Raw genomic sequence first — 139,910 nt, 5'->3', positions numbered from 1 at the left:
TGGATGGTGCTGCCTATTAATGAGGCAACGCACACTTTTATCTAGGACTTGAAAAAAGAATAATCAGACCCCCATCCATTCCCTACCTGAATTCTTCCTCCTCAACATCACCACAGCCACCACAGCTCTAGTGACCACAGCTCCAAGGAGAACTGGGCCAACACTATTCCATGATGGGAATGGTGGGCTGAGGAGGCATCTTTGGGAAAGGAGTTGAGGGTCCCTGTATCCCGGTTCTCAGCACTAACCTTGCTGAGGGTCTCCAGAAAGGCTCCTATTTTCCCTGAAAACAGCCTCTGTGCCCTCATTTCCTCTTTAACCCATCTCAGGTTGTATATGGCACAAGCATCTCTGTTCCTCCCCTTAAGGCACAACTATAGCTGCCCACTTCTAAAAGGTTCCATCCCCTGCAGGTCTGGTCCACATAAGCTCCATGTCCTAGTTGTGGTCCTCCTCTCCTGTTACCAAGTCAGGGTGATCAGTGGTGGGTAAAAACCCAAGGTACATCTCCTTCAGGGTGACATCTCCTTCAAAACTGAGATGATAGATTACATGTGTCTTGGGGTGGGGGTGGGGTCTGCAGGGGAAAATCCAGAAACTAAGACATTTTCATTACCTCCATGGCCACTGAACCAGTGCTTATGTGACCATCCTGAGAATGGAAAAGACAATGGAAATGAGGAGAGAAAGAAAAACCCAGACACCAGACTTCTGGGATAATCTCCTTTTACTTGGAAAGTTCTAGAATCAGATTGACCAGGAAAAGATGCTCCAGGTCTCTGAGAGGGACTTCAGGTTCTGACCTGAGTGGAAGCCCAGGGACTCACAAAAGCTGGCGTCTACCTCAAACAGTTTGGGTGTGGAGCTGAGAACAAGGCCTGAGAGGGAAAATCACCCAGGGGTACCTAAGGCTGCTGTTAGGGTCAAAGCAATTATTTATTTCAGAGATCTTCTTATTTCAGAGATCTTCTTCCTCTCCGTCCCAAGAAAAACTGGATCCCTTAATTGTCCTGAGAAAGATGAACCCTCAGGATCTGAAAACCCTGGAGGACTCCCCTCCCTCAGGACCTAAAGGAGGAGAATGGAGAAGTGAGTATTCTGATGGCAATCTCATTTTCTTCCCCCAAATCTGTCAGGCTCCCCTCATGCCCTGGTACCTGTGTGCAGTATCTTGTCCTTTCCTTTCTCCAGGTATCTGCAGAGTCACTCCAGGCACTCCTCCTGCAGGTAGGGCCTGTAGGGCTCTGCATCCCCCGAAACCTCCTATTGGCAATGGGTGATCTATCCACTGCAGTCCTGGAGTGCAGGTCCTCATTGAGCAAGATGTAATCCACACCATCATAGGTAATCTCTTCATATACTCAAAGGAAGCCTCTCTCTGGCCCAAGGTCACACTGTAAAGTGTGAGAGCCCAGCCTCACCCCGAGATCAGTCACTGAACTTCACCCCCTCCTTACACAGAATCCTTCTCACTCTTGCAACCTCCTTGCTCTGCAAGAACCTAGTCCAGGGCTACTCAAATTAAGGCAGGATCAACCAGGTTATTCCCTCTGTCTTAAATTCAACTGATCTGGACCTTAAGTTCATCTATAAAATCCCTTCTCAGTACCTCCTGGATGCCTGTTTGAATAACTGGGAGATGTTGAATAAGCATGAAAGTGCACATATTTCCCAACCCAATCAAGACTCAATTCTCAGCACATCCTTCTACCTTCCACCATGTGAGAAAAGTGTTCTCCTTCAGAGGAATCAACAAGACCTCGCTCATCTTGGAAGGAGAAAAAAAAGTCTTCATCATGCAATTTAATCTGCTTTTAATCTTGAACTCTTCAGCCTCCAGAATGGGAAGGACATTGACATTCATAGTGTTATAGTTAAAACTTTGTCTCAGGGTTTCATAAACTGACTTCCAGACCACTCACGTATAATTGAATCAAGCCTTTATTGAAGCACACCGGTGGTGGCTGACCAGAACATAAAGCTGTTCCCCTGATCAGCCCCAAACAATTGCAAGGGCACTCCTTATAAGCCTGAAAACTGCAAAAGGGATGTTCAAGGGGGTCTAGCCAATGCAAGCAAGCCAGGTTACAGAAGCGGGACAGTGCAGTCAAGCGGAGGGAAGCCTAACCAATCACAGTTATCCCAGTCACCCCAGTTACAGAAACAGAGCCCCGTTACCCTAGTTACAGAAACAATACCCTATTAGGTAGTTCCGTGTTCTTAAAGGTTTCTATAGTAAAAGGAAAAGAACATCTTGCCCCAGTCATGACTGTTCTACTTGGCATGGTTGTTTTGCAGGATGAAGTCATAAAACAAAATGGAGTCACATTTGCTCCTACTATCAAAATAGGATAAAGACTTGATCAAGAGAGAGAAATGGGGCTGAGAGTGTTAAAACAAAACTCAGACTGAAAGTAGTGGTGTACATGGTGCCTGTGGACAGTGTAGATGTGGTTCTGTCTTGTCTCCCTATGGATGGAACCAGAATTTGCAAAGACTGGTGTTTTTACCCCTTTCTTATGGAATGGCACTCAGAGAAGTTGCGCACTCTCTACATACTGGAATATGACAGTGATCCAAATGAATGAAAAAAAAATCCTTTCTGTATGGAGCTGACATTCTATTGAAGTATCCAGACAATAAACTATAAAACAATACCTACAACATGTAATATTTTATCAAGTGATAAACACTTGAGAGAAACAGAAGAAGGGAGATTGGGAGCTATGAGGAGTAGTTGTACTCATAAGTAAAGTGATCAAGAGGGCTTTTGCACCAGGAGAGGCCTCCCATCCTTCCATGTAAAGTGTAGCCCACTAGGGAAATCTAGCTGAGGATTGTCTTTTTAAGGTCACAAACTAAGAACATTTTCCCCATTTGTAAATGATTTCAAAATAATAAGAAAACTTGGGGGTGGGGTTGGGGAGACTCCATTCTCCCAAGTTTCTCTGTTTCTGCCTGCTGTAGCTTTTAAGGATCACTGTTCACTGAAGCCTATTTTTTATAGAAAAACTACACACTAAAGTTTGCTATGAATACACAAATCTCCCTTACCAAACACTCTGTAGTCCCAAGTTATGGGAGGGAAATATCACACCTGGAGGAGGACTTGCCAGAAACACTGACCATAAAAAAATCAAATACAAATCATTTCAGCTAATGTTTATATCTTCCTTAGATCCACTGGACTGCAACTTACCTGTGAGGAGCCACTCTGAATGATCCACACCTTCCATCCTGAAACAAGAGGCTCTGACCAGTCACTACATTTCGTAGTGACTTGGTATTATCCTGTTTCAGCAAGTTAAGGACATGACTTCATCTGTTCTTCTGCGGTCAGGGAACTGGGCTGGTTTCCATAACTTGGCTGTTATGAATCATGCTGCTATAAACAGTGATGTGCCTATATCACTGGAGTATACTGATTTTAGTTCTTTTGGATAAATACCAAGGAGTGGGATAACTGGGTCCTCTGGTCATATAGTGTATTCATTTCTAGTCTTTTGAAGAAACTCCATACTGCCTTCCAGAGTGGTTGTAGTAATTTGCAGTCCCACCAACAATGTGTTAGTGTACATTTCCCCCCACATACTCAGAATGAAATTGACCGAATTATGCTAGGTACATATGTAAATATGTCATAGTAAATTTCACCATTATGTATATCTATAAAGCATTAATTTTTTTAAAAAAACTATAAATAAATAAATAGATACAAGAAAAACCAGAACAACAGAGGAAAGGGAGTGGGGAGAGACAGGAAGGGAAAGAATGGAGAAGTACCAGGGACTGAAGTGAAGCAAATTATATTTTATGCTTGTATGACTAAGTCAAAATAAACCCCACTGTTATGTATAACTATAATGACTAGTAAAAGTATAAAATAAATAAATAAACTCAACAACAGCAACAAAACAAATAATCCAGTTTTTAAATGGGCAAATGATCCTAATACATATTTCTCAAAATATGAAATAAAAATGATCAGCATTATATGAAAAAATGCCAAACATAACTAGCATCATGGAAATGAAAACCACAATGAGATCTCTTCCTACCCAAGACTGAATTCCTATAAAAAGACCTAAAAGGGGCTGGGGTTGTGGCTCAGTGGTAGAGCGCTTGCCTAGCATGTGTCAGGCACTGGGTTTGATTCTCAGCACCACATATAAATAAATGAATAAAATAAAGGTCCATCAGTATCTTAAAAAATATTTAATTTTTTTAAAAGACAAAAATATATGGAGAGGAGGAAAATGGAGAAAGGGAACTTTCAGATACTGCCAGTTGGAGTGTAAATGAGCTACTATGAAGAACAGCATGGAGTCTTCAAAACAGAGATTTATTATATAATCTATATATGGCACTTTGGAGTATATGTCCAAAGGAAATCAGCATATTAAAGAAATATGCACTCCCATACTGCAGCACGCTTCACAACAGCCAAGATATGGATCAACTGAAGTACCCAGCAAAAGATGAGGAGATAAAGAAAATGCTTATTCTCTTCCACCAGTCAAAGCTAAAACAAAGTTGATCTCCAGTAGAGATCTCTGAGCAGAGTAGAAGAGTGATTTCTATTAGGGGTTGTGGTGTAGAGAAGGTTGACAGGCACCAAAATACAGTGAGACAAGAGGAACAAGTTCTAGCATTCTACAAACAGTAGAGTGACTATAATTTATAATACCTAATATGTATTTTAAGAAGAACTAGGAGAGAGGAGCTCAAATGCTCAAAACAAAGTGTAAGGGGGGTCCAGCGGAACGTCGGAGGGAGAGACCACACAAGAGACTTACTCCATGCAATTGGCAAAAGGGGATTTATTGGGGATCCATTCCAGCGCGCTGGGACTCTGTGCCCACTCAAGAAGGGAGAGCAGCCCAGAGCCCAGAGCAAAGGTCAAGCAGAGCTTAAGTACACTTTTTGGAGAGGGCGGTGGGCTTTGCATACATCAGAACAAATCATCATGAGGCGCAGGAAAATTGAACAACAACTCTGAGACGTGATTGGCAAATTCATTGGCGGGAACAGCACGGGCAGGGGTGATTGGTCATTCCTAAGCGGGGTACACATTCAAACTGATTGGTTCCGGCCCTGTGACAAACTGTACAGGGCCCTAGGCTAAATGGCCAGTAGGGCGTTGTCTTAACTATCTCAGGAATCTGGGTGTAACAGAGGAACTCAATAATACCTAATCTTTTACATTTTAATTCAAGCCTTCCAGCTTAGAAACTTTACCCTTTCATTCCCCACTCCTTTTTCTGACTACTTTTAATCTTAAAAGTAATGAATCATAATTATTGGGGAGTCTCATTTTTCATCTCTGTCAGTGGAGCATATTGCCTTCTGATTACCATGCGTTGTCCTGTGTTTCCTGGAATCATTTTTAGCATGGCCTCCATTTTAGATTTCACTCGGTATTAGACCCCGATTTTACTACACTGACTACCTAGCTTTAAATCTAGCTTCATTCCCCCCTCTAATTTGGGAACTCCTTACTGCTGTGAGGAAGGGGGACGAAGATGATCTCTCTGGCTTCTTCAGGCTGAAAAGGGACGGTGTGGGGCAAGCAGTTTGGAGTCCCCCTTAAAAATATCGGGTCTATCGAGTGGTCCATGCTAAAAGTCCAATTGAGAAGTAATAGGCTGGAGGGCCATTGGAGTGATAGGTGGTCTATAAGAGAAACAATAATTCATTAGTACTGGAACCAGATTGATGCAGTAAGAAATGCCACAGCACAGAAATATGCCAATGAGTATAATGGCCAAGACAAAGATTAACAATGTTTTTCACCAGGAAATACCAAGAACCAGGAGCTAAAATACTGTCTCCATGACAAAGTCGCTGAGGACATGGCTTCTATCTGAGCATGTAAATCTTTAAGGATATTTGTCACATTGTCAGAAATGTCAGGGATGTCAACACAACAACTAACATTTAGGGTCACAGATGTCTTTTCCCTTAAGATATAGTCTAATAATTTAATGCCATCTGATCCTGCAAAATCCTTTTACTGCCCTCTGTGTCTAATAGAGAAATCTTTAATTCTGCTACTCAGGGCTGGATAACCATACTAGCAAACATCAAGCCTACCTGCGTTGGTTAGAAATAAAGGCCTTAGACTAAAACTGCTCTAACAGTCCCTTTGACAGTTATCAGGCACTTCAGTCTAAGAATCTCTTTTGTAGCCTCCAGTCTACTTAATTATGGAAGTTACATTTAACTATTATTATCATTTAAGATGTCCAGGAATAGCTGTGTTTTGGCTCTTTAACTGTCTTTGCTAAGTGTTTAAGATGAAGCAAGTCAAACTGACTTTGTTTCCATCTATTATTAACAGTCAGTTGAATCTCCTGGGAGTCCTCGGGAACTTCACAGCAGCTTCTCAGTTCTGCTAGTGCCATTTGCGCTAGGATGGGTCCAGGCCTTGCTTGACCATGTGGCTTCCCTCGGAAGCATCAGGGATGTCTCCCTCCTCTCATGACCCTCCTCTTCACAGAAAATGCACTGATTGGCTTTCTGTCCTCCACTGGTCTCATTAATCTCCCTGATCAGGAGGTTATGTGGCCTAGAGTTGCAGAGCCCTTTGGAGAAGACCCTATCCCTGATTCAGACTGACTCAGAGGGCAAGAGCCAAATATTGGTTTTCTTGGCCCCTTTATTTTAACTTTAATTTTAAAACTTAATCTTAAACATCCAGCAAATAAACTTCAACAGCCTTATACTAAGTACTGGGCTTTAGTACCTATCCCTCTATTCTGTAGGTGATAACTCCTTATCTTAAGTTAAGCCAGGTTGTGAGTTCTTAAAGCAGTACCTCTTTAAAACATTAACAGGCAATCCTTAGACCATCTAAAAGCAAACTACAAAACAAAACTAACTAGGATAAAAACATATTTAGTTTATGTAATAGCTACCTTGAATTCTGGCAGAGTTATACATTATAATCCCCTGTTTGAGATCCTGGCAATCGTGACAAAAACCAACTTTTGGACACAACCTTAAATGCACTGAAATCTGGCCTACTTCTTTCATAGTCACTTTCACATACAGTGAGATGGGACATAGAGCCTTATCTCAAGGTGGGGCTCTTCATGCAGTCTCTCTTGGCAGATACAGACACACTTGACAGAAACAGTATTAAATACTATAGTTCTGAAGCTGATCTTTGCTTTTTAGACATCATTTTACAAAGCCTACATAAATTGTTGCTCGAGTTCACATGAATATTAGCTAACACAACATAATATTACATCTAAAACGTGAATTAAAGAAAGGCTGAAAGCTTTTAACCTCTTGTAGGAAAGTAGCAAAGTACTTCTGTGTTTTACAATAAAACCTTTACCCAGATTAGGCTCTCATTAACTTAAAAATACATTCAAATTGTGTCTCAGTGTAGAAAGCAACATAGAAGTTTATATATCTTACTGATAACAAGTCCAGTTATAGAACACATGATATAATTGAATCTCCAACATGTTTTTTTTTCTTTGAACCTAAAATTACCATACAACTTTAGAACACCAGTTTGTAAAGCTTCTACCTTACAGACTTGTATACCTGGAAGATATGAACACATTAGTAACATCACAATTGCATTGATGATTTTATGCTAACCAAGTTTGGCTTTTAAAGAAATAACATAGCACAATTCTCTAAAACAACAGCACTTGTTTAATCAGCTGTTTAATTTCTTAAAGATTACCTGTTCTAAAACTTACACTTATAACCAACTTACACAGACTTTCTTTATCACTTACTTAAACCCTCTTATTTACTTAAACTCTTATCCAGAAACACATTTTCCCTCTATTAAATCCATACCTAGAACCTTCTAGTTTCTCTTTTTCATCTGTTAACCTCCTTCTGTTCACATCTTGAAACAATTCTTGTAAACTTTTGAATTTAAGCAGAGTTAACATTTTATTAGGGCCTTTTTGAACACCTAGAGAAACTTATAAGTTTAATTTTAAAGACATCTTTACTTTTATCTGTTTACCCAATCTAAATTGAACCATTTGAATCACGTGAATTAAAGATATTTGGATCCATTTTTAATTTTTCATGAGCGCTCCTCATCTGTCAGTTGTCATATCACTGCAGGACATATGGACATACACACATACAGACATACCGACATACAACACATAACAAGAGTGTGCACACATAACAATAGTGAAGGCCTTGTAGCTTTTCGCAGATGAAATCTCCATTGCAATGTTCCAAAAAACTCTACTGATCAGAAAAACATTAACCTAGGTCTGTAGGATCAGAATCAAGAGCTCAAAAAAAAAAAATACAGAATCTAAGAAAAAGCAAGAGTCCTAAAAAAAAGATGACTGGCCAGTAGTTAGTAAATACCATACAATTTTACTTTTTGGTTTGGTCTAGTTTGAGTTCAGGTAAAAAGACACTTTTACTCTTTTTTTTCCCTTGGGCCTGAGCTCCAAGCTGCTTCTGTTTGCATATCAGCTTAACCCCTGGCTAAGGTCTGGAAGGAGCAGGGAAAAACTGCTATTTTGAGCAGACACTTTAGGCCTAAGGCATTTTAACCTTAAGTTATATTTCCAGGTTTGGATGTTGAAAATTATGATACAAATTTAAGAAGCGATTCCCAAAATTTTATATCTTTTTACACTAGAAAAACTTGCTCACATAAAACTAGAAATAGGATCTCTACCATCAGAAGAAATTTCTTTAGGTCCTCTAAGCCACTTTCCTTGTTCTAAAGTTCATAGAGTAGCATTAAGTTACATTAAATTTGCCTGAAAAATTTAAAAAAGAGAACCACACACTAACATGCATATCTGAAATTAAGCTTTGAAAATTTCCAAGACTGTTATTATTTAATTATCTAATGTCATTTTAATAAGCCAGACCAATGTTGTAATTTAACACTTTTTTCCCTAAATCTTACACACAGAGAAACAGATACCAAATCATAATTTACTATCCTTGCCCAAATCAATGCACTGTATACCTAGTGAAATCTCCTTAGGCTACCCAGTTCAAAAATTGATGAAAAAATAAAACTGAATGATTGGGAGTTACTTGCCAACTTGGAAGTAGAGTTCTTTTAATTTTCTATCCTAAGTATTTAAGTTCTCTGGCATGAATTGTCTGAAACCACAAACTAAACAATTACCTAACCCTAACTTTTAACTGCAAGATTATACAATGTTTCAAACTCATTTAGATACCAGATTTTACAATGAAACATCTTTTAGACACACATTTAGCCTAGATTATCCCAAAGAAACAATCTATAATAACCTTTAAAACAGACCAGACAAGAAAAAACCTCTCCAGGTTTGGAACTTCCATTTAATTATGACTCCTATCAGTGGCACCTTAGATTTCCCATGAGTGGACAAGATGTCCTCACATAGGGGCTGCCAATGTCTCGGCTTGGCACAGAATCACGAGCCACCACACACCTTGTAGATTCAAACAGCAATCCTTTATTCCTGAACTCACACTGGCCTTTACACAAACAGGTTCTGGGGAAATCCAAGTTCTGCCACCAATTCACCTACTCCACGAGGCTTTTTCCCAATCCCATTTTAATCTCACAAGAACTCAACTGGGAACAAGCAGCAGGAGCACACTAATCCCAGCAGCAATAATTTTTAACCTTCAACTTCCCTAAAACCCCTATTGTCTTAAACCGGGAACACCCTAAACCTAAATTATCTGAAACCCGCATACTTCCTAAAACCTGCAGGATACACCCTAATCCTGAATCCACCCTGGTCATTGAGCAGGGTCACCTTTCTCAAACACACATGCAAGGTCAAATTCTCAGTGTGACTGACTTACTGCATTTAGGTGGAGTAGTAATCCTTACAGTGCAGAGAAAAAAATGAGAAAATTTCCCCAAAGTGAAAAAGGCTCTGGCAGCTGCTGGGAATTCCTCAGTTTTCCCTTTCACTTGCAAGACTAGCTCTCCTCCAGTTTGGTTTGACCTTAGGCACTAGGCATATATTTTTTTTTCTAACTTTTTAATAGCCAGCTCCCAAAATGCTCATCCTCTGCTTGCAGTTGTTTTGAGTGCTAGGCTTCCCCAAGAAAGCAAAGTGGGGATTTCTTAAAAGCCCCCTTGGGAGTGTCAAACTTTGACTGAAAATTTGGTTCCCATCCCCCAAAGCCAATTAACACCAATTTAATCAGCAGGCATCTCTATTTTCACTCAAACCGACTAAGGGAGGGAAAGAAAACATTGTTTTCCTAATTTTGTTTAACAAAGGGGAGCAAAGTTTACCACCCGCCTTGGGGCTGTATTCCCAAGCAACGACTCAGACTCTGGGGACCTGGTCCCTTCTGCCTCCACAAGGGAGGGAAAGGGCCAGGTGCCCCTAACCACCCCCCCACCCCCCACCCCCCACACCCCCGCTCGCCAGGTGGTCGGGTGGTCAGAGGGAGGGGGCAGTCCCCTGCGGACTCCATCTCTGACCTGCCCGCCCCACTGTGGTGGAAATGGTCGCTGGCAGAGGAGGGGGAGGGGCAGTCCCCGCCCACCGGAGCACCACCCCCCCCTCCAGGGAGAGGAGATGGTGAAGGGGCGTAATGGCCAAGGGGCCTAAAGGACAGGTGGGTGGAGGGGCCAGGAGGAACAGGGGCAGGACAGATCCACCCTTCAGTCGGGTGGAATCCTCCCAGCAAACTGCTCGGACCCCACCCATGCAGGAAGAGATTTGCAGAGATCCTGAAAGGTTAGAAGCCATGATGTGGATGGCCATGCGGCCCCGGCTGAAAGACAATATCTCTGACTTTGCAGATTAGAGAGAGAGATGGAGGGACTCTCCTGGGGGCCATTCAACTCCGAGGGTGGGCCATTCTGAAAGGCAGAGAGACAATACAAACGTGACACAAACACGGACACACACAATAAACGTTTAACATGAGTTCAGAGTCAAAGATTAAAGACAGACAGTAAACTCAACCCAGACAGTAAACAAAGAGTAGCCGGCATAACCAAACGGGTTGGCAGCACCGACGGGGGACCTTTTCGCCCCCCCCCCCAGATGAGGGCACCTCCGTCCCTCCCCGAGTCCTCCAGGGCATCCCTCTGGAGAACATGGCCTGTGACTCCAATGACACGTCTGTCCACCACAGCCAGCCACAGTCAGGGAAAACTCACGTTTTCCACTGGAAACCACACGCTACCAACCCAAAACCAGAAAGGCTCTGAGACCTCACGGTCTCTGGGGGCTCACGCCTGCCATTGAGCCAGAAACCGAACCCGAATGCTCTCTGGGAGCTCATGCCCGCCATTGAGCCAGAAACTGAACCCGAATGCTCTCTGCGAGCTCACACCCGCCATTGAGCCAGACACCCGAACCCGAGCGATCGCAAAAGACAGACGCTCTCTGGGAGCTTATGCTCTCCACTGAGCCAGAAATCAAACCCGAGCGATCTAGAGAGAAAAACAAGGAGGAGAAAGGGAGAAGGAAGGAAGAAAGGGGGGGGAGGGAGAGAGAGAAAGAGAGAGAGAGAGAGAGAGAGAGAGAAAGGCGCCTTACTTACCCCCTGAAGCAGTCCGTTGTTAGGGTCTCCCTGTCCGGTGATGCGCTGTTCCCGGCCAACGCACCAAATGTAAAGGTCTGGTGAATCATCGGAGGGAGAGACCACACAAGAGACTTACTCCATGCAATTGGCAAAAGGGGATTTATTGGGGATCCATTCCAGCGCGCTGGGACTCTGTGCCCACTCAAGAAGGGAGAGCAGCCCAGAGCCCAGAGCAAAGGTCAAGCAGAGCTTAAGTACACTTTCTGGAGAGGGCGGTGGGCTTTGCATACATCAGAACAAATCATCATGAGGCGCGGGAAAATTGAACAACAACTCTGAGACGTGATTGGCAAATTCATTGGCGGGAACAGCTCGGGCAGGAATGATTGGTCATTCCTAAGCGGGGTACACATTCAAACTGATTGGTTCCGGCCCTGTGACAAACTGTACAGGGCCCTAGGCTAAATGGCTAGTAGGGCGTTGTCTTAACTATCTCAGGAATCTGGGTGTAACAGAGGAACTCAATAATACCTAATCTTTTACATTTTAATTCAAGCCTTCCAGCTTAGAAACTTTACCCTTTCAAAAGAAATGATAGGAAGTGGAAATGCTGATTGCCATGATCTGAACAATACATATTAAATACAAATGTTGAAATATCATTGTGCTTATAAATATGAAAAATTGTTTCCCATTAAAGGAAAAAAGAAAAATAAACAAATTTTTTAAATAACAGGCAAACAATGCTTGAAGAAATCTGAAAGCACGGGATAATGCTATCTCCATTTGGATAAGATGATTATATCCTGAAATTCACAAGAGAAATGTTGGAAGCTACTGTATATAATGTAGCATTTAGCAAATTAATAGGATATAAATTATTCACCAGTAAATGATTACCTTTAATTATATAAACAGTAGCAAGTTAAAGTTTGTATGCATGTGTGTTGGTGGGCAATGCTGGTGATCAAACCAAGTGCCTCAGGCATGCTAGGCCATCACTGTACCACTGAGCCCACAAGTGGAATTTTTTGAAAAGATGATTTCATACACAATAGGAAAAATAAAATATTTTTTAAAGTGAAATACAACTTAATAAGAAGTTTGTAAATCCTATATAAGGAAAGCTTTAAAACACATATTTTACAAATTCCAAATTTACAAAGTTACATCTGAACAAGTGGAGGGGTATTCTTGGATAGGAAGACAATACAAAGCTGTTGGGTAGACTGCATTTATTTATAAATGTAACACACCCTGATAAAATGTCAACATCTCTCAAGCTGGACAACAAATATCTATCTCTCAAGCTGGACTTATTCATTATAAAATTCACATAAGAAAAGAAATGCAGGGGCGATTCAAGATGACAGATTAAAGGAAGGCTGCATTTCCAGTTGCTCTGTGACTTGGGATTCAAGTAGAAGGAAGACATACTGCTTTTCAGCAAAGTGGGCGAAGGAAGAACTTCACTAAAATTCAATACTGGACAGTCATATTATCTTAGCGACTCAAAAATCCAAGTACATTGAACAAAGAACAAGAAAGAGTATGCTGGAACAAGTCCATTGGAGCAGAGGAAGTGGTGCTGGTTCCCCAGGTAGGGGAGGGGTAACAGAGAGAAAAGCACAACAGACAGATTTTGCACAGAAAAGCCTGCATTCAGAAAAGCAGCCTGAACTTAGCTGATCCAGAGGTTGCATGGTGAAGCTGGTGTTTGAAAGCTGCTGCAGGGATCAGAGCAGGCATTGCCTTACTGCCCTGGCAATGCCTAGGTGTGGCTTAGGGTATATCCAGCAGAATGTGAGAGAAATAGGCCAAAAGAAGATTGTACCCAAGTGGAGTCAAGTCAGAAAAATGAAGGGGAATACAACTTGTTTTCCCTTTGAACCTGGTACTTCATGTGACCAGTTGAAGAGGGTAGAGAATCTGAACAGGCAAGTATGAATACATTTAGGGACTAAGTCTGGGAAGGCTGCATTTTGGGGGCTGCAGAGTGTGTGGATAATTGGTGCTCCTGCCCAGCTAGTAGAATTCTTGATAGATTCCTGAGATCTGGATTCCCAGCATAGATTAGCATCTGCCAGCCCCTAGGAGTATACTGATCTAATCTCTCCAGAGCAGATGCCACCCAACAGAAGATCTAAGACCTGACTAGACCCAAGTCACAGCCACTGGAATTCCCCTTGTAGACTTCTGTAGCAGCCCCACCCAAGGAATGCATTGACCTGGTCTGTGCAACAAAACCTCAAACAACAGTACTTCCTGTTTCCTCCTTAAACTGGTGAGAATTTCAACCAGTTTCAACTTTAGGCCAATTCCACTGGCAGCTTTATGAACAAGACAGAAGAGGAAGTGGTTAACAATCTCCAGCCCTTGCTCTTTCTCTCTTCTTTCTCAATAAAAAACAGAAAAGAGAGTTGGGGATAGAAAGTGACCATCCATTCTCGCTGATCATTTTGACCACCTCAGTGGAGGCAATCTTTTTTTAATTTACATATACATATTTGTTGGGTTTTTTTCCCTCATTTTTTAGCATTTTGGGGTGGAAGGGATATAAGGGCTTGAACTTAGGGGAAGTCAACCCCTGAGGCACATTCCCAGCCCTATTTTGTATTTTATTTAGGGGTAGGGTCTCACTGAGTTGCTCAGTGCCTCACTGTTGCTGAGGCTGGCTTTGAACTCATGATCCTCCTGACTTAGACTCCCTAGCCACTGGGATGACAAGCATGCACCACTGTGCCAGACTCATTTTTAGCATTTTTTATAGTTAATTTCTCCTTATCTTATCTTTTGAGAGTTATGGGGTTTGTTTTTTAATTTGGTTTGGTTTGGTTTGGTTTGGTTTTGTGTCGTTTTTGCTTGTTTCTCTCATTTCTTCTAACAGCCAAATTCTCGTGTCTCTCTCTCTCTCTCTCTCTCTCTCTCTCTCTCTCTCTCTCTCTCTCTCTCTCCCTCCCTCCCTCCCTCTCTTTCCCTTTCTCTCTCCGCCCCTTTTGTTTTTTTTTAATTTTCTCTTTTCCTTCATTATAATCATCACTTGCTACATCTTTTCTGCATTCTCTCTGTCCACATTTTCAACATTCTAAAATCTTTTACCTTCCTATCAAATTTCTTTTCTCTTAAGGAATTTTTACTATCTTTTCAAACAATGTGGTATATATACCTCCTGCCTGCACCATTTGTTTTTGCAATTTTTAGTGCTATGGATGATAACTGACACCTGATGTTTAATTTAATGCCAGGTCTACTTCAGTCTACTTCGAAGTTATTTATTGGTTTTGCATTTCACAATTGCTGACCCCACCATTCCTGTTTTGTGGCATTTAGTGTTGTAGATCTCATAGGAGACAACAGGTATTGATTTTAATGCTGTCCATTGTTTCCATTGGTTGATGCCATTGTTTCCCTCCTTTCTGTGAGGTGCTTAGAATCCTCAGAAACACTGTAAATTTGCAAGGTAGAGACTCTGCTGCTGAACTAAATGCAGACAAAAGACAGTGACCCTTGCTCCACACAGATTAACCACACTTCAATTCATCTATACTTTAATTCAAAGAAGAGAAGAGAAAAAGACCTAAACTAACAACCAGACCCCAAGTAGGAACAGCTAGGGGTGGAACCTCAGGTCCCATGAATGGACATTCACTCCTGCAGCAAAACCAGAATTAACAGAAAAGCTGTGGTTATCACACCAACAAGGGGCTCACTTTAGATCACTCTAGGATATTTTGGTAAGAGAACGCTGTGCTCTATAAAGGCACACACATAGAATGAAAAAGAAATCCATCCCAATAGATGTCTAAAACTCAGCAGAGGAATATAAGAAATATGAAAAAAAAGTAAAACAATATCCCCTAAAGTTCATAACTCAGCAGCAACTGACTCCAAAGACATTGAAGTGGATGAAGTATCAGATAAAGGATTCAAAAGAATCATTGTAAAAATGATCCATTAATTACAAGAGAACATATAAAAACAACCAAATGGATTAAGGAAGTCAGTACAGAATATGAAGGAGAATTTCAATAAGGAAATAGAGAGATCAAGAAAAAAAACAGAAGCCTTGGATATAAGAGGCACAATAAATCAAATAAAATGTTCAGTTTAGAGTAGACTATGCTGAAGACAGAATCTCAAAACTGAAATACAAAGTAGCCAGCCTTGAACATTCAGACAAGGTTAAAGAAAAGAAGTAATTATGACCAGAATATGCAAGAACTCTGGTGGCAAATTTAAGAATCATTAGAATTGAAGAAAGTTGTGAGATGCTGGTTAAAGAAATGGATAACCTCTTCAGGGAAATAATAATAGAAAAATTTCCAAGTCTTGAGAATGAGATGGACATCCCAATACAGAAGCATTCAAAACAACAAATAGAGAAGATCAAAAAAAGAATAATGAAATGAAGAGTTTGTTTTTTGAAAATATTCTTTAAATTGATATGCCTTTAGACAAACTAACCAAAAGAAAAAGAGAAAAGATACAAATTTTAAAATTAGAGATGAAAAAGGAGAAATTACCACAGGAACACAGAGCATCATTAGGGACTATTTTTGAAAACTTATACTTCAATAAATTAGAAAACATAGAACACATGTATAGACACATGAAATGTGCTGAAATTGAATCAATAGGATGTAGAAAACCTAAACAGACAAATCACCAGCAATGAGATAGAAACAGTAACAGAAAGCCTTCCAACAAACAAAAGCCAAGGACGAGTTGAATTCCTAGTTGAATTCTAACTCACCAGCAACTGACTCCAAAGACATTGAAGTGGATGAAATATCAGAGAAAGAATTCAAAAGAATCATTGGAAAAATGATCAATGAATACAAAGAGCACACATAAAAACAACCAAATGGATTTAGGAAGTCAGTACAGAATATGAGAATTTCAATAAGGAAATAGAGAAATTAGGAAAAAAAAACAGATGCCTTGGATATAAAAGGCTTTAAATCTTTAAAAAATAACTAATGTCAATGCTCCTAAAATTGTTTCATAACATAGAAAGGGATGAAGCACTTCAAAATTCATTTTCTGAAGCCAGTCTCACTCTGATACCAAAACCAGATATAAACACCTCAAGGAGAGAAAATTACAGACCAATATCCCTGATTAACTCAAATGGAAAAAAAAATTCTTAATAAAGTATAATCAAATTATCTTCAATTAGCATTTTAAGAAGATTGTACATTGACCAAGTTTGTCTTATCCCATGGATGAAAGCATGGTTTAACATATACAAATCAATAGATGTAATTCATCACAAATATGGAATTAAGGACAAAAATTACATACATATTAGATGCAGAGAAAGCTTTTAAGCAGTTCAGCACCCTTTCATGTTAAAAAACACTGAAGAAACTAAGGATAGATGAAACCTACTGAACATCATGATAAAGGCCATATAAGAAAAACATAATGAATGGGGGAAAACCGAAAGCATTTTCTTTAAAATCTGGAACAAAACAAGGATTCCCCTCTCACCACTCCTATTTAACCATAGTACTAGAAATTCTAGGTATAACAATTAGACAAGAAAAGGAAATAACAGAGACAAATGTATGAAAGGAAGAAGTCAAGTTATCACTGTTTGCCCATGATATGATCCTATCTTAAATGATCCAAAGAATTACATCAAAAGACTGCTAGATCTAATAAACAAATTCATCAATGTAGAAGTTAACAAAATCAGCATACAAAAATCAATAGTTTTTATACCAATAATGAAATTACTGAGAAAAAAAGTCAGGAAAGCAATCCCATTCACAATAGCCTCAAAAATAATTTAAGACACCTTGGAGTAAATCTAACCAAAGAGGTGAAGGACCTTCACAATGAATAGAACACTAAATAAATAAACTGAAGAAGGCACAGAAAATGGGAAGATGACCCATGTTCATGGATAGGCAGAATAAATAATGTTTAAATGTCCATACTACCAAAAGAAATCTATAGATTAAATACAATCCCCATCAAAATACCAATGACTTTTTCATCAAACTAGAGAAAACAGTCCTAAAATCCATTTGGAAGACTAAAAGACCCAGAATAGCCAAATCAATTCTAAGCCCCAAAAGCATGCTGAGGCATCACAATACCTAACTTCAAATTATACTACAGAGCTATAGTAACAAAAACTGCATGGTACTTGACATAAAAACAGATGCATAGACCAATGGTGCAGCAGAAGACACACATACAAACCCACCCAGATACAGTCATCTGATCCTTGATAAAGGTGCCAAAAACATGCATTGAAAAAACTACAGTCTTTTAAACAAATGGTTCTGGGAAAACTGGTTATCCATATGTAGAAGAATAAAACTAAACCCTTATCTCTAACCCTGCACAAAAATCAAACCAAATGGATCATAGACCTTGGGAATTAGACTAGAAACTCTGCAACTACTAGAAAAATGTAGGATCAACACTCCAACATATAGGCACAAGAAATAACTTTCTCAATAAGACCACTAAAGCTAGGAAATGATGCCAGGAGTTCAAAAATAGGATGGCATCAAATTAAAAAGTTTCTGCACAGCAAAGGAAACAATAAGAATGTGAAGAAAGAACCTGTGGAATGGGAGAAATCTTTGCTAACTACTCTCTGACAGAGGATTAATAACCATAATATATACAGAACTTAAAAAACTTAACACTAGAAACAAACCCAGTTTATTAACAGGCAAATGAATGAAACAGACACTTCACAAAAGAAGAAATACAAATAAATGTCCAATAAATACATGAAAAAAATTGTTTGACATCATTAGTAATCAGGAAAAGGTAAATCAAAACCACACTGAGATTTCATCTCATTCTAGTCAGAATGGCAGCCATCAAGAAGGTGAACAACAATAAATGCTGGAGAAGAGTGGAGAAAAAGAAACACTCTTACACTGTTGATGGGATTGTAAATTAGTATAACCCACTATGGAAATCAGTAGGAAGGTTGCTCAAAAGTCTAGGAGTGTAACCACTTTATGACCCAACAATACCACTTCTTGGTAATTATACTAAAGAGGTAAAGTTGTCATACTATAACAATTCATGTATACCCAGGTTTATAGCAGCACCATTCACAATAGCCAAACTATGGAACCAGGTTGGGTGTCTATCAATGGATGAATGGATAAAAAAATGTGGTGTATATACACAATGGAGTTTTATTCATCTATAAAGAAAAATTAAATTATGACATTTTCAGGGAAATGAATGGAATTTGAGAAGATTAAATTAAGCAACATAAGCCAAACTAAGAAGGTCAAGAGTCATGTTTTCTCTCATAGGTGGGAGCTAGAAAGGAAAAAGGAAAACAAAAAGGTGTGGGGGAGGGGAGGGAAGGTCTCATGAAAATCCAAGGGAAATCAGTAGATTAAAGAATATTCTGGAAAATGAAGAACAAAGTGAGGAAAGAATATTTAGCCACACTCCGTATTTAACAATTTTACAAATTCAGTGTCATGAGAACAATTTGGCTGTGCATGAACAGACAAACCAATGGAGCATAATAGGAAAACCCCAAAGATATTCAAATGCATAGCAACTTGCTCTTCAATTAGTGACTTTAATTCATTCTTGGACATCCTGACACCAAGTAAAAAAGAGAAAATTAAAATTAAAATCCTAATGGTAAAAATTATATATGGTACAGCCTATACAAATACAAGATCCACTGATAAATTTTATAGATAGAAAGATCTTTTAATCAAGCAATGGAAATATTCTATGTAACTAATGAAGAGAAACTTCAAAGTAATGTGCAATTCTTCCATAAACCAGTGTACTGACTTTGTGTAAAGATTCATAGTAAAAACTGCTTTTAAAACCACATTTCAGGAAGTAAAATTGTTAGAGATGTCGAAGTATAAAAGATGCATGACCCCAAGATGGTTAAGAGATAAGAAGGGGGAGGATTCTAGGCCAGAATGTGCTTGTTTCAAAGACAATTCAAATTCTAGCCTTTAAAACAGGGAGTTTTGTTTCAAGTCTAGCCTTTGTTAAGCGTGTGTGGTTTATTCTGTACTATGGTGGGAAACTTAAGTTCTTGTTGGAAACATATAGTAGTAGATGGCTAAAGTAATGCCTTGTTAAACTTTGATGTCTTGAAGAGTATGTTGAAGGTTCATTGGGTGTGGGGGTGGGGAGGAGAAAGTATGCAGAAAGAAGCATTCTGTGCCCCTTAGATTAGTTCAGACTGTCTAGCCATTATTATTTGTACATTTTAGTTAATATTGCCAGGTATTAAAGGGTAAATCCTAATGCCCCAAGTTTGTTAGAAGTAGCAAAATAATTCCTATATAAACATCATTTTGTTAGTTTTTAGGAAAAACTGTCTTCTGGGAATGACCTTTATTAATCCACCTCTTGGAGCTAGGCATAGTCCTGAACTTAGTCACTGGAATGGTGAAGAGGGAGACAAGGAAGGGTGAGGGGAAGTGCTTTTTTTTTAGTATCCCCATAGCCAGAAGACATTTTTGGATTATAACCATAGATCTATATGTGCATTTTTGGTAAAGTATTCAAGTTCATTGTGCACAAAGTTCATAATTTATTTCCCAACATCTAAGCTTTCTAGATGTCCTGAAGTGACAGTGTATCATAAAAAGTAAAGCTAGTGAATTAGCCAACTTGTAAGAAAAGATGCATCTTGGACATGAATTGTTTTATCTCTGGGCAGTGTGTATTAGGATTTATTCATCAGGCTGGCAGCAGAAGGGCAGACAGAAGCACACATGGAAAGATGGGAGCAAATGCTCAAGGATTTACATTCTGATGTGAGCCACTAGTGTGTGCGCATCTTCTAGCTGTACTATAGGAATCCTTTAATTCACAGGGAACATGCATTCTTGCTAATATTTTAGAAGTAGAAATCTGATAAAGAACACTCTTAAAAATATGCTTGGTATTATTCTGTTGCTTTAGCTAATTTTAAATTGACCATTAAAGAATGCATCATTTTAATTGTAACTCTGCCAATATGTCTATCTAGAGGCCTGTCGCCATTTCTGTCTTCAGTGAAATTTTAGTCCCCAAGAAAGGATTACAATTTTGTTCCAAGAAATTGAGTTTGAGTAGTTGTTTCAGTCAGCTTTTCATTGCTGTGACTAAAGGATCTGACCAGAACAATTGTAGAGGGGGGAAAGTTTATTTAAGAGCTCATAGTCCATGGCAGCCAGCCCAATTCCTCTGGGCTTGAGGTGAAGCAAAACATCTTTGTGGCAAAGTGTGGCAGAGAGAAGCAGCTCACTTGATGATCAGAAAAACACAGAGACTCCACTCACCAGATATAAATATATACCCCAGGGACACACCTCCTTCAGCCACACCCAACTGGCTTTTAATTACCATTTGGTTAATCCCATCAGGAGATTAATTCACTGACTGGGTTAAAGCTCTCACAACTCAATCATTTCTCCTCTAATCCTTCCTGCATTGTTTCACACATGAGCTTTTGGGGGGGACACTTCATATCCCCCCAAAGCTTTTATGTGAGCTTCTACAGACTGTGAGTCCTACAGTCTAACCTTTCTAATGCAGAGTTTTGGGGGGACACTTTACATCCAAACTATAACAGTAGATATTCTTGATTGTCAAAAATACCCATGTAGCTTTGGGATTTTGAGTTGGTGAATACTCATGATGTGTGGAAAAGCCTGATGTGTACAATACCAATTACACAAAATGGGATGTTATATATGTATATGCACAACCTGGAGAGATATATCCAACTAAGCTGATTGTTTCTATATGACTTTGTTTTTGCTTGTGTTTTTCTGTTTCTTATAATGCACATATTAACTTTAAAAAAATAAAAACTATTTTAAAAACCTGGGTCAGGGGGAGCCTCAATGACTTCACACCCCAAGAAGGAGGAGGATTCATGATAGTAGGCAGATGTTGTCAGCAATTAGTGTGAAGGAGTCTTAAATATCTGCTTCTTTTCTGCTCTGTAATAAATAACTTCCTCAGAAATGCAACCAATTCAGGACTTTCATCTTTCATTATTTGTTAGTATCATATAAACAAAATAACTAAGATAGAATGTAGTATTCTTTCTCCTTTTTAATCCCCTTTATCACACACATACAGAGAGAGAGAGAGAGGTGAAGAGGGGGAGAGAGAGAGGAAGGGAAGGGGAGAGGGAGAAATGAGGGAGGAGGGATCTTTTGCTCATTATGAAAGACCCCAGCCCAACAATGTCAGGCCTAGTTGCAAAACCACCGAGGCATGTCACAAACCTATGCAGGCACCAGAGGTGTTTTTCACATAATTAGTTAGGTGTAACCGGTTGGGAAAGGACAAAGGACCAGGTCCCAAGGCATGCCTGAATGAGCAGGGACAGGAAGACCAGAGTGCAAATATGTAGCTTTTATGTGGTTCTTTTTCAGTAACATACAGTGAAAAACAACTTTGCCCTTTAGGTAGCCTATATGCTGGGTTTAAAATTAACCTATTGTTTAAACTGCCCCTTTACCCTATAAAAATCTCTGTATCCCCAAGCCTGGTGTGCCAGCTCACCAAAGCTCCGGCTGAGGTTCTGCTGGGCACCCGCAGGCGCCTGTGTCTCAATAAACCCCTCTTGCTTTTGCAGCCAGTGTTTCGTGTGATTCTCCTTGGACAGGGAAACGGGGGTCTTTCAATTAAATATCGGTCTTTCTTTGCTTTCTCTATCATTTTCTGCACTAATTTTTTAATCTTCCCAGTGCTCATGGTTGCTTTCTTTTAAACTATAGTGAAAAATAACTATGTAGCACAAAGAAAATTTAAGCCAAAAGAAGAGCAAAACTAGAGAGTGTTCCAAAGTACATGGCAATTGTTCTTGTTCACCAGATGGGGTCTAGGGAACACTGAGTCCATCCACACAATAAGACCAGCAGCAATTCACAGGAAATAAAATTTCTCTTTGTAGTGGTATAAAGAGATCTTCAGGATTGAGTATGCTTGTTCTGTGGGATTGTGTGAATGTGCGTGTGTCTGTTTCTGTGTGTATGCAGCTGGTACACTTGACAAATAATCTTTTTATGATTTTTACATCTATGTTAACAAGAAATTTAGCACCTATTTCTTTTCTGGTTGTATCATTTTCTAGTTTTAGAATCAAAACTGTTATTATTTTTGAAAATGAGATGCATAGCTTTCCTTTAGTCTGTTTTTCTTTATTCTATGCATAAAATAGGAATCCCCTGTTTCTTAAATTTCAGGAAGAATGACCCATAAAGCCATCTGGGTCTGGAGACTAACTTTTCTAATGCAGTAGGGAGAATTTTTGAATGCTAGACCAAAGCTTATCTTGAACAATTAGTGCGCACAAAAGTCCACAGGGTGTGGAATCTAAAACATAAAGATCAAGTAGCCTGCCTGAAGTCAACTGGTCAGTGGCAGGGCCAGAGTTCTTAGCCAGGTCAGAGGCCCCCAGAAGTGTTCTAAGTCACCTGCTAGCCAGCTTCACTGTGCCTGTCTGATAATGAAGTAGGACAGAGGAGGCTGGACACTGAGGAATAGCAAGAAGCAGATTTATTGGCTGCAGTCAGGTTCAGAAGGGGGGCTTTTTCCCCTCCAAATCACCTCTCTGAACCTTGAGTTCAGAAAGTCTTAGAACTTTATACCCAGTGTGTAAGGGGAGGGGCTCACAATCTGTAGAAGCTCACATAAAAGCAGCTTTTTCACTGTTCTGGGCACCCAATTCAGGTCAAGGACACTTGGTGAAATCAGTGTCTGGGAAAGGGAGAGTCCCCCTCCCCTTTCTTCTCACCAGCTGGCTCCCCCAGGACCTGACTAAGTCCTTTGAGATGCAAATTCCTCCAGACCAGGTTGGAGGCCTTGAGTCCCTTATCACATTCTGTCTCTGTTGTAGAAATTCTTGCTGATTGATAGTCTAAGAACAATTATACTAAACAGAATTTTTGAGGGTCTCTGGAGAGGCTTAATTATGACAGGGGTTTTCTGGGTGGGGATCTCTGGCCGGCTTCAATAAGGTTTTGCATTTGAAATCAAATCCATTTGGGTAATTTCCATTCACATCTAGAAAAATGTCTAAGGCCTGGCAGGATGGCTCATGCCTATAATCCTAGAAGCTCCAGAGGCTGAGGCAGGAGAATCAGGAGTTCAAAACCAGCCTCAGCAAAAGCAAGGTGCTAAGCAACTCAGTGAGATCCTGTCTCTAAATAAAACACAAAATAGAGCTAGGGATGTGGCTCAGTGGTCAAATGCCTCCAAGTTCAATCCCTGGTACCAAAAAAAAGAAAGAAAAGAAAAAAAGATAGAAAAATGTTTCATCTGGTTTTCTAACTTTTGAGCATGATTTTTTCTATTTTCTTTCCTTTCCCCCCACCCCTGGGGATTGACCCTACAAGTGCTTTACCACTGATCTGCATTGCCAGCCCCCCTTTTTTTAAATTATTTTTATATTTTGAGACAGGATCTCAGGAAGTTGCTAAACTTGGCTGCAAACTTGGGATCCTCCTGCCTCAGCGTCCCTAGTCACTAGGATATAGGTGTGCACCATTGGGTCAGGCTTCATTTTGTTTTCTTTTTCTTCTTTAAATTTTTTATTATTTGTTTATTAATTTATTTATTGAATTTTGGGTTCTCATTTCACAGAAGAAATAAGACATAGTAGAAAACACAGAAGTTTGATCCAATGGGAAGATTATCTGTTGGGCTCTGAACCAGAATAGGGCCGGGCCACCACCCAACAATGGCGACCACCCCTAGGGCTTTAGGCTTTAGGCTTCCCATTCTTCTTCCTGTCTAAGAGAAGGGGCCCAGGACAGAGCCCACCAAAGGGCCATCACCGGCCCAGGAGCCCAATAGAAATCTGACCACAGATATGCCAGTCATAACCACACATTTCCTGTGGGGGATGATTAAAGTCCCTAAAACCACACTGCTGCTGATGCAGATGCTTCCTCCTCTACTGTAGCCTGTGCTGAATAAACTGATCTCTGGAGGACCTAGTGTGCTCCCTCACCGAATAGTTGGGGTCTTCAGAGGTCTTTCAGTATCCAGGATTCACTCCTTCTATCTTTCCTTGAAGATCACTTAGATCCCTCCTCTTCAGATATAGATGCCTCCTACTGTACATTTTACAGTCATCCAAGAGAAAAATATTCAAATTCTATGACCCCATCACATATTGTGTCACATGTTCTGTCACATTGTTTGAAGAAAGAGAGCCAAATGTCTTTTGTTGAGTTGCTGTTCACATAGAACCCTTCTCCACTTCAGCCTTCAAAGTTCTCATTTGAATATTTGCTACCACAACCAAGATCTGCCCTACAGTGTGACTCCACCCTGGCCTGTGTCCTAGGCTTCCAGGCTCACCACAGCAGGACTCCTCTGTTGTTTTCATCATATCATTAACTTTCCCAGTTTCTTTAATTAATTGCTTTAATTTTTAGTTTTGTCTTCATTATATCCTTTCTTCCTTGATATTTTTTATTGTATTGTCTGTGTACTTTAGCACTTAACACTCTTATTTCCATTCTTTATTCTTTCATAATAAATGCTTTTAAGGCCATAAATTTTAATGCCTTTACATTTAAATGCATTCATTATTGAGCCCTTTATAAGTTTTCCATTGGTCTTGTTTTGAATCACAACTTTTTTGAAATTTTTAAAGTTGGCAAGTGAATCACTTCATGAGATCACTGTTATCAGTACCTAATTTTATTACATTGAATTTATGAGAAGGATCTATATGAAATAAAGCCTCGGGAACATTCTTCATTTATGTTCTCATATATTAAAGAATTTTATTAGTTAAGTATTTGTACCTGCTAACAGTATGTGTTCTCCATTTGGTATAGAGCTAGGCAGATAAATATAGATGGATGGTTAGGTCAGATATGATGGTTCTGCTAAATTTCTTCCATTTCTTTAAGGTGCTAGAGCTTGAACCAAGGGCCTCACATATCATACATCACTTTTCCACCGAGCTACACCCCAGCCTCCTTCTACTTCTTACTCAAGAGAGCAATTATGGTAGAGTTCAGGCTGAATGTGTGGACATGGGAAGGTCAATCAAAGATTTTGGACTTTTGGTGAAATCTTGAGCAGCATAGGCTGTTCTACAGTTTGACTGAGTTTTCAATGTGAGTTAGTAGTGGCCTTACTAAGCAGGATTCGAGTCAGAAGGTATTTGGTGTAAGGTATTTGCATTAGCTTTTCTTCATTGTGACCAAATACATGAGAAAATCAATTTGGAAGAGGAAAGATTTATTTTGATCACAGTTTCAGAGGTTTAGGTTGATGCTCATCTGGCTCCATCGCTGCAGACCTGTGGTGAGGCAGAGCATCTTGGCAAAGGGGGCTTGGTGGAGCAGAGGTGATCACCTCCTGGTGGCAGGAAGCAGAGAGAGGAGGAAGGAAGGGGCTGGGGACAAGACATAGCCTTCTAGGGAATGCCCCCAATGACCTATTTCCTCAATAGACTCTATCTCCTCCAGTTTCCACCACTTCTTCACAAAGTCATCAGCTAAGAACTCATTAATGGATATGTTCATTGATGAGGTTAATACCCTCACAATCCAATTACTTCCCCAAAGCCCCACATCTAAACATTGCTACAGTGGGGATAAATCTTTCAACACATGAGTCTGGGGAACGCTTCATATCTAAATACTAACAATATAGGAAGGAATCAAAAATTCATGAAGACAGGAATGTCAGGATAGATGTGCTGTCTTTAAGCAACCAGTTCTTCCTTCCTAACTCTCACTCAAAAAAAAAAAAGAAAAGAAAGAAAGAAAAAGAAAAAGAAAATGCTCTTTTGCTCTTTCCATGGCTTTAAAACAAACTTTAGAGGAAAACACCTGCAACTTTGACAAGTTTTGAGTAGCTGAGTGGTTTGCAGGATATTCTTGATGTTCTGATTATCAGTAGGATCAAAGGAACTCAGAAGGGGAGGAGAAAAGCAGACGGTTACCTCAGTTAGCATATTACATGTTTCTTGTGGGAACAAAAGAAGAATTACAAGAAAAGAAATTACAAGAAAAGAATTCTTCAGAAACTCCTTAACCGGCTGGGTGCAGTGGCACCCACCTGTAATCCCAATAGCTCAGGAGGTTGTGGCAGGAGGGTCATGAGTTCAAAACCAGCCTTCAAAACTTAGCAAGACCCTAAGCCACTTAGCAAGACCCTGTATCTGAATTTAAAATACAAAGGTCTGAGGATGTGGCTCAGTGGTTAATTGAACCCATGGGTTCAATCCCCAGTACAAATAAATAAATAAAAGTGCTCCACCAAAATACAATCTCATTAATTTCTTTATTGTTCTTTTTTATATGTTATTATCCACAGAGACTTTCATTCATTCTATCTTTCCATCATGAATACTCAACAAACATGCATGATTAAACTAAATTTCTGTATTTTGATATAAACAAAATAAATTATACCACTGAGGTAGCCATGGGTTCAATCCCTACCACCCAGATAAAACAAAAAAAAAATGTGAACATTTTTTTAAAAAAACTAAATGATTTTATAAAAAGTAAAGACCAATATGAAAAAAAACTAAAATTACCACAAAAGTTGAGAGAATTGCCTGAAGATATTTGCGTGAGAAAATGTTTCTTAAATGAGACAGAAATAGTTTGAACCATTTCTACAGCAATTTGAAAATGTTTGGACTTAAAAGGAAAAACATGTAACAAAAGTGTATGTCTGTGTGTGTCTCTGTGTGTGTGTGTGTGTGTGTGTTTCTGTGCATAAGTTCATTAGAGATGAAACTGAGATTTCAACCAGGCGGCAAGATATAATAGATATTACTCTTACTATCAAGTGGCAAACCACCATATGCACCAGCACAAATGAAAGTAAAGATAGAGAAATTAGAGTTTTCTGGAAAAAATAGTATGAAATAACTGTATATATATGGGTTTGTCTCTGTGTCTTCTATTCTGTCTATACTGTCAAACAGACGCTGCTTATAAATTCATCCTCACACTGTGAACAGGATTAAAGGGAGACAAAATATATAATGTAGTTGTTGCAGGCATATAGCTGCAGCCAATTCAGGACCATCTTTGAGAAAATGCAAGTACCTGAAGTGAAACACACTCTCATCAATTCTCTTCCTAAAGCATTTTCCAAACTACAATGCAGAGAAATTGAACTCAGGCAAAGAGAAGCAATGTCAGGAGGCAAAGCAAACAGAGCAGAATTCGAGGCTGCCAACGTGCACATATCTGACACATGATAAGTGTCAATTGAATAAATGGTTACTGTAGAGCACCTCCTTCTATCTTTATTGAAGAGTCTCAGTCTCAGACTCCCCATGGCAGCTGCAGCAAAACTGTCCTTACACTGACATTGGGGATGCCTGGGATTTTCTCACAACCTCTGCCCTCCCTCTTACACTCCCTCCCAAAACAGCCCTCCTGCTCCTGCTCTACACAGCGCATGCTCACACTTACACCTTCAGCAAAGAAAAGTCCTCGACATTTGGTCTATTTTCCAAAATGTATATAAATATGAATTATACTCTGTCCTATAAACCCTTCAGTTTAGACAGGAGCCAGCACTAGGATTACTAGAGCTCAAGGCATGGAGAGGGGTAGGCTAGGAGAGCAGAAAAAGAATTTCAAAAGGAATTTACCTAAAAAGAGAAACAACAGGATCTCTCCCCTTGACTAATCCTAGAATCTATAATTCAATTTTTAAATATTGAGGGAAAGAAGGAAAGGACACAAACAAGGAAGCAACCTTGAAAGGAGGGCAAAGATCATACTGTGAACACTCATCTTTTGATACCACAGAGACTCCTGTTTGCAGGGGCCTTATTAGAACAATGACAGGAAAAACTCCTCTTGCTGCTATCAAAAATGAAGGACACTAGAGGACAAGGAGACCAGCATCATTCCCAAGAACAAGAACAGACACAATCCTCTATGAGAAGCAAGAAATAAACACAAAAGTCATGGGCTGAAGACCACACCAGGGGCTGAGCTTAGGCTGGCCTAGTGTTGGAGCAGGCCCCAAATGGCCATAATTAGGCTCCCTCACCTAGGCTTCTGGCAAGCTATGTCGTGCTTTTAGTGTGTGACCAAAACCATGAATCATCTATGCTCTGGTCAGTGTAACCAAAGTCAGAAACACTCTGATTCAACATATATACTCAAAGCCATAAACATTCTGCTTGTGAGCACACACCCACTTATGTGACTTGTTGGCAGTGTGCCTTTTTTGTTGGCCTGCATATAAAAAGAGCCAAAGGAAAAGACTTGGGGGCTAAATGGAACTAACCAGGGCTAAACTGACGGGGGTAAAATGGAACTGGCTGGGGGCTAAAGCTGAAGCTGGAGGCTGTTGTCACCTCTGAATAAAGCATGTCTACTATCCTAACTGCTTCTTGCATCTTCTTCCACCTGTTGGGATACTGAATCTGTTTCCTGAGTCTGAGCCCCTACCCAACAACCTGGCCACAGAAAGCCCTTGCTACCCATGGTCCTGGCAATTCCTGTATACCTATGATCACAGATTGTAGAAGTTTTACCAGAGGGGCAAAGAGAAAGGAGCAGGGACGATGACCAAAGTCCAGCATGGACTGAGCACTGACTGGACACAGTCCCAATCACTCTCTGCTCCTCACAGTCTTCTGTCCCCACCTGCAACAGACTCAGCACAGCAAAAACAGACTGTGGATGGTTCTCAGTGCTCCAATTTATTTCCTTCCTCAAATTTCAGTCATCTTTTTCTTTCATTAAGCAATCAACCCCTCATTTCAAATAACCCCAACTGTTTAAAAATCAATTTTATATTTAGATTCTTATTTTCTGTACAGAAATAAAAACTTGAAGATCAGTGTACTTGAGTCAGCGATGGAGTCCTCTAAGTCATACCTTTGTTGGAACAGGAAAGTTGACTGTGGAAAAGAACATAGGTCAGTATTGGGATGGGGTCCTGGTGGGTAGAGGTGCTCTGGTCTCCCCACCTTCTCACATTATGCCAACAAGGACACAGACACATTTAGACACTTTGCAGGAAGAGAATCCAGGAGTTCTTAGAGTCACAAAGAGGAGGCTTGAACAAATCTTCTTTCAGTCCCAAACAAAGCAGCTGACCCAGACTACAGAACAAAATTATCAAGAACAAATTCAGGTCAAGCACTATTAGTGGCAACCTGCTGAACAAAGCTTCACTCACTCAAAAGGGTCAAATTCAGAAAGTCCTGGAACCCAGTTTGGTCTTCTCTGTCCCATCCCCTCTCCTACATCAGGCCCTGGAAACTGTCCCTCCCTGGAACAGAAAAACAACTAGATATATTCAGAGGGCAAAAGAGAACTGGCTGAAGGAAGAATTATGGGATGGGTGATATTCCCCATGGACTTCTGCCTATGCAATCCTAAGGATCATCCCTTTCGCCATACTTACTTGGAGCCTGAGTGTAGCTCCTCCCTTCTTTTCTACCTGTGAGAGGTCAGCAAGGAGGAGGGCCATAAAGGCCTTTTAAGAAGTCCCTAGTACTAACACTCAAAGGATGTTGGCAGAACATGATTTCAGACCCAGGAAATGACTAGGAGCATGGGGAAAGGAGATTACAGGCACTGAACCAACTGCTCTCCCAGAGGTTTGCCCTCAGCAGAGACCTTCCCTTCTGACCTCTGACTGCTGGGAATCAGGTCCCCATCATAAAGATCATCAGGGTGCAAAATCTGTCTTTTATTTTTCATATGTTTTATGATAGGATGTCAGCAAACAGCCTCAGGCTGTGTAAACATGTATGTGTGGGTGGTGCTTCCTATTAATGAGGCAGGACACACTTCTACCTGGGGCCTGAAATAAGAAAATTCAGACTCAGCTCCTCCCCTACCTGCTTCTTCCTCCACTTCATCACAACAACCATCACAACCAGAACCAGGCCAACAATGATTCCCTTAATGGAGACAGAGGGCTGAGAAGGTGGCTCTGTGAAGCCAACAGAGGGGAAGGTGAGGAGCTCTGACCCCCAGCTTTCAGCCCTGATCCACAAAGAGCCTCCAGAATGGCTCCTGCTTTTCATGAAAATAAGCTCTGTGCCCTCATCCCCTCCTGACCCCATCTCAGGGGAGGGGTTTGGGCAACCCCTCATGCTGCACAAGATATGTGAATTTCTGCTCCACTCCTGAAGGCACCACCACAGCTGCCCACTTCTGGAAGCTTCCATCTCCTGCAGGCCTGGTCTCTACAGGCTCCATGTCCTGGGTCTGATCCTCCCCATCCCGCTGCCAGATCAGAGTGACATCCTTAGGGTAGAAACCCAGGGCCCAGCACTTCAAGGTGACATCTCCTTCAGGGTTAGGGTGTGAGTCACATGTGTCTTTGGGGGCCTGGGAAAAAGAGTGACAAATTTTAGGTATTCTGAATTCTCTGTGGGTCACTCCAGCATCACTCAAGTGTCCAATCTGAGAATGAATAGGACAACTGGTATAGGGGAATGCCAAACCCCAACACTAAACAATACCTGCTCTGCTAAATCTGTATTTCCTGATCACCACTTGAAGCTACATGTAGCCACATGACTGTTATCACCAACTGAACACAAACAGAAGTGAAGTATCAACTTAACATTTCACAACTTATGAGGATAAACTACTTGTAAGTGCTACTACTTCCCATGCTGCTGTGCTTGAGTTTCAACTTGACCATGCAGATGAAGATAAAGAACCACAAAATGGAAGAAGCTACATCCTTAAATAACTGTGTGGAGTTGAACTGGCTTCCCATGTGAGACTTAAATAAGCCACAGTCTAAACCACAATATTTTGGGACCCCACGTTATAATTGCTTTGCCTGTGTGTAACTGCAACAATAGACTTCTGAAGAAGCCGTTGAAAATTGGAGTATTACTAATTGATTTGATAAAACAGTTCTTATACCAACTCTTTGCTGGAATTTACTGTGTTTTGAATAGTAAAAGATATATTTATAAGCCAAATACAAACAAACCACAACAACAAACCCCCACATGCTAGCCTACACACAGGCAAAAGGAATAATTTATTTCTTAGAAAGCTGTAGAATCAGGGCAGGAAGCTCCGGGTATTTGAGGGGTTGTAAAAGGTCCTGACTGGGTGGAGGAGGCTGAAAGACTCAGAAACACTGCAGTCAGATCTCCAAAGCCATTGGGTGTAGCACAGAGAACAAGGCTTGAGAGAGGTCATGATTCACAATCTGTTCCCAGAATCAAAGGGAACCGCTGATAGGTTATTTCAGAGATCTACTCTCTTTTTCAGTCACAGATTCCCAATTGTCCTGAGAGAAGAAAAAGTGGGCCCTGAGGTGAGTCATTCTCTGCTACTGGATCTGAAAACCTAGGAGCACTCTACCTCCCCCCTGTTAGATAAAGACAGTATTCTAGTTAGGATCCCATTTTCCTCCCCTCCTGAGGAGATGTCCCACCCCACAGATGGGGAAATTGCCTTGAGGCAGCTTGTACTTTTGCTTTGCAGTGTCTCCTGCCCATTCTCCAAGCGTCTCTGGAGTGACTCCATGCACCTGCCCTCCAGGTAGGCTTTCCATAGCTCTGCTGCAGCCGCTGCCTCAAACTTGCCCCGGGTGATCTGAGCCCCAGGGTCCGCTGTGGTCCAGGAACACAGATCTTCGTCCAGGGAAAGGTAATCTTCACTTTCATAGGCATACTGCTTATACCCGCGGAGGAGGAGGCCATCGGAATCCTTGTGGCAGTCTTAACTTGGACTGGATGGTGTGAGAGCCTGGCCCAGTGCCCTCCATCAGCCCCTTCCCCTTCAGCCCAACCCGAGGAAATTCTAACCCAAACTCAAAATGAAACCAGGTAACAGTTCCCTTGAGCACTTCCCAGATCGAGGGTCTCCGCGGGCCCCGCAGACTAGGGATGATCCTCCAACCTGGGGACTCACAGCAATTTTAACCGGTCCGTGGGGAACGTGGAAGAGTCGTGACCTCTGCCCTGTGCCCGGCGTCACTCGCCGTTCTCACTCTGGTTGTAGTAGCCCAGCAGGTTATTGAGGTTCACTTGGTAAGTCTGGGTGTTGACCTTAGCTTTCCTCATCTGCTCATCCCAACAGTCAGGTCCCACCTGCTCCACCCAAGGCGCTCGCGGGTGGGTTCTTGGATTCGCCGCCTAGTTGTCCAAGCGCGCAAACCGTGTGTCCTCCAGGTAACCACAGCCAACTTCCAAGTACCTGGCCTCTCCGCGGTCAGGCACCGACATCGTGATGTAGAAACACTTCATGGAGTGGGAGCCTGGGGGCAGGGAGCGACTGAGACCTGCTCCACCCTTCTCAGAGCTCCAGGCCTCTGAAGATCCAAGGGGCACGAGGGCTCTTGAAATGGAAAAGGTACGGGAAGAGCGAGATATAGATGGGAGACAAGAGGGTGGAAGTTGAGAAAGGGATGGAGACAGAAAGTGACCAAGGTAGGGAGGGGTACCAGCTAGGGGCTACCTGGAAGCCTCTTCTGGTCCAGCGACCCCACCCCTTTATCCTCCCGCGCATGCCCATTCACTACCAATTGACCACCCACCCTCACTCACCTGCCTAGGTCTTGGTCAGAGCCAGGGCCCCCAAGAACAGCACCATGACCCCCATTCTCAGGATCTGGAGAGAATCCCGGTCCCTATGGGTCCACAGAGCCTTATAACCAGGAACCGCAGCAATGCTGATTAGCCAAAGAACCCGACACACAAGGGGAGTGAGATCTGGGTCAGCCTCAGGAGTGTCCAAGATGAAGCACCTGACAAGGTCTGAGAAAAGGAAACATCAGGGATATGAAGACACCCCAAGGCTCAGCTTCCCTGCTCCACACTCCTCCCTGGAACCTGAGACCTGGAGAGCCATGCACTAGAACCTAGGACTTTGCTTTAATCCCTCTCCTAATGAACAGAGTGTTCTTTGTCACCTCCTCTCCTCAGAGTCCTGGCTCAGAGGCTGTCTGAGGAGACCACAGGAAACCTCCAGCTGGGCTCAGCCCCTCTTCCTCCTATTCTATTACTGAATTCCTTCTCCCTGAGTTATATTTCTACTCCCTGACTGTCCACCTGAACTCTTAGAAGAAAATCACTCCATGTGAGTGCCTGGTCTAGAAGTGGGGTGGAGAGGCAGATTTTCTCTTTAAATCTAGAGAAGACCAGGTTCCTTATTGTGCATCCTCTGAAGATCTGACTGGTGCTAGGAGTTTCCAGGGAATATGGTTCCTTCATATAGTTGTTGAAAGTGGCCTCAGGTTCTTGCAGGTTGGTCCCAGGAGGCCTCTGTTTCTAGGTCCATGGACCTTTCCACAGGCTGCTCACAACACAGAAGCTGGCCTCCCCAGAGCCAGGGATCCAAGGGAAAGAGAAACAAGATGGAAGCTGCAACATGCTCAATGTCCTACACTCAGAGCCACAGCTCATTACATTAGCCTCATTCCTTCAGGTAGACGTTGAGTTAGCAGGTCCAGACCACCCTCCAAAAGGGAAGAAGCTGCCTCTCTGCAAAGGAGGAGCATGAAAGAATTGGCACATCTGTTAAAACCAAAACTAAAGCAAACATTGTTTCAAAATTCCATAAGCCGAATGCTGTTATATCCAATTATTTTTCTTAAATGCATTAGATTTCTATTTTGGAAAATTCATGATCAAAAGTTTGAGACAGCTGGGTGTGGTGGCACACACTTGCAATCCCAGTGGCTCAAGAGGCTAAGATAGGAGGACTGCAGTTTCAAAGCCAGCCTTAGCAACTTAGCAAGACCTTATCTCAAAATAAAAAATTAAAAGAGAGCTGAGGATGTGGCTTAATAATTAAGAACCCCTGGGTTCAATCCATGGTACAAAAAAAAAGTTTTGAGAGAGAGATACACATTATTGTCTCTGAGTTTTTCCTACAAAAGCTTTTTTTTTTTAATTTGGTACCAGGGGTTGAACCCAGAGATGCTCAACCACTGAGCCACATGTCCAGCCTTTTCGTTTTTCATTTTGAGAGAGGGTCTTGCGTTAGGACTTCACTAATTTGCTGAGGCTGGCTTTGAACTTGTAATCCTCCTGCCTCAGCCTCCTGAGCTGCTGAAATTACAAGGTTGAGTCACTGTGCTCAGCTTGCAAATGCCTTTTTAAAAATTTCCTTTTCAGAAAAACTGAACTATCAAAGGTCTCATTGTGAAGAACTTTGAAGTTGACTGGGATATTAATGTAGATTATCTGATTGCATGTCTACACTCAATCTCAAGGTAGAATGGTTCCAAAGACTTCCACTACAGCATTTATCACTTACAATAGAATTGCCCCTTACCTTAATTCTCCTCTAAACGTTAATCTCTGGGAGAAAGATTGTATTATTCACCATTAAAGTGAATTCTCAATTTAAAAAAAACACTTCCTTTTCAAAAAGTTTCAACATCATTGAGAGTGGTGTATGGTAGACGATGACATAGACCCAAGACTTCAGTGCAATCACAATAGGTCCTTTAAATGATAACTATCTTTGTTTTTCCTAGGAAGTTTCAAATTTACTTTGTTAAGCATGCCAATTTTTATACTCAAATGTCATCTTCAAAAATACACACAGATTGCTTTTCAGTTGGAAAACTGTGAATTGTCCCACTGTTGTCATGTATTTAAAAAAATAGTAAAATCAATTAAAAAAAGAAAACTGTGAATTGTCTAAAATCTATACTTCTGTCTATCATTATGACAATTTTGGTAGTCAGAAATTGTTAGCTTGTATCCAGAAACTAAAGTTTTTTTAAAAACTAGCTATTTGGTTGGCTTCCTATAATGAATTAAATGTGCTTCATTATGTTTTTGAATGAAATGTGGTAGAGGCTATTTGGACACCAGTATAATTCTAAAACAAAAAAAAAAAACATTAGGATGGGCTTCTAATGTTTTATAAAGCAATTCTATACAGTGGTGGCTTTATTCCAACGTGAATAATTCTTGTTAACAATTCTTGCAATAAACTTTGTTGCTTTGTTATCTTTCATGGAAAAAATTAATCAGGAATTGTTCACAAATTGTAGTTTGAAAATGCCAGTTTAAGGAGCTGAGATCAAGTAAATACCTGGGTGCTAACCACAGGCACAAGAAACAGAAACTATGAAGTCTCCTGAGCTGCTTGTCTCATCCCCCAAATAGAAACTCCATCCTGAGTCTTGCGTTAACTGTTCCCTTCCATTTCTTTAAAGAATTTTACAATAATTGTTTCATCCCCAATCAAATGTTAGTTCATTCTGCCTGTTTATAATCTTCCTGTGCAGTGACCTCCTGCTGCATGTGTGTTTCTGTGATGCTCATAACATGTAGAAGCCTTATTCCTCCTGTGCAAGGCTGTCCTTCATTCACTTTAATGCAGAAGTTTTACTTTTGATGATTATACCACCATGTGGTACTTTCCTGTGGATGTAAAAATGGTTGATTCCACTCTGCCATAAACATTAGTGCACATGTCTCCTGTACACACAGGCAAGAAAGATCTCAAGCATAAAATCAGGAATAGGGGGCTGGGGTGTGGCTCAGTGGTAGAGCATTCAACTAGCACATGTGAGGCACTGAGTACAATCCTCAGCACCACATAAAAATAAATAAATAAAATAAAGTTATTTTTTCCATCTACAATTAAAGAAATATATTTTTAAAAAAGATAAAGAATAGGATTGTACCATTCAAAAGCACATTTTATTCAACCTAACTGAATAATGCTAATTTCCAAGGTGCTTGCACTCATTGAAACTTTTACCAGGAAATTATGAACATTCCTGAAGCTGCAGTTCTGTGGCCTCTGGCCTCCCCTGCCCTGCCAAGTACTGTAAAGAAAACACAGAACTGACACGGAGCAGGGAAGAGTGGAGAGCCACTGCCTTGTAAAAACCACACAGGCCTCTCATTTCCACACTTGATCAGTAACCTCCTTTCTTTGCTGACACATGACATCACACTGTCAGCACCTAGGTCCTGATCCTGCTTCCTTTTAAATAAGTGCATGGAGTACATTCATGTGTTTGGAATCCTCCAAAATAAAAAACAACAAATAAGAAAGGAAGAAAGGGTGGGAGGGAAAAAGGAAAGGAAGAAAAGACAAAATTAAATAGAGAACAAGAGTAAAACTGGAAGCAGTGAATATAACATTATCAAAATACAAGAAAATTAATCCATTGAATAATAGAAATGTTAAGAAGCTTGATGAATTATCTGTTATTGCACATCAAACTAAATGACTACTCCAAAACAAGAAGTATCTACTAACTCCAGAGCTAATGCAAAGAGCAGCAAAATGGAACCAAAGCAGTGGGAGAAATTGGATAAAGAATTTCACAAGCTAGAATAAGTAATAGGTCACAGGCACACAGATAGAACCAATTTGTTAGTCCAAGCCCTCAAAGATACAGCTGCCAAAGGAATTGAACTTACCAGCACGTTACTAAGGGAAACACCTGTTGGAAAACATGGGGTGGGAGCTAGAAATCACTTGGAGAGGCTGCAGGCTGAGGTACAATGAGACCTGGGTGGTGAATAGAAGGAAAGAAGTGTGCAGGTTCACCAAACCACAGAAAACCTAAGGAGAGTAGAGCCAGACCACAGAGGAATCCTCTTCACAACTGGCCATCAGAGGCCTCCCATGCCTCTGAGGAACTGGCCTGCCTCAATGACCCTGCTGTGACCAGTCATCGGCTGGGAATAGCCAATGGGAAGAAGAGCCTCTGCACCAATATTGCCCTGGGTTTCAGACAACAGTGGAGCTCTTGAAGTGAAGCTTGGACAGGAATGGACTCTACAGCAAGTCCAGCTGTGGTGGAATTAGCCACCATCCCTCATGGTACTGGGGTGTAAGTGGAGGAAAAATACAGAATGGAACTGAACCTAGCACCAGTGGGAGAATCGGAATGGAGGATCCTGGGGTCCAAAGGGAGGTTATAACATCTATGTACAGAAATAACCTTTCAGAAACAAGTTACTGGGCCCTGGTGAGACAGAATTCTTGACCATGGGACAACAAACAACTATAGGATGGCAAGTGCCCAAATGAATGGGTTTCTGTTTAACTCAAAAGGTCCTAAATTGGACAGGTCATATACCTAGACAAATTGGGACTCACAATGGGACTCTGGTCCCACAACCCAATCCTGCATAATTGGCACTGATACCCTGGCAGATGGAGGAACTCCACAGTGGGCTCCAGGTCTCTGGAGAAAGGGCTATCACAGTGCTGAAGACCAAAGGGAAAGCTCTGACACTGTCTCCATCCCAGCCATGCAGAGGTGTTGGGGGGAAGGTCTTGCAGAAATTGTATCCACTGTTAAAGAGATGAATGGGGGCTGGTGATATAGCTCAGTTGATAGAGAGGAAAGGTTCAGGAGTGGTGGCACCTGTTACACTTTTAAACCTAGGGACACCACCCTTCACCAACCCTCTCAGTGCTCCAGCAGTTCAAGCACCTGGCTTCTGCTCTGAGATGCTGTGGTGGGCATGCCCTCTGTTTTGTCCTGGTTAACTGTCACCACTTGTTCCCTAGCTCTTCAGGGCCAGACCCTCCCGGTGGCTGTTAATGAGCACAACTCTGGAATCACCTTTCCTACCCTCAACCTCTGGCCTGCAGAAAACAGCACCCTAAACTTTTTAGTGATGTAGGTTCCTCTCATCAGCTTCTTCCTTCAGGCTGTGATGAAAGGGGACTCCATGGGCCTTAGAGGGAAGTGCCCCTCTGGTGGGTCTCATGGCCTCACAGAATCTTTCCATTCCACACACCTTCTTCCTTCAGCCTCTGTATTCCATTCTCCACCATCTTCTTGGGCATCCTAGTCATGTCCACCTGCAGAGAGTTGGACATCAGTTTTCTACTTAGCACAAAGTTCATAGAGCAAAAATTCTAGTAATACAGCTCAATACATACATAAAGCAAATGTGACCAAATATTAAAATGAGTAGGTCTAGAGTGACCATTGTACTATTCTTGCAAACTTAGTATTCTTTGACATTTACCCCAATAATCTGGAGGAAAATTAATCTAGTAATTCATAATGATGTGGCAAATGTTCACAACATAATGTTGAATGCAAATTAAGTTTCAAGAGCAAATATGTAACAATGTGTTAGGGTGTATGGATGTGTATTAGTTTCACATCACTACATGAAAACACCTAAAAAAACTAACAGAAAAAGAGAAGGAACAGTTAGTTCACAGTTTGAGAAGTTCAAAAGCCTGGTGCCTTCACTGGCTCAGTTCTGGTTGGTGGTGGCACATCATGGTGAGAATTTATGGGATAATAAACTGCTTACATTATGAGACAGGAAGCAGAGAAGGACTGAGAAACCAGGTCCCACAATCCCCTTCAAAACAATGTCTCCAATGACCTAAAGACTACCCACTAAGCTCCAGGTCTTCACAGTACCTGCCAATACCACCACCCCAGGTACCAGGCTTATATGTGGATCTTTGGGAGACACACAAACCACAGTAGAGTGTGTGTGTGGTGTGGTTTGTGTGAGTCTTTGTGTAAATTTATTCATTCTACAATTTTCTTTTTTTTTTTAAGAGATTGGGTCTCACTCTGTTACCTAGGTTGGTCTCAAACTCTTGGGCTCAAATGATCCTCCCACCTCAGCCTCCCTAGAAGCTGGGACTACAAGTATGAGCCACTGCCATTGCACCCAGCTTGCAAAGATTTTTTTTAAGGCATTGAAATTTTATTAGGAAGCAAACACACAAAAAAATAAGCAATTTTTTGAAATGACCTAAAAAATATATATATTTAGTATATTCCATGGTTAGAACAATTCTTCAGATTGGAATAAATGACTCTGCTAACATATAAGCAATTTAATACTGGTTTAAAAAATAACAAGAGGGGGGTTGGCAGTACCCTGACCCCAAGATGGCGGCGCCCTACGAAATGGCCGCGGCAACCTCCGGCCAAAGTGATGGCGGGGGTGGGGGTTTTGGATCCTGGCTGGACAGACGGTTGGAGGCGCTGGGAGTGGACCAAGCCGGTTATGGTTCCTACATCCTTGGTGTCCTGCAGGAGGAGGAGGAAGAAGAGAAGTTGGACGCTCTGCAGGGTATCCTGTCTGCTTTTCTGGAAGAAGTTTCGCTCCTTAATATCTGCAAGGAGATTGTGGAACGATGGTCTGAAACTCAGAAGGTTGTCACCAAATTGAAAAAAGAAGATGAGGTCCAGGCCATTGCCACCCTCATTGAGAAGCAGGCACAGATTGTGGTGAAGCCCAGGATGGTGTTGGAAGAGGAAACACAGAGAAAAGCTGCCCTGCTGGCCCAGCATGCCGTTGTAACAGATGAAGAGGATGAAGCAGATGAGAAGGATGATTCAGGTGCCACCACGATGAACATTGGTTCAGATAAATCTCTGTTTCGAAACACCAATGTAGAAGATGTCCTCAATGCTCGGAAATTGGAGAGAGACTCACTTCGGGATGAGTCCCAAAGAAAGAAGGAACAGGACAAGCTGCAGAGGGAGAGAGACAAACTAGCCAAGCAGGAGCACAAGGAAAAGGAAAAGAAAAGGACACAGAGAGGGGAGCGAAAGCGATAACCCTGGCCTGTTCAATTCTTCCCCTGCTTCAAGAACTTGATGAAAAGGAAAACTGGCTTTGCAAATGTGTATTTAAGAGAAATGAGAAAACATTGCATAGTTCTTTCCCAAGGCATTTCCCTTTTGTTTACATGGTCAAAAGGAAAATCACAATCACTTTTAATTACAAAAATGTGCCATGTTTTGCTGATGTGGATGATCAGATAATTAATGTCTGTACCAAAGAGCTGCAATTGGGGCAATCTTTATATTTTAATACTGAAGTTCTGTGCTCCTTTTGACTCCTTTTTTATAAAATGTCTTCCCTCACCTAATTTTCCTTGAATAAATAGGATTCAGAAAGCTAACAGGGTTTTCTTCTGGGAGAAGAAACATGACCGTTCCTCTGAGATGAAAAGTGCAAGTATAAATTACTTCAGAGGTAATATTTACTCCTAAGTGTAGTATAGTTTTATGGCTGATATATAAAGCTAATCAGGAAGCTTGGTGGTGTGGTACACACCTGTAATTCCAGCTCCTGGGGAGGCTGAGGCAGGAGGATTACAAGTTTGAGGCCAGTTTGGGCAAATTAGTGAGACCAGTCTCAAAAAAAAAAAAGGCCTAGAGACTCACTGCTGGCTTCAATCCCCAGTGCTGCCAAAAAGAAAAACTAATAAAAAACCCTACTTGGATTGGATTTTATGTTACATGAGAGAAAACTAAGAAAGTGGGAAGAAATTATTTGGAGTGTGTTTAAGATCTGAGATCTTTTTTAAAGAAAATTTCAACTGATGGGATAAAAAAGTATCTTTAAGATAGTTAAATATTTTTCTTCATATAGGCTGTGACATTAAGAAGGATGTGTCAATATTGAGTGGAACATTATCATTGTTAAGCTAGATTCATTTTTTTTATAATCATGAATTCTCTTGAATGCCAGTAGAAATTTTAACCCCAATTTTCCCTAAAACATGATTATTAAGACCTGGTAACTCCTGATTAGAGAAACTGGAGGAAATGCCCTTTTAAAGAAACACTGGAAATCTTGCTAATATAAAAAATACTTAAAGAGTGTACATAGTAGGTGCTTAACAAATTTATTGAATGAATGAATGGGAAAATTGCCTGGGAGAGTCAAAAGTGAGCAAGAACTCTCCATTTCTACCTTTTTCACAAGCCACATTCAATTATAAATAAGGCTCTTCTCTACTTGACTTCAGGCAGTAGTAGACCGTCCAGAAGCCTAAAGAGCATTTTTCTCTCATAAGACAAAGTAGATATTTTATACCACGAATCAGCAAACTACCAAGTACAGGGCAAATTTGGCCATCTTTTTTTGTATGGTACAAACTAAAAATGGTTTTTACATTTTTCAAGAGGCTATAAGATAAAGAACACATGATAAAACCTGAATTATTTACTGTCTAGCCCTTTCAAGAAAGTTTGCTGACCTTTGTTTTATATCATTAACTATGAGATTAACAAAAACTTTTATCTTTGTGCAGAAGGTTGAAAATAAAAAGCATGGTTAAGGAAAAGGAAATTATGTTACCTCTTCATAAAGTCCTCTAACCATGGCATTGCAAAAATAATGACATTTTTTAAAAAATAAACTTTATTTAAGTCACCAAAAAAAAAAATAACAAGAAGCAGAAATATCTGGTACCTGTATTTCCCCTAGTATCCATCAATCTACCACTGGTCTATTCATTATACATCATCTATCTACCAATGTCTATCTACTTATCACTTCATCAAAGGCACAATTGCACTTGGACAAATTTACTGGAAGCCATATGGGACGAATAAATATAAACATTGACTGATACAATAAACATAAAAGCAGTAAAACTTTTAAAATTTTGATGAAAATAGGAGCACTATTTCAATAATGAAATATTGTAGTTGAACCCTAATTAATAGAACAGACGGAATCACTGAGGTTTGGGGTAGATAGAAAAAGATGAAAACTATGTTAAACAAATATTAAGGCATCAATATCCTAAGAATGGTCAAAAAGAGAAGAACCATCAAATCATTTCAGGAATATTGAAGAGCCACACACTGCAAGGATCTCTGACTATGATGGCTATGCAGGCACCCAGCACATCAGCTTCATCCATGACGTGGGTAGTCAGTGGGATGGTGTGACCCTGTTTACAGTTCCAGAGGAGATCCCTGGTGGCCCTCCTTGAGGTGGGGTCCCTGCCAGATGTTGCCTCAACAACATCATCTTCAGAGACTTTATGCATCTTCAAGGTCTGTGCTTCATTCACCACTCAGTGGCCTTGAAGATGCATCACACTTGTCTAGCAGGTTAAAAGCCAATTGTAAATTTCATGAAGACACATATTTTGAAGTATTCCTATCATCACACAATAGAAATGTCATATCCATGAATATAGGTCTTTCCACTGCTTGAAGGTCAGAGATCTTGCACAAATGTTTGATCTGAATACCTGCTACCGAATCAGTAGATTCAGCTTAAAAATACTTTGCTCTCTTCCTGGGCATAGTGGCACACACATGTAATCCCAGTGACTCAGGAGGCTGAGGTAGGAGGATCATAAGTTTGAGGTCAGCCTCAGCAGTTTAGTGAGGCCCTAAGCACTTACAAAAACCTTTTTCAAAGTAAAAAAATCTGTCGATGTAGTTCAATGGTAAAGTGGCCCTAGGTTCAATCCCCAGTACCAAAAAAAAATTAAAAATAACACTAACTCTCAACTGTTTCCTAAGGTTAGATGGTTTCAGGTTTGTTTTCAGACCAGGGTGGGTATATCAAGAAAATGTTCCTTCTAATGTAACAAAATCATGCAGGAAACACAGCATGATTTCAATTTTTTTTAATTTCTCAAAATTTATTTTATGACAGAATATAGTCTATCCCTGTTAATTTTCTACTTGTCATTTTTTCTGTGTTTGGTTCTCTATATATAACAAATAGGTCAAGGAGGCTGATAATGTTGTTAAGCCTTCTATATTATAATTCCTTTCTTTTTTTTTTAAAGAGAGAGTGACAGAGGAGAGAGAGAGAGAGAGAGAGAGAGAGAGAGAGAGAGAGAGAGAGAGAGGGAATTTTTTTTAATATTTATTTTTTAGTTCTCGGCGGACACAACATCTTTGTTGGTATGTGGTGCTGAGGATCGAACCCGGGCCGCACGCATGCCAGGTGAGCGCACTACCGCTTGAGCCACATCCCCAGCCCAATTCCTTTCAATTATAATATAGAGGGGCTTAAAATCTCCAAATATGATTGTGGATTTGTTTTTATAGTTTTATTAATTTCTACTTCATGTATTTTGGAATTTTGTTATTAGGTACATACATGTTTAGGATTCTTATACTTTCTTGAAGAAGTCACTTTATTATGGTTATGAAATGTTCCCCTTTATCTCTGAAAATACTTTTTCTTGACATTTATTTTATATTAATAGCTCTACCTCATATTTCTTGTGCTTATTTTTCGCTTCTTTTGCTTTTAACCTATTGGTGTATTAATATTTAAAGGATGACATATGTATAGAGCATATAGTTATTGTTTCCTTTTACACAGGTTGAACAATTATTACTTTTAATTACAACATCTGTATCATTTATATTTAAATTAATTATTGATATTGTTGGGGGAAAAAAAGAACCCCTGGCATGAAGATTAGTGAAAAATTGGGTAAATCTAGTTTTGATGTAATATTGCGGAAAATGGATTGAATAGTCCTGCAATAGAGAGAAGATTGTTGGAAGGTTTTGTTTCAACTCTCATCTATCATATGGTACACAAAAATAACATAATCTATCATATGGTACACTGCAACGGATTTATTTTAATGTTTGTTAAAGTTTTTATTTTGCCAGTAAAAAATAATATATACACATATACATAAAGCCATTGGAGATATTTTATAAACAAGTACGTATATTGCAAATGTTAAAATAATAATAATAAAGAAAACAATAAAATATTCCAAGCCTTGGGCACATCATCCTTTCCTGGAAAGACGGCTTATTTGTATCAGGCCACAAGGCCATACAAGACAGTACTAAATAAGCCTGGGATTGGGGCTCAGAGGAAAATCGTTCACCTAGCATGAGTGAGGCTCTGAGTTTGATCCTCAGCACCACATAAAAATTAAATAAGGGTATTGTGTCCACCTACAACTAAAGAATAAATGTTTTTTAAAAAAGAAAGAACTAATAAAATCATTCCCAGTACATAGGCAAATAAAATTTCTTCAGATTGCTTGCTGAGAAGATATTGCTACATTTAATTCCAGTTTTCCTGGTTTCTGGGTGGACTAGAAATCTATATCTCATTGAAACCACAACATTATTGCTCAGGCAAAAACAGATTCTGCTTGGATGTCATCTGTCCATAATTTACAAAGGGTCTAACAGCTGGAAGGTAGCTAACTTTTTTTCAATGAAATCTCCCAAAGCAACACCAAAACTGAAGTTTCAGTGGTTGAATGCATGGCTCCAGGGCAGAAACATCATGAGGAAGGACATGACAGAGGAAAACTTCTCCCCTTGTGGCAGCCAGAAAGCAGAGAGTGAGGAGCCAGGGCCAAAATGTAATCCCCAAGGGCACACCACCACTGGCCTACTTTCTCTAGTCAAGCACTACCCAGTGATTCATTTCAAATTATTAATTCACCCAATGGATTTATCCACTGTTGAGATTATGTAATAATTTAATAATTTAATCATCTCATAATTTAATCATTTCACCTCTGAACATTCCTATTTTGAATACCATGTTTCCAGTACATGAGTTTCTCAGGGGACATTTCAGATCCAAACCATAACTGTGAAATTGCCTTTACTTTTCTTTATCACTCATTTCTAGTAGTTAGAACATAGAAAACTGTGCTTGTAATAGTCAGGGTTCTACAGAGAATCACAACTAACAAGTTGTGTGTCTACATGTATTTCTGTCTATCTGTTGAAGAAGATCCTTTAAGAAATTGTCATATGCAATTTTGGAGGCAATGACTTGAAAATATTCAAGGTAGACTAGCAGGATGGAAGCTCAGGAAGAGCTGATGTTACACTTCAGTCCAAAAACAATGATGAGAAAATACTTCTTCTTTGGGGGAGGACAATCTTTTTCTTAAAGTCTTCTATTGATTAAGTGAAGCCCAACCACATTTTGAAGGGTGTCCTGCTTTGCTCAAAGACTACTGACTTAAATGTGGTTTTCGTCTCAAAAATGCCTTTACAACATCCAGACATGTCTGAAAAATAACTGAGTATCGTGGCCCTAACCAATTTGACAAATAAAATTAACTATCACCAGTTCCCCCTTCATCAATTTGGCACACAGAAGCATCTCCCTAAATCACAATGTACATCTAAATAAAGAGAATAACAAATTATACTTCCACCTAATATGATAAGACTCTCTGCTTACAACTGAACTACACCCATGATGTCCTCTCCTCCTCCCCTTGATAGACATCCCAAAATGCAAAACACTAAGACATACACTTAACAATGCTTAATACTATGATAAACAGTCAAAATTATTTGTTACATATAAAAGGGTGAGATTCAAGAAAATAAGTATATTTGATCAATAAATACATACCACAAACATATTCATAATAAAATAAAGAAGATATGCAAACGAAAATTACAGTCCTCTCCTCTGAAAATGGTCATGTGTTGCTGCTGGTACTCACAACTATCTTCTTCCACCTCCCATTCCATATTCCCTTCAATTCAGCAAGTAGTTCAGCTGCCTGTGGCATTTCTCCTGCTGTGGTGATGCCAACCTTCATTCCTGAAGGGTCCTGGCCACTCAGTTCTGCCTGGGTTGGGCTGATGTAGTTTCCCATGGACATTAAGCACAGGGGATGTAACACTAAGAGGCACCCTAAGGGACTCCTGTATTCCAGACATTCCCTGCCTTCCCTCCCTGGGGAGCAGCTGTCCCATGTCCCCCTGGCTGCCAGGATCCATCACCCAGGCCCACCAGCTAACCCACCCTTGGGTTCTTGACTCAAAGCAAGAAGAGCCCAACATGGCCAGTGACAGTTGTCCTTTCCAATTCTGTGAACTCATTGTTGTCTCTTGATGGAAGCATTTCTTCTGTGAAACTAAGATCTCCAGGCCAGCAGGGCATAAGGTCATGGGGACAGGAAGCACATACATTGCTAGTGGGTCACTGGGGGCCATAGTGAGAGTTGCCACTCCCATTCCCATTTCTTGATTCCTGGACCCATGAATCCTGGCTGTGGGGGAAACAGTGCCACATGTCAGACACTAGTTCAGAGCACGTGCAGCCTCCTGAGGAACCTTGACCCAGCTGCAAGGTGTCTCCATGTAGCTGCCACTGTCATGGAGTCTTCAAAAGGCTACGGCACCCCTCATCAAGCCAGCTACCTCAGGAGGAGGGAGAACAAGCATATACATAATCCTCCATAGAAACTAAGGGACAGGAAATACAAAGGATGAAGGGGACAGCCTGATCTGGCCACAGGAAGCCATTGAGGCCTAGGGTCTGGCTGACAGCAAAAGGCTCTGGTGATGTCTGTGTCCCAGTGATCACAAGTCCTGGTGGGCAAGGTTCTCCCCAGTGACAAGGACAAGGGAATACAGAAGATGACCAAGCTAAAGAGGGACCACATGAAAGCCAGCATGGCCTAAGCACTAACTGGACACAGCCCTGTCCACATTGGGCTCCTCACAGCCTTCTTCTGTCTTTAGCTGTCACTGACTCAGGACAATGAAAACACATTCTAGAAGGTTCTCAGTGTTTCCATTTATTTCCTCTCTCTAATTTGGAATTTTCTCTGTTTATTAACCAATCAATCTACTGGGTCAAGATTTTGAAAAATATTTATATTCTGATTCTTATATTCAGGATGGAAGTAAGAAGTTGTGACTCAGAGCACAGTGACGTTAAGAGAGGGATGGAGTCATCCCAGCGTCACCTCTGCTAGAACAGGAAAGGTGAGTGGGCAAGGGACAGTGCAGGACAGGGGTCCTGTGCACTGGTCTCACTTCTGCACATTATGCCAATAGGAATGTGGATGGCTTAAGAATCCATGACAGAAAGGGACTCCAGGGTTCTTCTAGTTACAAAGGCTTGAACAAATCTTGTGTTGCTCAGTCCCACACAAGGCAGCTGTCTCTGCTACAGAATAAAAGCATCATGAACAAAATCAGGGCAGTTGCTCAAAGGGACAACATTCTGAAGAACCCAGAACTCACCCAAAGATCCAAGAGAATTCCCACCACATTCTCCATTCCCCTCTATCACACCTTCTACCATTTTAAGCCCTCCAGAGTCTCACCTTTATGGGGCTAGAGAAGTATTGGAGGGCCGGGCACTGACGTTGCCTGGGTCAGAAAAACAACAAGACAGAGTCAAAATCCAAAAGATATGTGAAGAATGAATAAATTATAGGGCAGATGAGGGACCCTCCTTGTTTTCCCATCTACACTACTCCAAGGGTCTCAGGGACAACACTCTCTGAACAGTTATGGAATAGCTCTCTTCTTTTCTTCCTATGAGAAGAAAACAACCTGTGTGTGGCAGGGAGGAGGCAGAGTTATGAGGACGTGAGAAATCCCCTAGGCCTGGATCCCAGGGAAGGTTCCTGAACTGTAACTGGAAACCTTAGAAAGGATCAAGAGGCATGAGGATAGGAGATGCCCAGGCACTTAACTAACCACTCTCCTGGAGGTCTGTATCCAGCAGGGACCTACCCCTTTGCCCTCTGAATGCTGGAATCAGGTCCCCACCATGACAATCATAATGGTGATCATTTTGTCCTTTATTTTCCTTGTGCTTTACAATAGAGTGAGTGTCAGCAAGTGTGTATGGATGGTGCTTCCCATTAATGAGGCAGAGCGCTCTTCTTCCAGGGGCCTAGACCAGGTACACCCGGAACCCTTGACTTCCCTACCTGCATTCTGCCATGACTTCATAACAGCCACCGCAGCTCCAGTGACCACAACTACAAAGAGAACCAGGCCAGCAACAATTCCCATGACAGGGATGATGGACAGAGCAGGTGACTCTGGGAAGGGAAGGAAGGTAAGTGAGGGACCCTGACCCCTCACTCTCAGCCCTTATCCTACTGAGGGTTTTCAGAATGGCTCCTGCTTTTCCTGCCAACAGGCTCTGTGCCCTCAGCCCCTCCTTACCCCATCTCACAGTGCGGGGCTCAGGCAGCCCCTCATGATGCACATGACATGTGTATCTCTGCTCCTCCTCAGCAGGCACCACCACAGCTGCCCACTTCTGGAAGGTTCCATCCCCTGCAGGCCTGGTCTCCACAAGCTCCATGTTCTGAATCTGGTCCTCCCCATCTCTCTGCCAGGTCAGGGTGATCTCCTTAGGGTAGAAGCCCAAGGCCCAGCACCTCAGGGTGACATCTCCTTCAGGGCTTAAGTGACGGGTCACATGTGTCTTTGGAGACTCTGAAGGGAAGAATTAGAAAAATAAAACATTTTGGGAATGGGGCTGTAGCTCACTGGTAGAGTGCTTGCCTAACACATGGGATGCACTGGGTTCGATCCTCAGCACCACATAAAAATAAATAAATAAAATAAAGGTATTGTGTCCATCTACAACTAAAAATATTTTTTAATTGGACATTTTACATTACCTCCCATGGCCACTGAACCAGTGCTCATGTGACCATACTAAGTCAGACAGGACAATGGAAGTGAGGAAGGAAAGCAAAACCCAAGCACCAGCCTGGACTCAAGCTTCTGAGATAATCTCCGTTTCCTTGGAAAGTTGTAGAATCAGACTGACCAGGGAAAGATGCCCCAGGTCTCTAAGAGGGACTTCAGGTTCTGACCTGAATGGAGGCCCAGAGACTCACAAAACCTGGAGTCCAACCTCAAACAATTTGAATGTGGAGCTGAGAACAAGGCCTGAGAAAGTCACCTTGTGCTACCCAAGGCTGCTGTCAGGGTCCAAGCAATGTGCTCTTAAGTTTGTTCAGAGATCTTCTCCCCCATTCCAAGAAAGACTTGATGCCTTAATTGTCTTGAGAGGAGGGAAGGCCCTCTGGTATTCTGTTAGCAATTCCATTTTTGTCCAAACTATGTCGGGCTACCCTCATTCCCTGGTACCTGTGTGCAGCAACTTGTCCTTCCCTTTCTCCAGGAATCTGCGGAGCCACTCCAGGCACTCCTCCTGCAGGTAGGCCCTGTAGTGCTCTGCATCTCCTGAATCCTCCCATTTGCGCTGGGTGATCTGAGCAGCCTTGTCCCAGGCGGTCCAAGATCGCAGGTCCTCATTCAGGGAGATGTAATCCGCACCATCATAGGCAAACTCCTCATATCCACGAAGGAGGCTTCCATCTGGCCCAAGGTCACAGCCAGAAATCCACTGGAAGGTATGAGAGCCTGCCCCCCGCCCCCCCCCTCCGAAGTCAGACTGACTTTGCTCCAGCTTTTACATCTGGTGCTTAACTCTGCCAGCGCAACTGGGAGCCAGGGTGGGAGGAGGGGTGGGTCTACGGCCTTTTCCGCCTAAAAGGAAAATGAAACCCCAGAGAATACCCGCGGGGTCTGAGTTGAGAGGCCAAGTGGTGTGGGGGCCTGGAAACGAGATACAGTCTCTGAGACCGCGGTGGGGGCATTTGTCCCCTGCCACCCGGTCCCGGGTCACTCACCGTCCTCGCTCCTGTTGAGGTAGCGGAGGGTGGAGCGCAGGTTCCAGCGCAACTTCTGCTCGTGCGCCTCGGCGATCTTGGTTTGCGCTTCCCAAAACGCTGGCGTCTCATACTCCATCCACTGAGCGCGCGGCTCCACCCTCGGATTCAGGGCGTCGCTGTCGAAGCGCAGGAACAGCGTGTCGTCCACATAGCCCACCGAGGTGTAAAAAGCCTCTTCGTGGCCAGCTCGGAACACGGAGGTGTGGAAATAACGCAGGGAGTGGGACCCTGAGGACAGAGAGCAGCTAAGACCCAGTGCGACCTCCTCCGGACTGGGGTCCCCTGTTGATCCGGCCCGTGATGGGAAGAGGGGACGCGGGGACTCGTGAGACCAAAAGGGGGCAGCAGGACCGGTAATTTAGGTCAGGACAGGACGAGTCCGAGATGGAGGGAAAGTTCAGGCTTCACAAGGTAGAAATGCCGCTTCCCTGAATCTGCGACCCCGCCGGGCGGTCGGTCCCCTAGATCCTACCCACAGAGGCTGTTTCCCGTGGGACCTCGTACTCACTCGCCCAGGTTTGGGTCAGGGTTAGAGGCCCCAAAAGCAGCAAGAACAGGGTTCTGAACTCCATGACTCACACCCCATAGACGGGGAGAATCCGAGTTCCTGCGGGTGTATGCGGCTTTTGTTACCGAGAATCGTGGCGACGACTCTGATTGGCTTCTCTAGAAACTTTGGGCACGTCAGGAGTCACCAGGCAGAAGAACCTGACTCAGGTTGAGAGATGAGCAAGTGAAGTTCCCAGGACGTGGGGAATCCCCAGAATTTGGCTTCCTCCCCACACCCGCTCTAGCTAGGTATTTGTTAAACATCTATAAAACATACCGAAATCTAAGAATTCTACAACTTTAAAATTCTTTGCTCAGCTTCACATCCTCACCTCATGTTTCTACAGCCCTGCTTTCCAGACCCTCTCATTCCTCAGGCCCTGCGCCCTCACTCACCTCCCATGACTACTCTCCCACCTCTGTGAGCCATCCTGCAAATGTGAGTCAAGTTGTGCCATTTCTTCATTTAAAATGCTCCAGTGGCTCCATCTCACTCTGGACAAACCTCTAAAATGTAAGGCCCACACATAGGCTTAGGGCAGTTTTAATCATAGTTGTATTCCCAGGATATAGAGCCATGCCTGGTTCATAGGACACTAAGATAATAGGCGTTCAATGAAAGAATGACAAATCGGATTGTATTAAAGTTTAATAGCATCAATGAAATAATAAAATAAAAAATAGAAAACCAAACATTAGGAAAGATATCCTACCCACTGAAGCCTATCTTTTTTTTTTAGAGAGAGAGAGAGAGAAGAAAGAGAATTTTTTAATATTCATTTTTCAGTTTTCGATGGTCACAACATCTTTGTGGTGCTGAGGATCGAACCCAGCACCCTGCGCATGCCAGGCGAGCGTGTTACCGCTTGAGCCACATCCCCAACACAAGAAGCCTATCTTTGATAGATTAACTGCACACCAAAGTTAGCTAGGGATGCACAAAACTCCCTCATCAAACAATCCCTAGTCTCAAATTATGGGGGGGGGGGTGGAAATCACACCTGGAAGAGTAGTTGCCAGAAACACTGACCACAAAAAAATCAGATTCAAGTCATTTCAGCTAACGTTTATATCTTCCTTAGATCCACTGGACTGCAACTGTTAACAAAATAAAAGAGATTACATGTGAAAGAGATAAGATATATGGAGCCCACATTCCAGAAGAGGTTATTTTTCAAAACACTGAAAAATTGAAGCACCTGTCTGTCTGGGTCCTACATGTCTTCCCTTCAAAAATCATATAAAAGACTCTCTCTTAGGGAAAGTAGTAAGATGGTTATTGAAGGCAAAAGCCAACCATCTTCTAACAATGCCAGCTTGTTCCTAATAACGCTCTTTCTTTCTCTATCACTCTGCCTCTTGAATCATTGACTCCATGAGGTAGCAGCGAACCAATCCATCTTGTGTAGTTACAAGCAGAGGTTGTTATCACTAGGTTCAATCCCTGGTATCAAAAATAAATTAATTAAAAAATGAAAAACAAATGTATCTCAAATTCTCAGCAATAATCATCAAAAAGCTTCAGCATCAAGAACCAAAGAAATTAAAATATATATTATTTAAACATCATATTTCAATGAGCGTGTTCAAATTTTTCTTCAAAGTTCTAAGCATTGGGTGCATTCAAAGTGCCCTTTAACAGTGCTAACTAGTTACCTGTGAACATACATATTATACTAAGATGCATAATAGTATTTTCTTGAAACTGATTAACATAAATTTTAAAAGGCAATTAAGTTTTCAGCCTCAGGATACCAGATTCAAAGAATATCCTTCTTAGCAAAGATGTTATTTCATGCAAGCAGTGTACATGACAGTTCACAAGTTCATTTTAGTGTAGTGTTTTGTGCTTATTAATTGTACAGTGAAGCTTTGGTATTGGTTTCCTGTTTCCGTCTAACAAATTACCACAGAGTAGCTTCAAATTTTACTTGCTCACAAATAAAAGCAAATTTTCATTTGCTCAAAATTTATTTGCTCACAGTTCACAAGGTGAAAAGTCCAGGCATGTTCAGGATTTCATCAGGCTGTGATGGGGTCCGCCACAGAGCTCATAGCTGTTGGCAGCTGTTGGCAGAATTCTGTTACTTGCACTTTTAGAGATCAGTGCTCCATTTCCTGCCCCATCTGCTGTGGTACCCAGCATTCCTTGCCATATGGCCACTCCATTCTCAAACCCTCCCTTCTCATTGGGAAGCCTCCCTCACTCATGGAATCTCCTTGCTCTACACAAAGCCAGTCCAGTGAAGGGCTGCTCTGATTAGGGGAGGATCACCAGGTTACTCACTCTGTCTTAAATTTAACTAATTTCAAGCTTAAGTATGTCTGTAAAATCCTTCTCAGTACTACCTAGATGCCTGTTTGAATAACTAGGAAATATTGAATAAGCCTAAAAGTGCACATAATCCCCAACCCCAATAAAGACTCAATTCTCCCAAGTTTCAGCTCTTGCCTGCTCTAGCTCTTAAAGATCACTGACCACAGAAGTCTTTTATAGATTAACCACACACTAAAGTTAGCTAGAGATGCACAAATCTCCCTTACCAAATACTCCCTAGTCCCAAGTTGTGAGAGAAATTCATACATGGAAGAGTACTTGCCAGGAACAGTGATCACAACAAAAATCAGATACAAGTCATTTCAATATTTTCCTTTGCTCCTTTTAGGTCCTTTAGATCCACTGGACTGCAACTCTCATGAACCTACATGAAAGAGGTAAAATGTATACAGCCCACATTCCAGAAGAGGCTATTTTTCAAAACACTGAAAAACTGAGGCACCTCTCTATCTGGGTCCTGCACATCTTCCCTTGAAAACTCATATAAAAGATTCTTAAGGAAAAGGGTAAAATGGTCATTGAAGGCAAAAAGCCAGCTTGTTCCTAGTAAAACCTTTTCTTTCTCTGTCACTCTGCCTCTTGGATCATTGACTCCATAAGGTGGCAGTGAACTAAACCTCCTTGTGCACTTACAAGAAGAGGTTGTTATCATAGGGCATCTTAGATTCTGCCTAGCATGGCCTGGGGCTTCATTTTGTGTTGAACTGGATCACAGTCAGAAATCAAAATTCAAATAAGTAGATTGTTCTGAATGTTAATAAAATATTTTGTTTCTACTTAGTCATGGAACTTCTCCTTCACTCTTAAAACTAAATGACAATGTGTATAATATCTCAAGCTAATTTAGGACAAATTCAAGTGCAATCGAAATGTAAATCTAATTAAAGTACATTATGAAGATGATGGAATATGATGTCCCCCTTTTTGTGTCCCCAGCAACAATAGTTTGGCAGCCAACTACAGAAAAAAAAGCCTTTGCAGGAGCTTTGGGATCCATACAGGGTATTATAACACTCTGGTGAGTCCTAAGACAGAGAGAGACCATTTGAGAGAGTAGGCCCATGCCATGGTGAGACTGGCTGATCGTGGTCCCAGTTAGAGACTCAGAAAGTTGGTCTTAGTCTTGCCACCAGCACCATCCACCAAGAGATTATGTCAAAATAAGAAGTTTCTGCACAGCAAATGTAACAAACAGAGTGAACAGACAGCATACAGGATGGGGGGAAATTGCAAACTATTCACTTAACAAGGGATTAATATCCAGAATATGTAAGGAACTCAAAAATCTCAACAGTAACACAAAAAATCCAGTTTAAAAATGGGCAAATGAATCTAGTAGACATTCTCAAAATAAGAAATTAAAATAGCCAGAAATCATATTTTAAAATGCCAAACATCACAGACCACCAGGCAAATGCAAATGAAAATTACAATGAGATCTCTTCTCAATGCATTCTGAATGCCTCTTGTTTAAAAAAATAATAATAATAATAAATCTGTCAAGGAGGCAAAGAGACTTTCCTATTCTTCCAGATGGGAACATAAATTTGTATAGCCTTTGTAAAGAACAGTAAATACTGAGTTTACTCAAAAAGCTAAAAAGATGTGGCTTGGGTTGTGGCTCAGTGGTAGAGCACTTGCCTGCCATGTGTGAGACACTGGGTTCAATTCTCAGCACTGCATATAAAATAAAATAAATAAAATAAAGGTCCATCAACAACTAAAAAAAAATAAAAATGAATTTCTAAAAATGTTTTTTTTGTAGTTGCAGATGGATAGAATGCATTTTTTATTTTTTTTAAATATTTATTTTTTAGTTGTCATTGTCATTCATTTTAGTTATTTATTTTTATGTGGTGCTGAGGATCAAACCCAGAGCCTTGCACGTACTAGGCAAGTGCTCTACCGCTGAGCCACAACCCCAGCCAGCCTCTTTGATTTATTTATATATGGTGTTAAGGATTGAACCCAGTGCCTCACACATGCTAGGCAAGTGCTCTGTCACAGAGCTATAGCCTCAGCCCAATAAAAATAATTTTTTTCAATAAAATTTTTTTTAAAAACTGAAAAGAAGTCTATTGTATGATCTATCTGTGCCACTTTGAGGTGTATATTTAAAGGAAATGAAATCAGCATATCAAAGAAATATTTTCATTCTCATGGTTCATTGCAACACTATTCACATTAGCCAAAATACGTATCAACCAAAATTCAAAAGATGAATGGATAAAGTAAATGTGGTACATGTTGGAATATTTTTGAGTCACAAAACAAGAAGAAATCCTGTCATTTGTGACAACATGGATGTAACTGGTAGAGATTATGTTAAGTGAAATAAGCCAGGCACAGGTAGGCAGATACCACCTGTTTTCTCTCATCTGTTGAAAGTTTAAAAAGTTGATCTCCAAGTAGAATAGTGGTTATTAAAGGCTAGGAAAGGTAAAGAGGTTGCCAGAATAGGGGGAGTTTGGATAATAGGCACCAGAATACAGTGACATTGGTGGAATAAGTTCTATTTTCTACAGTACAATAAGGTGATTATAGTTTACAACACCTATTATATATTTTATGAAGGACTAGAACAGAGGAGCTCAAAGTCTCCAAACATAAAGAAATGATAAGGAGATGGAAATGCTAGTTGCCATGATTTGAACTGGATATGTATATATACATATATTAAAATATTAAACTGCAACCAATAAATTGGCAAAAGTTTTACCTATTAATAGAAAAAAATAAATTAAAAAATTAACAAGAAAACAGTGATGAAGGATCAGAAGGGGCTAACCCTGTCTCCATTTATGGATGATATGATTGCACCCTGAAATTCACAAGAGAAATGTTGGGAAGCTACTTCATGTAAAAGGAGCACTCAGCAAATTAGTAAGATATAAATTACTCAACAGTAATTTATTCATTTAAATAGTAGCAGGTTAAATGTGTGTGTGTGTGTGTGTATGTGTGTGTGTGAAACCAAGAGTCTCCCACTATACCACTGAGCTACATCCCCAGACCACAAGTTAAAATTTTTGAAAAGAGACTTCATATATAATAGGAACAATAAAAAGATTTTTCAAGTGAAACACAACTAAATAAGAAGTATTCAAATCCTATATAAGGAAAACTTCAGAGCACATATTTTACAAATTACAAAATTAAAAAACTATATCTGAACAAGTGGAGGGATATTCTTGGATAAGAAGACAAATATAAAGCTGTAATAGACTGCATTTACAAATGTAACACACCCTGATAAAATGTCAACAAGTTCTTATCTCTCAAGCTGGACATATTTATTATAAAATTCACATGCGAAAATAAATGCCTAATAATCTGGAAAACCTTGAAAATGAAGAACAAAGAGAGGAAGGGTAGGTAACTAGCCATACTAAAAATTTAAAGATTTTTTTTTCTTTTTTTGGTACTGAGGATTGAACCCAGGGACGTTACCACTGAGCTACATCTCAAGCCCTTTTTGTTTTTTATTTTGAGACAAGGTTTCATTAAATTGCCTACAGCCTGGCTAAATTACTAAGCCTGGCCTGGAACTTGTGATCCTGCCTCAGACTCTGGAGTCACTGAGATTACAAGTGTGCACCACCACACCCCGTCAAGTCACCATTTCTCTTTAACATTGTATTGTGGACCCAAAAGGCAACAACATAAACCAACAAATGGAGATTACATGAGAAATATTCACAGACAACATGATTGTATGTGCAGAAAAATCTAACAAACTCTATGAATACACTACTAAAAATAACAAGTGTCAATGCAAACAAAAAGTAATATTTCCTCATATTATAAACAAAGAGGAAAAACTGACATTCTTTCAACAATATTGTCTACAAAACTAGAAAGAAACATAAAAGTGTAGAAATAACTTATAAAGAAGATACACAGAATCTCTAAATTCAAAATTAGACCATATTGCTATCAATTAAATGATATTATTCCATATTTGTGGATTAGAAGACTCATTACTTCTAAACTACCATTTGTCCACAAAATGATTTACAAAATTGTGCAATTCCAATGAAAATCTCAGCCTATGCTATCGGGAAATTGACATGCCCTTTATAAAATGTACTTGGGAAATCTGAAGGACCAGCTACTATGGAAAGGAACAAAATTGAAGGACCTGAACTACTAGATAGCAAGTGTTACTCTAAAGCTACAGTAATTATAAGAGTGCAATGTTGTTCAAGGACTGACAAATAAGTTAATAAAAGTAAATTCTACTCTTTGCTTTTAAGAGTATTACAGTTTTGGTGTTTACATTAGAGTCTTCAATCCATTTTGAGTTAATATTTGTATATGCTGTAGTTTCAACATTTTTTAATTTTTTGCTTTTGTTTTTGGTGTTTTTTGTTCTGTTTTGTAGTGCTAGGTATTGAATCCAGAGGTGAGCTCTACCAGTGAACTTCATTCCCAGCCCTTTTTAATTTTTATTCAGGGACAGGGTCTCAATAAATTGCTGAGGCTGGCCTCAAACTTGCAATCCTTCTCTGCATCAGCCTCCTGAACAGCTGGGATTATAGGTATACAACACTACACTCATCTCAACCTCATTCTTTTTTTTTTTTTTTGAGAGAGAGAGAGAAACAGAGAGAGAGAGAGAGAGAGAGAGAGAGAGAGAATTTTTCAATATTTATTTTTCAGTTTTTGGTGGACACAACATCTTTATTTTATTTGTATGTGGTGCTGAGGATCGAACCCAGAACCTCACGCATGCCAGAGGAGCGCGCTACCGCTTGAGCCACATCCCCAGCCCTCAACCTCATTCTTTAGGGGATATCCAGTTCTCCCAGTACCATTTGCTGAAGAGTTTATACTTTCCCTCACTGAATGGTCTTGACACCTTGACTAATGTTATTTTTTTATTGTTTTTTTGAAAAATAAGTGACAGCAGAATGCATTACATGCCCATGAAAAACTATTGTCTTTTTAGTTCAGTCCAAATGACTCACTTTAGAATTTCTTACAAGTTAGGTGAGTTAAAGTAAATTCTATCCATTTTTAATGACGGAGAATGTCTTAATTTCTCTTTTACTTATTTTAATTTTCTCATTATGATAAAATAAACATAACATAAATTTTATCTTCTTAACAAGTATGTAAATACAAAGCTCAGTAATATGTTAAATACATTCATACTGTTGTGCAGCAAACCTCCAGATTTCTTTTCATCCTGTAAATCTAAAAATGTGTATTTTCATTTTTGAAGGATAATTTATTGGGTAATAGAATTTGTGGTTGACAACTTTATTCTTCAGCACTTCCATCACCCCATTTCTTTCTGCTTCTGTGGTTGCCGATGAGAAACTGGCTATTAATCTTCATGAGGACTCCTTGTATGGGATGAACTTTTTCTCACTTGCTGCTTACAATGTTTTCTCTGTCTTTCAACAGTTGAATGGTCTTGTCTCTTAGTGAGGATCTCTTTGAATTTATCATCTTTGGAGTTCATTGAGTTTCTTGAGTAAGTAGCTTAATGTCTCTTATCAAATTGGTGGCTTTTAACGTGTTATTACTTTAAATACTCTTACTGCCTCTTCTCATCTCTCCTCTCCTTTGGAGTTGCCTGTTAAACACGTGTTAGTGCACTTGATGGTGTCCAGAGCTTTCATAGGTCCTACCCATTTGCCTCCATTCCTTTTCCTTTCTGCTCCTCAGTCTGGATGATTTTCATTGTCCTACTGTCAATTTGATGATTCTTCGTGCCTACAAACTTGGCATATATTGGTTGAATTGGTGGTATCGTGTAAGTTCCTGAGACTCCATTCAATTTCCTTTATAATTTTTTTCTGTTTTGACATTCAAACTTGATAATTTCAAATGAATTACCTATGGGTTTGCTGATTATTTCTTCTGCCTGTTCATGTTTGCTGTTGAACCCCTCAAGTGAATCTTATATTTCAGATACTATACATTTCTACTCCATTAACTGCTGTCTAGCTTCTTATTATCATTTCCATCTCTTCATCCATAATTCTATTTAGCAGTTTGTTGTCTTAGTCTGTTTTGCACTGCTATAACAGAATAAATACCACACACTGAATTATTTCTTTATTTTAGATTGAATAATTTATAATAACCATAAATTTATTGACTCTCAGTTCTGGGGACTGCAAAGTCTAATATCAAGGCACTGTCAAGTTTTGTGATTTTTGATTCCAAGATAGCACCTTGAACAGTGTCCTGTGAGTGAGAGCCATGCTTCATCCTCACGTGGCAGGAAGCAGAAGGGCAGGAGAGAAAGGCCCTCCCCTTCAGCCTCAAACCCCATCTACAAGGTCCCTAATACCATCCAGGAGCATTCTACCCTCATGCATCACCTCTTTTACTTGTTGGTTCCTTTGGGTTTCTGTTTGTTTGTGTTCACACAGTTTATTCAGAAGTTTAAAAATTAAAATGTGGGCATTTCCCCCTAAAACAAACCACCCCCTATGACTCCCAGAACACAGATGCTACACCCTCGCAAAACATACGTGAGTCAGCATCTCAACTGTTTTTTTTTTAAATATTTATTTATTTTTTAGTTGTAATTGGACACAGTATCTTTATTTTATTTATCTATGTGGTGCTGAGGATCAAACCCAGGGCCCCGCATGTGCTAGGCGAGCGCTCTACCCCTGAGCCACAGTCCCAGCCCCCCCTCAACTGTTTGATAATACATAGAAACTACAAAGTTACACAAAATAATTTCATTTACATCCTTTCACTAATGGGCAATGAATGAAAGATTAAAGGATAAACATGCTACCTTCTCCAGATTAAGACTTCTCTAACATTCTTTTTTATCATCAACTAAGATGTTAAAATCCAAGCAGTTTCACTTATGACTGTACCTCTAATCTCATACTTTTCTCTTCTGAATGTCTAAGCTGGGGCATACTTCCCTTTCAAAGCTGACCTTCTCAACCTTGAGACTGAAGAAAGCAGTCTCCCAGCTGGAGCATGGCCATGATGCTTTACAACAGGCAAAGTCACCACACAGGTGCAAATGATGCTTCAACAGTTATCAAAATTTAAAACCAGCTGGTCACAGTGAAGCACACCTGTAATCCCAGTGGCTAAGGACGCTGAGGAAGGAGGATCTCAAGTTCAAAGCCAGCCTCAGCAAAAGCAAGACACTAAGCAAATCAGTGAGACCTATCTCTAAATAAAAATACAAAAATAGGGCTGAGGATGTGGCTCAGTGGTCAACTACCCTGAGTTCAAACCCCAGTGCAAAAAAAAAAAAAAAACCTTAAAACCAAAATGAGCAATGCATTAATTGGAACTTCCACATTTTTTTTTTGGATGCGGCAAAAGTCCTCTGAAGGTGGCAGAACTGTGACAGAGAAGGCACTTTGTGCTAAATTTCAAAGGATCTCTTGTGAGAGAATGCCACGGAAGAGAAGACCAGTCAGTCCAAGTTGCACGTGACCTTTTAGAGTGGGGGTGTATGTCCCAGAAAGGCATCATCAAAGGAAAAATTTGTAATCATGATTCCAAATCATGATTTAGAAAAATGGCTGCTTAAAGTTGGGAGAGGAAAACACCAAGAGAGAAGAAAAAAATGATTGCACCAGGGATCAAGTAGTGAAATTCACAGGGATTTATCAGCCAGCTATGCACTTTCTATTGAGCTGGAATCTTCACCACTTCCAAGGAGGTTCTGCACACTTCGCAAGAGAGGAACCCTAGCCACTGCTTTCCTTGCTGTGATCCCAGAATACACTGAGTTCCGGCTGGCAGCACTTACAGGTAAGGCTAGTTCATAGCAGCATCTGTCTTAGGGATTTCCTGATATAGCCTGAAGACAATGTGAGGGTTTCCACCTGATCCAGTGGCTTTGGGGGCCTTCTAAGAGCAACAACAGATCAAGCTAGCTATTGTTCTCCCATCAACACTCAGAAGATCAGCATGAATCTTTAGATGGATGGGAAAAGGGAGATAAATCAGTGATCTGAAGGTCTTTGTCTTAGTAACATCAAATGCACCATGAATGGATGCTATGAAAAGCCACTCGTTCAAGGCTGAAGTATAGTATAGGAAGAAATTATCATTGCTGTCCAGTGGGATGATGGGTCATTTCCCTCAGTCAGAATGTTGGCTGCTGAGACTGTCATTATTGCTTTATTTTCTTGGTACTATAGAACTTTTACTGTAAAGAAAAAAGAAATACTTGGTGGGCAGAGAAGTGTGTCACCATATATCAGGAATTGGCTGATATTTAGGGAATGTACATTAGAATCTCAATAATGTTGAATGATGGCTACTTTCCCCTTTATTCTGATGAATTTGGGGAAATAGTAATTTTTTTAAATATTTATTTCTTAGTTGTACACAATACAACTTTATTTTGTTTACTTATTTTTACGTGGTACTGAGGATGGAACCCAGGGCCTCGTGCGTGCTAGGTGAGCGCTCTACCGCTGAGCCACAACTCCAGCCCCAATAGTAATTATTTTTAAAAACACCTATCCAATTGGCTCATGATGCTTCTCAAGAAGCCTTATAGCCAATGTAGTAAAAAATGGCTGTCACTGTTCTTTCAGATTTCAGATACATTATGGAAGAAAATCCACTTACTATCACATTTCAGGAAACTTGACTATGACATATTGATGGCTTTTATAAACTTCATGGAAGTTCTTTCAAAAAAGTGTAAGAGGAAAACTCTGATGTTGTACAAAGAACTCTGCTCCACTCAGAATTCCATGACAAGGGTTCTATTTTGCTGCTTCCATTTCACCACCCTCCCCCCCCAATCAGGCCCTTTAAAGGCTTGTAGGTATAATTGATGAAGATCCAGTCTTTGTTCTTGTACTCAGTCTGCAGGTGATTACTTGTGGCCACTGTTAGTATAAGCTGTGGAGACCACACCAACACTAATCAAGTTTGAGGGAGGCAGAGAGGGCAACAAAGACAAGCTCAGGGAGCCATCATATCAAATCACACAACCATATTTCTTAGAGAGCAAATCTATATACCTCCTCTGATATTAGGTAACTGTACCAGGACTGTGGCACTCAGAGCTGGTGGGAGGGAGGAGGAAAGTAAAAATGCTTTCTTAACAAATTTAGGAGCTTCTTCATACATTAAGCACTCTCTTAATTGTTGTAAGATTTTTTATTAGTCTCAAAGTTCATAAGTTAATAGCTGCTTTAGTGGATGAATGAGTTGTTGGAGTACTCTACAACACTATTCTTGGTGCAGTCAAGAAATATTAAGTTACTGGATACAGTAGCACACGCCTGTAATTTCAGTAGCATGGGAAGTTAAAGCAGGAGGACCTCAAGTTCAAAGCCAGCATCAGCAATTTAACAAGGCCCTAAGCAACTTAGCAAATACCTGTCTCAAAACATAAAAAAAGAGCTGGGGATGTGGTTCAGTGGTTAAGCACCCCTGGGTTCAATCCCAAGTTACAAAAAAAAAAGAAAATAAGATAGAAAAGCAAAAAAAAAAAAAAGAAATTCTCTTTTAAAGAGATTTTTAAATAATAAGAAAATCTTATGTATCTAACCATGTACCTTTCCATCTAGTATGATTTTCTTTTGATCTGAAGGACATACATTATGAATTCTTTCACCCTCATTATGAATTCTTTCATCTTGAAATAGCTTCATTTGTGAAAGATACTTTTGCTGGGAAATAATTCTAAATTTACAGCATTTTCCTTTCAGTCCTTCAAACACGTTGCTGATCAGTGTTCTCATTTGCTTTGTCTCCAATACAAAAGCTGCTGTCATCTTTATGATTTTTCCCATGAAGTATTTTCTTCTTCCTCTGCTGCTTTTCACATTCTTTTCTCTGGTGAACAATAAAATTTAGCAAAAAGTCTTTGGGAGAACTGGCTGGTGGGTTTTTTGTTTGTTGGTTGATTTTTCATAAATTCTCAAAAGCAGATGTTTGTCTCTCACTTAATTGATTCTCATGTAAATTTTTTTAGAATATTCTTGACCTGGGAAATTTGGTAATTAACTTTATATGTCAACTTGGCTGGACCATAGTGCCCAGATATTTGTTAAAACATTATACTGGATATTTACCAAAGGGTGTTTTATGAATCAGATTAACAATGAATTTGTAGTCTGAGTAAAGCAGAATGCTCTCCTCATTATTACTGGATTTCATTCAATAGTTCAAACCTTGACTAGAACAGAACACCTGAACAACCGTGTCTGGAGAGCTTCCATATTGCTGATCCACATGCTGTGAGGGTGGTGTACCCCAAATTCATGGGAACAGAGGCTTCTGCACTTGGACCACTTCTAGATCTTATCTGTATACCTCTACCTCTGGCTGCTTGTTTGTGCCCTTTATAAACTATAATAATAAACGGCCTTTACCTAGGTTCTGTTAGGTTTTCTATTAAATCATCAACACTTAAGAAAGAGGCTACAGAAACCTCCAACATTGTACCAGGTAAAAGAGAAGTGTAGTAACCTAGGGTCTCCATGCTTGCTCTGGCATGTTAAATGAGGGAAGCCTTGTGGGAAGAGCCCTTGAACTTTTAGAATGTGACATTAACATAAGTTAGTCTTAGGATTCAATAGCAGAACTCCCAGTTGCTGGTGGAGAATCACATACTTGGATGGATAGAGGGAAAAAAATTCCCTTGCCATCTCTCAAAGACAAATTCCAGAACAAAAGATGAGCAAAATATGAGGATTTACTTCATGTCCTCAGATCTGCTAAAAACAATGCCACCAGCTAGTCATGGTCCAGACTGATGGTAGCACCACATCTAAACTGGAAGATTCAGGTTTTTTAAAGTCCTTTGCAGCACTCAACACAAAAAACTGATAGATGTTAGAGGTTATCTCCCTAGAAACATTTTCATGCACAAGAAAATACAAATATTCCTAGAAAACATCAGGGTACATGCAGATTCTCTGAAGAGTACAGACTTGGCTGTTTTACACTACTAATAAGAGACAAAGGCCAGGAGGTGTTTTTAATGACCATTTCACCATCCCAAAAAGACACTTCATTGTCTCAAGTATAAGCTGATATAGACCAAAACTGGATCTAGTAACACATTTTCAAGGGAATGTATGAGAAGATGTCATTCATTAGTTACTTATTCATCATCCAAATCTGAGAATCTACAAACAACACATGAAGCTCTAGTCCCTGATCACTGTTCCAAAAATTAGAATGTTCCATTCTTTCTCCATTCCTCAGCCCTGGCACTAAAATCTCTTCCTAAGTTAGGGTAATTCCACACTTTTGTCTTGTTAAGAGTCAGAAACCACTTCTCTCCATAAAAAGACAAACTCCACCTCCCAGGCATTATTACAGGGGAACACAACATGAGGCTTCAGCTCCACCAGTCAGATGACCACATGCTGGACTCTGACCAGGACATGATGACAGAGGGGCTGGGGAAGGGCAGACACATAAGGGATAGTGGCTCAAGTGGAAGTAGTGATGACCGGTTCCCAGCATCAGCAGCAACGGCAGTACCAGTCACAGAATCCTTTGTTAGTCATCAGAGTATTTCTGTCCTTGGCTACATAACATTAAGCCTGGTTCAGTGGCCTTCCCAAACATGTAATTAGCTCCCAATATGATATATACTTTATATGAAAGAGGAAAAATTCTGGATTCCATTTTTTACTCTAAGAAGTGATAAATGGGTTTGGGGAATCATTTCAGAGAGCAGCAACAGAGATATTCTCCATGCTGAGCTCTGATCCACTTTCTGCATAGTCCACCTGGTTGTACTTCATGGGGTGAGAACAAAATGATCTTCCAATTCACATACCATGATTGACAACATAAGTCCACCTTTTCTTTCTAAGGAAAAAAACTTTAAGGTTTTAACACATATCCCACACTGGGATAGCTCTGATCACACACCTCAATCCCTCTGAGCACCAGGATGGCTTCTGTTTTAAAGAGAATAATAAATTATACTTCCACCTAACATGATAAGACTCTCCTGCATACAACTGAACTACACCATCCCTTTCCTAATACAGGATGCAAAGTCCCTCTGTGATGTACTCTCCTCCTCTCCTTGATAGACATCTCAAAATGCAAAACACTAAGACAAACACTTAAAAATGCTTAATACTATGATAAACAGTCAAAATTATTTGTCATGTATAAAAAGGTGAGACTCAAGAAAATAAGTATATTTGATTAATAAATACATACCACAAACATATTCATAATAAAATAAAGAAGATATGCAAATGAAATTATAGTCCTCTCCTCTAAAAATGGTCATGTGTTGCTGCTGGTACTCATAACTATCTTCTTCCACCTCCCATTCCATATTCCCTTCAATTCAGCAAGTAGTTCAGCTGCCTGTGGCATTTCTCCTGCTGTGGTGATGCCAACCTTCATTCCTGAAGGGCCCTGGCCACTCTTGGTCCTGCCTGGGTTGGGCTGATGTAGTTTCCCATGGACATTAATCACAGGGGATGTAACACTAAGAGGCACCCTAAGGAACTCCTGTATTCCAGACATTCCCTTCCTTTCCTCCCTGGGGAGCAGCTGTCCCATGTCCCCCTGACTGCCAGGATCCATCACTCAGGCCCACCAGCTAACTCCACTCTTGAGCTCTTGACTCAAAGCAAGAAGAGCCCAACATGGCCAGTGACAGTTGTCCTTTCCAATTCTGTGAACTCATTGTTGTCTCTTGATGGAAGCATTTCTTCTGTGAAACTAAGATCTCCAGGCCAGCAGGGCATAAGGTCTTGGCACAGGAAGCACATACATTGCTAGTGGGTCACTGGGGGCCATAGTGAGAGTTGCCACTCCCATTCCCACTTCTTGATTCCTGGACCCATGAATCCTGGCTGTGGGGGAAACAGTACCACCTGTCAGACACTAGTTCAGAGCACGTGCAGCCTCCTGAGGGACCTTGACCCAGCTGTAAGGTGTCTCCATGTAGCTGCCACTGTCATGAAGTCTTCAAAAGGCCACGGCACCCCTCATCAAGCCAGCTACCTCAGGAGGAGGGAGAAGATGGTAGGAGCAGAGATTCTGAAGTTCCAGCTGTGGTCACACTTCTTTGGATGTGAAGGAATTTCCCGGGCAGAAGCAGAGCTCTGTGGACACCATGACAAGGCATTTGTCAGATGAAGCCCAAGCTCTCTAGGACCCTTAGGCTACAGATCTGGAAGCCCCTCTGACATCATCTCAGTCTTTCTCTTCTCTTTTACACACACACACACACACACACACACTCTTACACACTCATTCCGCCCTGTCACTTGCAGTGCACTTCCCCTGGCCTGGAAAGAACTCCTCCAGGTGTCCTCATAGCTAATTACCTCAGGTCCTCACGTCTCTCCTCAAATCTCACTTTCTTCATGATGCCCACGCTGCCCACCCCAGCACACAGCCCTCTTCGCTGCCTCACATCATGCACTAGATCACCTTCCCTATATTACTTGCCACTTCCTGCCATGAAAACTACCCACTGCCTAGATGAAATTTTCTACCTCTGCCCACTAGGACATCTGCTCCTCAGAGAGGACAACTGGTTTAATTTCACTCGTGTTTCCCAGGTACAGAACAGTGTAACAGATCTGACACACAGTAAGTATCAATTGGATGAATGATCACTCCGGAGCATCTCCCTCTTCTAGAGACACTATCATTATTAATGGAGCCTCAGGCCAAAGGCTGCTTGTGGCAGCTACAGCACAATGTCCTCTCACATAGAAGTCCAGGCTGCCTGGACTATTCTTATAAGAGCTGCTCTTCCTCCCTCCCTCCCTCCACCCACACCAGCCCTCCTGCACTCTACAGCACATCATTTCATTTTCCCCTTTAGGAGGAAAAAAAACCCTAAGCAGATGGATTTAATTTTCCACCAACTATAATTTAAATTAGATGCAAAGCAGGAGACCAGAACTCATTCACAAGAATAAGAACAGGCATAATCCTCTACAGAAACAAAGAAACCCCCAAAATGGGAGCTAAGGGTTGAATTCAGGCATGAACCACGTTGATCTGGCCACACAAACCCTTTCTGCCTCTGGTCCTGGACACAGGACAAGGCCCAGGAAATATCTGAGTCCCTGTGATCACAGGTCTAGTGGACAAGACTCTACTGAGGAACAACCAGCTGTTGAGTGACCACATCAAAGCCCACAGAGACTGAGCACTGCCTGGCTGCAGCCCTGCCCACACACAGCTCCTTACAGCCTTCTCCAGTGCCCACTGCAGCAGACTCAACACAGCAAACACGTGGATTCTGGGAGGTTCTCAGATCTCAATTTGTTTTCTCTCACAAATTGTGGAATATTGTGCCCCTTGAATAACCTCGTCAATCTCTTTATAGGGCAAGAATTTGAAAAACACATTCATACCCAGATTCTTATCTTCAATAGTGAAATAAGAAGATGCAGCTCAATGCAACATAAAGTTAAACCAGGGGTAGAGACATCCTGGCCCCTTTTCTGATACAGAAGGGAACACAGGTTAGTATGGGGAAGAGGGTCCTGGTGGGCAGGGATAGGCTGGTTATTTCACCCCTTCACATTTTGCCAATAGGAACTCAGACACATTCAGAGTCATTTGCAGAAAAAGAATTATGAACAAATTTAGGAAGTTCACTCCAAGTGGCAACATTCTGAACATCTCTCACTCAAAAGGTCCAGATTTAGAGTCCCCAGAACCCAGCTGTGCCCCCTACATTCTATCTCTTCCTCCTTTCCAACCCTCCTTTAGAAGTCATGAGAGATTCATTAAACCCCTCGGACTCTTCCCTGCCCAGGATAGAACAACAACAGCTAAAGAAAAGAAAACTACTCAGAGTCCAAAGGAGCTATAGCTAAAGAGAATCATGGGGTAGGTGAGCTCCCCACAGGGCTCCTGTTCATACTACCCCAAGGGTCCCAGTGATCTTACCCCGACTCTTACTTATTTGAGCCTGAGTGTAGCTTTTTTCTTTCCAACAGTAGACAGAAAGTGTCCTGTGAGAGATCAGGGAGGATGCAGGGCCATGAGGTTCTAGAGAAATCCCCTGGTTCTAAACCAGTGACATTTCCATGACTGTGACTGCAGACCCAGGGAAGGAAGCATAAAGAAAATGACCTGGGACTGCTGGGAATCAGGTTTCCATGGTCATAATCATCAGGGTAAAAACTTTCCTGTTTTTCACTGTGCTTTTTAAGAAAGTGTCAGCACACAGGGCCTCACTCTGGGTACACATGCATGTGAATGGTGCTCCTCAGTAACAAAGCAAAAGACTGGAAAATACCTGCCTGTGGCTTGAAACCCATAGGGGGACAAAAAAAATTCAGACTTTGCCTCTTTTTATCTGGTTCTTCCACTTCACACTAGCAAACACAACTCCAAAGAGAAAGAGGCCAGGAAGAATTCCAATCATGGAGAAGGTGTGCTGACGAGATAGCTCTGGGAAGGGAAAAGAGGGAAGATGAGATGCTGTAACCACCAGCTCTCAGCCCTGAGAATGGCTCCTGCTTTCTTGGCAGGAGGCTTTATGCCCTCATCCCCTCCTTACCCCATCTCAGGGTGAGGGGCTCAGGCAGCCCCTCATGATGCACATGGCATGTGTATCTCTGCTCCTCCCCAGCAGGCACCACCACAGCTGCCCACTTCTGGAAGGTTCCATCCCCTGCAGGCCTGGTCTCCACAAGCTCCATGTTCTGAATCTGGTCCTCCCCATCCTTCTGCCAGGTCAGGGTGATCTCCTTAGGGTAGAAGCCCAAGGCCCAGCACCTCAGGGTGACATCTCCTTCAGGGCTGAAGTGATAGGTCACATGTGTCTTTGGGGACTCTGAAGGGAAGAATTAGAAAAATAAAACATTTTGGGAATGGGGCTGTAGCTCACTGGTAGAGTGCTTGCCTAACACATGGGATGCACTGGGTTCGATCCTCAGCACCACATAAAAATAAATAAATAAAATAAAGGTATTGTGTCCATCTACAACTAAAAATATTTTTTAATAAGACATTTTACATTACCTCCCATGGCCACTGAACCAGTGCTCATGTGAACATACTAAGTACAGACAGGACAATGGAAGTGAGGAAGGAAAGCAAAACCCAAGCACCAGCCTGGACTCAGGCTTCTGAGATAATCTCCGTTTCCTTGGAAAGTTGTAGAATCAGACTGACCAGGGAAAGATGCCCCAGGTCTCTAAGAGGGACTTCAGGTTCTGACCTGAATGGAGGCCCAGAGACTCACAAAACCTGGAGTCCAACCTCAAACAATTTGAATGTGGAGCTGAGAACAAGGCCTGAGAAAGTCACCTTGTGCTACCCAAGGCTGCTGTCAGGGTCCAAGCAATGTGCTCTTAAGTTTGTTCAGAGATCTTCTCCCTCCCCCATTCCAAGAAAGACTTGATGCCTTAATTGTCTTGAGAGGAGGGAAGGCCCTCTGGTATTCTGTTAGCAATTCCATTTTTGTCCAAACTATGTCGGGCTACCCTCATCCCCTGGTACCTGTGTGCAGCAACTTGTCCTTCCCTTTCTCCAGGAATCTGCGGAGCCACTCCAGGCACTCCTCCTGCAGGTAGGCCCTGTAGTGCTCTGCATCTCCTGAATCCTCCCATTTGCGCTGGGTGATCTGAGCAGCCTTGTCCCAGGCGGTCCAAGATCGCAGGTCCTCATTCAGGGAGATGTAATCCGCACCATCATAGGCAAACTCCTCATATCCACGAAGGAGGCTTCCATCTGGCCCAAGGTCACAGCCAGAAATCCACTGGAAGGTGTGAGAGCCTGGCCCCGCCCCGGAAGTCAGACTGGCTTTGCTCCAGCTTTTACATCTGGTGCTTAACTTGGCCAAGCAACCCGGGAGCGGGGGAGGAGGAGGGGTGGATTGGTCTAAGGCTTCTGCATAAATGTAAAATGAACCCCCAGCTAACTCGCCCAAGTTTTCTGAGTCGAGGGGCCAACGGATGTTGGAGGCCTGGAAATGAAACTAAGTCGCAGTCTCAGAGACTGTAGTCGACCATGGCCTGTCCCAAAGAGATGGGGGCATTTGTCCCCTGCCACCTGGTCCCAGGTCACTCACCGTCCTCGCTCTGGTTGTAGTAACGGAGAGTGGAGCGCAGGTTCCAGCTCAATTTCTGTGCATGAGCCTTAGCAATCTTGGTTTGCGCTTCCCAAAACTCTGGTGCCTCCAATTCCATCCACTGCACCCGCGGCTCCACCCTCGGATTCGGGGCGTCGCTGTCGAAGTGCAGGAACAGTGTGTCGTCCACATAGCCCACCGAGGTGTAAAAATACTCTTCGTGGCCAGGTCGGGACACGGAGGTGTGGAAATAACGCAGAGAGTGGGACCCTGAGGACAGAGAGAAGCTAAGACCCGATGCGACCACCTCCTGGGACAGGACCAGGGTCCCAGGTTGATGGGCCATGATGGGAGGAGGGGGCGAGGGGACTCGTGAGACAGAAAAGGGGCAGACCGAAAGGACGGTATGGTCGGTGATTCAGATCGGGACAGGGCGAGTCTGAGACGGAGGGAATGTTCAGGCTTCACAAGGTAGAAATGCCTCGTCCCTGAATCCGCGACCCCGCCGGGCAGTCCCCTAGATCCTACCCACAGAGGCTGTTTCCCGCCCAACCCGGTACTCACTCGCCCAGGTTTGGATCAGGGTTAGAGGCCCCAAAAGCAGCAGGAACAGAGTTCTGAACTTCATGACACACCTCCAAGGACAGGGAGAATCAGTTCCTGCAGCGGTGCCTGGACCTTGTCACCTGGAATCGCGGCGACAACTCTGATTGGCTTCTCTAGAAACCACTGGTGAGAGTGAGAACTGTGGACGCGTCATGAGTCACCACGCAGAAGAACTCTGGTTGAAAGAGGAGGAAGTGAAACTCCTGCAAAGTGGGGATTTGGTTTTCTTCTGGTTCCCCAACCCCAGAAACCTCCTTCAGGCCTGAGACCTTGGGCCACGCCCAGGACCTGCGGTTTTCTTCTGACCTTTCTCCTCCAGCACCAAGCTGTCTTTCTCACGTCATCTCTCTGAGTCCTGGCCCAGAGGCTGTTTGAAGAAGCCAAGGATAGACCTTCTAAAAGAAAGCACATCCCCAGGGCATATGATGTCAGAGAGTGAGCAGCCCTGGGGAAAGGAGGTGGAGAAGCAATGGTTTCCCTTTCTATCTTAGAGAAGTGCCTGGGAAACCACACAGATTCCCAGAGACTTTTTTCCTTTGATTTATCCACTGAGGGAAGCACAATTTTCATAGTCTGCAATGATCTGGATTCCTATCTACCCCTAGTGATTTTACCCTTCATATATAAATGTATCTGAGCCCACGCTGTGGTCCATGCTGGTAATCCCAGTTCTTAGGATTAAACTAAGGTTTTAACCTTATTTTAGGTCCTCTCATACTGATATCTGGAATGATTGGGCTTTTCTCACAAGTGCTGCCCTCTCTCCCTCTCCCTTTCTCTCACCAAGCCTCCTCCCTCCACTTCATATAACAGGATCATATTTCTCCAACACAGGATAATCCTTAATTTATGGGTCTTATTTTCCAAGTAAATGTAAATCTAAATTAGGCTCTGCCTTATATGTTTTTGCATTTACCTTGAAGCCAGTACCAGGATTACTGGAACTTAGGGCTGGGAGAGGGATAAGTAGGCAGAGCAGAAAAAGAATTCCAACAAGAATTAACCTAAGATGAGAAACTGTGGTATCCCTCCTCTCTACTAATTCTAAAATCTGATATAGGATTTTTAAAGATTATGGAAAAGAAGGCATTTAAGTAAACAGCTCTGGAAAGAGGTCAGGACCTCATGAGTCTGAAGATTCATCTCTTGATAATATAGAGTCACCTGTTTAGGGACCTGTGTAAGAGCAATGATGTGGGTGGGGTGGGGAGTAGCTCTTGCTAATGTCAGCGATAGGGAAAATCCAGAGAAGGTTTTCAGAGCCTTTATTTCTTTTCTTTATTTTATTTCTTTAGAAATGTCCTTTAATTACTTGACCAAATCCTCATGTCAAGAGTTTGAAAAAATCTTGTTTCTATTCTTAGTCTTCTGAGGAATCTCCAACCTACTTTCCAAAGTGGTTGTACTAATTTGCAGTCCCATCAATAATGTAAAACTTCTTCCCCTCATACTCACCAGCAATTATCAATATTTGTTCATATCATATTGGTTTGTTCATTTTGTTTTGTTTTATTTCGTTTTTGGTTCCAGGGATTGAACTTTACCACTGAGCCACATCCCCAACTCTTTATTTATATTTTATTTAGTGATAGGGTGTCACTGAGTTGCTTAGGACCTCACTAAGTTGCTGAGGCTGGCTTTGCACTCCCAATCCTCCTGCCTCAGCCTCCCAAGCTACTGAGATAGTAGGTGTGTGCCACCACGCCTGCTTCATTATTTGTGTTCTTGATGATTGCCATTCTGACTGGGGTGAGATGAAATATCAATGTAGCTCTGATTTTAATCTTCCCGATTGCTAAATATGTTGAACATTTTTTCATATATTTCTTGATCATTTGTATTTCTTCTTTGGAATAATGTCTATAGATCTTTCATTCATTGATTGAGTGGGTTATTAGGTTTTTTTGGTGTTAAGTTTTTTGAGTTCTTTTCATATTCTGGTTATTAATCCACTGTCAGAAGAGTAGCTGGCAAAGATTTTGTCCCATTCTGTAGGCTCTCTCTTCACATTCCTATTTCTTTTGTTATACAAATCCTTTTAATTTGATTCTATTCCTATTTTTGATTCTTGGTTTCATTTCTTGTGCTTTAGGAATCCTAGTAAAGAAGTCAGTACCTTGCAAATGTGTTGGAGTGTGTTCTTCTGGCAAGTTTCAAATGTTTCTGCTCTATTTCCTTTGATCCATGGTGAGTTGATTTTTGTGCAGAGTGAAAGGCAGCAATCTAGTTTCATTCTTCTATACGTGGCTTTCCATATTTTGCCAGCACTATTTGTTACAGAGGCTATCTGTTCTCCAATTAATGCTTGGAAAGCAGTATGGAGATTCCTCCAAAGACTAGGAATTAATGGAACCACTATATGACCCAGCTATCCCACTCTTTGGTCTTTATCCAAAAGAACCAAAATCAACATACTACAATAATACCTGTATACCAATGTTTATAGCAGCACGATTCACAATAGCCAAATTATAGAACCAGCCTAAGAACCCATCAGTAGAGAAATGGATAAAGAAAATGTGATATATATACACAATGAGTTCCACTCAGCCATAAAGAACAATGAAATGATGTCATTTTCTGGTAAATTGGTGGAACTGCAGAACATCATGCTAAGTGAAATAAACCAGACTCATAAAGTCAAGGGTAAAATGTTTTCTCTCATATGCACAATCTAGAGAGGGGGAAAAATGGGGTGGGGGAGATCTCACAAAAATAGAAAAGAGAGCAGTAGAGTAAAACAGGGGACCAAGTGGAGGAATCTGGGGATGGAAAGGGGAACAATCAGGGAATAAAGTTGACCAAATTATGCTATGCTGATATATGAATGTATCACAATGTATTGCAATTTTAAATAAATAACTATAGTACACCAATTTAAAAAAAACAAATAAACAGAAGGAAAACCAATAGAGTAGAAAGAAGGGAGTCAGGGGAGAGGGAGGATGGGAGAGAAGGAGATAGAAATGGAGAAAATTGCATTTAGATGCAGTTATGAATATGTCAAAATGAATCTCACTATTATGTACAACTAAATGCACTAAAAATCAAAAAAAATTAAAAATCATTAAAAAGAATTTGAAAAAATTAATTTATGCTCAGGTTCTTATTTTTACTACAGAAGTTAAGAAGCTGTAGCTCAGAGCACCATGATGTTGAGACAGGGATGGAGACAACCCAGCCCTTCCTTTGCTGAAGAAGAAGGTTGATTGTGAAAGGGAACACAGTTCGGTGTGGTAAAAGGAATCCTCGTGGGAAGGAGTGTGCTGGTCTCCCCACCTCCTCACATTATGCCAGTAGGAATGTGGGCATATTTAGATACCTCTGCAGAAAGAGATCCAAGGTTCTTCAATCACAAAGAGGAGGCCTGAACAAGTCTTATGTCGCTCAATCCCACACAGGTAGCTGTCTCATGCTACAGAACAAAAGAATCAGGCACAAATTCAAGGCAGTTGTTACATGTAACAACATGTTGAACAACCCATCAATCAATCAAAAGGTCCAAATACAGAAAGTTCTTATACCCAGTCCTGTCCTCTCTGCCCCACCCCCTCTTTTACTTCAGTCCTCCAGGTTCTCACCTTTATAAGCCATGAGAGACACATTAGAGCCCTGGGCAATGTCACTACCTGGGGCAGAAAAAGAATGTTAATCAGCTTTTCCTCGCCATGACAAAATAACTGAGAAAACTAAAAGGAGGAAATATTTATCTTGGCTCACAGGTACAGAAGTTTTAGTCCTTGATCCACTGCTCCATTGTTTCTGGGCCTAAGTTAAAACAGTACCTCATAGGGGCTGGGGTTGTGGCTCAGTGGTAGAGCGCTCACCTAGCATGTGCAGGGCACTGTGTTCAATCCTCAGCACCACATAAAAATAAATAAAATATGTCCAACTACACTAAAAAATATATTTTTAAAAAACCAGTACATTATAATGGCAGGAGCATGTGGTGGAGAAAGCTATTCATCTCATGGCAGCCAGGAAAGAGAGAGAGCAAGAAGAGACTAGGGACAAGGACATACCCTCAGTGACTTATTTCCTCTGCCTATACCCTGCCTCCTACAGTTTCCATCACCTCTCAATATCCATCATCTCCAATAGTCCATTCAGTTGTGAATCCATCAGCATTCATGGGATCAGAGCCCTCCTAACCTGATTACTTCCCAAAAGCCCTAATGGGAACCAAGCCTTTGACACATGAGCCTTTGAGAGACACTTCAAATCCAAACTATAACACAAATATAGCAGAGCCCATAGAAGGTATAAGTGAGTGAGCTGCCCCATGGGGTCCTGACTGCACAATCCCAAGGATCATCCCCTCCAGCATTCTTACTTGGAGCCTGAGCATAGCTCCCTCTTTTTCAACCTTTGAGAGGCCAGGAAGGAGACTGGGCCATGAGGGTCTAAATGAATCCCCTAAACCTGGACTCCAGGGAAGTTTCCTGAACTGTGGCTGTAGACAGAGAAAGATCAGGAGACATAAAGAAAGGAGATGTGCAGGGTCTGAATCAACATGACATCTGTCCTCAGCAGAAATATTCTCCTGACCTCTAATTGCTGGGAATCAGGAGACTCTGATAAATGAGCGCGCGCGCACGTGTGTGTGGTGTGTGTGTGTGTGTGTGTGTGTGTGTGTGTGTGTGTGTGTCGCTTCCTATTAGTGAGGCAGTGCTTAAAACAAGAAAACTCACACTCCTCTTCCCTCCTGTGGTTCATCTTCAACCAAATTGCAATAGCAACCACAGCTCCAAGGACAACCAGGCCAGCAATGATTCCCATAACGAAGATGATGAGCTGAGGACGTGGCTCTGGAAACAGAAGGCAAGCGAGGTTCAGGCCCTTGATCCTGCAGAGAACAGCTCCTGCTTTCACTGACAAGCCACTCTGTGCCCTCATCTCCTTACCCCATCTCAGGGTGCAGGGCTCAGGCAGCCCCTCATGATGCACATGGCAGGTGTATCTCTGCTCCTCCCCAGAAGGCACCACCACAGCTGCCCACTTCTGGAAAGTTCCATCCCCTGCAGGCCTGGTCTCCACAAGTTCCATGTCCTGGGTGTGATCTTCCCCATCCCTCTGCCAAATCAAGGTGATCTCCTTTGGGTAGAAGCCCATGGCCCAGCACCTCAGGGTGACATCTCCTTCAGGTCTGGGGTGGTGGGTCATATATGTCTTTGGGGGATCTGAAGGGTAAAGTTCAAAATTCAACCATTTTGCATTCTTTGTGGGCCATTCCAGCCTTATTCATGTGACCTTACTAAACGGACACTAACGCAGCCACAGATTATCTGGAATAATCTATTCATTGTTCTAGACTCAGGGTGAGCCAACCCATGGTAGAAGACTCCAGATTTCTGTAGGAAAGAAAAAGAACTACTGGTCCTGACTGAGCGGAGACAGAGAGACTCAAATAACTGCAGTCAGATCTCCAAAGACATTGGGTTTGGGGCAGCAAACAAGACCTGGAACAGGTCATGGTTCACCTCTGCTGCCTGAGTCAAAGAGGACTGCTACTCAGCTATTTTAGGGATCTTTTCTCCTTCCATTCTGAGACAGATTCTTAATTGTCCTCAGAGCAGTCCCTCCAGCGAATTACTATCTAGTGTTGGATATGAAAACCCAGGAACACTTATCTGGGTTCCAAAGCAAAAGAGAGTGGCAGTATTTTGGAGATGATCCCATTTTCCTCTCCTCAGCGGGAGATGTCGGTCCCAATCCCAGGACAGATGGGGAGGTTCCCTGAGGTCCCTTGCACCTGTGCGCAGCAACATCTCCTTCCCGTTTTCCAGGTATTTGCCAAGCCACTCCACGCAAGGGCCCTCCAGGTAGGCTCTCCATGGCTCGGAGGCACCAGCCGCCTCCCACTTGCGCCGGGTGGCCTGAGCCACTGCGTTCGCTGCAGTCCAGGAGCTCAGGTCCTCGTTCAGGGCTATGTAATCCGTGCCGTCATAGGCTGACTGACGGTACCCGCGGAGCAGGCGGCCTTCAGCATCCATGTCGCAACCAGAAGAGATCTGGAGGGTGTGAGAGCCTGGCCCCGCCCCCGCGGTCAGTACAGTCCGCCTGGCCCCGCCCCCCGCACAGACCAACCCGCGAGGATTTTTACTAAAACTGAAAACGAAACCGGGTTAACACTTCCTGGTTCCAGGGTCTCCGCGGGTCCCGCAGCCTCGGTGTGACCCTCTAACCAGGGTTCCCGGGGCTACTTGGACCCATCCGTGAAGATCCGTCACATCCCACGCGGGCCTGGGGTCACTCACCTCCCTCGCTCTGGTTGTAGTAAACTCGTAAGTTGTTCAAGCTGCCCCAGTAAATCTGAGCAGCGTCCTTAGCCTTGCTGGTCTCCCGGTCCCAATAATCCGGCCCCAGCTGCTTCATCCACTGCACCCGCGGCTCTGCCCTCGGCGTCGTCCCGGAGTCGCTGTCGAAGCGAAGGAACTGCGTGTCGTCCACGTAGCCCACGGAGATGAAGCGGGGCTCCTGGAGGCCGGGCCGGGACACCGCGGTGTCGAAATACCTCAGAGAGTGGGAGCCTGGGGAAGGGAAGCGGCTGAGTCCCGGTGCGACCCTCCTCCCGGCCCTGGACGAGGAGTCCAGGTCGTTGGGATTGGGATGGGGCTAGGGGCTTGTTGACCGAACTGGGGCAGCGGGACTGGAAGGCCCTGACGTAGACGGAAAGGAGGAAGCGGGAGACTAGGAACAAGGACAGAGCGTGGCTGGGATGAGGCAGGGTCTGGGAGGGTGGCGGCAGGACGCAACTACTCCAGGTCCTGTGCCTCTGCCTGATGGTCCCCTCGCTCCTTCCTCGTGGAAGCGGTTTTCCTCCCGACACTGCACTTACCCGCCCAGGTCTCGCTAAGGGTCAGCACCCCCGAGAGCAGCAGAAACAGGGTTCGGGGAGCCATGACCCCGACCCGTGGGATATAAGAAAGAATCAGTCGCTGTAGACTTTCCAGTCAGAAACCCGGGCGAGGCTCCGATTGGCTTCCCTAGAAACCCTACGTGCAATGGGAATGAGAACTGGTGCAGCGTCATTAGTGTCCAGGCAGAATAACCTGGCACAGTTTGGAACCCAGGAAATGGTGCATTCTTATGCATGGCTTCCTCTTCCCAGACACTGCCCTCGAGCCTAATAAGTAACAATTAAAAGTTGTAATAAATGTTATGAGATCTCTTTCAAAATAGCCAATTATATTTGTTATGGTTTAGATGTGGTGTTCCCCCAAAGCTCACATGTGAAACTATACAAGAAGGTTTGGAGGAGAAATGATTGGGTTATATAGCCGTAGCTAATCAGTGATGGGATTAACTGAAGTGGTAGGGTGGAACTGGAGGAGGTGGTAATTGGGGCGTGGTTTAGGGGTATATATTTGTATCTGGAGAGTGCAATCTCCATCTCTACTTCCTGATCACCATGATGTTAGCTGCTTCCCCCCACTACACTCTCCAGCCATGATGTCCTGCCTCACCCTCAGCCAGAGAAATGGAGCCTTCTGTCAACCTCTGAAATAGTGAGCTCTCAAATATACTTTTCCTCCTCTACAATTATGCTGGTTGGGTCTTTTAGTCACAACATCAACAAAGCTGGTTAAAACAATATTCTCTTCACTAGTAGCTGTGCATTGACTGTTTTATGAATCATCCACATCTGGTTATTGAGCTTTTCATTGCTGTGACTAAAATACCTGACAAGAACAACATAGAGGAGAAAAAGTTGATTTTGGCATACAGTTTCAGAGGTTCAGTCCATGGTGGGCCAACTTCATTCTTTTCGGCCCAAAGTGAGGTAAGACATCATGACAAAAGGACATGGCAGAGGAGTGCTGATCCTTTCAAATCAGCTGGAAAGCAGAGAGAGAAAGGAGTAAGGGCTGCAAAGAAGATGAACCCTTCCTCGGCATGATCCCAGTGATCCAACTCCTCCAGCTATGTGCCACCTGCCTTCAGTTATCACCCAGTTAGTCCAAAGAGGAGGGACTGATTAGGAGCACTCTTCCACTGAGCTACATCCCACCTTTTTATTTTTATTTTGAGACAAGTTCTCACTAAGTTGCATAGGCTGAATTTGCAATCATCCTGCCTCTGCCTCCTGAGGCAATGGAACTATGGGCATATGACACCACACCCACCTGAGACCCAAAGTTTTTGCAGACTGATGCTTATATAACTTGGAAATCTTCTTTAAGAAAGAAAAGAATCCAAAAATATAAATATAGTATTACACACAAAAGCAAAAGATGGTTAAGAAAGCCCTAAGCAAGTGAGAGCTCCTGAGCAAGTGGAGGGGCCCTGAGCAAGTGGAGGGCCCTGAGCTTCATCCTCCTCAGCCTCAGGATCATCTCACTTCAGGCCTCAACACAATCTGAAAGCTTCCAGAGAGTTCACACAGTTGAAGCAAGAGGCAGAGGAGCCATGGCTACTGGTGGGGGCTGGTGTCTGTGAATCCTTCAATTCCTGGTCTCCAGTTTCTCATGTCTCAGGCAATGGGTACGTTCTATTTAGAGGCTCTGATCCCTTCCATGGATGTGTATGACTTCCACAATCTGAGGCCACCAACTTCGCACAATACCTGCCCCAATCAAAACTCACCGATCTACATCCCACACTACCATGCCTCAGCTTGGGAAAAGGGGTAAATAGGACCCCTGAAAACCAAGGATCTCGAATCTTGTCATACTTTCAGAGAATGGAAAAAAAATGTCCTGGCAACAGGGACCTTCCAGGTGTCTCTGCTGACCCTTCAGCTAATGCTAGTCCTCTTTCCTGCAACTGGTCTCAATGGAGTACTTAAAATTCCCCCCCCACACACACACACACACACATACTCCTGGAGTGACCAAACCAAGTTTTGAGGAGGAAAATGAGGAGTTTGGAGATATCTAAAGGCATCTTGTCCCTATAATTTCATTTCAAATGTATTTTTATTGAAGCTTTGATTTGAAATTAAAGCCAGTATCTCTGATGGTTTCACAAATGTGAGAAACATGATGCCTCCACCTGTCCTAGTTACCTGGATCCTTTTTTTTTTTTAATTTCTAGAATGCAAGAGGGGTTTTGTTAGAGCTTCTGAAACTCTCACTGATGCACAGCATCAAAACTACTGATCTCACAGAGACCTCCAACATAACAGCCCAAACCCAAGGAAGCAAAGACCAGCACTCACCAAGCAGAGGTGCACCTGCATCTGGCCATCTGAACCTGACAGGGTAAGAGAAAGCTTCTCACTTTGTCTGCCATGTCCCTTAGAAGCCCCATGACTTTAACAGAGCAAGGCCCACACACAGAAATGCAACTCAACAGATGGTTTGCTGGTTGCAAACACATGCAATTAAAACACTTCTTCTTTCCCAGAGTCAGTGCCTTTTTATCTGAATTCCTTAAGCAACTCTCCTCTTCCCAGGGATGCTGAGAGCAGAAGACATTGGACATCAGCGCCTGAGAAATGCCCAGCAGACACTGGCACTGTGTGGTGACAGGATGGCATGGATGGACAGATGGTCATAAAATTCAGTTCCTTTGAGTAAACACAGATATCTAGATTCTTATTTTGAAATCTACTAAGGACACGTTAAGCACACACACAAATGGAGAGAAGAGTACAGGGAAGTCCCGTTCCCTGCACTCAGCCATAGCCTTGAAGCTCTCCAGTCTTGATGTACCTCCTTCCCTACCCAGAACCACACTGGGTCTTTTTGAAAAAAATCCCAAACAAGATGTTATTTCATCTGTTGATAATTATTTTTGAGGATGTCAGTGCTGCTCTTCTTTAAAGAGAGAGTGCAAGCTCTAGTGTATGTTTTTTGTTGACTGTTCAGCACCTCTCAGACTCTCCTAACAGCCCCTGCTCAGGCTGAGAAGTCCCTATGGAAGGAGATCTATTTCACATTCTTCTGGCTGTTTTCAGGGCAATTTTGTCCATTCTAAATTGTGCTCTCACTCTTGCAAAGAAACCCCAGCTCAGATGAAAAAATGGTCAATGGTGATCATTTGTACCTCCAAATCCTCCCTTTTCCCCTAGTGATTCTGACTTCCCCTTTGAAGAAGGGGAGGAAAATGGGGACCAGAAATTCGAATGGCTAGTGCGCCATCTGCAGGCTATTTGTTTGAATAACAGGAAAGACCAACATGACGACAGAATAGGGTGTATTTCCTTCAGATAATTTCCCTTGGAGCAGTCAGAGCAACAGGAAACGGGACACTAGCAGAGGCCTGGTCACATGTTCACTCTTCCACTTTCCTTCATTTGTCATCATCGTTTTGTTGTCACTTCATCCCCAGAGAACCTGTGATGACCCGGCCTCCAGTTTAGTCACTTCCTTCCCAGATGTGGGTTTTCCATTCTCTTTGTCAGAAACACTACCTGCTCTTGGCTTATCTCTAAGACTTCAGGCTTTTTATGGAGAAAGCTGCTGACAGAGGCTGCTGGGTAGACAGAGCCCATCTTTAGTGCAAGAAGCAGAAACACTTGCTCAGTATTGTAGATAGAACTACACTACAAAGAAAGTACTAAAGAAATATCTCAGGTTGAAAGAAATCATACCAGATGGAGACCTGAACCAACAGATAGGAAAAATAATATGAGAAATGTTAAGTCTATTGGGAGAAAAAATACTCTTTTTATCTTAGTTTCTTTAAAATGCAAATGAACAATATTAACCATTTTGCCCTAATTGACCACTACAGAACACAACAACTATATGTCACTTTATATTTCTTTTTAACAGATACATAAAAACATAAAAATTAGACATATTTATGGGGTACCATATGATGTTTCTATGCATAATGTGTATATACATATACATTATGTAATGTTTATATCAGGTTAAACATTTCCTCATCAATTTTTTTTCTTTTTGATGGTACTGAGGACTGAACCCAGAAGCACTTTACCACTGAAGTACATTCCCAGCCCCAGCCTTTTTTTTTTTTCCCACCTGAGACAAGATCTCACTAAATTCCAGAGGCTGGCCTCAAACTCATGATCCTCCTACCTCAGTCTCCTGAATGGCATGTGCCATCTTGTCTGGCTTTAAAAGAAAAAATTTTCATTTTTTTTCCTCAGTGCCTCATACACTCTATCAGTGAGCTAAATCCCAGAACTCATTTTTTTATAGTGAAAACATTCAAAATCTTTCTTCTGGTTTAAAAAATATACAATAAAGCCAAGCATGGTGATACTGAGGCAGGAGGATCACAAGTTTGAGGCCAGCCTCAGCAACTTAGTGAGTTCCTGCCTCAAAATAAAAGATAAAAAGGACTGGGGATGTAGCTCAGGGTAAAGGTCCCTGGTTTAATCCCCAATACCAAGAAAAAGTATTTTTTCACTGCTATGACCAAGAGACCTGACAAGAACAATTTTAGAGAAGTAAAAGTTTATTTAACACCTTCAGTTTTAGAGGTCACAGTCCATAGACAGGCAGCTCCACTGCTCTGAGCCCAAGATAAGGCAGAATAGCATGGCAAATGAGTGTGGAGGAGGACATGGAACCAAAAAGCAGAGAGAAAGAGTTCTCCTCATCAGAGGAAAAATATAAACCCCAAAGATACACTCCCAGGGGCCCACCTCCTCCAGGCACACCCTATCTCCCTTACTTACCATCCAACTAATCCCTATCAGGGAATGAATGCCTGCATTAGGTTAAGAGTCTCATAACCCAATCATTTTACCTCTAAACTTTCTTGCATTGACTCACACATGAGCTTTTGGTGGACACCTAATATCTAAACCTATGTAAAATAAATTATATTGTTAAATCTGTTGGGAAAGAAAACAATAAATTTAAAAAGTCTTAAATACCTATTTTGAAATACCTATTTTGCCATATGTATGTCTTCTTTTGGGAACTATACTAATTTTTAAAGTGCCTAAGTATATTCACTAAAATGAGTCAACAATAAATTTCAAAAGTCTGAAGTCATACATAGTATGTTTGGGGACAAAACAGATTTTATTGGAAATCAAAAGCAACTTTTCTAGGGGGAGAAAATAAATATTTGAAAATTCAAAAGCACCTTTCAAAATAACCTGGATCAAAGAAGAAAACTTAAGAGAAATTAGATAATATTTTGAACTGAATTATAATGAAAACATACCAGTGCAGATTATGTAATACTATTTTAAGATTTTTTATAAAGATACATTAACCAAAGAGAATATGGTACTGGCCAAAGGGTATAGAACAGAATGGAGAGGTGAAAGAGAGCTACATAACGTGTAGCTATAGTTGTTCTTGTCGGGTATTTTTGCAAATCTGACTAACATAAAAACCAAGACTTCCTCAAGCCACACAGCATCCCTCTTGAAAATTGAGAAAACTCCAAATGTACATATTTAATTGCGAAGTGTGTTTGTGTGTGTGTGTGTGTGTTATTGTTTTTAAGTCATGAACATCAAGACAGAGAAATCATCCCTAACTTGTGATTGCTCTAAGCCATTATTTAAACAAATTCACTGGCCTTATTCACTTGTGAGAAAAAAAATAGTGGCATTTTTGGTCAGTTAGTCTGCTGAGGGATTCTTCCTTTCTTACTGGATTGAATTTGTAAATTGATTCATATGCAGTTTTCATCATGAGCAAACTAATTATAGCATAAAGATTTAGAAATTCTTACTGTATCTTCAAAAAAACACACAAGTTTCCACTTTCAATGATGGCAGACCAGCCTGTTTCAGACTGACCCTCCTTCAGGAACAATGGTGAAAGTGGCTGGTAGGTAAGAACATCCACATTAAGACACTGCAGAGCCACCAAGGCACTGAAGACTCCATGAGACCAGAGTTCAGAGAGGGAAATGCTAGATATGTGCTGTCAGTATTTGGTAACACTCTGCTTCAAAGTATTTGTCAAAGTCAGAGTGGTAACTAGGAGTCCAAGAAGTATAGTAGGGCTTTTGGCAGACTGCACTAGTGGAGAGATTTAAAAATAGAGAACAGAATATTTACAGAATGAAAATGAACAAACTATTGCAATACACAAAATACAGATGATCTCACTAAAAATACTTACATATATACATTTCATCAATACCACCTAGACACAAAAAAGCAGATGCTATATGATTCCATATGCATAAATTCCAAAAACTGAACTAACTAATTCATAGCATTGTAAGGCATGAAAGCAGTTACTTCAGTGTCCTTATTTATTTAGAGAGTATCTTGTTGTTGTTTTTGTTTTGGGGGGGATTATTTGGGTTTTTTATCGCACATACCATAGGTTTTTGCTTTGTACCTAGCTATGAACTTACAAAAAAATTAGATATAGAGCAAGTTATTTTATTTATTTTGGACTTAATAATTCATTGTGATTTATAAGTGTTATCATGAAAGTGTAACTTCATGAAACAACGCAGAAATAAGTATACAAAAGTCTGAAAAACAAAACATAGCTTAAACATGGTAAGTAGATTATCTGAAGTTCTGGATTTTTCAGTCACTTTATTATTATGCAATGGCTTCTAAGTAATACTTAACTTCAGCTGGAATAAGCCCTCTAAATCCAGTTTCATTGTAGATCTCAACTTCTATAACATCTTCTGTTATAGAAGATGTTATAGAAGTTCAAAGCTTTCCTTTGGGGTTCAGAGGCCTCAACAGCATCTTCAAGCTCCAGATTTGTATTAAAGCTTTTCTCAAGGAAAGGTTTCCCATTCATTTAGTTATTTTTCATTGCTTCAGCCTTTGAGGCAAAGTAAACTCCAGATGGAAATGCCAGAAATGAATATGGTCCTCCCTCATTCCATCCACAAATAAGGAAACTCCAAGTGGAAGAACACCACCTGCTGCTGATGCATGGATTCTTGCATCTTGGACTTGGGGACCCGGATACCCATGAGGGATGTGAAAGGGTTGTGACCTCCGACCCAGACCTGGGTTCACTCACCGCCCTCGCTCTGATTATAGTAGCCAAGTAGGGTCCAAAAATTCAGTTGGTAAATTTGTGTGTGACCCCTGGCATACCTCATCTGCTCTTCCCAATACTCTGACCCCTCCTGTTCCACCCAAGGCACCCACGACTCCATCTTCAGTTATCCTCAAGTATGCCCCTTCCATAGTCTTCCAGCAACTCCACCTATCTTATTCCACAGTCCAGAACCACTGGTGTCCTCCTTGACTCCTTTCTCACATTCCAGATTCCGTCCATTAGGAAATGCTGTAAAGTCCATCTTCAAAATAGATCCAGGATCTGATGACTCCCACCATTTTCACTGCTCACATCTCTGCTGAGGGGACCACGTCTGCATCCAGGAACAGAACACTAGTAGTCCCCTGCAGTTTTGCTGCAACCTAGTGATGCAGCCTCAAGATTCTCTTCTCAGCAGAGAAACCACAGTTCCTATTACAACACATTTCTGTTACAAAACAAATCACATGGTGGTCCTCTTCTGCTCAAACTGACTTCCAACTCCCTATTACTCAGAGAAAAAGTACAAAATCTTCCAGCATCCTCCAGGACTCATGATCTGGTTAAACCACCATCCAAATCTCAGTGACTGCTTCAGACACCCCACTTCTTTATTCTTCCCAGAACATGTAGATACACTCCTGCCCCAGTGCACTTGCCCTCAAGTTTCTCCTGCCTGGAACGAAATTGTTCTGGACACCCTCAAGAAATGATTCCTCATGTTCTTCAAAGCTTCAAAGATCTCCTTCCCAGTGATTTCCATGCTGACCATCTTAGTAAAACAGTCATCTTCCTTGTCCCCACACACTGGGATCACCTTTCCCATAATACTTTCCATTTTCTAACATCAACATTTTCCTTACTCTGCCTAGAGTGCATCCTTTGCCTCTTCCCATTATGACACATGCTGTACAAGGTAGTCAACTTTTCTATTTCTCCTTCAATAAGGTTCCCACATGCAAAAAATAGTGTGTCACATATCCAGTACACAACAAATATATCAGCTGAATGAATGATCACTGTAAAGCACCTCTGTCTTCTAACACATTATGTTTTTTAATGGAGCCTCAGGTCAAGTGCTGCTCAGTGGCTACTGCAGCACAAGGTCCTCTAACACTGAGGTCAGGGCTGTCTGGACTTTTGTTACAGTGCTATTGTCTCTCTCTCTCACACACACACACAAGGCCTCCTGCACTTCACAGCATACAAGTACATTTCTCCCTTCAGAAATGACAATTCTTGGCTCATAGGTCCTATTTTACAAATAAATATAAATTAAGGCTGGGCGTGGTGGCGCACACCTGTTATCCTAGCAGCTTGGGAGGCTGAAGCAGGAGGAACATGAGTTCGAAGCCAACCTCAGCAACTTAGTGAGACCCTAAGCAACTCAGCAAGACCCTGTCTCAAATTTAAATATAAAAAATGAGCTGGGGATGTGGCTTAGTGGTTAAGTACCCCTGGGTTCAAATCTCTGGTACCAAAAAAAAATTAAATTAGGCTCTAAATTATAAATACTTGAGTTTACATTGGAGCCAGTGCTAGAATTACTAGAGCTAATGACAGAGAGAGAGGTAGATAAGCAGAGCATAAAATGAATATCAGCAGGAATTTGTCTAAAATAGGAACTATGGGATCCCTCCTCTCAGCTAATCCTAGAATTAGAAATCAGACTTTAAAAGATTGGATAAATGGGCTGGGGTGTAGCTCAAACGTAGAGCTCTCCCCTAGCATGTGTGAAGCACTGGGTTCAATCCCCAGCACCACATAAAAATAAAATAAAGGTATTGTGCCCACCTACAACTAAAAAATAAATATTAAAAAAATATATTGGATAAAGAAGGACAATCCAGGAAAAGGCCATGGAAGGAGGACAGGAGCTTATGAGTCTGAAAATCCATCTCTTGATACCACAGATACCACAAGCACGGGCCTTGTGCTGTTGCCACATCAGGTGCCACAGAGGAGAATGAGACCAGAACTCATTGGCAAGAAAAATAACAGGCATAATCCTCTTTAGAAAGTAAGACAGAGAATAAACACAAAAGATGTAGGATGAAGGTCACACCCAGATCTGGGCCTAGATGGACCTGGTCACAGGACAAGAGACAGGTCTAGGAGACAAGACAAAGCTCTGGTAATATCAGTCCCCATGATCACAGGTCCTGGTGGGACAAGGTTCTATAGGAGGAATATAGACAAGGGAGTAAGGAAGACAACCCAGCTGAGGAGTAACCATGTCAAAGCCCAGCATGGACTGAGCACCAACGAGCCATGGCCCCATCCACACTGGCTTCCTCACAGCCCTCTCCTGTCCCCATTGGTTCTCAGTGCTTCCATTTATTTCCTCCCTCAAATTTTAGGAATCTTCTCTGTTAATTAACCACTCAATTGTTTGGGTCGAGATTTTGAAAAAAAATTATGTTCAGATTATTATTTTCAGGAAGGAAGTTGTAATTCAGTGCACCTTGATGTTGAACCTAGGATGGAGTCATCCCAGCTGTACCTCTGCTGGTACAGGAAAGGTGACTGGGGAAGAGACAATGTGGGGACAAGAGTCCTGGAGAGCAGGGTTGGGCTGGTCGCTTCACCTCTTCTCATTATGCTCATAGAAACATAGACACATTCAGAAGTCATCTGCAGAGGTGGATGTGATAGTTCACAGCTGTAATCTCAGCTACTTAGGAGGCTGAGGCTGGAGGATTGCAAATTCAAGGCCAGCCTCAGTAACTTAGCAAGGCCCTAAACAACTTGGTGAGACTCCAAAGTAAAATATAAAAAGGACTGGGGATGTAACTCAGTGGTAAAGTGCCCCTGGGTTCAATTTCCAGTCCAAAAAAAAAAAAAACCAGAAACCAGTTGCAGAAAGAGAAGAGAATCCCTGTGTTCTTGGAATCACAAAGGGGAGACTTGAACAAATCTTGTGTTGTTCCATCCCACACAAGGCCATTGTTTCATGCTTCAGAACAAAAGTACCATGAACAAATTCAGGGCAGTTCCTCCCAGTGATAATGTTCTGAACAAAACAGAGAGTACCTGTAACCTAGTCCAATCTCCCGTGCCCCAACCCCTCTCCTACTTATTAAGGCCCTCTAGGTCTCACCTTTACAGGCCTAGAGAAACATCAGAGCACTGGGCGCTGTCATTTCTTAGGGCAGAAAAACATGATATACTCAGAGCCCAGAAGGGTGAGTTCCCCCATGGGCTCCTATACACACTATCCCAAAAGTTCCAGAGACAACATTCTCCCCCAATACTTACTTGGAGCCTAGATAACTCCTCTTCTATCTGTGAGAGAAAAAAATAAAAACAACAACCTGTGAGGAGCCAAGGAGAAGGCAGGGCCATGAAGGCCCAGAGGAACACCCTAGTCTTAGACCTCAGGGAAGTTTCTAGATTGCGACCACAGACTCAGGGAAAGAGATATTCAGGAACTTAATCAACTGCCATCCTGGAGGTCTGTCCTCAGCAGTGACTTTCCCTGTGATCTCTGACTTCTGGGAATCAGGTCTTCATCATCACCACCATAAAGGTAATAAATTTGTCCTGAATTTTCCTTGTGCTATACAATAGAGCATCAGCAAGTGCCTGTGGATGGTGCTTCCCATTAATGAGGCAGAGTTCACTTCTACCAGGGGCCTGGAACAAGAACACTCAGATCCCTCCATTTCCCTACCTGCATTCCTCCTCTGCATCATAACAGACACCACAGCTCCAGTGACCACAGCTATAAGGAGAACCAGGCCAACAACAATTCCCATGACAGGGATGGTGGACTGAGAAGGTGGCTCTGGGAAGAGAAGGGGAAGTAGGTGAGGGACCCTGACCCCCAGCTCTAAGCCCTGACCCTCCAGAAGAGCTTCCACTTTCCCTGCCAACAGGCTCTGTACTTTCATCCCCTCCTTACCCCATCTCAGGGTGAGGGGCTCAGGCAGCCCCTCATGGTGCACATGGCATGTGTATCTCTGCTCCTCTCCAGCAGGCACCACCACAGCTGCCCACTTCTGGAAAGTTCCATCCCCTGCAGGCCTTGTCTCCACAAGTTCCATCTCCTGAGTCTGATCCTCCCCATCCCACTGCCAGATCAGAGTGATCTCCTTAGGGTAGAAGCCAAGAGCCCAGCACCTCAAGGTGATGTCTCCTTCAGGGCTGGGGTGGTAGGTCACTCGTGTCTTTGGGGGGTCTAGGGGAAAAGTTGGAAAATTCAGCCACCTTGCATTATTCCTGGTACACTGAAACAGCACTCATGAGACCATCAGAGAATAGACAGGACACTGAGGGTGGAGGAGATTGCAAAACACCTAGAGGCATCTGGGATAACTTATTTCTTGGAAAGGTCTAGAATCAGAGTAAGCCAGCCCAGGTTAAGAGGCTCGAGGTCTTTGAAGAGGAGAAAAGGGATTTCTGTTTCTGACTGGAGGCCAAGAAACTCAAAATATCTGGAATCTGATAAGCAAAGGCTTTAAACGTGGGGCAAAGAACAAGATGTGGGAGAGAGGAGTTCCCAATCAGCTGCTTAAGTCAAGGGGAAGTGCTGGCGACTCTGTGGTGCACAACTATTACTCAGAGGCTGAGGTAGGAGGATTGCAAGTTCAGTTCAAGGGCAGCCTGAACAATTTAGAGAGATCCTGTCTCAAATGTGAAAAAAGAAAACAAAAAAGTGGGGTGGGTGGCTCAGTCGTAAAGCCCTTGCCCAGCTGGCAGTGAGTCTTTGGGTTCAATCCCCAGTACAGGAAGGAAGGAAAGAAGGAAGGAAGGAAGGGCTCGTGGGTTATTCCAGGGTCCTTCTCTCTCACTCCCTGGTGTTGGATCTGAAAATTTGATCTCCCCCTTTCCCTCCAGATGCCAGAGAGCTGCAGAATTCTAACCAGAATCCCGTTTTCTTCCCCTCCTCAAAGACGCCAGCAGCAGTAGGAGGGCAGAGGGGAGATATCCAAGAACCTCATATACCTGAGCGCTGCAGCACCTCCTTCCCCTTCTCCAGGTATCTGTGGAGCCACTCCACGCACGGGCCCTCCAGGTAGGCCCTGTAAAATTCCGTGTCCCACTTGTGCAGTGTGATCCGAGCCGCCGCATCCACCGCGGTCCAGGAGTGCAGGTCCTCGTTGAGAGCGAGGTAATCTACGCCGTCATACGCTGCCTGACGGTACCCGCGGAGGAGGCGTCCATCTGGCCCCACTTCACAGCCCAGGGTCCACTGGAGCGTATGAGATCCTGGCCCCGTCCTCGTGGTCAGCCACCGTCCCCAGCCAGCCCCCACCCTCACCAATCCAAGGGGATTTCTACCAAGGTTGAAAATGGAACCGGGTTAACGGCCCCCAGCAGGTTTTTCCCAGGTGGAGGGTCTTCGCGAGTCTCCAAGACTGGGAATGAACCTTGGACTTGGGGACCAGGGACAGCTCGGGCCAGTCGAGGGTGGTGGGGGTAGTGATTTCCTACCCGGACCGGAGTCACTCACCGCCCTCGCTGTGGTTGTGGTAGCGGAGCAGGTTGCGCAGGTTTCCTAGGTCGATCTGTGCCGAGTTTTTGCAGATCCGTGTCTGATCTTCCCAATACTCAGGCCCCACCTGATCCATCCACTGCGCCCGCGGCTCCATCCTTGGATTGGCGGCGTAGCTGTCGAAGAGCACGAACTGCGTGTCGTCCACGTAGCCGACGGTCATGTACTGGTACTCTCTGCGGCCTGGCCAGGTCATGGCGATATCGAAATATCTCAAAGAGTGGGAGCCTGAAGGGTAGGTGCGACCAGGATCCCAGTTGGATGAGACCCGGAGGAACGGAGGAGGGGCAGGTGCTAGTGAAACCGAACAGGCGCGGCGGGATGCAGAACTCGAGAGGGGAGGGACCAGGAGGGAGACGAAGTAGTGAGGTCTGGGCTGTGAACTACCAAGGAAGAGTAGTTAGGGTAGGATTTGGGGACTAAAGATCGGTGGCAGCGGGTCGCGATCTCCCCCTGTCCAGCGCTTCCTCCCGGCGGTCCCTCCGGAATCCGCACTCACCTGCCCAGGTCTCGGTCAGGGCCAGGACCCCCAAGAGCACCAAGAACAGGGTTCGGCGCGCCATGATCCTATTCTCAGATTTGGGGAGACCTCCACTCCCAGCCTGTCTTTGAGGACTTTATAACCCGGAACCGCGGCGACGATGACTGGCTTCCCTAGGAACCCAACACCCAATGGGATTGAGAACTGCGGTCGCGTCACGATTATCCAGGCAGAAACACCCGAGTCGGGCTGGGAAGTGGAGGAGCGAAACGTCAGGACAAAGAGGAATCCCCAAAACTTTAGCACCATAGACCTTCAAACACCAGGCTTGGGCCTGAGACCTTGAAATCCACGAACTGAGATCTGGAACTTTATCCTGACAATAGCTCTCTGTCACATGTCTCTCTGAATCCAGGGTCTGAGAAAACCTTAGGAGACAGACACTCAAGCTGAACTCAAACCCCTTTTTTCTTCCTGGATTCCCTCTCTCTGAGCTATACCCCTACTCCCTAACAGAACTCCTGGATTTTTCTAGAAGAAAATTCACCCACAGGAAAAATGATGCCAAACAATGAGTTGGCCTACAAATGGAGACAGAGGGAAGCTTTCTCCTTAAACTTGGCACCATATAGATTCCCATAGACACCAGGATCCTGTTTTTTTATTAACTGCAGCACAGTCTGGATAACCCCTGAGTAGTCAGAAATCATACATATATATATAATGTATACACGACAACAACTATATATATAGTTGTTTATATATACATATATATGTATGTATATACATAAACAACATATATAAATATATATAATTATATATAAACAAATATATATATATATATATATATAGAGAGAGAGAGAGAGAGAGAGAGAGATAGTTGTTGTTTTTGACTGGTGTGGTGGTGCTGTTACAGGGGGCATTGACCTTCCCCCAAGCTGAGGCAGTCCACAGATGAACCCCATCTTCCTTCAAAGCAAATTCTTACAATCATGTCATAAAGATTTTAGACAGTTACTCAGAATAACAGGCATGAGTTTATTAGAAGGGATAGGAAAGGGGAAAAGGGAGAGAACGGGTCTTCTCTGAAATAAGAGGGTCTATAACACCTTTCCTGCCCTCCAATTTTATTAGGTGACCCAGGGAAGTTTCTAGAATGTCCAGTCCAGGTCCACCTTTTGACTTTTGACTAACAGCCTAGAAACTGCAAGGTCTGTCTTAAAGACATGATGTGGTATTCACAGAGTTGGAGACGTTAAGGAAATTGAGCCCCCCTGTTTTTGCCTCAGTTTTCTGCCTCCTTAATCAGATTATTACCCTTTGAATACCCCTCCACAAACTTTCTTTGTGAAGGTATTGGTGTTTGGGTTTCCAGGGTGATTGGGTGATTATGGTAAATTTCCATGAAATTTATGGGGGATCCAGGCCACCTGGTAGGGTGCAACATTGTGGGGAGCCACTCTGAATGAACATGCCTTCCAGTCCTGAAGCAGGGAGCTCTGACTAATCACTACATTTCATAGTGACTTGGGGGTTGTTCCAGTTCAGATAGCAAGGCCTGACTTCAGGTGTAGGCATATCTGCTGGGTTGAATTACACTCACCTGCTCCCTTGTAATCTTACCCTTTCTGCCCTTTTATGAATAGAACTTTCTAAGAATAGTGTCCCCACCAAATAAACGCTCACTTCTGAATAGGCTTCCCTCTCTCTCATCAGCCTCTCCTGACTTTCTCTTGCTCTCCCTTTTGGGGAGCTTGAGGCCGAGAGCTGGGAAAAGCCATCCTGAAGCTTGTGTAAAGGTAATTTATGTCTGTGTTTTATTTTGCATCACCCCAAATTCACACAAGCAACCTTAGTTCAGCCATCCTTGCTGGACAGGGGCGGCACAACATGATCTTAAACAATAACTTTTCTTAAGGGGATGTTATTATGGCTGGGGAAGGTTTTAACATACCAAGCCCCCATTTTCCATGTGCTTCTCTGTCAGATAAGGCACCTGTGGTTCTCAGTTGCCCTTCATTTTCCTGTCTTTTTTTTTTTTTTTAATACTGGGGGTTGAACTCAGGGGCACTCAACCATTGAGCCACATCCCTAGCCCTATTTATTTAGAGACAAGGTCTCACTGAGTTGCTTAGCACCTCACTTTTGCTGAGGCTGGCTGGCTTTGAACTTACAGTCCTCCTGCCTCAGCTTCCTGAGCTGCTGGGATTACAGGCGTGTACCTCTATGTTTTGTTCCTTGTCTTTTCCTTTTCCCTTTTTTTTTTTTTTTTTTTTGTACTGGGTGTAAGAAAAGAAGCAAATGAAGTAAATAAAGAGAGAAGAGAGGCAGTAACAGGTTTATGTTTATTCATGACAAACCTGCAGAGCTGGGCTCAGTGGAGACTAAGACCCACCTTCCACTTATAGCAGGAGTAGATATAGGGGCATGAGGGAATGGGGAATTGTTTTGCAGTTAAGCCATTGATAAGGGGTTGTCAGGGAAAGTTCCTCATGGTCCTCGCCTCTATTATTTTAGGTTCCATGTCAAACCAGGTGTTTTTAGGATTCCAGTCCCAGAAAACAATTTCCTTTTTTGTAAGATGATGGAGTATTGTCTGGGTTTTAGGGTCAGGCTGAGTCAGAGTGACTGTGAGAGGACTCATTCTAAGATGGAGACTATGTTTCAAAATGGTGTTGCCTGTGTCAAGTTCTACTTAACATTCCTGCCTTTTTCTTTTTATTCCATAAGAAAGGGGTGAAGGGAGAAGGAGTGGCAATGTCTTTTGAATTACTTCCTGCTGAGAGAGCTTCCATTGAGAATTCATATAAACATTGGTACTGAACAGCTCTAATGGAGCTAGCAGGAGGATGTTCTGGACCCTCTGATCAATACTGGTGTTGATGGTTCTATAAAAGGGAGGTGAATAGCTGAAACAGGAAGGGCCCAACTGTAAGCAAAAATGACCAAAAACGGGAGCAGACCTTGGATCAGCAAGCTGTCTTTATTAAGCATCCATGAAATGACACATGACAAATTTTTAGGGGAGAAAATGGCGACTGGCTATAAGAGGGGGTCTGCTTTTTATAGTTTTTAATGAGAGTTAATCACAGCAGAATGTTTAGTGGGACTTAATCATCAGAGACTTGGGACATGCCGGCCGGGCAGTCAGAAAACTAGTTTTGCAGATTAAAAATCTAACTCAGGAAAACAGTTGTAATAGCTTGAAACTCATTGTTACTGGGATAAAAATCCAGAGCCCAGAGCCCTTTTGTTTGCCTTCCCCTCTCAGACTCAGTGTTACTGGGAAAGGATGAAAGCCCAGAGCCCAGGGCCGGGTGTTTGCCTTCCCCTCCTCTCCTCCTAGATTATACTGTCCTCCTTTTCTCCCTGGGGGCTGTCATTTTCCTTTTCTTGGAAGATGTTATTTTCCATATCCTTCACAAACAGCAAGGCCAAGAATTATACAGAGAATTGGAAAGAGAAAAAAGGCCTAGGCAATTCCTGTCTAGTTAGTGGATAAACAGTTATAAGAATTATATTTATAAAGAAGATTCACTAATTATAGTTGAGGCAGCCAGAGTGGTGATAGGAGACAACTCCCTTTAGCCGAAGGTAGGGTCTTGTAGGAAAATTTTAATGGGAGTGTGGTGGGTGGCCATGTGAGCTTGGAGGTATCCCACATTGTGGTTGACATTTCAAGGAGGAGTAATGGCAGGGATGTTAGAGGGGAAGGAAAGGCATCTGGTTGGCATAACAGGATAAAGGAAGCAGAAGAGTATAGTGAGCTATGGTGGGAATGAAAATGAATGAAGGCGTTGAATATGGTTAGGATGTCACTGCCAAGGATATGGGTTGGGTAGCCAAGCCAGAGTGGGGCCTTCTAGTCAGGCAGCCAAAAACAGACAAAAAAAAAAAAAAGCTTTAACCTAGGGTTTTAATGTGGGATAGTGGGATCCCATTCTCTAAGGTTCCCATTTCTGTCTACCTATAGATAATCTATTTCATGCCTCAATTCCTCCTCTGAAGATGTCCTTGACTGCTATCAGGAAAAGGGACAATGACTGCTCTGGTTTCTTCAAGCTAATAGTGGGTGTCATCTGTGGCAGTCAGGGAAACCCTTCAGAGGGTCTATCTAGGGGTCCTCAGTAGAATTTGGGAGGCAGCTCCTTGGCGGGGTGGGGGGATCTGGTTCCATGACCATCTGGAGCTTAATGGTACTGTAGGCATCTTATGAATCAGGGCAGTCCAGAGGTCCATGATGGCTGTTAGCAGATGACTAGACAAGTTGTACAAAGGGCAGAGATCATGCTAGGACAACAACAAACAATAGAGCAAAGCACTGTTTTCTGCAAACAGCACAAAAATGATCAGTGTTACCAGCCAGCCTCTGAAGACCACAAAAATAGTAACTTATTAGAGTATAGGGTATAGTCTGAAATGTCATTTATTTGTGAGTGGAGGCCATACAAATTTTTGGAAACAGTAGTAGAATTGCTTGAAACTAACATTTAATTTTTATAATGGCATAGGTGGCCCCTTGAGCTGTGGAATGCCCTCTGATTTCTGTAAAGTAGCTTTTTACTGGTATTACCTCTGTATTCGTTGAAAGATCCCTTCAGTTTTGTCACTTAATTCTCTCTTGGTAAAGTCAGTTAGGGCTTTTATGTATCACATTATATATCTCCTAAACTTTACATCTTAAAAGACTTGTATTCTTACAAACAACAATAAGTGTTGGCGAGGATGTGGGGGAAAAGGTACACTCATACACTGCTGGTGGGAGTGCAAATTGGTGCAGCCAATATAGAAAGCAGTATGGAGATTTCTTGGAAAATTGGGAATAGAACCACCATTTGACCCAGCTAACCCTCTCCTCTGTCTATACGCTGACTTAAAAACAGCATACTACAGGGACACAGCTACATCAATGTATATAGCAGCACAATTCACAATAGTTAAAATGTAGAACCAACCTAGATGCCATTCAATAGATTAATGGATAAAAAAAAATGTGGCATATATACACAATGGAATATTACTCAGCAATAAAAGAGAATAAAATCATGGCATTTTGCAGTTAAATGGATGGAGTTAAAGAAGATAATGCTAAGTGACGTTAGCCAATTCCAAAAAAAGACAAATGCCAAATGTTTTTTATGATATAAGGAGACTGATTCATAGTGGGGTAGGGAGAGGGAGCATGGGAGGAATAGATGAATTCTAGATAGGGCAGAGGAGTTGGAGGGGAAAGGAGGGGGCATGGGGTTAGAAATGATAATGGAATGTGATGGGTATTATTATCCAAAGTACATGTATGAAGACACGAATTGGTGTGAATATATTTTGTATACAACCAGAGATATAAAAAATTGTACTCTCTATGTGTAATAAGAATTGTAGGCATCGCCGGCGCCGCCGGGCCTGCTGCAACCGTCCCGCTGCAGTGTGAAAGGCTGAAGATGGCCGGGTGGCAGAGCTACATGGACAACCTGATGTGCGATGGCTGCTACCAGGAGGCCGCCATTGTCGGCTACTGCGATGCCATATGTGTCTGGGCGGCCACGGCCAGGGGCGTCTTCCAGAGCATCACCCCAGTAGAGATAGATATGATTGTAGGAAAAGACCAGGAAGGCTTCTTTACCAATGGTTTGACTCTTGGAGCAAAGAAGTGTTCAGTGATCAGAGATAGTCTATATATCGATGGCGACTGCACAATGGACATCCGGACAAAGAGTCAAGGTGGCGAGCCAAAATACAACGTCATTGTCGGCAGAGCTGGTAGAGTCTTGGTCTTTGTAATGGGAAAAGAAGAGGTCCATGGAGGCGGATTGAATAAGAAGGCATATTCAATGGCAAAATACTTGAGAGACTCTGGGTTCTAGCTGCTAGGCAGACTGTTAAGTATTAGGGGAAATTGCTCTTAAACTTTCCTAGCAGAAAGCTTAAGTCTAAATTCTGGAAACTTTATTAGCAATGCAGGGTGATGGGGTATGAACCTGTGTCTCCTGTGTGTCCCTCTGTTGGTGGGGAAAGGTGTCTTTCTTTCTGCCCTCCCATCCTAAAGTCATGCTGTTCACTTTTCTTTTGTTTCTCTGTGTACTCCAGCCTTGATTATAGTCATAGGAAAGGAAGGTGTCCACGGAGGCACACTTAACAAGAAAGCCTATGAGCTTGCTTTCTACCTGAGGAGGTCTGATGTGTAAGCAGCGTCTCCCCATCTACCTAGCAGCTGTCTGCATTGCCACCCCAATTGTGGTCATCTGCTACCAGACTAGATAGATGGTAGCTAGTTTTCTTTACCTACTTTCTAATGTCATGGTTCCTGTTTGCCCAGTGATCATTTGTCTGTTAACCACTGTATGTAACCAACCCCTACTGGCAACATAATTGCAGCACAATAATGATTTGCATGATACCTTGAAATTGGGGGGAGGGGCATGCCAAGTTGGGCATCACTTTGTCTTAGCAATTAATGGGATATTGATTACTAAAATAAGTTAATAGTAAGCAAGGTGTCGGTTGTACAATCTCTAATTTGATCAATGTCTTTTCAGCACTTTGAGCTTTACTTGGCTCATTTAGTCTTCCTTTTGTAACGCATGGTTGGGAGGAGAAAGTGCATGCATCTGACCTATTAAGGGTTTCTTTTGAATGGCACTACTTTAGGGACATTCTAGTATTCATGGATCACCTTTCTCCCAAAGACCTCAGATCAGACTGACTTCTGTCTTTCTGTTTCTGACTAACTTGGTCCAATGTTCATCTCAGGATCCAAGATTTGTCAGGTGAGGGTGCCCTTCACCATTGGGCCAAGTCAGTCAGAAACAGAAAGACAGATGATGGTTGATATTTGATACCCGTGAGTGCTGTCAGGGTCAGACTTGGGACATTAGACCTTCATGCAGCACAGGGGAGTCTTTTACCTTCAGTTGTCTCAAGCTTTCCTCTGTCCCATGCGCCAATTCTCTTCCACAGAAAGGAAACTGAAGCAAGTCAGAACTGACATTCCCAATGCCTAATCAAAAGGGGATTGTTCCACCTTCACCAGTAAGCCAATCACCTGAGTCTTAAGATCAGCAGCTGTGCTAGTCACTTTTAACTGGCTTATCCATGAAGAAAGAGCACAGAGAAGAGAAATAAGAACTCCCTTTTCAGTGTTACTGTTAGAAATAACTAGATGTCACAAGAAATCAAACACGTGCAGGAAAGTGAGTAGGCAAGGTAAACCTTTACTTCTAGCAGAAAGGCATACTTCCAGAACCTGACTAGTTAGCATGCCTGAAGGGCAGACCGCCTACTTATATCTCTAACCTAAGGTAGTACTGCCCTTCACTCTGATTAGAGGAATTTGGGGTTACAATCTGTGCAATTGGCTAATTTTAATATTAGGGTGGGCAAAAAGGGAGGGCTACAATTGGATCCAATTCAGGCTGAATATTCTGAAAATGGAACTCCAGACCTTCTATTTCTCACATTACTTACCCTTCCAAAAATCCCAGGTGGGCCCCCATAAATGTAACACAGAGGGTGGATGGGTAGGTTTTCTGTCTTGTAAATTTTTTTAAGAGAAAGAGAGAGAGAGAGAGAGAGAGAGAGAGAGAGAGAGAGAGAGAGAGAGAGAGAGAGAATTTTTTAATAATTATTTTTAATTTTTCAGTGGACACAACATTTTTTATTTTTATTTTATTTTTATGTGGCACTGAGGATCGAACCCGGGTCCTGCCCATGCTAGGCGAGTGCTCTACCACTGAGCCACAATCCCAGCCTTTGTCTTGTAAATTTGAAGAATGAAATCCATGGACAAAAGGATGAGAGAGAGAGAGCAAAGTAACAGGATTTATTAGAGTAATAGAAAGTAGAGCTCCCAAAGAGGGAGGGGTCCCAAGAAATAAATGCCTTGAGGGTTTTTGTTGTTGTTGTTGTTTTAATTAAAGAATGTGAAAAGTTGAGTAGTTTTGGCAGAGAGAAGGTTTGGAGTGGAGGTACCAGGCCTGGACATATGGAACCCTGGACCATTTGCCATTGCAGTGGAGAAAGTTTTCAAGATCTCAAGAGAATTTGGAAGTCAAATTCATTATCAGGCCAGTGACTTGTATTGGGGCCAGGCAGTAAGTCTGACAGTGTCTTGGAGACCCAGAATCTGAGTATGTTCATGAAGGCACCCCAGTGGGGTGTGTCATGGAGGTTTTGACAGGGTCTGGCCCATGTTGGACAAATGGATTGAGGAGGGCCCCCCCCTAAAAACTCCAGCAAAGAGAAAAGACAAAAACAAGGAGTGTCCCCACAAGAAATTGATTTCTCTAAGGTTGTTCCAAGAACAATCAATAGAAAAATAGGCAATTGATGGTGTCCCCCCATAAAACAAGTCATTGCCACCCAGTGGTGGTGAGGGTTTCTCACCCAGGGCTGGGATTTGTCAGTGTAACAGTACCCATGGAGAAAGAAATTGAGGCAGGGATTCCAGAAATCCAGATGAGTCTATGGGGGTCACTCACCCGGTGATGGCCAGTGGTGGATGAGAAGTCCAGCAATGTGAGTGGTCCTTACTGGAGACATCAGAGGAAGAGGTAGTAGAAGACTGGATTGAGGTCAAGGGAAGGCCTGGAAGAGCTGCCTGACGGGGGGGGGGGGGGGGGGGGGCGGGGGGGGAGCCTCAAACGCCAGTCCTGGGTTTCAGCACTAAAATGTAAGGAAAGAAGTGAATGAAGGAAATAAAAAGAGAGGAGAAGAGGCTCAACAGTAACAGAGGTTTATTCATGACAAACCTGCAAAGGGGACCCAGTGGAGACTGAGACCTATCTTCTGCTTACAGCCTGGGGTAGATACAGGAGGATGAGGGGGTAGGGGTATTTTTTACAGTTATACCATTGCTAAGGGGTTGACAGGGAAGGATCCTTGTGGTCCTCATCTCTATTCTTTAAGGTGGTCACTGTTCCATGTCAAACCAGGTATTTTCAGGATTCCAGTCCCAGATAACAATTTTCTTTCTTTGTATGATGGAGTATTGTCTGGTGCTTATTGTCTGGGTTTAAGGTCTGACTGAGTCACAGTGACTGTGAGGTAACTCCATGGAGGCCATGTTTCAAAATGGTTTTGCCTGTGTCAAGTTCTTCCCAACACTGGGGATTGAACTCAGGGATGCTTTACCACTAAAATACATCCCCAGCTTTTTTTTTTTTCCAGACAGGGTCTCACTAGGTTGCTTAGGGCCTCACAAAATTGCTTAAGCTGGCCTCTAACTTGCAATCCTCCTACCTCAACCCCCCATCACCAGGATTACAATGTGCACCACTGTGTCCAGCCTTAATCATCTTTCCCCTGCTCACCCATTCATGTCTCAGTAGCTACCTACTGAGTAGTACATGCCTGTAATCTCAGCTACACTGGAGGCTAAGGCAGGAGAATTCACAAGTTCAAGACCAACCTGATCAACTTAACAGGACTCTGTCTCAATTTTTAAAAAATTAAGAAAGGGCTGGAGAGCTAGCTCAGTGATAGCATTTAACTAGCATGTGCACCATCCTGGGTTCAGTTCCCAGTAGGGGTGGAGGGTATTTTGGTCCCTTCATTTGTAAGTATGTCCAAATAGCATTGCTCTTAAGACTCACAAAACTCCTAAATATTACTTTCCCAGATAAAACATCAGACTAAGTGTTGTTGTGTTTTTAAAATTATCTTTATTCCATAGTTTTGAGTTTGTCTGTGTAACCCTAAGACATAGCTTCAATACAGCAGGTTCCCATTTTCCATGAGGAATATATTTCAATATCCCTCCTTGGTGCCTGGAATATGGCATAGTACTGAATTCTATCTATGTTATGTGTTTTCCTGTGTACTTAAACACCTGTAATAAAGTCTAATAAATCAGGCACCATCACTGATTAACAATAATAGCTAATAATAAAATAGAATAACATACTGTAATAAAGGCTATGTGGTTGTTATCTCTTTCCCTCTCTCAAAATATCTCCTTGTACTGTACTCATCCTTCTTATGATGATGATACAATGCCTATATGAGATGAAGTGATTTAAATGATATAGGCAGAGTATGTAGTGCTAGGCACTAGTGCACTGCCACTCTATTACAGTTAATCCAATAAACAAATTGGCTACTAAATAACCTGTACAACATGGATATACACTGCACAGAGGGATGATTTACATCCCAGCAGGAGGGACCAAGTTGGCACAAGTTCTCACACTGCTGAGAAAGGTACCCAACCAAAAACTTATGAATTGTTTCTTTTCCATTTCTGGACCTCCTTAACTGAGGGTAACTGAAACTTCAAAAGGAAAGCCACAGCTAAGAGGGGATTGATGAAAGGAGAAGCATACAAAAGTACAATTTGTTACTATATATTTCAACCACAGAAACCTCAAGTTGCAAGTGTTCAAGCATTGCCTCTTCTATGGATTATTCACAATTAAATGGTGTGCAGATTAATTTGGAAAGCTTGATAATGTTATTTTTTAACCTGAATTAACATAAGGAAGCAATTCATTAACAAGCATCTCATAGAATGTATTTCATAGCAAATGTAAAGGGTACTCTGCTAGGCTCTGTATATATGTCTATTTAAAATTATTAAAAAAAAACATGCTTAAGGGATGGGGTTGTGTCTCAGTGGTAGAGTGCTTGCCTAGCATACATGAGGCATTGGTTCAATCCCTGGCACCACATAAAAATAAACAAATAAAATAAAGGTATTGTGTCCATCTACAACTAAAATATATACAAATCACACACACACACACACACACACACACACACACACTGCTTAAGTGAGAGAATTCCACTGCTTTAGAATCCTTTACCTCTGCTTTATTTTCTCACCTCTAGCTTCCCCAGCACTTCTTTCTCATCCCTCAGACACCAATCTCCCCTTGGAACTTACCACCCCTCACTGAATTTTGGTACCAGGATTGTCCCCTTATATGGCACCATAACTATTCTCACCATGATCAACCATCCTGCTAATAAGTCAGGTTCTCATTTCTTCATTTAAAATGTTCCAGAGATTCCATCTAATAAGTCCAAAGAAATCTCTAGAACATAAGACCTATGATTACAGAGGCTTTTAGGGCTGTTTTAGTCAGCATTGGATTCACAGCATTTAAAATCATACTTGGTACACAGTAGGCACTACATTCATTTTTGTTGAACAAATGAAATGTAATTGTATTTAAATGAAATTGCATCACACAGAAGTCATTAAAAAACAAAAAAATATTTTATTTCATGCATTTCATGTACACAATTTATAAATTCATTCCAATGGAGAAAACACTTATCTGTTGCACAGTTGAGCCTGACAGTTTGATTACTACATAAGAAGTTACCACAAACTTGATAGCCCAAAATATTACCCTGTTTATTTGCTTACATTTCCTTAGTCAGAAATCTAAGCATGGTATGCATGGATTCTCACTTCAGGATTTCATAAAGTTGTGGTCTCATCTCAAGTATCCTCCAAACTCACACAATGCTGTGGGCAGAATCCCATTTCCTGCATGTTTAGGGCTGAGGTCCCTCTCTCCTTGCTGGCTGTCAGGGAGAGAGGGGGAGGACTACTGGCAACTTGGTGACCACTTAGCCACATCCCCAGCCCAATTTTGTATTTTATTTAGAGACAGGGTTCACTGAGTTGCTTAGCACCTTGCTTTTCCTGAGGCTGGCTTTGAACTCACAATCCTCCTGCCTCAGCCTCCAGAGCTGCTGGGATTACAGGCATGCCCCACCGCACCTGACTTGCCCCTCCATTTTCAAAGCCCACATTTAAGAAGATCTCTCACACTGAATCCTTCTCACACAATGGATCTCTTCTCTCAGGAAGAGCTTGGTCCTTTTAAAGGATCACCTAGTTAGGACAGTCCCCATGTTAAGGTTAACTGATTTGAGACTGTAATCTCATCTGCAAAAATCCCTTCACAGTAGCAAATACCTTAGCATTTGATTGATTGAAGAAAGGTGGCTAACTGGGGTGGTGTCAGGATCCATCACAAAATCAGACTAACATAGCCAGATTCTTACTTTTTTGTGTAATTGAGTCACAGCTGGATCATGAAAGTCAAATAAACAGATGTTTGAGAATAATAATAAATTACATCCCACTTAGCTGTGAAAAATCTTAAATCCAACTGACATGTTAAATATCATTTAACTGACACGTTTTATTTAGGGCAAATAAAAAAGTACAATGATTTAATCTTTCCTTAGAATCTATATTACTTATCTACTGCTATATAACAAACTACCCAAAACTTGGCAGCTGGAAACATGGAACATTATCTCCCTCAGGGTGTGATGGTTAGGAATCCAGGAGAGGTTCCTTGAGTGCTTCTGGCTCAGGGTCTCTCACAAGGTCGCAGTCATCAGCCAAGGCTGCATCCTTTGAGGACCTGACTGGCACTGGGGGTTCCCAAGGAGCATGGCTCCTTCATATGGCTGTTGGAGAGGACTCAGGTACTTGCTAGCTGGTCCTAAGAGGCCTCCATTCCTAGTCACCTGGACCTTTCCACAGGCTGCTCATGACTCAACAGCTGGCATCCCCAGAGCTAGGGATCCAAGAGACAGAAAGAACCAAAATGAAAACTGCAATGTATTTTAATCTTACACCCAGAGTCATAACCCATTACATCAACCTTATTCCATCACACAGAGGCGAGTTGGCAAGTTCAGGCCATACTCCATTATAGAGATGGGAATAAGCTGCCTCTCTGCAAGGGAGGATCATCAAAGTGTTTGCATATGTTAAAACCAAAATTAAAGCCAGATATTGTGATACATGCATGTTATCCCACTACTGGGGGGGCTGAAACAGGAGGATCACAGGTTCAAGGCCAGCCTGGGCAACTTAGCAAGACCTTGCCTCAAAATAAAATTTTTTTAAAATTTATTTATTTATTTATTTATTTATTTTTGAGAGAGAGAGAGAGAGAGAGAGAGAGAGAGAGAGAGAGAGAGAATACATCTTTGTTTGTATGTGGTGCTGAGGATCAAACCCGGGCCACACGCATTTCAGGCAAGCGCGCTACCGCTTGAGCCACATCCCCAGCCCCAAAATAAAATTTTTAAAAGGCTGAGGGTATTACTCAGTGGTAGAGTGGTGGCATGCAGGAGGCCCTGGGTTCAATCCTTAGTGACACACACACAAAAAAGCCACAAAATATTGTTTCAAGACTCTGTAAATCAAATGCTCTCATCTAATTTTTTGTTAATAGTAATATTTCTTTTGGGAAAGCCATAGTTAAAAGTTTGAGACAGAGAAAGGTGATGAAACACTGTCTCTGAGTCTTGCAAACATCTTTAATAAAAATACTCTATTAGTTTAAATAAAACTGAGAACATAAACTAGATCAAAGTTTCAAGACTTATGTCATAACAATAATGCTTTTATAATAATTATTATTTCCCTATGATGTTTCATATTTACTTTATGTATGCCAAAAATACAACAAAAAAGAAAAGAAATCCCTGGAAACAAAAAGAATATATAGTAAGGTTGCAGGATACAAGGTTAATATATAAAATTCAATCACTTTCCTATATACCAGTGAGGAATGAGTGGAAATTGAGAAGCAAAACATGATACCATTTACATTAGCACTCCCTAAAAGTAAAATACTTAGAGCTTGTTCTTCTGCCCCTTGGTGTATGTGTGTTCTTTCTTGGGGATCAAACCTAAAGGCCTCACATGTTAGGCAACTGCTTACCAATGAGCTACACTTCAATTCAATACTTAGGTACAATCTCAGGTTATAAATCTAAGTATGTATAAAAGCAAAACTACAAAACTCTGATGAAAGTCATCAACTAAAAAATACAGTATATTCCATGTTCATGAATAAAACAAATAGTCATTGTAATTTTTCCCAACTGATCAATCCCAATCAAAATCTCAGCAAGTTATTTTGTGGAAATTGACAAACTGGTTTAAAGTTTATATGGAGAGGAAGAAAATCTAGCTAATACAATGTAGAATAAAAAAAAAGTCAAAGGACAGTCACTACCTGACTTTAATAATCATGACTATGTAGTAATTAGTACCACATTGGTAGCCTTTATTAAAAACAGTATGGCGCGTTTCCCCACACACAAAAAAATTAAAAATAGAATGACTGTATGATTCAACGATCCTACTAGTGAGTATATATATCCAAAGGTACGAAATCAGTGTCAAAGACATCTGTGTTACCATGTTGATTGCAGCATTATTTACAATAGCCAACATATAGACTAAATCAACTTATGTTGATATATCAGCAGATGAAGAAAGAAAATGGGGTTTATATACACAATGAAATACTATTAAGCCTTGAAAAAAAAAAGGAAATCCTATCATTTGTGATAAGGATGAACCTGGAAGACATTAAGTGAAATAAGCCCAGCATAGATGACTTCACTTATAGAGAAAAAAAAAATCAAATTTATGTAGAGAGCAAACTGGTGGATACTATAGGTTAAGCGATGGGACAATTGTGGTGATGCTAAAGACTAAAATTACAGTTACATAGGAAGAAATGAGTTCAAGAGATTTTTTATCTCATAGTGACTGAACAATATACTGGTATAGTTGAAAACTGCTGACACTGTTCTTGTTACAAAATAAAATGGTATATATGTGTGATATATGCTAAGTAACTTGAGTTAGCCATTTTCAATGGATACACTTATCAAAATATCATGTACATCATAAATACAAAATTTTTGCCAACTGAAATGATTTTTAAAATACACTGCAGTAACACCAAAAGAATAAATGAATGTGTGGAACAGAATGGAGAGACCATAAACAGACCCACCTAGATACAAAGGAGCAAAGACAGTTCAGTGGAGAAAACAGTCTTTTCAACAAAGGGTGCTGGACCGGACATCACATGCAAGAAAAGTGAAATGAGAAAGGCTCTCTTGAAAGGTTGCTATGAACATCAACTGTTGACAGGAACAAAAATGTGCCCAGCTAGTTGTTTTGACACTTATTTTCACATAAATACAATGAGTGCACCTCTATATCTCTAAGTCCCCATCTGCATATGTTTCACAAGACATAAATTCATGTCAGTTACTCCATCACTCTGGTCCCGTCAATCCTCAGTAGGATGCGATATTGAAGGGGTCTTCAGAGACCAGAATTTTCATGATTATGACTCCAAAACATTCAGGAATGACAAAAGGTAAATATATACACTAACATAAAAGTAGGCAATCCGGTTTATACATATTTATCTTCACTCCATTTCTATGATTCACAGTTCATTCAACAGATTTCAACCAACCCAAATCCCAGAACTTTCTTTAGTTCACATAGATGAACAACGCCAAAATTCAGACTATTTTGTCCGTGGCTTAGGAATATCTACTATAAATTATTGTAGGTTAGTCCAATTTAAGAGTGCATAACCTAAAGCAGATGGTTGAAATGTCTGCTTTTCAGGAAGGGTTATTTAATGTATCATTTAGATTACCCTACAGAAATGTCATGGTTTGTTTTTTGTTATCCTGAATAGCTGCTGAGCTTGCTTTTGACAAACATGGTTAGGTTAACTTCAATGTTGGTGAGATTCACATGTACTAGTTTCACATATCTGTAATGACAGTACTTTGAGCCTATTTTCCAGTAATTAAGACTTTAAGCCATTGCAAATTCAAATATGAGAACCTTGTCACTAAGAAACAGAGAAAACCATTCTCCCTTTTACAGTTTTGCCTCTTTTTACACTAGGAAACAAGTCAGCTGACAAACTGAGGTGTTCCGCCTCATCTAAATGCATTTCAGCCCAAGCTTGAGCAGCAAGGACCTCCAGAAAACTCTCTGGCTTCTGGACTCCTCAGCCATCTTCCCTGTTTCCAAATAGTGAGTTGGTTAGCAACTGTTTACTCTCTAGCAATCCTGCCTTCTGAGGACCTTCCATTTCCCACATGATCAAAATATAGATCCCCCTGAGCCACCACTGCACACAGGAATGTGCCTGGGGTCTCTAGCCACAAGAGACACTTTAGAACACACTGCAGGACACCTACCATCTGTACACAGGTTCACACTGTGTGGACAGGTTTATGTATAGGTGCCAAGGGAGACTTCACTAGCTCAACAAAGCTTGACACCTTTACTAGTGTCACACTGTCATAAGCAACACGTGATACAAAGGAGCCTGATCTAACTAAAGGCAACCCCTACAACACATACTGCAAAACAGGACAGGAAAAAAAGGTCATTCTGGGCCAACAAAATTAAGAGAAAGGTAAACAATCCTAGTTAGTTTTCTCATCTAAAAACCAGTGACGTAATTCCTGTTACAGCATTGAGGGAAAAATTAGAAGATAGTGCTAGCAGAAACAAACTCAAGACATGGTAGGCTAGGCATTCTAAACCAAATTCTGTCTAAACTGACGGGAACATGTTCATACCAGGACTCTTGTTCCTAGACTGTTCAGCCAGGCTAGGAAGGTGGAGGCAAAGAGGGTCAGGCAGGGGCGGGTCCCTGGGCGGGACAGGCACTCAAAGTGAGGCCAAGGCCTGGAGACAGCCAGTTCCTGGTGGCTGTTGGGCAGCTCAAGACAGCTCCCTGCCTCACCAGCCATGTCCTCCCTCTGGCCTGGATCACTCAGTACTGTCGCCTTTGCCTCCTATTGCCCTCCTGGGTCCTGGGCCCCCAAGGATCCCGAGGGTGCTATTTCCAGAATCCCAAAAAAAGCATGGAAGAACAGACCAGCTCCTCAGGTGGTGAGAAGATGAGGTCACCTGCCAGGGTAAGTGTCAAAGGTAGGAGGAGTGTGTCAAGATTTGTATGGGGGGCTGGGGGTTGTGGCTAAGTGGTAGAGCACTTGCCTGGCATGTGCAAGGTGCTGGGCTTGATCCTCAGCACCACATAAAAATAAACAAAATGAAAGTCTTATGTCAAACTAAAAAAATAAAATGATTTGTATTAAAATAAAACGATTTGTATTAGGGTAAGGAATAAAAAAAAAAATGTCCAGTTTATGCTGTACCCATCAAACCCTGCAGCTCCTCGCCTAATTTTTACTCTCAACTCCTTCCCCCCCAACACTAACCTAGATCTCAGGGTTCCCTCTCTCCTTGAACAGGAATTTCCCCCTCATCTAACAGTTAATTATTTCCTAGGGAGGAGGGACAGTTAGTCCTCTTGTCCATAAACCTTTTTAAGGCAGCCCCTGAGCCAGTGATATCTACCTAATCCCCTTCCCCGCCCCCAGCATGTCTTTGATAGAGGAAGCTACCTGAGCTTCAGAGATGACCTTAAACTAATAGGGTATTTAAAAAAAAAAAAAAAGACAGAATTCTTGAATTCTAGCCACACTCTGCAACACAGCTTCCCAGTGCCTTAGCCCCCAATCGTGGCTGATGCTGCTGCCTCCCCCAATTCCTGCTTCATCCAGGAACCTTGACCCCACCACAAAGCTGAGCTGACTCAAGCTTAAGAGTTGCTGGAGCAGCAGCTGGAGCTGTACCAGACCCTGCTGGTAGGGCAGGAGGGAGCCTGGGAAGCCCAGGCCCTAGTGCTCAAGATCCAGAAGCTAAAAGATCAGATGAAGAGACACCAAGAGAACCTGAGAGGACATGCCTAAGCTTCCCACAAGTACCCACATAACCCTCCAAAACCAGAAATACTGCCCAGCACCCTGCAATGGGCCCTTTCAGAAACATTCCAGCCCACCAAAAAATGAAGACAACTCTATAAGGGTCCAAAAAACTGGAAAGTAGTTGAGGAGCCATGGCCTATGCAGGCTTGTTCTCACTTTGACCCCACTCTACAGCAGGGTACTCAGAACTGAGAATATTTAGGATTAAGCCCTAAATAACTTTACCGTAAGCAATAAAGGATGGAGCACTTACAGATACCACAGACACATTTGTGTTTCATTTTTAGTTTTGTTAAAAAAAATTCTGATAAATCAGGAATGGGGTTTAGGAGTGGTGGTGATGCAAAAGAAGGAAGCCTTGGGGAGGGGTGGGGGCTGTCGGGGCAGGTGGCAGTAGTGTCTCCTTCACCCCCACACCTGGTGTCCTCTCCTGAAGAGATAGACGTCACATTCCAGAATGGGTGAATCCTCTACCGCGTCTGTTCAACTAAAGACAAAACAAGGCAGTTAAAATAAGGCACACAAAGGGGAAACCAACACAGAAACACACAGGTACATACATGCAGATGTTTGTGTACCATGTAGATTGAGAGGACAGACTCAGGAGTACAGAAAGAAATCCTTTGAAGAAAGAAAAAAAAGACCCCACAAAAATAGTAAATAAAACACCCCAATCAGTATCAAAGATCAAGGGACAAGAAGTCATCAAAGGGCCACCAATAAGGCATCAGGTGACCACTACCTACATAAAGGATTCAAGATATACGTAATAAGAACAAGGAAAATCTAAGAGCTGGGGGAGCCAGTTTCCTGAGCTCCATACTCACTGTAGGAGGAGATGTCTATCTCATCAGGCAGCTCACTGATGTTGACCTCAAAGCGGTCCTGCACGTCATTAAGAATCTTGGCGTCATTCTCATCTGACACAAATGTGATAGCCAAGCCCTTGGTACCAAAGCGACCTGCTCTGGCCACCTGGAAGAAGAAAAAAAGTAAAATTGGAAGACCCTAAAGATGGAAGATGCCTCAAGAATAGGAATATGTAATGTACAAAAAAGGCTGGGCACAGTTGTACACGCCTCTACAGGCCGAGGCAGAAGGATAGCCAAGTTAGGGGCCAACCTCGGCAACTTAGTGAGACCCTGTCTCTCTTTTTTTTTTTTTTAATATTTATTTTTTAGTTTTCGGCGGACACAACATCTTTGTATGTGGTGCTGAGGATCGAACCCGGGCCACATGCATGCCAGGCAAGCGCACTACCACTTGAGCCACATCCCAGCCCCAAGACCCTGTCTCAAAGTGGAAAAAAAGGGCTAGGATGTGATTCAGTGGTTAAGTGCCCCTATGGTCAATCCTTGGTAGGATTCCATCCCCTCAAAAAAAAAAAATCTTAAAGAAAAAGATACATAAAATAAGGGTATGGAAGAGTGGGGTATCCTGGATGTGGTACTTACCCGATGTAGGTAGGTGTCAGAATCCTCAGGCATGTCATAGTTAAAGGCAATGTTCACCCGCTCAATGTCCATGCCTCGGCCAAATAGGTTGGTGGCCACAAGAATCCGTCGTTGAAAATCTTTAAACTGCTGATACCGAGAAAGCCTTTGTGAGAAAGGAAATTAGGAAAATGTTGAGGTCCCCTTCTCTCAATGGTTCACTTTTTCCCCAAGGTCACAAAGTTGTTCTCCAGCTCCAACTCACCTCTCCTCCTGAGGCATCCCACGGTGGATGGCAATGGCTGGAAAGTTCTGCTCCACTAGGAGCTGGGCCAGGGCGATGCACCGCTGCACAGACTTCACAAAGATCACCACCTGTATGGGAGGGGTGGTGCATGAGAGTGAGGGGGTACATAGTATTTAAAAGAAATTACACATGTGGCAGAGTTTTTAATAATCTTACTCATCTAAAGGAATTCCTCTCAGTCCCTATTATACCCTATTACATTTTTCCTTTTCTGTTCTAAATACAATTTAGCCTTTCTCTCCAAGTTCTGATGATTTCTAGGTAGGCTGACCTCTGAGGTGGTGTGGAGAATAATCATCCAAACTGGCAGACATGTTATGAGACAAGGATAAGGCCATCTCATAGATAAATGCTAAAAGTTACAACAAAGTTCTAGGAAGACCACAACTAACATTCCTACTTACCAAAAGACAAAGGGGCTTATCCTAATTCTAGTAGTCTCTAGAGCAAAGTCATCACACACCAGGTAAACTGATGGGTTGCTTCTCCTCAACAAGGAGTACAAGAAATAAACCAATAAAACAACCCTAAATGCCTAGAACAGCTCAAGATTTTTACAAACTTCCTAAAACCCTTCAAAAATTTTACTTTGGGAGCTGAGCACGATGGTGCAGGCCTGTAATCTCAGCAGCTCGGTAGGCTAAGACAAGAAGATCACAAGTTCAAAGCCAGCCTCAACAACAGCAAGGCGCTAAGCAACTCAGTGAGACCCTATCTCTAAAAAGAATACAAAAAAAATAGGGCTGGGCATGTGGCTCACTGGTGGACTGCCCAAGTTCAATCCCCTCTACCAAAAAAAAAAAAAAAAAAAAATCTACTTTTGGGGGTTTATTTTACTTGACATCTTCATTATTTATCCCAGTCACAGAACACCTTGCTCATGCTCAGTCCCCAAAAAACATTTATATTCCCATTTATGAGAATGTCTTCACCATTCTCTCATGTGGCTCCCTCAACACACCTTGGTCACAGGTTTCTGCTATGTCACAGGTTTCTGCTATAACTTGTTATGTATCCAATGCTCATCACTCTACTGGACCTTGAACACTGACCTGGTTGAACTCAAGGACATCCAGAAGGTCAAAGAGTTTCCGGTTCTTCTCGTTGTCCTTCAGTTTCACGTAGTACTGCTGCAACCCGTGCAGCGTCAACTTCGTCTCATCATCCACGAAGATCTCCATTGGCTGAGGGGGAGGAAGGGGGTGGGGAACGGGAGGAGGGCAGAGTGGGGGGGTTAAACCTGGGGGGGTGGAGGAAGTTGATCTCCAAAACACCCCATGGGGGGATGGGGAGAAGAGAAAAGATTGAAAACCCCACCCCACCACTAAAAATACCCAGTTTTACTGTGGTCTTTTTCACACTAGATCTAATTTCCTTCCTTCCTATCAGTTGAGTTTTAAGATAGCCCAATTGAAAACTATCAGGGGAAAAAGGAACTTTGCAAAGTAATGGAGCAGTGAAACCATCCAATGGCAAGACACCATTACCTCAAATAGAGGTGGTGAAAGAAAGAAAATAGGTGACATTCAAAGAGATGATATGATTCAAATACCTTAGAAATGATGGGGAACAGTGACTCAAGGTCAGAGTAATTCCATCAGAGCTGGTTATTAAGAACATGGGGGAGATAAGAAGGAATGCTCCATTTTTATTGTCTCTCAACTAAGAGAATCTTATACACATTAGAAAGTGGATGTCTTTAAGAGCAGAATGGCTGTAATAGATCTAGTCAAAAAGTCCACTTAAGAACCAAAAATTACTCAAGATGAGTATATTATATGGAATAGTTTTAGATGAGACTGGTCTCTAATAGTCAAACCATCTACAGTTTGGTTTACATGGACAGCACTAGTAAAGGGTGCTTTAAAAAAAAAATAGCAGCAGATAGCATTCATCTTTAAAATTGAAAAAAAAAAATTTTTTTTTTTAACAACACACACACACAACCCTTGAAGGGGAGGAAAGCAGCATAAAAAAAGAAGCTGATACAAGACAACTCTATAGCCAAACTTTCCTAACACTCTCCCTACCATCTTGGGGGACCTAATTAATGTATAGACCCAGAGATCAAGATGGGCAAGGATGTGTGTGTGTTTGGGGGGAAAAAAACTAACCAAGAAGCTGAATCCCAGAAGGCAGGCTAGCAAATCATGCTTTTCAAAGAGAAATTCCAAGGCTGCCTTCAAATCTAATTCTAACCCCAAGTGCAACTAAAGAGAAAGTTATTTCAAGGGAAGGAGCACTGCAGGGAGGAGAGGAACATACTCCACTGCTCAAACAATGGGCTCCCCCAAGCCCCAACCCTAACACCCATCTGATTACATCAAGTGGAAATCTCCACTTTACCTTTCCCATATCCCTCTCCTCTGAATATTGAAAAATAATTTTTTAAAAGAAAAAAAATCCACCACCCATTCAGGAGACCCCACCCCCAACACATATGGGGGAGAATGGGGCACAGCACGTATTAGGTTCAGGAAAAAAACCGGGAACGGAAAAAGAGGCTGGTATGGTCCTCAGCTTCCTGGTCAGGTTTCCCCGCGGCCTCCGCTGCCGCCATCCACAGCTCGGTGCCGTCCGCATTCCCTCGTCGTGCCACGGTGCTTCTCTGCTGCCGGCTCACATCGACCGAGGTTCCGATGGGTGCAAGGAGGTATGGGTGGGAAGGAGTAGGGGACTGGGGACTGAGGTGCCAGAGGCCCCCACCCCTGGAGGTGGGGAGGGGGCAGATTCATTTGTGTTGTTTGCTCTTCTTCTGGACATGCCCTGCAATCTGTCTGTCCCTCTCTTACTCTCCTACCACCGGGAGTTATGAGTTTTGATGAGCAGAAACTCCAGCTGTATGCTTGATGTCACCTTGGGGTGCGTGGCTGTAAGGGGTATGTAGGAGATGATGGATGAATGGGTGGTAGGGCAGAAAATCCTGCCCTCCCCCAAAAGGGAGAAGAGGTTCAAAAACGCTGGGATTAAAAAAATGTCGAACTCTACCCGCTCTCACGTTAACCCGACCAAGTCTTCCGGAGTTTCCCTGGCACCCGCGCAGACCCTAACACTAGCTGTCTCTGCCTCTGTGTGTCTCTTCAAGGAGTTGTTGCTCCCAGATGGGCAAAAGCCCCCTTCTTGGCACTTGAAGGACAAGGGAGTCTGGAGGAAGAGGGCGAGGAAGGGGAGGAGGCAGTGGGCGGGGAGTGGAGGGAGAGAAGGTAGAAGGGTATTTACATCTTGCATGAACTTGCGGCAGACTGGACGGATCTCTTTGCCCAAGGTAGCACTGAACATCATGACCTGCTTCTCATGGGGGGTCATGCGAAAAATTTCCTGGACATCCCGACGCATGTCTACAAGAATGAGAGATTAAATAGCCATCTGTGATAATGATCAGAAACAGACTTCCCAGTGAGGTGACTACTGGAAATGGATAAGGAATCATTTCAGGGAAAAATGACTTCAGGTCTCTCTACTTTCTCCAACAACTCTAAAATCAAATAGTAATAACAATGGAAAACACAATAACTACAGAATAAAGACTTGGGATCAGGTTCCAGCTGCTCTAACCAAGCAAGAAATATGATGAAGCCCTAAAGTTCAAGACAATACAACAGACACAAAGCCCGCTACAAAGGCTCACAAGGACAGGGTCTTTTAAATATGCTTTATAGGCCCTTGTCCCAATTCCTTTTTACCCAAGTTCCAAGTTCTAGCAGTCTACAAGTACTGAGCACTTATTACATTCTAAATGTCAGTCCATTCCATGCCTCCTCTGAATCACACTTTCCTACACTGTCAAGCAAATATAACATCTCTACATCTATCTTATAGCTCACCACCTTGAATAGTCAAAGATCATTTAGAATGACTTGTCTGGGTCTATATCCATTCCCATTCTCCCATTCTTCAAAATTTGGTCTTACAGAAATTTTTTTCTTTTATTAACCCCACTTAGCACACTAGAATACCACACCACACAAACTCCCACAAACACTCACCACATTAATCCTAGAACTTAAGTCTAGAAAACCTATTCAGCTATAAATTCTGATCACATATGCTGTGCTGGGGATGCCAGAGGGTGGACTGTCTCCTCCTTCAGTTTAACATCTCTCCCATGACACTCAGTATAGGAATCTATAAAGAAAAGGGTGGTGGTGGTGACTTTTATCTAAGATTATCACAGTCCCCTACTCTCAAAGAACATCTATCATAGAAAGAATACCAAAGGGCTAAGGCTATAACTCAGAGGTACAGCATGTGCTTAACATGCATGAGACCCTAGGTTTAATCCCAGCACAAAAAAAATAAAATAACAAAAATAGTCCAGGGAACTCAGAGCCATCAGTCATGGGTGATAGATTAAGAGTCGTCCTTGCACCGAAGTGCTCCAGTATCAAATAAACATCATTTGGCTCCAAAGAGCAACTCCCCAGACCACATGACCCCATCCCAGCACTACCACTCACCGAGCTGGTCAAGCATCTTATCACATTCATCCAAGATAAAGTGTTTAATATGTTTGAGGTTGAGGCTCTTATTTCGAGCCAGGGCTAGGATGCGGCCAGGAGTCCCCACGACGATATGCGGGCAGTTCTTCTTCAGCACCTCTTCATCCTTCTTGATAGACAGACCACCAAAAAACACTGCAACCTGCAAGTCAAAATAAAATAGTCTCACAAAGAAGGAAAGAGTCCATCCTCCCCAGAGTTTCCATGCTTTCAGTTAAATCTAAACTGGCAGGACATTTCAGTACTAAAACCAACTTTAGTAATCAAACATTGAGGGTAAGAAACAACAGTGACTTGCCCAAAGTTACATGATTAATGGAGGCAATCAGGGCTAGCAGTTTTTCTGCCTTAGCCCATTATGTCTCATCATCCTATACAAAGAACATCAATAAAAACTTAAATTAAGCATTTTTATAGGTGTCCTAAATACAAGAAAAACAGGGCATAAGGGCTTAACCATATACCCTCATATGACTCTAAGGCCAGACTTCATGTTAAGAATAAGGACAGCAAGAAATCACCAGTATCAAGTTCCACAAAAAGCACATGGAACACCAAGCTTTCCCAACTGGACCAGCACACAAACCCTACACAATTATCGATTTGAGCTAAATCTATTACTCCATGTTTAAACTTTAAACCATCAGGTAAGTAACACAGAAACTGCTTTCTAGTTTTGAGGGGGAAAAGAACAAGAAATCAAAATGAAAAGGCCATGGACCAGGGATATAGCTGAGATAGTGTGCTTGCCTAGAATGTGAGAGGCCCTTAGTTCAATCCTCAGCACTGAAGGAGGGGAGGGGACTCAAATTGTCATAACCCTAACTCTACGGTAAATCTGTTTCTTCCCTGGTGTAAATCTAAAATCACTAATGCAAGATCAACCAGGTTTGTGAAAAAATCAGAGGTACAGCATTGCCCGTGAAGGACTCTTGCCAAAAACTTTTGGCAATGTTCTTGCTCAAATCAATCAGTTGAACTTTCAACTATAAAGAAACTATAAGAAATACTGGGAGGAGGGCTGGGGCTGTGGTTCAACGGTAGTGCACTTGCCTGGCATGTATGAGGTACTGGGTTCAATTCTCAGTACTGCGTATAAATAGGTGTCTATGAGTAACTAAAAAAAAAAAAAAAAAAAAAAGGAAATACTGGGAGCAAACAAATGGCTAAACATGATATGAGAGTAACCAGGCAAATCCAGAATGGGACATTCTGTAGAACTGACCAAGCTTCTTCAACAAGTCATTTTAACCATCAGTAAAGGAGATATTGCTAAGGATCAAGTTCTCAAGCATGCTAGGCAAGCATTCTGCCACTGAGCTGTAACAATTTAACATTCTATCACTGAGCTATAAGACCTCAGCCCTCACTGTAACAATTCTGAACAGAAGTAAGAGTTAAATAATGACAATTCTTTTTTTTTTTTCCACCCTTTTAACACAGGGTTGTGCCTAATTGTCCAGGTTGACCTCAAACTCTGAGGCTCAAGTGATTTTTTTTCCTGTTTCACCCTCCAAGTAGCTGGGACTACAAGAATGCATCACTGGGCCCAGTGTCATATTCGATTCTGACACCAAGTGTTTTAAGGGTGACATCAAGTGTTTTAAGGGTGATGATGAGCTAGGCCTACAGAGGTGACTCTCACTCACTACCGAACTCAATAGTAAATAGTTCTAACAACCTAAACAGTTTTCTGGTTTGCAACTTTCGGACTCCACCTACAGATTAGACTGCTTAGTAAAAGGACAGAATATAAACCTATTCATTCCTGCAACATAATAGAAGATATATTCCTAACATACATATATACTATACTACATATCAGGGCCTTCAGACTGTATTTAAAGAATTAACATAGCTTTCAAAATACCCAGAGGAAAAGCAGTATAAACAAGACAAATAATGTTTCATGAAAAGAAGTCTGAAAGCCTAGAATTGACTTATTAATAGTGCCTAATACTTGATTACACAGAACCATGAGGATTTTTTTTTAATGGTTAAGTGATTACCTTCCGTGAAATAGGATTACAGATGGGAGAGCACAAATTTTCTCATTATAAAACCTAACTACTTAAACATTTTTATCATGCACTATTTCAGTTTTTAAGAAATTATTTTCAGTTTTAGGCTATGACTCAACATTCCTAGTTTCTTTAAAATGTGAAATAATAAATGGGTAACGATTTGAACAAAAGTTGTTTTTCACTCTAACCTAGAACAGTGTTATCTACATCAGTGTCTCTCAACCTCCCATCACATAAGGATCATGTTAGAACATTATTTCCATACATAAGTAGGTCTGGGACAAAACCCATATACTCTGTATTTCCACCAAGTTCCCAAAGGATGCTGAAGCTATTGATACTGGAACCACAACATAAATATTAATGACATATAATGGAAAACAAATCAACTCTGTTGCAGCCCCCTGATCTTTCGATTTTCTGCCATTTTAAAGAATTCTCAAAATTCACACAATATATTGCAGCTTTCTTTTGCTTTTAGAGCTTCCTCTAGCCACACACCCCAAAATTCTCAAAACTTACCAAACACACTAAAATGATTCAAATTCAGTGTAAAGAAGTATGAAGTAGTCCATGGTAAGCATTATCCATCAACCCAATCATTAGTTCTCATGCTACAGTGTATTTACCCTGTATTACACCAAAGCAAACTAAAGCCTCTTCAAAATTAATAACAAGCATCTCTGAAAATATAATATAAATCCAAGAGTTGCATATTTTAGTAATATATCTAATACACCCTAAGTCTGCAGAAATTTACTATCAGTTATGTGTTTGCCGAGGTTCTTGTATAGGTGTTTAACATCTGTGGAACAGAAACTATTGATCTACAAGTTTCAGGTGCCTATAACTCCCCATACCCTCATTTTCTCATGTTTCTTTACTCTGGCTTACCTTGACATTGGGCATGTATTTAGAAAAGCGCTCATATTCTTTGCTGATCTGAAAAGCCAACTCCCTAGTGTGACACATCACCAGCACGGACACCTTGAGAGAGAAATTAGAGAAAAATAAAATTAAGTACATACCTCTTTGTTATCCCCTCAGACAAAGAGATTGTCACAAAAGCACATGTGACATTTATAAATGACTTCAATTTCTAAGATTTAAATCGTTAAGCTCATGCTTACTGCAGAACACTCCCCCTAGTTGTCAAGGATAATAAAAGGTCATCTAAGCGAGAGAAGTGAATCTGAAACTGGGCCAGAAACATTTCCCACATATCCCTAACCAAAATGCTTTCCCCAACACTCTCCCTAAGTATACCTGTCCAGTAACTGGCTCCAGCTGTTGCAGTGTGGCCAACACAAACACTGCTGTCTTTCCCATGCCTGATTTGGCCTGGCACAGGACATCCATTCCCAGAATGGCCTGAGGGATACATTCATGCTGGACTAGAAGAAAAAAAGAAAGAAAAATTTAGAATGCAATCCCAAGTAACTCCATAACCATTCCAAATTCATTTCTTCCCATTCAATTCCCAAAGTATTTACCTGATTCTTGCTAACTTTCAAACCCTTTCAACCTCTCTCTGCTCCCTCAATCACAATATATCCCAAAATGAAATCCTCCTAGTTCCTTCCAGATCTCACCCCCTAGAGGGGGGGGTTCAGGCCACCCAGTGATGCTAACAACTCTCTTAAATCTCACCTTCAATGTTTCTGGCTCTGTCTGCATTTTTCTTAAACTGTAACAATCCACGATATTTAAATGCCTGCCACAAACCATTTCTCCTACTTAAGTTACCATACTTTGGGTCTCATAACCCTACAATCTTAAACAAAATGGACTAATTACCTGACCCAGACCAGTCATAAAATTTCTAAAGACCAAAATTGGCCTGACCCAAAGTGGAAGGTCCAAACAGACCCTTTCTGGAAGTCTTAAAAAAAAAAAAACTTTTTTGAGAATTTTTAAAAAATATTTTTTGGTTGTTGATGGACCTTTATTTTATTTATTTGTATGTGGTGCTGAGAGTTGAACCCAGTGCCTCACGCATGATAGGCGAGCAGGCTACTATTGAGTCACAACCCCAGCCCCTGGAAATTTAAAATTAATGGTCAAAATAACAAAGTTAAAAAACAAGCAAACAAGAAAAACCAGACACAAAAATAAAAAGCAAGCTTCTAAATTGTTTTTGGATCACTAGCACTTTCATGCTATCATGAAAGAAAAGCCTACACAGCCTCTTCTAATGTTAAGATCTTTTTTGGTACTTTTTTCCTGGTCTAGTCCAAACATAAATCATTACCACCTGAGGAATCATAAGCACATCCTTTCCTTGTATCACCAAAGAGCCTAATGAATAATCCTTTTCTTTGTATCCCTAAAGAGGCTAATGTATACTCTATGACCAACAGAAAATTTACCTTCTGATGGATGCTCAAAACCACAGTCAACAATAGCCCGGAGTAACTCTGGCTTGAGCAGGAAGTCCCGAAAGCCAGAGCTATGGATGGAGACATAGGAGCCCTTGACATCCTTCTTGGCAGGAGCCTCAGCTCCATCTCCCCCAGCTGCCGTTTCCACCTCATCATCTTCATAGTCCAAGAGCTCATTGTCCACATCATTCTCTGCCATAATTGGGCCGGCAGGGGGAGAAGGGGAGGGGTCTCTCGATGAGTTCTCCCAGAACAGGTGAAAACAAGGGGAAAGAGAGGGGCTTGATAAAGGGCAAAAGAAAGGGTACTAGTTTCTGATAGAAGAGCTGAGTGGGGAAAACAGACAAAAAACTTATCAGTCACTAGCAGACTTTCACCACCTCTTTCCCACTGCCACACTTTCTACTTTCCCTGAACTGTGAACCCTTTATCTGTTAAGGAACAGATATAAAACATAAAAATAAAAGATAAATATAATGAAAAAAGTGGTCTCAGGGAATATTGTTCCCAAAAAGATTGAGCTCACAGTAGCAGAAACCAGTTAGTTTGACAGGGGAAGACCAATGTATACATTTGTAATTGTAAATAACAATGAAAAAAAAAAAACAGATCATGAAAAGGTGACTATGACTAAATAAGTTTCCTTATAATCTCATGGTGTCCATTCCTAACAGCAGCCATCAGTCAAGGGTGATAGATTAAGGTCAGCACTGCGCAAAGCGCTCACTTCTCGAAATGAAAACATCATGTGGCTGCCAATCACCTCCTACACCTCTCCAGTATCTCGCGCCTAAGAACCCTCCTTCAGTTGCTTAACAAACCTATGTCATTAACACCGAGGAGCAGGCCTAAGTGAAATGGCTTAGAAACAAAAAATAAAAATGGGCTTGGGTGTAGCTCAAGGGTAGAGCAAGACCAGCACCGCAATAAAAAATGTACATATATATATATATATATATATATATATATATATACACACACCAGAAAATGTAATCAGAAATATATTAATGATAGAAATATAACAAGCTTTAACAGAATGTTTACCAAGTGGTCTCACATCACTCTTGCGTTGCTACCTCCACAATACGCATTTCTAAGAAACACAATGACACTACCAATAAACATTTGGAAAGCCTCCAAATTAAAGTGGGTAAATCGAGGTGAGAAAAATCCAACTGGGCCCATAAACCTGCTCCTCCTCCTCATCCCACAGGGGGCCCAAAGACCCAGAAGAAAGGTGAGAAGAGCCCCGCCCTCCACCAATGCCCGGGACCAGAATAAGCCTAGCACCGCCTCTCGACGTAGCTGGGGCCTCGGGAAGCGAGGGACCCACTGGAAGAGCTGGGAGCAAAAGGGACACAATGGCGCCTGGGCCACCATCTTGGATTGTGCCCCCCTTGTTTCCCTGCCTCCCCCTAGGAGCTTGGCGCTCTCGAAAAGAATAGAAACAAAGAAAATAACTACCCAACCAGGCCCCAGTGGCCAGATCATCGCTTGTGGAAGGGGTATCAAGAATCCATGTGATAGGATGACCAGGGAGAAGCGCAGATGGAGGCGGATGATAGCAAAGGCCAAAGCTTACCAGAGCAGGGCGAGCGCGTATGGCGGCAGCAACAGCGACGAGGGAGGGAATCTCTCTTCACTTCCGGTTCCAGGCTTCCCTCAACCCTAGCCTCCCGCCGTCTCGGCTGCCAGAGCGCAGGCGCATGGTGCCGGAAGAAGGACCTTTCGCTGTTCTTTACCTCCGCGCGCTCTGGGGTTGCCTTTGGAAAATGCCTGTCAGAAAAAATGTTAAAGCCCTTTCTAACTCCTCCGTTATTGCCAAAATCAAGACATAAGGAGACTAACTTCTCTTCCTGCTGTTATTTGTCTACTCCTATTCACACCCCTCATCTCTTCGTTTAAGTTTCTGCCAAGCAGGTCTTCTCTCTGGGCATACCTCCGTGGGCGCGCGAGGAACGAGGGCGGCAGGGGCTGTGAGTTCCCACGGGGTCCTTGGCCTGGTAGTCAAGGTGACCTGGAGACGGTGGGTTTGCGCTAAGAAATGTCTGACTCCAGGTGAAGGGTGGGCAAGTGTCAGGAGACTGGAGTGAGCTGTGCTTGAGGGTTATACTCCGTGCCTTTCCCAGCTATGAGGACGGAAGGTAGTATTTTCCCAAAATGATGTTTGGTGGCGTAGGCTAGTAAATAAGGAATGTGTCAGCCCAGCGGTACACAGCCTTAGGGGACAAACAAATGAGGATGGTGGGAATACAAGTTTAAGAGAGTACTATAAAATGGGCCCACTCTGCTGACCCCGACATGCTTTCTTTGCCAAAAAGCAATTTATCTGCAGCCGTGCCTGGCCTAAGTGAACAGGTTATGTCGAATTCCTCAGCAAACTACCTGTTATCTGTAAGGAAATGCATTTACAAGAGGAACCCAAGTTACTCTGAAGGGAGAGACATTTGTGACCCTTTTCACAGATCAGATTATAGAAGATAAGGGTAATTCCTCCAAATTATGAAGAATCTAATTAGAACCAATTAGAATTGATGAAGAATCTAATTAGAAGCAATTAGAATTCTGCCTGGGCCAAGGTGAGGATTGTTATGCAATGAAGATTTGAAAGTTTGATGTCACTCTGCTGTCACTCAAAAGTCAAGACCTGGACAGAACTCTGGAAACTTCCCTGCCCACCCCAACCCCCAATAAATTGTAGTGCAGGAGGGGTATATTGTCTCTCTTCACTCAGAGAGGACCCACTCTTTCCCTTGAGAGTGACCCCTTTCCCTTTTCCTGTCATTTCAATAAACTCATTCTTGTTACTCTGAGCTACATATCTGAAATCTTTCTGACTTGATCACAAGAATTGGGTTTGACAAGAGGGTCTTCATGCTGCCTCAGTTTCTCAGAAGGTCCCAGCTCTTTAACAATAGGACCTATGGTCTGGGGCTGTAGCTCAGTGGTTGAGTGCTTGCCTCACATGCGTGAGGCACTGGCTCAGTTCTCAGCACAACATAAGTAAAAATAAATAAAATACTGTATCCATCTACAACTAAAAAAAAAAAATTTATTGGTTGTTCAAAACATTACAAAGATTGCAGAATCACATCGGTTACACATCCACATTTTTATATAATGCCATATTAGTAACTGTTGTATTCTGCTACCTTTCCTATCCTCTACTATCCCCCCTCCCCTTCACTCCCATCTTCTCTCTCTACCCCATCTTCTGTAATTCATTTCTCTCCTTGTTTAAAAAAAAAAAAAAAAACAAGATCTAGATTCTGCCAGTTAAAAAAAAATAAATAGTAGGGCTTGAGGGTTGGTTGTAAAGCTTTCTAATATTGTTCATTAGAGCAGAATGTTTTTAGCCCCACCCCAACAGCCCTATTGTTCAGCCTGGATTTTTTTTCCTAAAACATTTGACATCCCCCTCTTTATTTAACCCTAAGAAGTAGCTACCATTATTCCCATTTTATAGCTAAGCAAATAGAGAAGTAAATCAAATATTCAAAGCAAACCATCTAGTAGGGGCTTAGGTTGTGGCTCAGCGATGGAGTGCTTGCCTCACGCATGTGAGACCCTGGGTTCAATATTCAGCACCACATAAAAACAAATAAGTGAAATAAAGATATTGTGTCCAACTACAACTAAAAAATTTTTAAAAAAATACATCTATTAAGGTAACAGCCAAGATGTAAACATCTCTAATTCTCTATCATATCCTGCCTCTCTGCTTAAAGAATCTTGTTAATAAACACAGTATAGATTATTACCCCATTAGTTCAAGGCCTTGACAAGCAAGCTTATCCTCTGTGGTGAAGAGAAATAATCATAGGATGGTATCACAGAAGGGCAGTTTTCTGAGTCCTAAGTATTATTTAATTTATTTCACAGTATTTATCAACTGCCTACCCTGTGCCAACTACTATCCTAGGACTTGGAGACACAGCAGTGAACAGCCCTGTGCTCAGAGTTTACATAACAGAGGAAACAACACATAAACATATAATGTCAACTCTTTGAGTGCAAAACAAAGTAAAAGGGGAAAGAGTGCTTGTTCCTACACTCCAGTTTTTCTCTTCCATTTGTTGTCTCTAATCCTCAGACTCCAAAGCAAAGAAACACATGTGTTTCTCTGCACTTTAGAGAAATAATGAAGTGCCATTTGCTTATTTTTCTCCAGAAAGTTTCGAAGGACAGCTCTTTTGGTGTTTCGAGAATATGTACACATGGAATAAGAGAGTGACTGAAAGGAACAAGAGAGTGAGGCAAAAGGAAGCTGCTCAACTCACCAACTGATTTGCTCTTAGTTATTTTATTGACACTTTCTTATTGTTACAAAGGGAGAGCAAGGTGTTAAGGATACACAAAGGAAAGTCATGCATATGAGGGATACATATCACTTTAGATCTCAGGAAGCAGTGAGCATCTGGTAGTCTTTGAGGAAACAGAAAGAGAGGGGAATCCAATAAAGAGAAAGGCCATCTTAAGTGATACAAAAAGAGAAGCTGAGAGATGCCATAGCTACCTGGAACATAATAGAGGGGCTAAATTAAGTATTTTTTGCGGTGGGGGGGGCATACTGGGGATTGAACTTAGTGTCTCTATGCTGCCAGGCTACATCCCCAGCCTTTTAATTTTTTTTTTTTTTTTTTGAGACAGGTCTCACTAAGTTGCCAAGGTTGGCCCAGAACTCACAATCCTCTTGCTTCAGCTTCCCAAGTAGCTAGGATTACAAGCATATGCCACTGGGCCCAGTTCATTTACTCTTTTCAGAGACCATAAGGTCTCTGGGGAAAGCAAAGGTAAGAAGAACAATTCTTCAGAGAATTATTAGGGACACAGAATAAAATGAGTAAAATTAAAGAGTCACTGGCAGAAGTCAGGAAACAGCAGTATTTAGGTTTTGATAACAGAATGATTCCTAATTGTTGAAGCAATCTCACAAGGTAGGCATTATTATTTCAGTTTTTACAGAGGAGAACATTGAGGATTCCAGATTAAGTAGCCTGTCCTAATTGCATGGTCAACAAGTGGCAGGGTTGAGAAAGGAACTCAAATCTGCCATTTTCTGAAGTTACGGGGCTTTCCATGTCCCTACTTCTCCATGTTCCACACTTCACATGAAGGAAAGGAATGACTTACTTACAAGGATCCAGTGAGGATTAAAAAACATAAATTGAAAAAATAAATAAAATCAGGTTTGAGCAGAATATTTATAAGTTTCACAGGAGAATATTGGATTCTGGTTCCCAGATTTTCCAAAGAATGGAGAGGTGATTTTTTTTTCTTTTGGTGGCACTAGGAATTGAACCCAAGGCTTATGCATGCTAGGCAAGGGAAGGTGATTTGACTTGGGAGATTTCTTTGAGGAGGAGAACTGGCTGGAGGAATCAGACCCCATGGTGGATCCTAGGCAGTGATCCGGTAGTTGGGGTGGACCTGGGGCCTGACATCGCAGACCATGCCAAGAAGCTGAGCCAGGACACGCTCCCGGTTTCTCTGCTGGGAGCTCTGCATGCCCTGTACCTGGCGCCTTGTGGCCTGCTCCACTTCAGCTGACAGGTTCCCCTGGGAGCCCATGGCCTGGGGGATGGGAAAAGGGGTGGAGGAGAGAAAGAAAAAAGCAGAAGAGAGAAAGGTCCAGGCATGTGGAGAGGAAGATCCTGAGCAAGCCAAAAAGAAAGGCCTTTTCATAAACTGTCCCCATCCCACAGAAATAGCCAGATATCAAAGAGATCAACACAATCCCCTGTTCTCTAAGAACAGACATGCAACCTCATCCTAAAACAGGGATTGTAAAGTCCCCACCACCTCACCACCCCTGACCATAAAACTCTGCCCTCACCCTAAATGTTATCATACCCCACACAGATTGTGGAGATTCCCCTGGCCCCCAAGCTGTTCATGTCCTTCAAACTGCCAGACTCTCTTACATATCATCTCAAAGCTTTACCAACACTATGAGCCTTGCCAGAGTCCCCTAAGCCCTCTACCATCGTATTTTCTTGCCTAGTCACTTGTACACACCTCACAACATGCTCCCACCAACTTGCAACTGGGTGGGTGCTGTCCAAACTCCCCCCACTGCACAACTCACCGCCTGCTGCTTGCTCTGGAATTCCTGCTCTCGCTCTCTGCGGTACTGCTCCACTTCCATCTGTGCCTCTTCCTTTGCCTGCTTCAGCCTCCGAGCCTTTCCTGGAGGCAGAAGAAAAGACAGTGGGTAGGATAGATCCCCCACCAACTGTGATATTAGGGGTCAATCCCTTCCAGAAAGTTGTTTGGCCTTCTCTCAGCCAAAAAGTGTTAGATTCTAATACCCACCGATTTCTTCCCTCCTAACCAACATTCAGCACCCAGCTCTCTCGACCTGAAAGCCTTGAGTTTGCTAATCTCCATCCTTATTTTCCTTCCAGATTTCTAAGGGAGAGGCGACTCACTCTTTCTGGCATCTGCTACCTTCTCAGCAGCCCGCTTCTCAGCTTGCAGGAGCTGCTGGATACCCTGGGACTGACTGGCCATTTCCGTCCTTAGAGCTGATGCTGTTTCGTAGGGGACCAAGGTATCAGATGGCTTCCCCCACCCCCAATGCCTACTGCTACTCCTCCTCCAGCTCGTTGCTGCAGTCCTCCACTACCCCTGGGTCTTAGTGCTCCCCTTTTCACTCAGTCTCCTGCATTGGTTGTCTCCCCCAATCTGATCCTCCCACTGATGATGGTCCTCCTCTCCTACCTCTCTCTCAGGCAGTACCCAAAAGGACCGCTTGGGAGCAGCAGAGACCAGGTCCAAACCTGCCGGTTAACTTCTCTACAGGTATAGATCTTTCCAGTCACCAAAGTCTAGGGATGGGAATAGAGGCTGATAAGGGAGGAATATTTGGGAATATTTGGGTGGGAGGAGGAGAACTTGATCAGTGGTCTCAGAGGCACAGAGGGAATGAAAATGAGATGAGAAGGTAAGGATGTTATCATGTGACGCGTGCTGGAAAAGAGATGTACTGGACTTCTCTTTTTTCTCCCCTCTATCTCCATCTTTTCCTACATGTTTCCAAAGTCCAAATTTCTGTAATGATCTCTCTTATCTCATTTGCCTTTGCTACAGTTACCGTTGTCTTTTTATGTCTTATCGTGTCCGTTTTTCTCTACTGATCTATCCCTGTTCTGGGTTTAATTGTGGTTTTGGTTTTGCATTTTCACTATGATTTTTATCTTATCTTTACCTCCCCTCTTTTCTTTATCTTTTTATCTTTCCATCCATCACCGAACCATGCCCTTTCTCCTCCCAGTTGAGTGAGGACAGGGTAGCCCTCCTTTTTTACCCCGCCTTCGCCTCGGCTTCTCATCCTGTCTTCCGGTTTATGGAGGAACCTTTGTCTTAAGTTCCAGTTCCCTCCGGAGGCATAACCGAGTAACTACCGGTTCGGGGCAGAACGACTTCCGACAATGCGCCTTACACTTCATTTCCGCCCTAAACCTTCGTCTGTGCTTGCGCCATTTCCGCCAGCCTGGAGTGTCTCCGCCCTTCCCGCCTCCCTTCTCGGAGCGTCTTAAACACAGGCCTCGGGCCTACAGCTCTGGGGGTACTTGGGGGGCGGGGGGGGGGCTGGTCTGATGAATAACCCCTCCCCCCAGGTCCCAGAGGAAGAAGCCTCTACATCTGTTTGCCGGGTACATTATATTCAATTTCTAGATCATTATTGGAAATTGTGACTTTTAAATTCAAGTTTCTCCTGATAAAATTTCCACCATCAGGCCCTATTCGTTTTTTCAAAATCAATTATAAACAAATTTTTACCTGGGCTTTTGAACCTTAAAGCAATTAATTATGCATCTTTTTCTCAAATTTTACGTAAAAAAATTAAATCTGTGACCCTAACCCCACTCAAAAATTTTTTCGAACCTATAATCTGGTAAAGGATAAGAGTACAATAGGCCTCATTTTTTACTGGAGTTGTGAAAAGAAACAGGGAACTAAAAGGAGAAAGGAGGGAATGTCTGAGATGGAGGGGGAGGGACCAGCCAAGGCTGGAGTCCTGACTGCTGCCTTTCTTCCCTTCTTAGCCCAAGAGTTCCATGGCCTCCACTTCCCGCCGTCAACGCAGAGAGCGTCGCTTCCGTCGTTACTTGTCTGCAGGACGGCTGGTCCGGGCCCAGGCCCTTCTCCAGCGACACCCAGGCCTTGATGTGGATGCTGGGCAGCCCCCACCACTGCATCGGGCCTGTGCCCGCCATGATGCTCCTGCCTTGTGCCTGCTGCTTCGCCTTGGGGCTGACCCTGCCCACCAGGACCGCCATGGGGACACGGCGCTGCACGCTGCTGCCCGCCAGGGCCCCGATGGTGAGTCAGCCTCGTGGGTAACAAGGTCATGAGTGATGGTCATCAGAAGTGAAGGCCAACTAGTAGCTGGGAAACAAGCTAGTTATTTGGTCAGTTGAACCTAGGGAGGCAACTGACAAGGTTGGCGTGTGGAGATGGTTTGTGCCTTTACATTACTGAAATACCATTGTCTAAAGAGCCTGGCATTCCCAAAACAGCAACTACTCTTCGAATTTCACATCTTTGCAGTTTAGTAGCTACTTTGTTTCTTGACTGGTTGTGTTTAGCACAAAAATAGAATAGAAGGTAGGCTTTGAAGTTGGATTGCCTGAGTTCAAATCCCCAGCTGCACACTTAATAGCTGTGTATTCAGTTATTAAGTTGTCCTGAGGCTTAGTTTGCCAATGAGCAGAATTAAAATAACAACCTTTACTGTGTACCCTATATTTCTCAACTGATTTAATCCTCACAATAACTCTACAAGGTAATAAGTATGGATATTTTACCCCACTTTCCTGATGAGGAAACTAGGCACAGAGAAGTTAAATCATTTTCCAGACTTATACAGCTATTCACTTGTAGAACAGGGATTGTAATCCAAGCAGCCTAATTATGTAGTGTCTTGTGTTATACATTATGGAATTATATAGTGATTACGCCCACATTCATATTCAGGCTGTGACGTATATTTTGAGAATCAATCAACATAATGCATAATTAGAATGCCTGGTACATGATAAGCACTTGGTAGATGCTGGTAGTGGTTGTTCCTATTGTTATCAACAAGTACATACTCCCTTACACACAATTCTGAACCTCAGAAACACTCTGGGAACAAGTTTTTATCAGTTTGCCACTAAAACTCATTTGGTGACAAAAACGTAATCCGAACTAAAGTGAGGCTATCTCTGATTTTTTTTATCCCACTGATGTCAATATTCAGAGATTTCATACCAGAAACATTGATGTGTTTGGTTACTAGGGCTGCCCAGACTCCCCTGGGATACCTAATCTACAGTATATGTATTTTGAGATCAGTTCTATCAAATCTCAAAACATCTGAGTTTTGAAAAACCTTTGATCCTGAGAGATAAAGATGTGGAACCTGTTTATATTGCAGTTGCAGTGGTAACAGCTCTGTAGCAATATAGCTTACCAAAATCAAAGGTGAAACCCCTTTCTACATCTAGAGATTTCCTTCTAGAGTAAGAGGAAAGCCTCTTTGTTCAGATGAACAATGCTAGTTTAATTTGATTTGCTATTTTTCCATCCTCAGGTTTCCAGGTATGTACAGGAACCCCTTCTTCTCCCATACGATCTTAAATTCCTTTTAATTGTGCTTAACATAAGTTGCTTTCACTCCCATAACTTGGTATCCTCTCAGGATATCAAGTGAGATAGCTGGTATATTTTAATTTTTTATTTTATTTTATTTTTGGTACTGGGGATTGAACAGGGGACTTTGCCACTGATCTATATCCCCAGCTTTTATTTTGAAACAATCTTACTGTAATTGTCCAGGCTGGCCTTGAACTCATGATCCTCCTGCCTCAGGCTCCCAAGTAGCTAGGATTATAGGCATGTGCTTCCGAACCGACTTGGTTGTTATGTTTTGTTTTGTTTTTTGTTTTTGTTTTGTTTGTTTGTTTTTAATTTAAAAACAGAGGGGAGGCTTACCAAGTACAGGTATCTAACTGGCTGGCTGATATTGTAACAGGCAGGGCTTTGGAAGGCAACAAAGCAGACTACCACAAGGCAGAGCTGCTTCCAGATAGATCTCAGCTCTACGGAGGACAGAGACGTGCAACATAACCTCTGAGCCTAATTTGCCTCTCTAAAATGGGAATTGTGATGAGTAAGTGAGCCAAACATTTGGTGCAGTTTTGACACCCCCTAAATGATATGTATGTTATTTTTATATAATTCATTAAGGCTTTTTGAGTAATAAAAATGTTCATAATGATGTGGTAGACATTTCCTTCATTATACTGAATTCTAAGAAGTATGTAAGATTGATATTATACAATTTACAGATGAGGAAAGGGGGGCCCAGAGGTTAGGAACTAGCCTGAAATCTCAAAGCTGTGAGGTGATTGGATTCTAAAGGGGGACTACCGCTTTCACTCCCGTAACTTGGTGTCTTCTCAGGATTTATTTCCCCCAGTCTCTTGCCAGCTCTGCCACGAGGTGGCCTTCTAATACCTGTGTTAGAAGGCCCTTCTCATCCAGCTAACTACTTTAGAAACCACCTGCCTTAGTAAAATGAAAGGATCTTCTTTGAACAGATTAAATGGCCCATAATCCCCTGCCAGGATTTTTTTCCCTTAATTCCCATGTTAAGTCTGAGGGATGCTCCAGTTCATACTGGAACAGCTGGCTGAGTTATACCCAGTAAGATGCAAGTGAAGGGCTCCTACCTTTTAGGCTTTGGATGACTTCTTTTAGAACCCATCACTTAATGGGAAAGTGGTCTTAGCTGCCAGATTACCCCCTAAGTAAACATACCTTAATGAAACAATAACCATCCTTTACATAGAACAAGAATTTGTGAACACTGAGAAGCAGGGGGTCATTTTGTCAGTCTTTTACAAAATGAATAAAAGTCAAAGCCAGTCTGTTTCTTCTTTTTTAAATATAACATTCACTGCACTTTTGCTGTGTGCTAACATAGTACCAGACATTCAACATCAATTACTCACTTTGATCTGTGCAGTAGAAACAAGCTTTGACCCCATTTTACAATGACTGAGCATCCGGTTTATGTTCCACTTGCCTTTCCAGCCTTACCTCTTGCTGCCTAGCCACAGACCCATGACTCCAGCTATGTGGCTCTGTCTTCAATGACCCTAAACACATCTTTTACAAATCTGTTTGTCTCTTAAATGTTGCTTTCCTAATTTCCACTTTGCTAAGCTTATCCTCCCTTACCAGCTCAAGCCCCACCTCCTTCTTGAAGCTCTCTCTGACTGCCTCACTGACTTTTACCTTTTCCTCCTCTGGGCCTCAGTTAATCTTCACTCAGTATAAAATTTTGATACTATTTTTTTGTCTTTTTAAATAGGCTGGTCTTGAGCTTCTGGGCTTAAATGATCCTCCCACCTTCGTCTCCCAAAAAGTTGGGATAATAAGCACACACTGCTCTGCCCATCTGTGATACTTGCATTTTTAGAAATTGTGTTCAGGGCTGGGGTATGGCTCATTGATAGTATGTGCAAGAACCTTGGTTTGATCCCCAACACCATAAAAAAGAAAAACATTGCATTCTTTTTACCAGTTATATGTCTGTACCTATAAGGTAAAAATCATGCCTTTTTATGGATAAGGAAGGAGCAAGTGCCTCCATCACTTAGACAAAGTAAATTTTTTATTCCACAAAAGTTTTTCATGTTTATTTTTCCTAGTATGGATGTACAACATATTAATTAATGAACACTGGGAAACATTGATCTATACTGATAAATTGATGATAAATGTGGCATTTCAAATGCTAGAAGAATATAAAATGTTTAATAAATGATTTTGAACCATTTGGCTTATCTAGAGAAAAAAAGAGTCCTACCTCACACCTAACTTGAAATTCCAGAGCTAAGCATGTGGTGATCCTCTACAGTACTAGCTACTTGGAGGATCATTTGGGGCCAGCCTAGACAGTATAGTGAGACTTTGTTTCTTATAAAAATAAATTCTAGGGCTGCAGTTGTAGCTCAGTGGTAGAGTGCTTGCCTAGCATGTGTGAGGCACTTGGTTCAATTCTCAGCACTACATATAAATAAATAAAATAAAGGTCTATCGGGCTGGGGCTATAGCTCAGAGGCAGAGTACTTGCCTAGCATGCATAAGACACTAGGTTCAATCCTCAGCACCACATAAAAATAAATAAGTGAAATAAAGGTATTGTGTCCAACTACAACTAAAAAATAAAGAAAGAAAGGCATTCTGCCCATCTACAACTACAAAAAGATTTTTTTAAAACTTGGGGTTGGGTCTGAGGTTGTGGCTCAGTGGCAAAGCTCTTGCCTAGCACGTGTGAGGCCCTGGGTTCGATCCTCAGCACCACACATAAATAAATAAAATAAAGGTATTGTGTCCAACTACAACTAAAAGATAAAAATATTTAAAAAAAAAAAAAAAACAACTTGAGGCTGGGGTTGTGGCTCAGCAGTAGAGCACTCTCCTCGCATTTGCAAAACCCTGGGTTCTATCCTCAGCACCACATATAAATAAGTGAAATAAAGCTATCGTGTCCAACTACTACTAAAAAATAATAAATAAATTTTTTAAAAACTTTTTAAAAACTGTCAACAACTAAAGTGTGTATGTATGTAAATTTAAAAATAAATAATTAAATAGATTCTGTAACCCCTTCCCATAAATACAACTTAGAAGGCAGTATCAAAGAAAGTCAGCTTTATCTGTGATAGTTTTATTTCTTTAAAAATAAAATGATGATGTAGCAGGCATAGTAGTACAGGCCTGTAATCCCAGTGACTTGGGAGGCTAAGGCAGGAGGATTGCAAGTTTGAGGCCAGCCTCAGCAATAAGGCAAGACCCTGTCTGAAAATAAAAAATTAAAATTGGGGGGCTGGGATTGTGGCATGTGTGAGGCAATGAATTCCACTTTTATGTATAACTGTAACGCACCAATTAAAAATAAATTTTAAGGAAAGATGATAACATTTTTGGCAAAGGAAAACAGACTTATTTATGTATTCTTGGCACAAACAAATATTGAAAACAATTTAGCAGAATTGCATATATGCTTTTTTTCCTTTTCTTTTTTGTTTTGCACATTTTTTTGACTGACTCAGAATTTCCACTTCTGAAAATCTATCCCACGCAAATACTGTAACAAGTCCCCAGAGATATATGTATAAAAACAATAGTTTTGAAAACAAAGTCTGTCAGGGGTGAGGAGATTTGTTTGTTTTGTACACACAGTGGAACACTAACTACATAGTCATCAAAAAGAATGAAGTGGATTTTGTATTCCTTTGGAAAAATATGAATGAGATGTTAAAAAAAAAAAAAGTTGTCAAATAATATGTATAGTGTGGCTCACATATCTTTGAGTAAATTTACCATATGTATGCATTAATGTACACCAAGACAGGACTGGAAACTGTTAATAGCTATAATTTAGCAATAAACTGTTAGTAGCTCTTATTTATTCCTTCTTTAAAAAGTAAAGAAATTTTCTATTTAGTCTTAGCCCTTTCACATTAAAATATCAATTAAATAAAATTGGAAGGAAACCCAGTAGTCTTACTATCGAGAGATAAGAATTTTTACTTATTTTTTCCAGTCTGTTTTCTTCAATTATATGATTTTTGTCTCTTTTTTTTTTTTTTTCTTTTTTAAAATTGTTTGTTTAGAGATGGGTTCTCACTATGTCACCCAAGCTGGTCTTTCTGGGCTTAAATGATCCTTCTTATTCCAGCCTCCTGAGTAGCTGGGACTATAGGCATACACCCAACTTAATCGCTCTCGCGCGCGCTCTCTCTCTCTCTCTCTCTCTCTCTCTCTCTCTCTCTCTCTCTCTCTCTCTTTCCCTCGTGTGTGTGTGTGTATGTGTGTGTGTCTTTCTCTCTATTTTTAACAGTTATCAGATCCCATAAGCAGTTTTGTAGCCAGCTCTTTTCACAAACAAACATCATTTATAGTGATTGTAAGATATTCTGTAACATATTTTACTGATCATGTTTTTCTAATTGGAAGCCTTACTCCTTAAAAATCTATGAATTAGCCAGGCATAATGGCACATTCCTGTAATTCCAGCTGCTAAAGAGGCTGAGGCAGGAGGATCGTGAGTTCAAAGCCAGCCTCAGCAACAGCATGGCACTAAGCAACTCAGTAGACCCTGTCTCTAAATAAAATACAAAATAGGGCCAGGGATGTGTCTCAGTGGTTGAATGCCCCTGAGTTCAATCCCTGGTACCATTAAAAAAAAAGAAGAAGAAGAAAAAAAGAAAAATCTATGAATTAAAAAAAAAAAAAAAAAGTGCAAGTCTAAGGAACACATACACACCCTTGCAGTGAGCCCTGGTGGGAATAAGCAGTTGAGAGACAGGACCAAGTACTTGCTGGGTGGGAAGTCAAGAGGGCTTGTGACAGGTCACAGCAGCAATACTAAGGAGAAGTGCCCATTCCCCTCACCCTGATATAGTTTGAGTATCAGTTTGGGGGCCTTAGCTAACCAAAGATGGACCCATTTGTTTCCTTGACTTTCTGGTAGTGACAGGTCAATCCTTTCCCTGTGCCATCCTTCTGCCAGGGAAGCAGTGCTTTCTAGCACCACCAAATAAAGATGTAAGGCCTGCCGACCCATTTCTCCTACCCTAGGAAAAAGTAGGTTCACAGGAAGGGAGGCTGCCTCACTTACCTCCCTTTGTCCTCTGAGCGAAAGAGGTGGTTGGTGGCCACAGAAAGTGAGCTTGTCCCAGAATAGGGCGCCTGGGTTGGAGTGAAACAAGCAGCACTGCACTCTACTGGCCCTGGAACATAGGTAGTGAGGTCAAGGTTCAGGAAAAGGGATGCTTGGGAATGTCAGTCCCTGTTCTCCTTCCTACCAGCTCCTGAGAGAGGCTCTGTGTCTTAGGCCCCTTACACTGCCTTAGGTGAATAGTCATTTGGAAAGAGCTTGTTTTTTCCAGTTGAACCCAGGGCTTTACACATGTTAGGCAAGCACTCTACTACCACTGAGTTACATCTCCAGCTTTTTTATTTTTATTTTGAGATAGGATCTTGCTAAGTTGCCCAGACTGGCCTCAAACTTGTGCTTCTCCTGCCTTAGCCTCTTGAGTGGCTAGGATTACAGGTATGTGCCATCTGCCTGGCTCCTGAACACATTTATGTGGATCAACTCATTGCTGGCCTTTGCTTCATTTCTGTTGTCTCTTGGGGAAGGCTAGCTGAGAGAAATTACCCTAAAAACATGTATTTTATTCAATATATTAAAAAGTGATATGAGGGACTGGGGATGTAGCTCAGTAGTAGAGTGCTTACCTAGCATGTGAGAGGCCCTGGGTTCAATCCCCACAACTGAAAAATAAATAAATGAATGAATGAATGAATAAATAAATAAATAAATAAACTTGCTTTAATAACAAAAAAGTGATGTGAAATATTGTTGTGTATTTATAGTGGTACAGAATAGGGCTTTCAGATATTTTGCCAGTCTGATCTATAATTTGGGGTGAGAAACACAACAGGGGATATGTAGTGATAGCATTTTCAAGCCAAAAGTAAAAATACAGTGAAAGGACTTTGATGTAACCCTAGCTAGAGACAGATCCCAAAAATGTCATTTGATGGGCTAGGGCTGTAGTTCAGTGTAGAGCGCTTGCCTAGCATGCCTGAGGCACTGGGTTCGATCCTCAGTACCACATAAAAATAAACAAAATAAAGGCATTCTGTCCATCTACAACTACAAAAAAATTTTTTTTTCAATGTCATTTGACACAGTAGAACTCTGAGCCCACCAAAATAGTTTGTGGGAACCCAGGTCAGAGCATTTTAAACTATCAATCTTATAGTGCATGTAAACTAACAGTGAATATTTGTCAGGGATTTTTTTTCCTAATACTCAAGAGGCACCCAGATGGGCCATCCTTTCTGTTGTGCTAAACCAAGGGAGTATGAGTGACTAGCATAATTCCAAGATTGAGGTCCTGCTGAGTTTTGGAGTCCCTGCTAATTTCTGCTGTTTTTTCCCCACCCATAGCCTACACAGACTTCTTCCTACCACTGCTGAGTCGCTGTCCCTCTGCCATGGGAATAAAGAATAAGGATGGGGAGACTCCTGGGCAAATTCTGGGTTGGGGCCCCCCATGGGATTCTGCTGAAGAGGAGGAAGAAGATGAGGCTTCCAAAGAGCGGGAATGGAGGCAGAAGCTGCAAGGCGAGCTGGAGGATGAGTGGCAGGAGGTCATTGGGAGGTTTGAAGGTGAGGAATTTATCGCCTTCCACAGTTACTCTTCCCCCATCGGTCATTTTTCCAGTCTCCCTGCATGAACGCTTCACCCTGGGTTCCTCTGCCTGCCCCCCGCCCCCACCATACTTCCTTGCCTCTCCTGCCCCATCATCTTCTCACAGCCTTTCTTCAACTATCCCATCTCCCTTCCCAACCAGATGATGCTTCCCGTGAGACCCAGGAACCTGAGTCCTTCTCAGCCTGGTCAGATCGCCTGGCCCGGGAACATGCCCAGAAGCGCCAACAGCAACAGCGGGAAGCAGAGGGATCCCGCCGACCCCCAAGAGCTGAGACTTCCAGTCACAGCTGGCAACAACAGGAGGAAGAACAGCGTCTCTTCCGAGAGCGAGCCCGAGCCAAGGAAGAAGAACTGCGTGAGAGCCGAGCCAGGAGGGCCCAGGAGGCTCAAGGGGACCAAGGGCCTGAGCCAGCCAGGGCTGGGCCCAGGGCAGAGCAGCCCAGAGGGGTGGGAAGGGGTAGCCTCTGGCGCTTTGGCGATGTGCCCTGGCCCTGCCCTGGGGGAGGGGACCCAGAGGCCATGGCTGCAGCCCTGGTGGCCAGGGGTCCCCCATTGGAGGAACAGGGAGCTCTAAGAAGGTACTTGAGGGTTCAGCAGGTTCGCTGGCACCCTGACCGATTCCTGCAGCGATTCCGGAGCCAGATTGAGACCTGGGAGCTGGGTCGTGTAATGGGAGCTGTGACAGCCCTTTCTCAGGCCCTCAATCGCCATGCAGAAGCCCTCAAGTAACTCTAGTGAAAGAACAAGAAACTGTGGGGATGCAGGCTCAGGGGTGGGCAGGAGAAAGGGTAAGGTCAGGGATGGGGACGCAAAAGGAAGAGGCACATGCCACGTGGAGAGGATATGGGTGGGATCGAAACTTGTAACTAGCGGGGGTGGTGGCAAATGGGCCTCTACCGCTGCTCTTGACTCTGCCATTTCCTAATAAGACCTGGTTCCACATCTCACTCCCAGAGTCTCCTCTGCCTTTTTCCATCAGTATGGTTTTCATCACCCATGACATCTCCTTTCCCACCCGCCAGCCGAAACCCACAGCTCCTACACAACTGCAACAAGCACGCACGCACTAATATGTGCCATCAGCTGGAGACCAGAGCCCTCTGCTTGCCTACTCTCAAGGTCAGCCCTCAGAAAGCCTAGTTTACCCCAGCCTCATCACTCTGCTCCCTACACTGGGGTTCTGTCCACTCTGCATTCTGTGGCTGGAGAAACAGATGTGAACATAGGCCAAAAAAGGGAACAAAACCAGTTTCCCTCCACCACCACCACCCCCACCTAACCAAGCAGAACCACATCCTTCTCCCCACTTGACACCCCCTCCCCCTAACACAGGGCTTTCCCTTTGCTGAGTCACTGAAAGATCGAGTAGGGGGCAGCTAGGGCTGGGGACCATGAGGAGACCAAAGGTGGAAGAGAGAAGCAGGATGGATGGAGGAAAAGCCCTGTGGGGGAGGGAATTTCGGTTGCTAAAATTAGATGCAGCGGAAGGAGGCGGAAAGAGCCAAATTATGTAACCTGGGTTGTCTGTTCTTGGGCAACCAGAGATCCACCCCTATGGTTAGATGGGCTGTTGAGCTCCCAGCTAGCTTTGCCCTCAAGCCTCTTAGTCCCGTCCCTCCTGTGGAGCCCTCTTCCATCCAACTTCTGCCCCATCCCAAACCCAGTCTTATCTCTGGGCAGCTCAGGCTTGGTCTGTCACATAAACATCTCTTTTTGCGAAAATTCATAGTTGAAGTTCTGAGGAATGGAGGAAGAGGACTCAGGATTCCCACAAAGAGAGGGGGCTCCATCTCTCCCACTGTTCCAACTTGGCTCCTACTCCAACTTCCTGGAAATAAGGAAGTATAGGCCTAGCCCACCTGCCGTCGCCCAGAACACAACTGGGAACTTGAAGAAAGAAAGGGCAGGACTGAAAGGAAAAAGTACAGATGCGCACTGGTGTGTGCATGTCCACATGAAAATCTTTCCAGTCAAAAACTTAATCATCAGGACTCAAGCCCAAGCCCAGGTCTATACAAGAGATCCTAGGAATGCAAGTGGGGGGTGGTAAAGGATAGGGAGAGGAAGACACTGGGGACATGGGATGGGCCTGAGACCCTGGAGAAGATAGAAAACCTGAAGTTAGGAAGAGGCCCAAGGCTTTAGAGAACCAGGCCAATGTCCTGGGACAGGAGGGGAAGAGGCTGGTGAGAAAGATCCTGTGAGAGGAAGCTGCTGTGATTCAGAGAAGAGACTTCGAACTGTGAGCAACCCAGGCGTCCAGTTCCTCTCACAGACCGGAGATTTCGGAAGTGGCATGCAAAGAGCCCAGGTTTGCAGTTGGGGGGAGTTGGGGTTAGGGTCCCTGAGCTGGCAATTGAGAGAGAACTTTGGTGTCCACATTTGTTTTTCTATTCAGATATCTCTAGTTTTTAAGTACATCATCATCTTCTCTGAACAGAGTTATATAAAACCAAAGCAAGATAACCCCTGACACATGGATCCCCAGACCTCCCTCTTTTCAGCATCCCTCCCTGGTGTCTGGCCCCCAGCCCTGATGGGGGTTCCCCTGAGATGAGGGCTGTTCACTTTCTCTGACCACATGATTTCCGTTTCTATGTCTCTTGTTTCCTAGGCTGATAAAAATACTGAGCCCTAGAGGCCCTGGCTTCCTCTGACCCCCTGGTGCCAGGTAGCAGGCATCCTGTCCACCACTGTGGGGGCTGGGAGGGGCCACAGGGATCCCCCAGGGGTGATTCAGTGCCTACTGAGAAACACTGGGGAGGTGCAAGATTGTGTATCCCTGCTCTCAAGCTGGAACTAGGAGTTGGTATCAGTGAAAGATGCATTAGGTTTCAGTTTGAGAATTGGGGTTGAGAATGAGACTAGTGAGATTCAAGAGGGTCGGTCAGTGGATTGGGTGAGGATATGTTTGGGTTATGTTAGGAAAAGGATATGGAAAGTATTCTGTTCAGTGCAGAACAGCTGAGCATGATGTATCCCAAAGAAATACAAACGCTACTTTAAGTTTGAAGTCCCATAGGGGAACAGACCAATGTTAATTGACTGGTTGAAGGCAGGCCAAGTAAACTTTACAGTAGGGCACATTGGATATAGAAAAGGGAAACACAGGATGGAGAGCACATCTGAGTATGCCCCAGAGAACAGATGGGGTTTCAGTGGGTGAAGAGCTATGGAAAGGCTTCAGAGGCAAACAAAGTAGCTTGACCAGAGACTGGGAAGTCAGAAAGCCTGGTATGTGCAGGACAAGATGAGTGTCCTGAGGTAGAAGCAGCATATGAGGAAGCACATGGTGAAGAAAGGGCCACAGAAGGCCAAGGTTAGGAATTTGGGCTTTATGAGAACTGCTATGAACAGGGGGATCAGGACAGCGCTATGGAAGTGCACACAGTAGTAAAAAGAAAATCACTGTCTTTTTGAATACTGGCAAGGTGTTAACCAGCCCTTTTCCTACCATCAGTAATCTTGTTGGGGGCTCGGACCACAATACTCCAAAGAATGATGCTTTGGCATGCTGAATAAGTGCTTCAAACTGAAAGAAATAGGCTTCAGAAGCCAGGCTCTCTGCCTTTCTCTTGTCCTGTCCTACTGCTAAAGTGAGTCATAAAAACCAGACTCCTCTCCTTTAAGATGGGTCATAGAAACTAGAATCCTTCCACAAAGCCAGCTGTAAAAACTTAGAAATATTATTCAAGCCTACACACACACACACACCCTTTTGTGTAAGAGCCGGCCATAAAGAAATCCTGTGGCAGTGAATCATGAGACCCTCATTCCAGAGGGCTCCTGCCCCAAACCCAAGAACAGGAATACCACACGGGCCAACAAGAAGCTGAACAGGCCTGCTGAGTTTTCCTGCTCTGTGTCTATCAGGTCATACCCTCTTTTACCCAGTCACATTTCTACATCGCTCTTCATTTTTCTTCATCAACTCCAAGCATAAAAATGGACAGTTTTTCCTGATATTTACATCTTCATTTCTGAAGTCACTGGTGTCATGTAAAATTTTGATTAAATAAATTTGTTATGCTTTTCCCTTGTTAACCTGTCCTTTTTTTTTTTCCTGTCTTATATGAGTGTGGGTGATGCCCCTTAAGAAGGGTAAGAAAAGGGATCAAACATACTTTCCTGCCCCTGCACCACCAACATCTGTCCAAAGGCAGATGATGGAATCCATTATGCAGATGAAAAAAACTAAGGCCAATAAGTAATTTCAAAACCTGTCCAAAGCTACACAACTAAAAAGTGGTAGAATTAGCATTAAGCTCATCTGACTCCAAAACTTGTGTTCTTTCTCTTTTAAGTCCAAATGACATTAAAAGATGGAACAGGTTTTATAAATGTTGAGGGGATATTAAGACATGACAACTGGCTAGGCACATAGTAGCACATGCATACGATCCCAGCAACTCTGGAGGCTGAGGCAGGAAGTGCACAAGTTCCAGTCCAGCCTGAACAACTTAGTGATACCCAGTCTCAAAAAATAGAAAGGACTTGGAATGTAGCTCAATGGTAGAATGCTCCTGGGTTTTAAAATAAATAAATAAATAAATGACATGAAAGCTGATTGGTGGTGAGAATGAGGAAAGAAGTCCTAGATATCTTATTCTAAATTTTTGAGCCAGAGGGATTGAAAAGATAATGATGGCCTAAACCAAAAAGAAGAGCATGGCTGAGTGTAATTTCAGACAATCAATACATTTTTATTAAGAACCTATTAGGAGTAAACTGCTAGACAATGCGTATAAATGGAAAAAAAATCACTGTCAAAGAACTTGCAGTCTAGCCAGGCCCAGTGGTACACTACTGTAATACCAGCTACTTGAGAGGCTGAGGGAGGAGGATGGTAAGTTCAAGGCCAGCCTGGGCAACTTGGCAAGACCCTGTCCAAAAAAAAAAAAAAAAGAACTTGTGCTCAAGGGAGACAAACAATACTCAAGTAACAAGTTGGAGTGCCAGCTGAGCATAGTGGCACATGCCTGTAACCCAGCGACTCAAGGCTGAGTCAGGAGGATCAAAAGTTCAAGGCCAGCCTTTGCAACTTCTTTACCCCATCTAAAGATTTAAGAAAGGAAGGATGGGGGGTGTTTGCTGGGGATATGGCTCCATGGTTAAGCGCCCTGGTTTCAATTTCTCATTACCAAAAATAATAATAATAATAAAATAATGGAGATGCATCTGCTTAGAGTAGTAAAGTAAGTGCCCAAAGAAATCCTACTGAGTTTGAGATGGTCAGCATGACACTCAGGTGGAAGTTTCCAGCAAGCAGGTCTAGCGCTCAAAAGTTTGGGCTAGAGGGATAGGTTTGGGCATCATTCTCTTCCAGTAGAGGTTGAACCTTTAAGGACAGGATCCT

The 139,910-nt window shown here is 42.3% G+C and overlaps 10 protein-coding genes, 1 long non-coding RNA gene and 2 other non-coding genes across 40 annotated transcripts; 5 read left to right on the top strand and 8 right to left on the bottom strand.

The window, feature by feature from the left end:
• Window positions 1–29,166: 29,166 nt before the first annotated feature.
• LOC101954959 (saoe class I histocompatibility antigen, A alpha chain) lies at window positions 29,167–50,324 on the bottom strand. 12 transcript variants are annotated; one of them, XR_013425287.1, is made up of 9 exons: window positions 50,167–50,324; window positions 49,617–49,886; window positions 49,072–49,347; window positions 48,133–48,408; window positions 47,892–48,005; window positions 47,277–47,322; window positions 38,201–38,264; window positions 33,017–33,226; window positions 29,167–32,807 (listed from the first exon to the last, which is right to left on the bottom strand). XR_013425287.1 is itself a non-coding variant. In XM_078020304.1 (7 exons), the coding sequence occupies exons 1-6, from the start codon at window positions 50,228–50,230 to the stop codon at window positions 47,279–47,281; spliced, it is 1,044 nt and encodes a 347-aa protein (XP_077876430.1). In that variant the 5' UTR covers window positions 50,231–50,324; the 3' UTR covers window positions 36,112–38,264; window positions 47,277–47,278. The 12 variants fall into 12 exon arrangements, 11 of the variants coding, with proteins under 11 accessions (XP_077876430.1, XP_077876433.1, XP_077876431.1 ...); XM_078020304.1 differs by lacking the exons at window positions 29,167–32,807; window positions 33,017–33,226 and having other exon boundaries at window positions 36,112–38,264; XM_078020305.1 differs by lacking the exons at window positions 29,167–32,807; window positions 33,017–33,226; window positions 38,201–38,264 and adding an exon at window positions 39,118–39,554.
• Window positions 39,311–40,265, top strand: LOC101962182 (coiled-coil domain-containing protein 43). The gene has a single exon (XM_040282338.2). It carries the CDS (start codon window positions 39,328–39,330, stop codon window positions 40,000–40,002), a length of 675 nt encoding a protein of 224 aa, XP_040138272.2. The 5' UTR covers window positions 39,311–39,327; the 3' UTR covers window positions 40,003–40,265.
• A 14,334-nt stretch (window positions 50,325–64,658) lies between the features above and the next one.
• Window positions 64,659–70,221, bottom strand: LOC101967997 (popy class I histocompatibility antigen, alpha chain E). 5 transcript variants are annotated; one of them, XM_040282327.2, is made up of 7 exons: window positions 70,106–70,221; window positions 69,542–69,811; window positions 68,971–69,246; window positions 68,027–68,302; window positions 67,813–67,917; window positions 67,411–67,475; window positions 64,659–65,600 (listed from the first exon to the last, which is right to left on the bottom strand). In XM_040282327.2, exons 1-6 carry the CDS (start codon window positions 70,167–70,169, stop codon window positions 67,423–67,425), a joined length of 1,044 nt encoding a protein of 347 aa, XP_040138261.2. In that variant the 5' UTR covers window positions 70,170–70,221; the 3' UTR covers window positions 64,659–65,600; window positions 67,411–67,422. The 5 variants fall into 5 exon arrangements, with proteins under 5 accessions (XP_040138261.2, XP_077876427.1, XP_040138256.2 ...); XM_078020301.1 differs by lacking the exon at window positions 70,106–70,221 and having other exon boundaries at window positions 69,542–69,888; XM_040282322.2 differs by lacking the exon at window positions 70,106–70,221 and having other exon boundaries at window positions 67,423–67,475; window positions 69,542–69,888.
• Window positions 70,222–71,632: 1,411 nt separating this feature from the next.
• On the bottom strand, window positions 71,633–77,210 carry LOC101967945 (patr class I histocompatibility antigen, A-126 alpha chain-like). 3 transcript variants are annotated; one of them, XM_078020299.1, is made up of 7 exons: window positions 76,986–77,210; window positions 76,405–76,677; window positions 75,900–76,175; window positions 75,052–75,327; window positions 74,839–74,955; window positions 73,729–73,776; window positions 71,633–73,562 (listed from the first exon to the last, which is right to left on the bottom strand). In XM_078020299.1, the coding sequence occupies exons 1-7, from the start codon at window positions 77,047–77,049 to the stop codon at window positions 73,558–73,560; spliced, it is 1,059 nt and encodes a 352-aa protein (XP_077876425.1). In that variant the 5' UTR covers window positions 77,050–77,210; the 3' UTR covers window positions 71,633–73,557. The 3 variants fall into 3 exon arrangements, with proteins under 3 accessions (XP_077876425.1, XP_077876426.1, XP_077876424.1); XM_078020298.1 differs by having other exon boundaries at window positions 73,470–73,562; window positions 73,729–73,772; XM_078020300.1 differs by lacking the exon at window positions 73,729–73,776.
• On the top strand, window positions 76,240–79,669 carry LOC120889002 (uncharacterized). The gene is made up of 3 exons (XR_005732700.2): window positions 76,240–76,431; window positions 79,184–79,350; window positions 79,545–79,669. It is a non-coding gene; the product is annotated as an uncharacterized LOC120889002 (long non-coding RNA).
• Window positions 76,585–90,203, bottom strand: LOC101967717 (saoe class I histocompatibility antigen, A alpha chain). Of its 6 annotated transcripts, none has more exons than XM_005339023.5 (7): window positions 90,048–90,203; window positions 89,507–89,776; window positions 88,999–89,262; window positions 87,956–88,231; window positions 87,725–87,838; window positions 87,310–87,336; window positions 76,585–76,677 (listed from the first exon to the last, which is right to left on the bottom strand). In XM_005339023.5, the coding sequence occupies exons 1-6, from the start codon at window positions 90,109–90,111 to the stop codon at window positions 87,317–87,319; spliced, it is 1,008 nt and encodes a 335-aa protein (XP_005339080.2). In that variant the 5' UTR covers window positions 90,112–90,203; the 3' UTR covers window positions 76,585–76,677; window positions 87,310–87,316. The 6 variants fall into 6 exon arrangements, with proteins under 6 accessions (XP_005339080.2, XP_040138267.2, XP_077876429.1 ...); XM_040282333.2 differs by lacking the exon at window positions 76,585–76,677 and adding an exon at window positions 77,866–77,985; XM_078020303.1 differs by lacking the exon at window positions 76,585–76,677 and adding an exon at window positions 79,482–79,658.
• Window positions 90,204–95,420: 5,217 nt separating this feature from the next.
• Window positions 95,421–96,518, top strand: LOC101967251 (profilin-2). Its single transcript, XM_005339021.5, has one exon. The coding sequence runs from the start codon at window positions 95,471–95,473 to the stop codon at window positions 95,891–95,893; it is 423 nt and encodes a 140-aa protein (XP_005339078.1). The 5' UTR covers window positions 95,421–95,470; the 3' UTR covers window positions 95,894–96,518.
• Window positions 96,519–96,766: 248 nt separating this feature from the next.
• Mccd1 (mitochondrial coiled-coil domain 1) lies at window positions 96,767–107,797 on the top strand. The gene is given in 3 exon segments (XM_078018538.1): window positions 96,767–96,796; window positions 106,458–106,763; window positions 107,412–107,797. Coding segments are annotated over 3 exon segments (525 nt in total). The 3' UTR covers window positions 107,601–107,797.
• Window positions 107,798–107,884: 87 nt separating this feature from the next.
• On the bottom strand, window positions 107,885–119,999 carry Ddx39b (DExD-box helicase 39B). 2 transcript variants are annotated; one of them, XM_005339020.5, is made up of 11 exons: window positions 119,842–119,999; window positions 118,248–118,585; window positions 117,145–117,272; window positions 116,773–116,865; window positions 113,813–113,996; window positions 112,575–112,693; window positions 110,408–110,539; window positions 109,314–109,423; window positions 109,070–109,214; window positions 108,443–108,590; window positions 107,885–108,102 (listed from the first exon to the last, which is right to left on the bottom strand). In XM_005339020.5, the coding sequence occupies exons 2-11, from the start codon at window positions 118,456–118,458 to the stop codon at window positions 108,086–108,088; spliced, it is 1,287 nt and encodes a 428-aa protein (XP_005339077.1). In that variant the 5' UTR covers window positions 118,459–118,585; window positions 119,842–119,999; the 3' UTR covers window positions 107,885–108,085. The 2 variants fall into 2 exon arrangements, with proteins under 2 accessions (XP_005339077.1, XP_021591413.1); XM_021735738.3 differs by having other exon boundaries at window positions 119,724–119,864.
• Window positions 113,683–113,759, bottom strand: LOC120889364 (small nucleolar RNA SNORD83). The gene has a single exon (XR_005733272.1). It is a non-coding gene; the product is annotated as a small nucleolar RNA SNORD83 (small nucleolar RNA).
• LOC120889363 (small nucleolar RNA SNORD83) lies at window positions 118,935–119,012 on the bottom strand. The gene has a single exon (XR_005733271.1). It is a non-coding gene; the product is annotated as a small nucleolar RNA SNORD83 (small nucleolar RNA).
• A 2,544-nt stretch (window positions 120,000–122,543) lies between the features above and the next one.
• Window positions 122,544–125,488, bottom strand: Atp6v1g2 (ATPase H+ transporting V1 subunit G2). Of its 3 annotated transcripts, none has more exons than XM_078020297.1 (3): window positions 125,470–125,488; window positions 124,348–124,448; window positions 122,544–123,833 (listed from the first exon to the last, which is right to left on the bottom strand). In XM_078020297.1, the coding sequence occupies exons 2-3, from the start codon at window positions 124,405–124,407 to the stop codon at window positions 123,660–123,662; spliced, it is 234 nt and encodes a 77-aa protein (XP_077876423.1). In that variant the 5' UTR covers window positions 124,408–124,448; window positions 125,470–125,488; the 3' UTR covers window positions 122,544–123,659. The 3 variants fall into 3 exon arrangements, with proteins under 3 accessions (XP_077876423.1, XP_005339075.1, XP_021591412.1); XM_005339018.5 differs by lacking the exon at window positions 125,470–125,488 and adding an exon at window positions 124,691–124,957; XM_021735737.3 differs by lacking the exon at window positions 125,470–125,488 and adding an exon at window positions 124,575–124,701.
• Nfkbil1 (NFKB inhibitor like 1) lies at window positions 124,990–138,598 on the top strand. 3 transcript variants are annotated; one of them, XM_013364631.4, is made up of 4 exons: window positions 124,990–125,063; window positions 126,311–126,587; window positions 134,287–134,508; window positions 134,694–138,598. In XM_013364631.4, the coding sequence occupies exons 2-4, from the start codon at window positions 126,323–126,325 to the stop codon at window positions 135,281–135,283; spliced, it is 1,077 nt and encodes a 358-aa protein (XP_013220085.4). In that variant the 5' UTR covers window positions 124,990–125,063; window positions 126,311–126,322; the 3' UTR covers window positions 135,284–138,598. The 3 variants fall into 3 exon arrangements, with proteins under 3 accessions (XP_013220085.4, XP_013220086.2, XP_005339073.2); XM_013364632.4 differs by lacking the exon at window positions 124,990–125,063 and adding an exon at window positions 125,071–125,205; XM_005339016.4 differs by lacking the exon at window positions 124,990–125,063 and adding an exon at window positions 125,741–125,917.
• The last annotated feature ends 1,312 nt before the right edge of the window (window positions 138,599–139,910 follow it).

The sequence above is a fragment of the Ictidomys tridecemlineatus genome, chromosome 8 (genome assembly GCF_052094955.1).
Source record: "Ictidomys tridecemlineatus isolate mIctTri1 chromosome 8, mIctTri1.hap1, whole genome shotgun sequence".
Taxonomy (NCBI): Eukaryota; Metazoa; Chordata; class Mammalia; order Rodentia; family Sciuridae; genus Ictidomys; species Ictidomys tridecemlineatus.
The sequence above is the reverse complement of the archived record's forward strand: the minus strand, read 5'-3'. Positions and strand labels throughout refer to the sequence as shown.

Excerpts from the sequence above, each read along its gene's own strand:
- LOC101962182 (XM_040282338.2), top strand. The coding sequence starts at position 39,328 with ATGGCGGCGCCCTACGAAATGGCCGCGGCAACCTCCGGCCAAAGTGAT.
- LOC101967945 (XM_078020298.1), bottom strand. The coding sequence starts at position 77,049 with ATGGCTCCCCGAACCCTGTTTCTGCTGCTCTCGGGGGTGCTGACCCTT. Across the intron at positions 75,328-75,899 it reads GGAGATGTTGCTGCGCACAG|ATCCCCCAAAGACATATATG; the intron begins GTGCAAGGGACC and ends TTTACCCTTCAG. Across the intron at positions 73,563-73,728 it reads GTCTCTCATGGCTTATAAAG|CATGAGACAGCTACCTGTGT; the intron begins GTGAGAACCTGG and ends TTTGTTCTGTAG.
- Ddx39b (XM_005339020.5), bottom strand. The coding sequence starts at position 118,458 with ATGGCAGAGAATGATGTGGACAATGAGCTCTTGGACTATGAAGATGAT. Across the intron at positions 117,273-118,247 it reads TTTTGAGCATCCATCAGAAG|TCCAGCATGAATGTATCCCT; the intron begins GTAAATTTTCTG and ends TTTTTCTTCTAG. Across the intron at positions 109,424-110,407 it reads ATGTCCTTGAGTTCAACCAG|GTGGTGATCTTTGTGAAGTC; the intron begins GTCAGTGTTCAA and ends CCTCCCATACAG.
- LOC101954959 (XM_078020304.1), bottom strand. The coding sequence starts at position 50,230 with ATGGAGTTCAGAACCCTGTTCTTGCTGCTTTTGGGGCCTCTAACCCTG. Across the intron at positions 48,006-48,132 it reads GCCCCGCACTGTGAGATGGG|AGTCACCTGCTCTGTCCATC; the intron begins GTAAGGAGGGGC and ends TTCCCTTCCCAG. Across the intron at positions 47,323-47,891 it reads GAAGTCATGGCAGAATGCAG|GCAACGTCAGTGCCCGGCCC; the intron begins GTAGGGAAGTCA and ends TTTCTGACCCAG.
- Nfkbil1 (XM_005339016.4), top strand. The coding sequence starts at position 125,861 with ATGAATAACCCCTCCCCCCAGGTCCCAGAGGAAGAAGCCTCTACATCT. Across the intron at positions 125,918-126,310 it reads CCTCTACATCTGTTTGCCGG|CCCAAGAGTTCCATGGCCTC; the intron begins GTACATTATATT and ends TTCCCTTCTTAG. Across the intron at positions 134,509-134,693 it reads GGTCATTGGGAGGTTTGAAG|ATGATGCTTCCCGTGAGACC; the intron begins GTGAGGAATTTA and ends CTTCCCAACCAG.
- LOC101967997 (XM_078020301.1), bottom strand. The coding sequence starts at position 69,887 with ATGGCCCATCAACCTGGGACCCTGGTCCTGTCCCAGGAGGTGGTCGCA. Across the intron at positions 69,247-69,541 it reads CTACAACCAGAGCGAGGACG|GCTCTCACACCTTCCAGTGG; the intron begins GTGAGTGACCTG and ends GGGCGGGGCCAG. Across the intron at positions 68,303-68,970 it reads GGACAAGTTGCTGCACACAG|AGTCCCCAAAGACACATGTG; the intron begins GTACCAGGGGAT and ends TCTTCCCTTCAG.
- Atp6v1g2 (XM_005339018.5), bottom strand. The coding sequence starts at position 124,772 with ATGGCCAGTCAGTCCCAGGGTATCCAGCAGCTCCTGCAAGCTGAGAAG. Across the intron at positions 124,449-124,690 it reads GGTAGCAGATGCCAGAAAGA|GAAAGGCTCGGAGGCTGAAG; the intron begins GTGAGTCGCCTC and ends TTCTGCCTCCAG. Across the intron at positions 123,834-124,347 it reads TCCAGAGCAAGCAGCAGGCG|GCCATGGGCTCCCAGGGGAA; the intron begins GTGAGTTGTGCA and ends CCCATCCCCCAG.
- LOC101967717 (XM_005339023.5), bottom strand. The coding sequence starts at position 90,111 with ATGGCGCGCCGAACCCTGTTCTTGGTGCTCTTGGGGGTCCTGGCCCTG. Across the intron at positions 89,263-89,506 it reads CCACAACCACAGCGAGGGCG|GATCTCATACGCTCCAGTGG; the intron begins GTGAGTGACTCC and ends GGACGGGGCCAG. Across the intron at positions 88,232-88,998 it reads GGAGGTGCTGCAGCGCTCAG|ACCCCCCAAAGACACGAGTG; the intron begins GTATATGAGGTT and ends CTTTTCCCCTAG.
- LOC101967251 (XM_005339021.5), top strand. The coding sequence starts at position 95,471 with ATGGCCGGGTGGCAGAGCTACATGGACAACCTGATGTGCGATGGCTGC.